At 40.6% G+C, this 116,245-nt stretch overlaps 2 protein-coding genes across 2 annotated transcripts; one reads left to right on the forward strand and one right to left on the reverse strand.

Moving 5' to 3' along the window:
- Positions 1–14,736: 14,736 nt before the first annotated feature.
- Positions 14,737–57,049, reverse strand: LOC135697676 (PAS domain-containing serine/threonine-protein kinase-like). Its single transcript, XM_065217448.1, has 3 exons — positions 56,996–57,049; positions 15,111–15,662; positions 14,737–14,934 (listed from the first exon to the last, which is right to left on the reverse strand). Exons 1-3 carry the CDS (start codon positions 57,047–57,049, stop codon positions 14,737–14,739), a joined length of 804 nt encoding a protein of 267 aa, XP_065073520.1.
- Positions 31,458–113,908, forward strand: LOC135697742 (substance-K receptor-like). Its single transcript, XM_065217546.1, has 8 exons — positions 31,458–32,171; positions 92,207–92,292; positions 92,393–92,744; positions 92,803–92,924; positions 92,995–93,227; positions 93,290–93,390; positions 93,482–93,572; positions 113,029–113,908. Exons 2-8 carry the CDS (start codon positions 92,208–92,210, stop codon positions 113,680–113,682), a joined length of 1,638 nt encoding a protein of 545 aa, XP_065073618.1. The 5' UTR covers positions 31,458–32,171; position 92,207; the 3' UTR covers positions 113,683–113,908.
- The last annotated feature ends 2,337 nt before the right edge of the window (positions 113,909–116,245 follow it).

Consider the following 116,245-nt stretch of genomic DNA (forward strand, 5'->3'; position numbering starts at 1 on the left):
GACTCGTCAGCGACGTGAAACGTGTGCTTCCTCATCATCAGTCATAAATTCTCTCCTGACGCTTGCTCATTACACAAACAACAATCTGTGCATTGTGCTTCTTACCATCATTTCATTTTACATTTTTCTTTTTTTTTCAGTGGTGTGCACAGTTGATGGGAGGGTGTATGAATATACACTAGACTGATGCAAAATTTTACTTTTTCGCTCCACAGTGCTTAAATGGTTTCAAATCGGGTCCTGATTAGCCTCCCAAAGTTACAACTCATTTGGTTAGAAACAGACTTCGCACAAGCCATTTGAAGTTTGTAACATGTAAATTACTATGGGAAATCTCAACTTTTTGTTCATTGTCTTCTAGTCTGTTTCCATATTGAGCTGTGAAACAGTTCGATAGCTATTCTTATAGAAAATTTTCTCAGCTACAACTTTGCCCAAAATCGTTTCTATGTAAAACGAGACAGGAAAAAGTTATTAATTATTTAAGAGATTGGTAAACTTATGACATGATCAAGCAGCTGCTCTGTAGGCAACACTGTATTTTGCAGTGTGACATATGATTTATGTGTCATATTCAACGCCCCAGAAACACCAATGTTGCCTGCTGAGCAGTTGATTGAGCATGATCATAAGACATCAGCGCATTGAGCCATTGATAACTTTCGATCCTTGCAAGCTTACCGGCCCGAAAATAATAAAATATTTTCGGTACATTTTTATTTCTTTAAAAATATTGGGAAAAATATCAAAAATCAAAGAAAATCAGTTTGTTCCTTAGATTTTTGTCAAAAATTACATGTAAAATTTTTTTTCTATCTCATCATGAAAAAAAAAATTGGACTCTCAGCAAAACCGAAAAGTTGATGTTTTGTGGTTTTTTGAGTCCAACTTTATGCCATAATGACTTATAAAAAAAGTTTTTGAACGTGAATTTTCTTTGAAAAATTAAAAAATATTTGATTTTCTTTAAATTTTGATATCTTTTTCCAATATTTTTACAAAAATCAAAACGTAATTATTTTTTTCGGAGCGGTGAGCTTTCCCTTAAGCAAAGTTGTAGCTGTTTCCTACAAGTACAGTTGAAAGCTTTTGAAGCAGACCGATATGGTGAATTATTAGATATTTAGACATGTACAAAAATCTTGGTTTTACCATAGTAATTCCCATACAAACTTCAAATGGTTTGCGCCATCTCAGTTTCTCGCCAAATGGGTTTAGAATCGTTTAAGTATTGCGGAGCGAAAATTTCAAAGTTTGCATCACTCTATTATACACACTAAGCAATGATGTCACATTTTTCTAAAGGCTCATCTGTACTTAGAGTTTCGAAAATCTTTTTCATCTATTTTGGCCAAAAAGATTTTACCTCTCAGAATTCCATGAAACTTCGTACAATTTAGTTGGAGATGCCTAACGACAAATATCAGACACATCTCACATCAGATGGACATTTTATACGATATATGAGGAGATGAAGGTACATAGAAGATAGATAGTTCCATTCCGTTTCGCAGCCAGCTCTTGAAATTTGATTTGTAAAAGTTCTGCACATTTCTGGATGTGTTACTATCTGAGGGCTTCAGGCAATTAGGCACGCTTCATCACACAGTTATGTTTTTAAGATTTTAACATTTAAATATTAATTCTGACTATTTGGACGTTCCAGAGTCTTGGAAATTTCTCCATGTTTTTGAACATTCCAGAGTGATTTGAGAATTGGGCGTAATTGCATTTGTAAACAAACACGTCAATCACCGATTTCTCGTGAATAAAGACCAACGCGCCCTTGGTGTTTTCGAACGGAAGGTGTTGCGTACCATCTACGGTGGAGTGCAGATGGATTACGGAACGTGGAGGAGGCGAATAAATCACGAATTGCACCAGCTGCTGGGAGAACCATCCATCGTCCACATTGCAAAAATTGGGCGACTACGGTGGGCTGGGCACGTCGTAAGAATGCCGCACGACGACCCAGTGAAAATGGTTCTAGAAAGTGACCCAACAGGAACAAGAAGAAGAGGTGCGCAGCGGGCAAGGTGGATCGACCAAGTAGAAGGTGACCTGCGGACCCTTCGCAGACTACGAGGCTGGCGAACTGTGGCCATGGATCGAGTAGAATGGAGACGACTTCTTCGGACAGCAGAGGACAACAAGGCCTTAGCCTGATTGGTAAGATAAGCAAACTATGCTTCCTCTTTCTAAAAAAACGATGTGCAATGGAATCATTTTTGTGTCGAGTCAACTCTCAGCTTGATTTTTGCACGTTGTACGTCTCGCAATATCAAAGAAGCTTGTAAAATCAATATCAAGCATGATATTTTCTCCGCGTGATATTGCGAGTGCATGAGAGCGGAAAAATATAAATTGATTTCTGATTTTGATAATACTGTTCCTAGCTTTAGATTTCACAATTTTTGAGCAATTTTAGAATTTAACTTTTCGATCCTTTTTTCACTTTGTGTCTGTGATCTCTCTTCTTCTTGGTTGATCTCTAACGTCAACCTATGCGGTTGACAACTTTCACGTGCCACGGCGTTTCCTCCTCCCCTCACTTTCCTACAGGTCCGCCAGCGGGCCCACCGGTGTTGTGCCCAGCGGCGCACAGTGGCACGAATATGAATAAAGACGGTCAAAAATATTTTCTATCCTTTTTCGACGTTTTAGAGACTGAGTGTCTTGGAAGAAGTTGCTCAAAATTATAACTTGCATCTTTTGAAATACACACCTGAATAATATTTAAGCTAGTATTACACATCCAAATTCTAACTTTTTCCAGTTACGAGATAATGGTTCCATGTCTTGGACAAAGTTGCAGAACAGTTAATTTTATGAACATTTGCTAAAGACACCAAATTTCTACATCATAACTCTGTAGAGCTATAATAGATTTTCTTTTAAGACTACCTTAATATTGATTTTTTGAGTTAATTAGTGCTTTTTTTCAAATTTGATCAATTTATCATGTTCTAAGAAATTGTTGGCATCATTAAAATATACAACTTTGCTGAATACACTAATGCTTTTCATTGAAATCAATGTGATATACAGCCCATCAAGCGTTTTTGTGACGTCATATTCAACGGCTCGAAAAGAGGGTGGGCGGGCCCTGATGTAGTCGAATACTGATTGTATTCGGAATATCACCTTATAAAATAGTACTCCTGAAAATTTGAGCGTTGGGTACCGAGGGGTACCTAGTCAAATCACGTTTATATATATTTAGTACAAGTTATAAACCAATGTGTGCTACGAGTGTGCTACTTACTCATGATCAAATTTACAACTATATAAAAAATGCATTATCTTGAAATGTAATCAATGGGTTTGTTCATCAACTGTATATTCTGAACTATGATATTTTGAGTATGCCAATATTGAAAAAAATATGTTTTAATTACTCCTTCCCTGACTATCTTCGATAATATTTGACATGACGATTTCCGTGAATCTTCTCCGCCCACAATTTGAACAATTCCATCCAACAAAGATTGAATGAATTCATTTTGAACCACAACTTCAATACAAGTTGTTCGTGAAACAAATCACACCTAGATAATTTAATAAACCCTATCGCTCTTTGCTATCGCCAAAACGTCAAGCGCAAAATAGTCATCTGCAGCAGCGTTCAGCGATGTGCACGCGGAAATTTCAAACATCTATTGTGAAGTCACGTTCCATGTTCTGAAAAGAGGGTGGGGTGGGTAGGTCCAAAGTTGGAACCCTTTAGAACCGTAGTCAGAATTTTATCATTTATTCTAGTTTTCTTGAAAGTTATACCGATAGGTATTGCGAATATTTTAGTCCATATTGTATATAATAAAGGGCAAGGAATATACCAATATTATTAACTTGCATTATAATATTTGCAACTATCAACATATGAGTATCAATATGGCAATGAATGTACATATCAATGTAGGTACACTGAAGAACAAACAAATTAAGAACAAACAAATTAATTAAGAACAAACAAATTAAGAACAAACAAATTAAGAACAAACCCATTAAATACATATCCAGATTAAGCTTAATAGTTTGCAAGTTCAAACATGTGTAGGTTAGAATCAATGATTCATAACTCAATACCCAACGCTGAACTTTTCAGGAGCACTATTATCTAATGTAATCTTCGATATTCAATCGGTTTTAATCCCTGCCAGGGGCCGCCTCCCATCTTTTCGGGCCGTTCAATATGGCGTCACAAAACCGTCCGATGGGCTGTATATAATATTGAAATTTTCGAATCGAGATTTGGCTAGGTACCCCTCAGTACCCAACGCTGAAATTTTCAGAAGTACTATTTTATAAGGTAATCTTCAAAATACAACCAGTTTTAGACCCCGCCAGGGCCCGCCCACCCTCTTTTCGAGCCGTTGAATATGACGTCACAAAAACGCTTGATGGGCTGTATATCACATTGATTTCAATGAAAAGCATTGGTGTATTCAGCAAAGTTGTATATTTTTATGATGCCAACAATTTCTTAGAACATGATAAATTGATCAAATTTGAAAAAAGCATTAATTAACTCAAAAAATCAATATTAAGGTAGTCTTAAAAGAAAATCTATTATAGCTCTACAGAGCTATGATGTAGAAATTTGGTGTCTTTAGCAAATGTTCATAAAATTAACTGCTCTGCAACTTTGTACAAGACATGGAACCATTATCTCGTAACTGGAAAAAGTTAGAATTTGGATTTGTAATACTAGCTTAAATATTATTCAGGTGTGTATTTCAAAAGATGCGAGATATAATTTTGAGCAACTTCTTCCAAGACACCCAGTCTCTAAAACGTCGAAAAACGGTAGAAAATATTTTTGACCGCCTTTATTTATATTCGTGCCACTGTGCGGCGGCTGCTTCCAATGCTGCTGCTGGTCCGTCTTTTTTATTTTAGAATTTTAGAGGAGACGGACCAACAGAAGGAACAGCAGCAGCAGCATTGGAAGCAGCGGCAGCCGTGGGAGCTGCATCGCTAATTCGTGTAGCCGTGGCCGACGCTGAAAATCTTGGGCCGGTCACGACAAGCGGTGCTTGAGTTTTAATCGGAAAGTCAACAACCAAACAAAAACTATTCTATTAAAAAAAATATTTGTACTCCTGCCTTTTTGCACTTCCAACTAACAGCTTCATAATGAACGGGAGTTTTGTGCATTTGTGATCGAACGCGCTGTGGTTGCACTTCATGATGGCGTTCACCGCCAGGGCTACGCTCGGGAACTCGACCAATCCAGAGGAGGAGCTTTCCGATTTCAGCGGGAACATCCGCACTTGCGACGGGTTGCAGTCCTTGGTGGTGAATGCAGTCAGCAGCAGATCCTCGAACGGCATACGGGTGGGAAAAAGTGGAGAATGCGATTTTTACTGGCCTGGGAAGCAATTGTTTTTGGAGGCGCTGTAGACCTTGAAGCTGATCGAATTGTCCGGCAGGGTGTACGGGTTGTTGGAATCTGGCAAGTAGTTCTGCTTGGAAAATTGGCTGGTCCGTTTCGGGTCAGCGGTGCGTCCTTCATCAGTCCGATGTGTGTTCCGGTCGGTGTTGGTTTGTGTCTAAATATGACCTAAAACACACCCCGATGAAATCCATGAACGATGGCTTCTCGTAGGCCGCAACTTGCACCGGTTTCATCCCTCTGGGCGTCATCTGATTGAATAGTTTGTTCAATAGCTGCTCGACAGTGGTAGTCTTTTGAAAATATAAAAAAGAAAACAACATCAATTTCATTCTGCCGGGGATCTATGGTCATTGTCCAAAAATAATGCTTGGAATGAACACTACATCAATAAAACAAACATAGAATTCACACAACTGAACTCAGCCTAAACAAGCAGCAATCACTTACCGTCGGATCAAATGATCCATAAAATTATAGCTCGCACAGTTTTAATTCTGATAGAATAAGCACAATTTTACTTTGATTTTATATTCTTCACAGTACAACTATAACAACATTTATCACAACCAACCAACTTCCCAAGCATTTTTTAAAGTAAATTTTTTTCGCGGCCATCTCATACTCAAATGTTTTTAATCTTCATCACTGTTTTGCAATCCTCTAAAAAATCTGTCAAAAGCTGCTGATATCTTCTGCATCTTTCGCAGCGTGAAAAAGTAGATGCAGCGAAGTGAAACCTGACAAAAGTACCCTGAGCGAAAAAATCAGATTCATCTTGTCTGCCATTTTAGATGTGTCGCCCCCTCGCTTTATGCTTACTTCCCAAGCAACACACATGTTCTACAACAGTTTATACAACCTTCGTATGACTAGTTTTGGTTGTACATATCAAGAACAACATGTGAAAAGGGCAAACAAGCTCTTTGTAAACAAACCTTCTTATGCCCTTTTCTCACTACCCATATGACACCAACGCAAACCATCAACATCACCGGATAGGGGAAGCTTTCCCCTTCCCGATGATGTTATTAGTTTTCGCCGGGGGACCCTCGGCGAGAAAAGAGCCTACAAAGGTTTGTTTACAAAAAGCTTGTATGCCCTTTTCACATGTGGCTTTGGATATAGCGGTTTACTGAAAATAAATTTATGAATTTGTGTTACCTTTTATTTCATATTTTTATTTTTGAAATCGGCCCAGCGCACAGTGGTTTGAAGGCTCAATATCACGAACTTTTTTATTTGCGCCTTCAATGTCGGTTTTTTCACTATGGTGTCTTTAAAAGAGTTTTTGCATAAAATAAGGCGCAAAGACTAGTGATAGGTTTTAGTTCGGAACTCCACCACAGGCGGCGCTGCAAAATCTAACTTTTTACATTTACAAGATAGGTATGTGGTGTCTTCAGCAAAGTTGTAGATAATTTTACTACAAAAATCTTTGCTGAACACACAAAACCTCTATATTTCTTAGTTTTTGAGATGCGTAGCGTTTAATATGACTGTTCAACAAAATTTATTTTTTTTTTCACTTTTTATAACATATTTAAAAAACTATAGGTTTTAGAAGACTATAATGTTCAACAAATATATGTATTTTATTACAATACAAAACTTTGTTAAAAACGTCCAAAAGGTATCGATTACACAGACTGAGTTATTCACAAATTTAGTAATTTTTTTTACATATTTTGTGCCCTCACAGACAAAAATCCGGCAAAATCCGGCAGATGCATCTTGAATAGGATGAAAGCTTGTTCAAAAGTGATGTCAAATTCCATTGAAACATTTGTCCCTTTTAGTATCCTCGTTGATTATTTTGCATTTCAAAAAGGTCTTGACCACGGACATCAGAGTAATTGCCATAATCATAAATCACAGTAGTCTACTTGAAGGTAATATATAATTTTCAGTTAGCTATTATTATATTATAATTAAATGATTTAACGTATTACGTTATACATCATTGTATGCATGTACATATATATAAATATATCAAAAATATTAACATTATCAAAAACATTTTCATCTTTCTCTTCCACATCAAGCATGTATTTCGCATCGCTACAGAGGTAATTAATCGGCTTGTCTCGAGATGCTCTAAAGTTGCTGATGAGAGGATCAGAAAATGTTCCCATTTGATTCCAATTTGATCCAAACAATGGATGTAATAAACATATTTGCATCGGATTTAGTTCCGTCATCATCGTCAAGTGCTTGCTTGTGTTCACTTAATCCAGTTGTGCCATCAAATCCCCACTTAATCATCATTTTCTCCAATTCGTCATCACTAAACTTTTCCAGCGTGGACGCATTTGCATCAACAATCCTCATTGTCGTGTGCTCCAAGAGATCCTTTAGTTTCACTTCTGCAGACGTTTCCGAAACTACTAACCCTGTATTGGGATAACAGCACTTTTTAGTTTGCAGCACTTTGTAGTAGGACGGATACAAAGGCACATTCCGATCCAGAGCTCCATTACGAAGCTTTTCGTATTGGTCTTTCGATAAATTAAGATCCAATATTAACGCAAGAGCTTCCGTCTCCGAATAGGGTACAAAGCCATTTTTGGATGATTGCATAGCCGAACCCATTTTCACGACTCTTGTCGGAGTTGTTTGCGTTGCCTGTTTTACAATGAACGCTGTATCTTCTTTACCATCCTCACGTAATTTCATTTGGGTTGCAAATGCAAGTTCATCTGTTGGGTAGTTAGACCGCATTGCAGACGTCTTGCGTCTCTTAACAACCTCCAAAGATTTTCTTCCACGACGGGAAAATCCAGAAGTACAAGGGAAACGATCAACAGCTTTCTGTGGTAGTTTGAAGGGGCTATCGAAATAACCACGACTGCTTTCAAGCATAGTCCGGTTGTGGGTTTCCCACAGTTTTTTTTTTTTTTTTTAATATTTGCATGTCGCCTTCACAAAATGGTTGATTTCAGCTGCCACTTGGGTCCAGAGAAGTTTTTGGCTGTTACGGCATTGATTATGTTTCAATGCCGTAACAGTCAAAAAGTTCTCTCGACACAACGTCTGGTTTATCAATGTCGTTTCCCTTAAATTCTTTCCACAGTTTAAAAAGCTTTCGCCTGTCGATTTCAACTGAAATTTTATTTGATAACTTATAATTTAAACTATTTTTGAAATTGTCACAAACAAATAACTTCCATAGATAACTCATTTATATCATGAATTGGAAATTAACACTGAATACCTTATTAACTACATGGTTGTACTTACTTTCATTGTTGAAAGACATGCTTTTCTCACTTTTGGGATCTGCTACGGAAATGTTTAAAAAATAACCTTTAAATTTTCTAAGGAATATGCGTTTAATGCTGCAAAACCGATCAATGTGTGATCAAACTTTGTTATATTATCACTGAGCCTACTTTGATTCAGTATTTGACAAATGCGCGCTGACACTGAACTACGGAACGACTTTTTAAAAATACAAAACAATCAACGAGGATACTAAAAGGGACAAATGTTTCAATGGAATTTTAGATCACTTTTGAACAAGCTTTCATCCTATTCAAGATTCACCTGCCGGATTTTGCCGGATTTTTGTCTGTGAGGGCACAAAATATGTAAAAAAAAATACTAAATTTGTGAATAACTCAATCTGTGTAATCGATACCGTTTGGACGTCTTTAACAAAGTTTTGTATTGTGATAAAATACATATATTTGTTGAACATTATAGTCTTCTAAAACCTATAGTTTTTTAAATATGTTATAAAAAGTGAAAAAAATTAAATTTTGTTGAACAGTCATATTAAACGCTACGTATCTCAATAACTAAGGAATAAAGATGATTTGAGTGTTCAGCAAAAATTTTTGTAGTAAAATTATCTACAACTTTGCTGAAGACACCACATACCTATCTTGTAAATGTAAAAAGTTAGATTTTGCAGCGCCGCCTGTGGTGGAGTTCCGAACTAAAACCTATCACTAGTCTTTGTGCCTTATTTTATGCAAAAACTCTTTTAAAGACACCATAGTGAAAAAACCGACATTGAAGGCGCAAATAAAAAAGTTCGTGATATTGAGCATTCAAACCACTGTGCAGCGGTAAATTTATGATTTTTTTTGAAAAAAAAAATCATTTTAGAAAAAAAAACTAATGCAGGCCTAATAATTTGCGAAAAGGAACAAAACTACAATTTTTACGAAATTTTGAGAACCGTATGTATCGTTTTGCTTTGGAATGGCTGTATACGTAACGAATAGACGCGCCCTAGCGAATAAGCCAACATGCCGCATCTACTACAACAACAACAAACAATGCGTCATAGAAACGAGGAAACAGCAGCGTAGCAACAATCAGGGTAGCCACTCCGAGACGACCAACGCCACAACGACAGATCCGATATAATGTTGGCAGCAGTTCGATGGAGGTGTGCCAGTAGATGGTGTATGCAGGCGAGGTAGTCATTTATACTCCGCACAGTTTTAGTTAATAAAAGGCTTATCGATAAAGAATATTCAATTTGTCTTAAGCGTGCGCTCCATTGTAAACGGTATAAAAGGTGTAATGAATATGTTTTATAATACTCGGATAACTACGAGCATTACTTTTATATGACCAAGCTTTATATGTAGGTAACTGGAACATCACCAGGAAACACACTACTAGGTTCATCTGGGTGTCGCTGGTCGTAATAGCTATCGGCACGAAACGAAAGGAATAGCACAGCTTGTCCGGACCGATCATCATCAAACTAGACTCAACGGCATCGTCAAACTACTGGATAACCGCAACTTCTCACTTTTTTTTGGTTCGATTGACAACATTGACCATTGCTCTACGGCACCAAGCTATGTCCATGATCTCACAAAAAAAAATCGTTCCCATATCCGTGACCGGGAGCCGTGAACCTTAGTTCACGGTCCACGTCGATTCAGTATGAAATGGACACCGTGAACCTTAGTTCACGGCTCCCAGTCACGAATATGGGAAGGGAATGGATTGGTTTTGCTAGTGTTTCAGCTCAAAGTCGTTGGATATCATATAGCTCAGGGAGGTGTGAGGTAGGAACTTGTGAGGACCGACCGGTATCACGCTTCTTAGTCTATCTCGTATTATCCAAGTGAACACCATTAGCGAAGACAAGTATCACTTTTGAGCTCTAGTTTCTTGACAGCATTTAAAAACGTAACTGATCTATAAATAGATCATCGGGCGCAAATGAGTTCATGCAGAGGATTCAAATAAGAAGATTGAATTAAATGAAAATGTCATCGCTGATTCATCGAATGGAGTCCCACCTGCAACTGTTATAATCGGAAGTTCTGTGGCACTGACCATGTCGCTCTTCTTGTATGATATTGCTGAGTATGCATTAGGTCAAGATCAAACCATAACTTACGAAGACACTCGAGTTTCCACTCTGGTTATCTGTCTTTTATTTACATTCCATCGGCCAAGAACTTGTAAATGGAAAAAAAATTCTTGATAGAGCTTTAACTAGGGCGTAACAGCTTTTGTAAACAATGACTTCTCTCGATGATTTCTCGAAACTCAAGACCACGCAAACCTACATAACCTACGCAAAGTGGAAGACTTCCCCTACCCGCTAGCGTCGGAGGCGAACCAGCATCAGGCTGAAAACCTCCCTAATAAAAAAAAGCTTAACTTAACTTACCCGATAGCGACGTTGATTTGAGTGAGCGAGCCTTGGCTTTCTAGAAATCATCGAGAGAAGTCATTGTTCACAAAAGCTGTTACGCCCTAATTCCAGCTCTATCTAGAATTAAAAGAAAAACTACTCACACCGACCGCTTCAGAACCTTTCAGCTCCCTTCCTGCCACCCCCTTGCGAAAGCAGACCAGAGAGAGCATCCTCATATTTCAACGTAAAGCGGAAAGTATGAAACACGCGTTTCTCCATCCATTCAGTCGGTGGGTCTGGGAGTGTAGTCGAAAAACAAATAAAGCTGTTAATTAGACAATGTTTATATTTGCTCTCCAACAACACTGCTCTGCTCAACATCTGCTGAGGCAACCAATTACCACACAAGGTTCCCCGTGGTCACTGTGTTACACTTCTGACGACAACGACCCTGCGGAATAACGCGAACAGATAGCTTTATACTGTTTGCCTATCGGAAAAGTTCATGATGGGTATTTATTTTTTCATCCAGTATACAAACACCATGCATACTGAGCAGTGAATTAATGGTTGTTTTCAAATAACATGGTATATATTTTCAGTAATCAATTTCCAGTTTTAAGTTTTGAGTTTGCATGCGAAAACGTAGCACAAGTATGGCCATATTCTGCACATGGGAACGGTTCTGCAGTGTCCGGATCTAAATTATAATTGCATTCGCATGCGGTCGCTCACAAGTCTGCTTTTATGGATGATATGCAGTTTCTAATTATCCTCAATATTGAATCCAGTTAACACCAACTAAACTATTAGACCTGTTCAGAATCAGAGCAATGATTTTTCAAAGAATGTATCCACATTTGAACCGGTCTTTGGTAGCATTTGTTGGTGAAAAACAAACATAATTATGGTAAGAAGTTTTTGTTATGTAGAAAGTAAAAATAAGATCTTCCTAACGAAAACCTCCAAGCGAGCTACGTACGACGACTTTATTCTATTGATCAAGATGTAGCCCTAATTAAAAAGCGTGTTTATGTATCTATAAACAAGACAATATTTACGCTGGCCGTGATGGTCGAGCTTCGTGTGGTGTGGTGAAGGTATTGCTTGTGACAACTAACACCGAGTACTGCGTAATGTAACCGGAGTTCAAGAACTAGATAGAACGAGCAAACTCGGTCGATACACGTAGTACGAACAAAGACCTGCTATGTCTAATCCGCATCAAAAACACGGAGGAGCTGCGAAGTTTTAACATTGAGAGATAATTTAATTGGAAAGCCAAACAAGTAAAGGTTATCATACAATCAATACTGAAGAATGTCTATCGACATGGAAAACAGGCACAGAATTCAAGACTTAATTGGCTTATCATTAAAATTAGAATATATATACATTCATACTACAAAAGCAGCTTATTTCATGGAAAATAGAAGCCAAAACAAAATTGAAAAAAACCTATAACACAACAACATACACTCCCGATCATAAGTTTTGGGTCACCCTAAAAAAACATGCAAATATATTTTGATAGTATCGCTGTCCTTTGGTTTGTTTTTTCCGTCGATCTTGTTTTCCGTGCTGAGCACCAATGCTACCGACGTGCCAGGAAGGCAGCTCCCACACCTGGACCCTACCTATCGATCCATCAACTCATGAACCGGGGACCAACGGCTTTACTTCCCATCCGAAGGAAGGCGTGATCAGAGATGTTATGCCTCAGAACATCCCGGCGGCGCCGACTGGTATTGAACCCAGGCCTGCTGGGGTGAGAGGTAACCACGCTTACCACTACACCACCGGCGCCGTTATAGTATCGCTTTCAATTTACGTACAATTTTCGTTCTCCTTCGGTAATTTGAAAGGTATCGAATAAAACTTCCTTCGTTTATGTTTCTAAATTTAATTTTTAGATTTTGTGTATTAAAATTTCACCTAAAGTTACAAACTTTTTTTTTAAATTTGGACTGAATAACAATGATTGAACCAAGGGGTGTTCAACTCTGCACATCCCAATCTGTGCCGAGTACTTTATCTATGCCGAAAGCTAGGTCAAGCGTTGTGCCGAACGTGCCAAAGTGTGGCAATCAAGCTATCAGTCTCAGTAACCCATGAGTTTGGCAACCTTGTACTTATGACTTTTGAGATTGTGTGTTTACATTTTCAATTCAAGGACGCAAAAAGTCGTAAATCCTAATCCCAAGATAATATTCAACGAGCTGGTGGCCGGTCATCCATTCAAGGAAGGAGAAGTGCGACTGATGGCAGAGGCTGTCCATTCAGGAGAAGAAAGTTCTCTACCGTGCGTCATTCTGGCAGACGTTTCCCGAAGCCAAGTACCCCACCGGCAAGTGGAAGATGAATCTTGTCTGCAATATCATCATGCTACTCGGGCAATGCTACAATCAGAAAAATAGGAATGACTCGACCTAAAATGCCCACTGGCGGTAGTAGTAGCGGCAATAGACATACAGTAGCTTCCCAGTGTCAGCAGTCGTGGTTAGGTACCTACTAAATTCGTCTGACTCGATACTGGTTGCAGTCGTCTGATGACTACCTTGTTGTTCCTTCATATTTTCTATTCTTGGTCATGCTGGAATCGCATATTAATCTCCCTATAACTGCTGCCGGTTCCAATTGTGTTCATTAAGACCGCGATTCAGATTTGTTCTGTTACCTCCGGTGTGGTTACCTTCACAATTCTGTTAGCAGCATCTTTCTTAATGTTGCTTTCTGAACAGTTGCGAAACAGTGTAGAGAGACCTCCACATTTAATCAAATCCGAGTTCAATCCATAGAATGAACTGTTCGGCTGACTGATTGGTGAACCATCAATCTAACCGGGGTGTTCTGCTGGAGCTGTGATTGCAGATACATCTGAAGAATGATAGGATCGTTCGGCACCGGGGTGTTGTTGACACCGTATATTATCGCTGCAATGCTCCTTACCCATACAATTGACTCTCGGTCCGGATCCTATGACCATCAAGTTAATACTGAATTCTGCGGGGCGTGGTGACTCTGACTAGTTCATTTGGACTTCCCTGAAACTATGCATAGATATCTCTCAAAAGCCGTGTGGACTTTCTGTAGAGGTTCATCCCCCTGAAGGCATAAGGACATAGAGAGTCTCGTTAATTATGCAATCTCTTATTATGATTGGGGACAATTTCGCTGGAAAATGGCACTGACAAAAAATACCTTTGCCCCTTGCTTTGAAGTGATTGAAGAAGTAAACCTTGACAACAATTGGCAAAATGTCAACACAAAACAGTGATGTCATTTTATATTATACTTTGTGTCATACTTGTCATCGTGTGTCATGACCCACCGATCAGTGTGCCACGATGTGCAGATTTGATTACCCCTTGGACTAAACCCAAGGGGTTGGTCACCCAGCACAGTGTGCCAAAAACACAGTAGGGCACATCATGGCACCCTCATTGGCACCCATGGTACATAATTTTTATGATTTCTAAAGTAACTGGCATCACTGCACTAATTCTGCGCCTGTGTAGTGCGGATGTGTCAACATTTGATTGTTGACTCAAACAATTTTTGGTATCCGCAAAACATAATTTCGCCGAAACCTCCAACTCATCCTAACTGCCACGGTCTGCAACCAGAGCAGCGCATCTGGCGGTTACTTGTGCTCGGCGAATTGTATGGAATGGCGGCGTCAATAACCCAACTGCTGCTACTGGACGGATTGTGCTGAAGTGTCCCTTCAGATCGTTTTATCTATATCGTCATCTAGACCAATCTCATCATCTTGCGACAGATGACAAATATCATCGTCCAGCATCTCGGCAGGATGCGTGAACGAATCATCCATGTGAACATGCTCATCGTCATCTTCACCATCGAAGGGTGACGTGGACAGTCCCGTCTGGCTGCAGCAGATATTCGCATCTACGTAGCACTTCTACGGATTGGTTTCGTACGGTTCACAGGGGATATTGGCAAAATTTAACTGTGACGAATTGATTTCCTGCGTCATCCATTCCGTCTCCAGTAGTTCCTGATTGTAGGATTTTCTCAACGCCCAAGAATGGGTTCTCGAAGAACATCAACACGTACAGTATCACACCGAGAACCCACATTTCCAGTTCCGGGTCTGAGTAGCGGTTGCATGCCAACACTTCCGGACTGCAGTACTCGGTCGTGCCATAGAAGGTAGAAAAAATGCCCTTCCTGTACGAACGATGGCGATCCGAAGTCAATCAGCTTGATATGGAAATCGTGATCGATGATAACTTTCTCGTCTTTGATGTCCCGGTGCAAAATGTTTAGAAAAGCAACCGCATTTGAAATCTGTCGAAAGATCCAACAACCCAGCTTCTCCGTCATCACGGGTGTTCGATCGATAAACTTGAACAGATCCATCCCGGAGTCGTGGATTTCGATCACAACCTGGAAGAATTTGTTGTCAATTATGTTGACAATGTTCGGATGCTTTACGCGCGTCAACAGGTACACTTCCATCGGAATTTTCCGCTTCTCATCGGTCTTAATCACAAACTGCGGCACGAGCTTCTCCTTCAGTATGAGCTTTGATATCATCAGCAACCTATCCGAGTTCCAGTAGCTCAGCTTCACATTCCCGTACGTGTCCTTCCCGATGTGCCTCACCAGCGTGTAATGTTGAAGATTCTAATTTCAAATAACAGACTGTAGTGGTAATTTTTATACGATAGATGGAGTAGATGAAAGCATAGAGTTGATAGTTCCGTTAGAGTATAGCAGTGTGAAAATTGCATATAGATATTATTATAGCGAGCTAGGACAACTTTTAAGGGAGGTACAAATCGGTTTTTTCATCTCTCGTTACCAAACCGATTTGTACCTTCCTTAAAAGTTGTCCTAGCTCGCTATTTTAATATCTATATGCAATTTTCACACTGCCGTACTCTAACGGAACTATCAACTCTATGTTTTCATCTACTCCATCTATCGTATAAAAATTACCACTACAGTCTGTTATTTGAAATTAGCATCTTCAGCTATGTAAATCGTTGACTTCACGCAGAAGTAATACTAAAACATATAGCCAAAGTGTAATATTTGCTTTACTCTCCGTGGATCAAATCTTCATCGCATTCATCAAACTGGGCCGATCCGAGTGCTGTGTTACAGCAGTATTCTTGATGGCCTGCCCAAGCGAATTGTCCACCGTCACGTGGTTTTTTTTTTTTTATCTAGTTCGTTTATTTGGAAGGCTCAATCGCGTTAGCTTTACGGAGCCGATAATTCATTGTTCACTGTGTGTAACAAAATTCACTTAATTCTATGTCTAGTAGGAGTTGGGCCGATTACTCGCGGCTTACTCGAGGTTAGAAGGGTACATTTTCGAAGGATAGGATCAGGGGAGGAGCTTGGGGTAGGGTTTCGTTGTCTCATCAGAGCGTTGTCGCCAGTATGAACGGTAGTGCTGTTCTAGCTTCGTCCGGAGTTCGACCGGCTATGGTGGGTGACCAGTGGGCGACGATGAGACTCATCGAGACGGGGGGACAAGACAAACAAAAACTAATAAAGAGAGACAAAAGACAAAAGGAATTAAATTCTTATACTAGACATTTGAAGAAAAACATAAACGGACTGCATATAGCAGAGATCACGGGTTGCCAACACGTCTCTGATAGGAACATAGGGTTGTCTTCCTTGGGCCTCGAGGGTATTCAAAAGTCGCTCTCTGGCGGCGTCATTATCCGTACATTGCCAAACTGCGTGTTCGATGTCATCGTAACCGTTTCCACACCGACAGATGTTGCTGTCCACGAGGTTTATTCTATTGAGATGAGCATCTAGCGAGTAGTGGTTGGACATAAGTCTACTCATCACGCGAATGAAGTCACGACTTAAGCCCAAGCCTTTAAACCACGCTCTCGAAGAAACATTAGGAATAATTGAATGTAACCACTTTCCAAGATTTCCAGTGTCCCAATCGGTTTGCCAACTCGAAAAGGTACTCTGACGCACTAAATGGTAAAATTCATCGTGTGAAATTTGCCTGTCCTTCCTGCGCGCCCACCTTTGCGAGAGAGTCCGCCTTCTCATTGCCTGGGATTGAGCAATGTGAGGGGACCCATACAAAGGTAATCATATATGATCTTTCGACCAGCACACACATCTGCTCCCTTACCTTTGAAAGGAAATAAGATGAGTGCCTACCTTGTTTCATCGACCGAATAGCCTCAATCGAACTGAGACTATCCGTGAAGATGAAGTAATGGTCTGCGGGCATGTTGGAAATCATCCCCAATGTGAAGTTGATTGCTGCCAGCTCAGCAACAAAAACGGAACAAGGTTCCTGAAGTTTGCGGAAGGCGCTAGAGTTTTCATTGAAGACACCGAAGCCAGTGGATCCATTGAGACGGGACCCGTCTGTAAAATATCTTTTCATGCAATTGACTTGTTGGTACTTTTCAGTAAAAATACGCGGAATAATAATAGGTCGAAGTTGATCGGGAATCGCATGAGTTGCTTGTTTCATGGTCAGATCATATTCAATTGAGGAACTGCGATTGGTGAAGTGAACACGGTCTGGAGTATAACAAGGAAGACACATATCTGATGATATGTAGTGGTGGTAGATTCTCATAAATCGAGATTGTGTGTTCAGCCCAAGAATTTCTTCAAAATTAGCAATTATAAGTGTGTTCGTCACTCCGCATTTGATTAGTATTCTGAGAGAGATCTCCCAGAAACGGTTCTGGAGGGGTATTACTCCTGCCAGAACCTCGAGACTCATGTTATGCGTTGAGTGCATACAGCCTAGAGCAATACGCAGACAACGATATTGAATTCGTTCCAATTTTATTAGGTGACTTTTTCTTGCCGAGAGAAAGCAGAAAGAGCCGTACTCTAGAACAGAGAGAATTGTTGTTTTATAAAGCGTTATGAGGTCTCCCGGATGAGCACCCCACCATGTGCCGCAAATTGAACGGAGAAAGTTGATCCTCTGCTGACATTTTTGCTTCAAATACGTAATATGGGCATTCCAAGTGCACTTTGAATCAAACCAGACCCCAAGGTACTTGAAAGACAATGATTGAGTAATGTTTCTGCCCAAAAGATTAAGATGCATTTGGGCTGGGTACCGCTTTCGAGTAAACACTACCAGTTCAGTTTTCTGCGGCGAGAATTCGATCCCTAGATTCATAGCCCAAGAAGACAAGTTATCTAAGGAACTTTGCAATGGTCCTTGCAAGTCCACGGCATGTGGACCTCTTACGGAAACCACACCGTCATCTGCAAGTTGTCTTAGCGTGCATTGTTCTGCCAAACAGTTGTCGATATCTTTGACGTAAAAATTATAAAGAAGAGGGCTGAGACATAAGCCTTGGGGCAGGCCCATGTAACTAATTCTGGAAGTTGTCAGTTGTCCAAGGGAAAAGTTCATTTGCTTTTCTGACAACAAATTGTACAAGAAATTATTTAAAATTCCGGAAAGTCCACATCTGTGCAGATTGTCTGACAGAATTTCAATGGAAACTGAATCAAAAGCCCCCTTAATGTCCAAGAATACTGAAGCCAATTGCTCCTTGTGCGCAAAGGCCAGTTGAATATCTGTGGAAAGCAGCGCTAGACAATCGTTTGTTCCTTTGCTCTTGCGGAACCCAAACTGTGTATTTGATAGCAAATTATTTGTTTCGACCCACTGATCGAGTCTCCGAAGGATCGTTTTCTCCAACAATTTCCTAATGCACGAAAGCATGAGAATCGGACGGTATGAGTTATGGTCAGGCGCTGGTTTGCCAGGTTTTCGAATGGCTATTACTTTGACCTGTCTCCATTCAGGCGGTATAATGTTGTTTTCTAGTAAGGAATTAAATAAGTCTAGCAAGCGTCTTTTAGCGATATCTGGGAGATTTTTCAGAAGATTGAATTTAATCACATCGCTTCCCGGTGAGGAGTTGTTCGATGAAAGAAGAGCCATAGAGAAATCCAGCATTGAGAATGGTCCCAAGTAACCAAAAGTTCTGATAAAAGGCCATTTGTGGCTTAAGCAGCTTAGTTGGTGATGGTCTTTAGAATTCTAAGCAGCCTCATTTTTAAGTCGTTATAAGAACTTGAAAGTTCCGGTATCATAATTGAAGAGCATTCTAAGCAGCTTCTGGCGGAACTTGAACGGAACTTTTAGAAAATAAATTAAAAAAGGTTTTTTTCCTCTACACCAAAATTCTATTTTTAAGTTCGCACTTTTATGAAAGTTATTTCTAAAGGCAGGTATATTAAATGTGTATTGATTTATCAGTATTAGTAGTAGAATTGGAGCTGTTTAAGAATTAAACCCAGTCCTTCTGCGTGAGAGCCCCAGCACGAGCCGCTGCGTCATCTGAACTATATTAAAGTGAGTTGTTGTCCCGCCTACTGTTGGAGTTTTCAGTGCCAGGTGACTGACTTGAATACGAAACACAACACCTTGATGAATTTCAAAATGGTATTTGCCCGCATGGTACTCCAACACATTTGTGGCGCAGTGGTGAGCGTTAGTAGATCGCATGCCCGAATACACGGGTTCGAATCCAGGAAATTACTTTTTAATTATTTTTTTTATGTTATGTTTATGTTTAAGAATTATGATTTATTCGGGCCACTGATCATTTAATATTTACGTACATTAAATTTTGTTACTAATAAAGACTTGTGCGGATTGCTTCATGTGGCTTGAAAGTTCTGTCGGAACTTTATTTGAACTTTATGGAACTTGAAAGTTCTGTCGGAACTTTATTTGAACTTTATGGAACTTGAAAGTTCTGTCGGAACTTTATTTGAACTTTATGGAACTTGAAAGTTCTGTCAGAACTTTATTTGAACTTTATGGAACTTGAAAGTTCTGTCGGAACTTTATTTGAACTTTATGGAACTTGAAAGTTCTGTCGGAACTTTATTTGAACTTTATGGAACTTGAAAGTTCTGTCGGAACTTTATTTGAACTGTATGGAACTTGAAGGTTCGGTCGGAACTTTATTTGAACTTAAAGGAACTTGAAAGTGATTTTAATCGTTGAATGCGGAACTTTTGGTTACTTGGGGTCTATCCAGAGAGCCGCCGCTAGGAGACGCTTCTCGAAGAATATTTTGTGCTGGAACTGAGTCCGGACAGACCTTTTTAGCGAAATTGAATATCCATCGGTTGGAGTATTCTTCACTCTCATTGAAAGATGAGCGGTTACGCATGTTGCGAGCCACCCTCCACAAGGTGTTCATTGAGGTTTCTCGTGAGAGTCCCTCGACGAAATTGCGCCAATAACGCGTTTTTTTGTTTTGATTAATTGTTTCAGCTTTGTCTCAAGCTTTGAATATTCCTCGAAGTAAGTGGAGGTTTTGTGTCTACGAAAAGCTTTGAAAGCATCAGATTTTTCTACATACAATTTTGTGCATTCTTCGTCCCAACCAGGTGTGGCTGGTCTCCTTTTAAAGGGTGCACTTGGAACTTTTCTTTTTTGTGCTTCCAGTGAGCTTTTGTAAATCAAATCGGCTAGGAATCGATATTCTTCCAATGGTGGAAGCGCATCTATTGATTCGACACCGATTGTCACCGCCGTTGCATATTTCTGCCAGTCGATGTTCCTTGTAAGATCAAATGGAACCCGAGATGGTTCTGCAGAGTGAGGGCCACACTTTATTGAAATGATGATTGGCAAATGATCGCTACCATGGGGATCATTGATAACCTTCCACTGACAATCCAATGATAGCGATCTTGAACACAAAGATAGGTCCAGTCGGCTTTCTCGAGCCGGAGGTTTTGCTATACGTGTCGCTTCACCAGTGTTCAAAATAGTCAAATTGAAATCGTCACATAAGTCGTAAAAAATAGCCGCTCTATTGTCGTCATAAAGATCGCCCCACCCAGTACCATGGGAGTTCATATCACCCAGAATTAATACTGGGGATGGAAGAATCGAAACTAGATTCCAGAGTTGACTACGGCTAATGGAGGTTCTTGGTGGAACGTATACTGAAGCTATGCAAAGATCTTTGTTCTTCACATTTATTTGGCAAGCGACGATTTCGACGCCTGATAGAGCAGGAAGGGACATTTTGTAGAAAGGGTAGCACTTTTTGATCCCTAAAAGTACTCCTCCATAAGAATCGTCTCTATCCAGGCGTATAATGTTAAAATCGTGGAAGTTGAGTTCTTTATCGGAAGAAAGCCATGTTTCACAGAGAGCAAATATATCACAATCAGAATTGTGAAGTAAAAATTTGAACGAGTCTAGTTTAGGCACTAGACTACGGCAGTTCCACTGTAGCACAGTGATCATATCTTCAACCTCGTTCGACGAATTATCCATCGAAAGATATGACTGATGCAAGGAGGGGCCATGAAACAGTCAATTGCTTAAGATATGATTCTAATGTTGGAAGCAAGGCAGAAACTAAGCTTCTAAGAGGGTCTTGTATGTTGAACATATTTAATATGAATTCCACAATGTCCGAAAAAGCTAGCAAACCGCGTTCGGACTTGGATTTCTTTTGAGAAGTTTGAGGACCAGCTTTTTTGTTTTTCTTTTCTTTGTTGGGTAATGGCGGAAAATCCTTACTGCAGCCAGGAAGTGGAGCAGTAGGAGCCTTCGATTTAATTTTTTCATCCCCATTACCCTGGGAATTTTGCAATCCTCTGGGAGTGACTTTAGTTTTCTTACGGCGCACTTTCGGGGAGGAGCATTTTCGTTTTGAGGATCCGTTCGTTTTCAAAGGTGCGTGTACCACCGTAGAGTCACCCTCATCGGATGAGTCAGAGTCCGATTCTTCAGCTGACAAAATCGAAAATTGATTTTCATCTTGGACGGCTGATGCAGCCTTCACCATTTGTGCATATGACTGCTTGAAGCGTCCAGAGATTGAACGCTGCACTTTATCGGAGTGCTGCTTGTACATCGGGCACTCCTGCAAGGGGTGAGGATTCTCGCCACAGTAAGCGCATTTTACTGATTCTTTGTGGCAAGAATCCTCTTTGTGGTTTTCACCACATTTGCCACAACGAGTTTTGTTGCCGCAATGGCTGGCTGAGTGTCCCAGCCTTTTGCAGTTGGTACAATTATATACCCTCTGTACAAACAACCGCACCGGAAAAAAGCACCATCAACTTTGACAAAGTTCGGGAGAACTGAACCAGCGAAAGTCACCCAAAACGAGTCTGAATGCTGATAAACTTTCTTGCCATCTTGCAAAGATACTGAATGCAGTTGCCTAACATCCAGTATCTGTACCTGCTGACCGATTTTCGAGTTTTTGAAGCAACCCGATGCTCGTTTTAAATCCTCGACACTCAGACTCGCGTCGGAGACCACACTTTCTATCTCCACATCTCGAGAAGGGATGTAGATGTTGTACTCAACACTAAACAGCTCATGTTCAGCAATTTTATTTGCCACATCATAAGTCGGTGCTTCTACACGCAGTTTATTGAATCTCTCCTTATGTACCAAGATTCCCGGATACTTCCGCAGCAAGTCTCTCGAAATGTCGAGAGTTTTCAAATGTTTATTTTTAGGCCGAAAAAAGACAACCCATGGTCCTTTCGAAGACGGTTGGTAGTATCTAGTTCGCGCAACGTAGGTATCCGAAGACGCCATGAGTGTTGCTCAAAAGCGGTGCACAACCGCTTAAAAAGGAAAGGAAAAAAAAAAACTAAAAAAAACCCTTCACCAATTAAACTACTTAACTACTAGATGTTAATATTTTGTTGCCCAGTGTATAAACAACCAAGCAAAACAAAAACAAAATTATAAAAAAAAAAAAAAACTTTTCACTAGTTGCAAGAAGTTGCACCACTATAGCCCTCACAACCCTATCAGGGGAGAGGGCAAAGCCACGCGCAAAATTTTATAACAAAAGCGCGGCAATGGGCTAGAGAAGACTATTGTATAGTAGGTATACTTAACACCGGCCGGTGCCGGCTGTGTGAGCTGGTGCAGCCACTCCGTTTGCTGCTTTGTTGTTGTTGCTTGCTGCTTTGGAGTGGTGATGAGACGATGACGGTGAGATGATAGTCCACCTATAGCGTCGCTAAAGGTGGCTACTTCCTCTGCTGACTGCGGTAGCCTTGGGCACTGAACTTCGTCCACGGTAGGTAAAACGCGCGATATAAAAAAACCACTATGGTGGGAAAAAAACTCCACCGGCTACGAAACCAATACCCGCAACGGAGACACGAACAAACTACGTCCGGCTACTTCAAGCTATCGGCGAGGAATGACCGTCACGCGGTTGAACGTTAACGATTCTGATGCCTATCCTCATACTCGAGGTTGTTGAACGATGCATCTGGATCCCCGGCTTACCCAGATGCAGTAAACCTTCCTCCCGCAGGTAAGTGTCTGATTCGAAATAGTGTACAGTGTGTCGTTGTTGCCATCGTAGTTAATCGCTTCCCCGCGGTACTTCCCATCCGAATAGGAATCGGAATCTCAAACGTTCCAACGGCCGAATGTCGTTTCTGTTGATCTGACGTTTACGTGACCAATGTTCGGTAGCTCGTACGGTTTGACATTCTAAAACGAAACATTTGAACTGTCAAAATACGGGTTGCCAAACATACAACCATTCACAAACAAAGTCAGTTCGATCACTAGCTCTCTCGGCACAGCGCGGCACACTTGAGGCACACTGAGAAAAATGTTGACGCAAAATAAGTGTGTAGAGTGACCACCCCATGACTGAGCCTTTATTCAATATACAACGAACTCCAGTTGAGAAAATTTGGTGGCAAAAATTAGAAAATATTTGAATCATGAAAATACGTATTCAAGTCATCGATCAAAATTTTGGGGTCACACGATGCATGTACCGCTCAAAAATTAAGGGTTACCCTTAAAACAAATCCAGAAAATGTTTTTTGATCATATCTTTGTTATTCTCCGTCCAGGTTTAGATTTGTGATATGTGCCACTTGGCTTACCATATTTTTTTTAAAGTAAGATTAACCAAAACTCACTACAGTGAATCACCATACTGCGAGGTGGATTAAATATTCTAAAAAAAAAAATCCTCCACAGTTTCACAAAAACGGCCTGTTGGGAATAGAATAAGTATTCTACTTCTTATTTCATTTCAAAATTTGGCCAACCCAATTATGAGAAAATCAGATATGAACATAACACATTTGCTTCTTTGTGACCCCAAACTTATGATCGGGAGTGTAAGAGCGAAAATCTACGCCATTGACGCCAGATCTTGAATTAATTGTATTTTTATATTTTCTGTTAGTTTGAAATTTTCTGCTCCTGAATAAAAAGCGATTATTGAGAACGTTATTATTAGAAAAGCCCAAACTATTTCATCTTGTTTCCAACATACTAAACAATAATGGAGGCCTCCACTATTCGGTAAAATTTGAACTACGGAACTGATTGGTAAAGGTTTAAAAATCAGAGAAACATTCATAAATTAGAAAACATATTTCGAATTTGAACAGGCACAAGGGGGAATCAACTCTGCACACCTCAATCTGTGCCGATAGTTTTCGCTGTGCCGAAGCGTGCCAATCAAGTAAGTTTGACAACCCTGAAGATTTAATGAATTTTGTGATTGTTAATTTGTGATTGTGAAAGGAAACGAAGCGTGATAAAAATAATTTTATGTATGCAACCTAAAATCACTGCTGCAGCACGGAAATTTCACCAGAATAAACAAACCAAACCAAATCTGTTCCAAAAAGACTGATTGTAGCCCTGGTGCATGCCGGTTCCTTAGCTATACCAACAATCAATACGAAACTAACGATTTTAAATTGACTCACTACTTGACTAGCCTATTGGTCCCAAGCAAATCGTTTAACCTACCCCATTCTAGTCGAAATTCTAGTACTACACAATGTTTGTTTTGATTCACTATGAAAGTTTGACAGATAAAATGAGGGGTTATTGGATTTTCCTATGTTTCGCGGGGTGAATCGATTAGCTTGGTACCGAAGATAGTACCAGAGCTGAACCAAAAAGTTGAGCTCGTTTCTTCGGGACCTTCTGGTCTTAGAGTTACCTCTATGGCTATACTCCGTCGGATGGATTCCGGAAAGCTGGATGTGGTTCTTCATCCGTGACGTTGACTATGGAACAGTATATCAACGATAACAACTGTGAGGTGGAGATGGAACTATTCAATCGGCTGCAAACGAAGGACGGCTATATGAATATAAGCGGGAATTTTGAAAAAAATAAAGTTTATCGATTTCCTCGAGGTGAAAAATTTCGAGGTGTCGAATGTGATTCTGTTGTATGCCAAGGGGAAGGTTCGAAGGGGTTAAGGATCGGGTTTAGGTTGTGAAATTGTATTCAGGTGTACCTTGGTGTAACGTAACTGTCACTTTTGACTTCCATCGCTGATTTCTAGCTAACAACCATTACATCAAGCAATGTAATAACACCATCGAAGATGAGACATTTGAATTATTTAACTATAATTTAACTGTTATTTGTGAGACTTCGACGCTGGAAGTCAAAGTAACAGTTACTTTATGTTGAGGTATATCTGTATTCTTAGACGAATAAAACATAAAACAATGTTTAAAGAAAGCCTATCTAATATACCGCAGACTGCACAGGGTATCATAAACAGGATGAGCTACCGGTGGCTATGAAGATCGCTCTATCCGAGGAGGATGATTTGTATGACGCTATGTATTTGGCCACCGTGCCTGTGGAATTGATATACCCATCCCGGCAACCCGGTATTTCTGACACCGTGAATGTTTTGGTTTGAAATCGCAAGGATAAATTGGATTGAGAAAGATGCGGGAAGAAGCGGCTGTGCGTAATTTTGGTAAATTAACGGTACTAATGGGGTCTGATTAACTGCCTCTTTCTCTTGAGCCCACTCTAGAACCTACATTTCGTGTTTAGATCTAAAGGTGAACTGCTGGTCTGAGTTCCTCTGATATATTTAATTGTGTTGTGAATAACTTCAATAACAGTTGTACAGCAGTGCTCCCATTTCGTTAACAACAATCCAATGCCTACGAGATTGTGCCGAAGGTATATCAAAGGTGTGCCGACACATATGGTACATTTCTAATGATCGAGTTCCACATATGTTATGCGCGGAAGATCTCTGATCTTCTCATCGGAATTTCTCTGAACCTCTCCTATGGATTCCTTGTCCGAAGTTTTATGAACGTCTCCTCGGTAGTTCTCTAAACTTCTTCTCAGAAGTTCTCTGAACTTCTCGTCGGACGTACCCTGGAATCTGCTGAACATTTGAACTTCTCGTCGGATGCTCTCTGAACTTCTCGTTGGAACTACAGAGAGCTTAAATGAAGTTCTGTGAACTTCTCAGAACTTCTCCTGGCAAAAATATCTAAACTTCTCACCGGATGTTTTCTGAGCTTCTCGTCGGAAGATCGCTGAACTTCTTAACAGATGTTTTCAGAATTACTCGTATGAAGATCTTTAAATTCCTCGTAAGAAGTTCTCTGAATCTCTCATCGGAAATTCACTTAAAGTCTTGTTGGAAGTTCTTTTAACTTTTCGGTGAACTTCAAAGAACTTTGATGAAGTTCTGAGAAATTCAGGGAAGTTCTGTGAACCATAGGCATTTTCTTTTAGACGGCGGTAATCTTTTAGATTCGTTGGACTGTGAATTTCCTTTTAAGTTCAGAGAATTTTGCTTGCCTGAAGTTCAGTGAATTTCGCTTGACGTTCAGATAGTTTCACCTGACTATTGGCCATCCCGGAAATGATCTTGTGCTCTCGGGGAAACGGCCAATTATCAACAAGACACATAAGACTTCATCATTTTGCAGCACATCGCCAGTAATGGCCTTATAGAGATTCAACCCGGGGAAATGGCCAATTTCCAACATGAAGCGTATCAATATCGATTATGCTCTCACATTCATAACTTCTGCAAACAGCTCGAATGAAGTCAAGTTTTATATAGGTCAGAAGGTTTCGGGTCATTTATCCAAATGTAATTAGGCCGGATAGGTCGTTTGGCTAAATGCCTTTAGACCATGCAAACAATAATAAGAACATTAAAATGTCAATGAACTACTTATTTTTGAAAGAAGATTAAATCTCCTATTAAAAAAAAAATCTGATTCGTCGTAATTTTATGAAAAACTGCATTTACTGTTCCAAAAATAACTAGAACAACAAAACTCCAAAGAACTGCTCATGTTTGAAGGAAGTATAAATCTTTTAAAATTGTTAAAATCTGTTTTTTTTTTTTTTGAACAAGCTGCGTTTACTGTGCAAACAAATAATAATAAAATTGAAATTCCAAAGAACTGCGCACGGCGAATGAGAACGACTCAAATTTGAGTTTAGTTCACTCATAATCGCCAAAAGTGCGGGAACTCAGCGATGAGTTAATTTGCCTCATGTTTTCCCAGGTTTTTCCAGGATTTTCCAGGGAAAAATTCCCGAATTTGAGAAAAGTAAAGATTGGATTCACTCAGTCTATTGATACTACTCCGAGACTGAATAAAATTTTCGTCAATTTCCCCATTTTCCGGCAAATTTTTTAGGTTTTCCACAGAAAACCATGGGACAAATTTTACTCATCGCTGAGTTCCTGCACTTTTGGCGATTATGAGTGAACTAAACTCAAATTTGAGTCGTTCTCATTCGCCGTGCGCATGTTTGAAGGAAGGAAAAATTTAGATAGAGCTGGAATTAGGGCGTAACAGCTTTTGTAAACAATGACTTTTTTTTGATGATCTCTAGAAAGTTATCCAGATGTTCGAGTTGTCAGATATTCGAGTGTCGGATAAGCGCTGTCCCCCGTGTAGCTATGGATCGCTATTAGGGCTATGGATCGTTATTAGGGCTGCCATTTAGGAATCTAGTAGTGTTCAAAAATTGAAAATCTCTTTTCAAATGTTCGGACAAACGGCATTCGGCCAAACGACCCATTAGGCCAAACGGCATTCGTCTAAATGGCGTTCGGCCAAATGGTGTTCGGCCAAATGGCGTTCGGCCAAATGGCGTTCGGCCAAATGGCGTTCGGCCAAATGGCATTCGACCAAATGGCATTCGGCCAAATGGCATTCGGCCAAATGGCATTCGGCCAAATGACATTCGGCCAAATGGCATTCGGCCAAATGGCATTCGGCCAAATGGCATTCGGCCAAATGGCCGGACACCAGATCGAAACATTCTTGGGAGAGCTACTGTGACCGTGGACTGTCAGTATGGCCATTACCGGCCAAGTTTGCTTGTCGAGAATTGACCACTTCCCCGAGGGCACCTGAGCATTTCCAAGGACATCGCAACATGCCCTTGAGTGCTAGTGTGACCGTGGACTATCATGGACCAGCCGAATTTTGTAAAATCATGAAGTTTGATGAGTCGCATGTGAACAATACAGTTGGATATGTCACACAACGGGTTTCGGTTCTTGTCGAGAATTGGACACTTCCCCGAGGGTAGCAGAACCCCCCCCCCTAAACTGTTTACGTAGTTTATGGACAGCCCCTTACCGGTAGTTTTGTAAAATCATGAAGTTTGGTATGTCGCACGACGGGTTTTGGTTCTTGTGACCGTGTACTAACAATTAGGCCAGTACCGGTCAAATTTTGAAAAACCATGAAGTTTGATATGTCGCATGACGGGTTTTGGTTCTTGTTGAGGATTGACCACATCCCCAGGGGTACCGGAATTTTTCCGGGGAGGCCATTGTAAGCATCGGTATAACCGTAAATGGTCCGATAGCATCATTTGGGAGAGAAAATATTATGTTCACCGCGTATTGTTATTACAGAAGAGTAAAGTAGCCCCAGAGTTAGGGCTACCAAATCAAAAACTTGAAAAGGAGGACATTTCATTTGAGGTTTGGAGACTAAGGAGGACAATGATTCCTTTTCTTAACATTAAATGAGGACAATGAGCATTTAACAAACGTTTTAATAATATGTGCGCTATCACAAAATTCATGAATTGGAAAGGTTCAATTGAGATTGCTCATAACTTTTACCATACCAATTCAATTCATCTGCTCGTTATACTTCTGAAAAATGCATCAAACTAGCCTTCATAATTCAATTTTGATACTTGAAAATGATCTAGTCTAGCTGATTTTCATGAAAACTACAGCTTTACAGCCTTAAAACCATCCCAACTTTTATCGTGTGCAAATATCAGGATACATGTCATCGCTGATTGATACCAACATGGAACATCTAAGCAACCTGTTAATTTTACCATTGATTCAGCATAGGACTTTAAGGCCGGTGCCATAGTGGAAGCGAATAGGCGCGCTTAGCGTTCTATACAAAAGGGTTCCTATTATTGATATTATTCCTTACATTCGATTTCACGCTTCGCGTGCCTCTTCGGTCTCAGTATGGCAGCGGCCAACACAAATCAAGCGTAACTATTCAAATCGACGCATCTGCTTTTGTAAACAATCTCTTCAATCGACGATTTGTCTTAACTGCTAACTCACCCACGCAAACAAACACCATCATCAGGTAGGGGAAACTTTCGCCTACTAGCTAGTGAGCTTGCTGTTACTACAAATCGTCGATTGAAGTGATTGTTTACAAAATCAGATACGTTGATTTGAATAGTTATGCTTGAAATACCTAAAATCCCATAGAACCAGAACGTCAAAATCAAACAAACGATGGATTCAATCTGTGTGGCTGTGTTCAAACTGGTGAATTTTAACTTAAATTTGACAGATAGGAAATTTTCAAATAAACCTGCTATTGTATCAGACCGAGGAGATGTAAGTATAGAGTTGATAGTTCCGTTAGAATACGGCAGTGTGAAATTGTTCATATAGAGAGAAGAAAGCGAGCAAGGACAACTTTTATGAATGAAGGTACAAATCGGTTTGATCATCTCTCATTACCAAACTCCCCCGTTGGAGAGGGATGGTGAGGGGTATTCCCCCCACTACAATGTTCGAAAATCCCTCTGTTGTTGTCCGATTTTCGAGAAATTGTTTGCAAAATTATTCCTGGTTTGTCTGAAATAAGTCTGGTAGAATTGAGGGGGCGACACATCTAAATCTCAATTCTAGATATTCAAAAAAAACTCACACTAGTGAATCAATCTTCGAAAAAATTTCTTTCAATTTTCGCATCTACTTGCATCGCGCTTCATCTTTTTGTAGGAAATCTTCAGATTCGTCATCAATCTTCTTTCTATTTACTCAGCGTGTGCACAGCTAGCCACAGCAAAACACAATTTTTCCTGCATCGTAGATAGAGTCGTCCCCCTCGGGTAGAATAGCAGCTTTAATTGAAAATGTTCCATCTGTCAAATATAAATAAAAATTCACCAAATGAACCGCAGCCTAAATGTATGGGGGGTTGACAGCTGTAGTATACTTCTAGTCCCACCATCCAATGGCATTTGCCAGATAAGATAGGGTTGCGACATATTTAAATAAATAAGCTCTACAAACAACGCTCTTTGAAAACAATTTTATGAATATTTTACTGGAAAAAATGCAAGGTTTAAAAAGGAGGAAATTTCCGGGCAAAAGGAGGATGTAGAAAAATTATTGAAAAAGGAGGACATGTCCTCCTTTAGGATACCATATGGTAACCCTACCCAGAGCGACCCCAATTTTTGTTTCTGACGGATTCAAAAACTTAAATAGACTCTCGACAAAATGCAACTTGTTGTACAGAAAAAGATTGAGAAATTATGTTTTTAGAGCTGATTTAATTATGAAATCTATGTAAATTTAGACTTTAGGTACGCGAAGGCATCAGAACTGAAAACACCTGGCAAGTGCTGAAGCAGAAAAAGTCTATACTTATATTGATTGAAGATCAACTCGACCAATTAGAACTAGATGAAACTAGAAGCCCGGTAACCGAAATGTTTGGAGGTCTAACTGATTTATAAAGCAAACAAATTGATTAGCACCTAAATATGCCCGGGCGAGAATATAATTAAATTTTATTGGGAAGCAAGTAGATAGCACTACTACATGTTAGTATGGTTATAGTGTTTCCCGTAGCCGTCCGTAATCAAATCATCCGATGCCCGAGTCTCCTAATCCACACGTGTGATTTGCAGGTCTGGCTACAAGCAAGGGAAACTCAATTTGATGTGTGGGCAAATAACTTTCCTCTGTTCCTGAATGCACAGTCATAAACAAATAATGAATCTTCATCAGACTCCACTACAGACACGATACTGGAAGCAGCACGTGGTTTGCGACCGGCATTTCGACCAAACATTTTCTCTCCCGCTCTCAAACGGTTCTCTCCAGAATAGAAAGTCTCCCTAGCCTCAGTTAGGTCGAGCTTGCATTTTCCATTCTCTCACTGCAACGCAGCAATGAGGATCGTGGAACGACCAGACTTCCTCCTTCTCATCATGAACTAAAAAGGGGGGCGGTGGGAAAACCTACGTTACAGTCAGAAGCAGCATATCGTTGTTCATTCATAGATACCGGTCTGGCAGTCGTTGTCCCATCAGTAGGATCCCGACCGGCATCGAGACCGGTAGCTGTAAACCAAACGCTCCCGATTGAAGTGAATATGCCCCAAAACGCGCGCGTTGCTCTTTTTTGCCATCCGGTGGTAGGTTGTGATTAGGTAAAAGATTTAAGTGATGAAATTTGACAACTCATTATCATAATGAAAAGATTCTCGCCGTGCTGTAGAGAGTGATGCGTGATGCTTGGAATAAGCAATTCAGTGATCAAAGAAAATACTCCAAGGAGCATTATCAAAGTAAATGTATTATCAAGGAAGGATGAAATTTATGCGCATCGAAGTGGAGTAGTACAGACGACCCAACGAGTGTCAGTCTGAAGTGGTCGGAATTATTTCGTTTGATCCGAAATTAAAAAAGTGGTGAACGTATGAGATTGCATGTGTATGTGATGTGGCTAAATTAAAACATGAAAAAGGTGTTGTTCTTACGTCTGGAAAAAGCCACACAAAGTTATCACCAACTTGTGGGAAAGTCATTGGTTGCAACAGATCTGATATGAGTGTATAAATCACGCCAATTGAAGAAATTTAGGAAACGAGTGAGCTTGTGGTGAAGAAAAGAAATAAATGCTAGCAAATGTGTACAAAAGTTATTCCTATTCAAAATTGTAATCGTTAGCTCCGAAGCAGTGAAGAAGAATACTATTGAAAACGGAATTTACAGCAAAACGACTACACGTCAGTGGATTAATAACTCGCAGGAGAAATTTAAATTTTGCATCTGAAGAGAAATACCACAACTACAGGAAGGTAATATCAATTTACGACATAACAGTAATCGTTCAAACAATTCGACAGCATGTTTTGCATGGTAAAATTAAATTCCATTTGTGTGAAGTCAATGTACTGCAGAAAGTTGATGCCGAAAAGCTGACCACATTGATGCTATACCAAAGGGGTTTTGAGGTATACCACCATACCAAACATACTTCATTGTGACCACCAGCAAACAGCGGTGGTGTATCAGAACAAATGGCATACCAGCAGTTGTAGCATTCGTTCACAAGTAAAGGTGTGCAGCAAAATAAAAAAAAAAATGCTCATGGAAAAGTTCCCATTTTGGGCCAACTTTGCATACATTATGCAATTTAATTAAAATCGCATATGCTCATACACGACAGTCGTTATTGATAAAACTTATATTAAAATCATGCTAGAGCTTAACAACATTGAGCAATTCTCGCTGTAGCCAGTTCACTTTTTGCGAAAAGTTATCACAAAAACAATTTTTGTACTCATTCAGACGTTCTAGTTATGAAACTAGAAAAATCGATCGGCAACCTTAAATCCTTAGTTATACGACAGGCTAACAACGGTAATAGAAGAAAATAAAATAGGCTGTTCGATAAATCACATGAGAATTTCTGTACTAAGATAAAAAAAATCAAGGGATTTCCAGAGAGAATTTCAAATTTATTTTAGAAAAATTCTGGAAAGATCTATATGAAAGGAAATTAATCTAAAGGACAGGCTTGAGAACAATGAAATAAAAGCCTGTCAAGTTTTGCGCGAAACTTTCATACACAAATTGTGAAGACTTAGAACCTGTCGCAGAACCAAATTTCAGATCCAGCAAAGGTGTTGATGTCTTTGAAATTACCCATTTAACATTAGGCTTTTTTCTGACTAGTTCGTTTATTTGGTAGGCTCAATCGCGTTAGCTTTACGGAGCCGATAGTTCATTGTTATTTGTTTGTAACAAAATTCACTTGATTCTATGTCTAGTAGGAGTTGGACCGAATACTCGCGGCTTACTCGAGGTTAGCGAGGTACATTGCCGAAGGATAGGATCAGGGGAGAAGCTTGGGGGTAAGGTTTCGTTGTCTCATCAGAGGGTTGTCACCAGTATGAATGGTAGTGCGGTTCTAGTTTCTGAAGTTCGACCGGCTATGGTGGGTGACCAGTGGGCGACGATGAGACTCATCGAGACGGGGGGACAAGACAAACAAAAACTAATAAAGAGAGACAAAAGACAAAAGGAATTAAATTCTTATACTAGACATTTGAAGAAAAACATAAACGGACTGCATATAGCAGAGATCACGGGTTGCCAACACGTCTCTGATAGGAACATAGGGTTGTCTTCCTTGGGCCTCGAGGGTATTCAAAAGTCGCTCTCTGGCGGCGTCATTATCCGTACATTGCCAAACTGCGTGTTCGATGTCATCGTAACCGTTTCCACACCGACAGATGTTGCTGTCCACGAGGTTTATTCTATTGAGATGAGCATCTAGCGAGTAGTGGTTGGACATAAGTCTACTCATCACGCGAATGAAGTCACGACTTAAGTCCAAGCCTTTAAACCACGCTCTCGAAGAAACATTAGGAATAATTGAATGTAACCACCGTCCAAGATTTCCAGTGTCCCAATCGGTTTGCCAACTCGAAAGGGTACTCTGACGCACTAAATGGTAAAATTCATCGTGTGAAATTTGCCTGTCATACAATTCGCCTTCCTGCGCGCCCACCTTTGCGAGAGAGTCCGCCTTCTCATTGCCTGGGATTGAGCAATGTGAGGGGACCCATACAAAGGTAATCATATATGATCTTTCGACCAGCAAACTCATCTGTTCCCTTACCTTTGAAAGGAAATAAGATGAGTGCCTACCTTGTTTCATCGACCGAATAGCCTCAATCGAACTGAGACTATCCGTGAAGATGAAGTAATGGTCTGCGGGCATGTTGGAAATCATCCCCAATGCGAAGTTGATTGCTGCAAGCTCAGCAACATAAACGGAACAAGGTTCCTGAAGTTTGCGGAAGGCGCTAGAGTTTTCAGTGAAGACACCGAAGCCAGTGGATCCATTGAGACGTGACCCGTCTGTAAAATATATTTTCACGCAATTGACGTGTTGGCACTTTTCAGTAAAAATACGCGGGATAATAATAGGTCGAAGTTGATCGGGAATCCCATGAGTTGCTTGTTTCATGGTCAGATCATATTCAATTGAGGAACTGCGATTGGTGAAGTGAGCACGGTCTGGAGTGTAACAAGGAAGACACATATCTGACGATATGTAGTGGTGGTAGATTCTCATAAATCGAGATTGTGTGTTCAGCCCAAGAATTTCTTCAAAATTTTCAATTATAAGTGTGTTCGTCACTCCGCATTTGATTAGTATTCTGAGAGAGAGAGCTCCCAGAAACGGTTCTGGAGGGGTGTTACTCCAGCCAGAACCTCGAGACTCATGTTATGCGTTGAGTGCATACAGCCAAGAGCATTACGCAGACAACGATATTGAATTCGTTCCAATTTTATTAGGTGACATTTTCTTGCCGAGAGAAAGCAGAAAGAGCCGTACTCTAGAACAGAGAGAATAGTTGTTTTATAAAGCGTTATGAGGTCTCCCGGATGAGCACCCCACCATGTGCCGCAAATTGAACGGAGAAAGTTGATCCTCTGCTGACATTTTTGCTTCAAATACGTAATATGGGCATTCCAAGTGCACTTTGAATCAAACCAAACCCCAAGGTACTTCAATAACAACGATTGAGTAATGTTTCTGCCCAAAAGTTAAGATGCATTTGGGCTGGGTACCGCTTTCGAGTAAACACTACCAGTTCAGTTTTCTGCGGCGAGAATTCGATCCCTAGATTCCTAGCCCAAGAAGACAAGTTATCTAAGGAACTTTGCAATGGTCTTTGCAAGTCCACGGCTTGTGGAACTCTTACGGAAACCACACCGTCATCTGCAAGTTGTCTTAGCGTGCATTGTTCTGCCAAACAGTTGTCGACATCTTTGACTTAAAAGGATTAAAGAAGAGGACTGAGACATGCCCCAAGTAGCATTTCTTGTTTTATTGCACTCTAATAGTGGTTATTGAGATCAATTTCATAAAACCGCCAATAAAATTAATAGCTCCAGCACAACCTTTTGATAACCGCTATAAGATCGTCATACAGCTTAGTGGACCACTCTTGATAAGGTTTATAAAGCATGTTTGAGAATCACAATAAAGCTGTCTTAAAACCTTTTGTCAGGAAGCCTCATACTCTACAAAAGGTTCTCATAGCCTATATAAGAGTAATATTGTATCCAAGCAGTTTTATTACGCTTTGGTGAAAATCAGTTATAAAGCCAATTTAATTTTTATTGGCTTCAAAGCAACCGCCATAAATTAGCTTGTTGTTGTTCTGTTCTGCTGAAACTTTTTTTCCAAATGGAAATCTTTAGCGGTAAAAATATGTTTGAGTGTTGGTGTCAAGATCACCATGCCATCAATTTTGTTTCATGGCGACATTAGTGAAAATTTTAAAGAAAATATATGACTTTTTAGAAGTTCCAAAACATATGCGCTTGAAATGTTATCGTGTATATTGAGATAATATGAGCGTTAAATAAATGCGCCTCCAAAATAATTCAAGTTAACAAAAAAGATTGTTTCAGAAATCAAATGAATTTGATGGAATTACCTTAATTTTACAGAAAATTGATCTCAATACATAAATTCATACCAATGCACACTGGAAATCATTTCGGATCTCTTATTTAGCCATTATTTTATTGAAATTTCTTGGATTTTATTCCAAGGCTAATGGCATTTTCATAATGACAATATGGCGACAGAGGACAGCAGGCAAGAAAAACACCAAGCGCAATTTCTTAAAATGTCTAATGCTTACATTGCACACTGGGTCAGGAATGCAACCTAGCGGATCAAAATTAATAACTCCGAAACGAAGCATTTCCGCGACTTGGTGTCTTCGACAAAATTTCTCGTCATAATAAGGACCATCTATTGACATAAACAAATAGTTCAAAACTCTTCCGCAAAGATGGTGCCACAATCTAACTTCTTTCTCTGACGTTTTGGAGACTTGATGTTTTGGGCAAAGTTGTTTATCTTGACAAAATAAACAGCTATTTCAAAGACGTTAAATTTCCACTGTCTACTGATTCCAAGTTATATGGAGTTAAAGAAAAAAATGTCGAAAATATGGTTTTTTTTCTGTTTCGGTTTTTTTTTGCTTACAGCTTTACAATGTTTTATTATTCCCTTATGCAAATACACTAAATAAATAGCTTTTGTGAAGAAACATACTGGATTAAGCTTCAAATTTCAAAGATATTGTTGAAAAAACGAGAAAAAAAAAACACAATTTTTGAACATTAATATCTCCCAAAGCGCAAAAAATCGCAACTTTCTCTTTCGTTGATAACTTATTCACAGAACCGTTTCTTAATGTGTTTGTCGTATTGGATGCTAGATAAAAGCTTCTTTTATCGATTTATGTGCTGAAAATACCTGGGAATGTCTTTACATGACCGTGGGGATGCAAAGAGAAAGTTGACGAAGCGAATCTGTCAATATTACTTAGAACCTAATGCAATGTTCAGCTTGAATTCATTTTTTTATTTGAGGGCAAATGTATATTTCTATTCTACGGATGCAACCGATGAATTTTACAAACATTTAGAAAAGTTTTGAATGGTACATTAACCTTTATGAAAAGTTATGCGTGATTTCAACCTTTTTGCCCTAGGACTGTCACCATTTCGACCAAGATTCGACCGTGTCACCCCATGTATATGCGAGCGAGACGTATACACGAAATGTTTTCATGCTCATGCTAACAATTTTGTTGATTTTCTTTGCGCTCCGCTTGGAAGTACCGGAAAGTTTTGATTATTTTCTATGTTGTAAAAATAAACCACCTATTTACATTTCTGACAAGTCGCAACTGAATGCTTATAATTGTTTTAAAATAACTGTTTCATGGCCAACTAGTTTTATTGCGCTTATTTATAAAGCAACGAAAGGATTATTTTTTTGGTTTTATAAGGGCAATTTATATTACTTTTTTGTATACTTCAAAGCAATCATAAAACCTTTCATAAGTGAAAATAGCATAAGCATCAGTTGGTTTTTTAATTAGCTTTATAGGGGTTTTGTAGATAGCTATAAGAATGTTTCATGACTTGCATTGTATATGACCGTCATAAAGCTGTAGGTAATGGTTGCAGATGCAATAAAACCTTTATAAATTTGGAATATAGCCAAGCAGCTCTAGATTTGTTACTTGGGATGAGCCTTGGGGCAGGCCCATGTAGCTAATTCTGGAAGTTGTCAGTTGTCCAAGGGAAAAGTTCATTTGCTTTTCTGACAACAAATTGTACAAGAAATTATTTAAAATTCCGAAAAGTCCACAAAGGTGGAGATTGTCTGATAGAATTTTAATGGAAACTGAATCAAAAGCCCCCATAATGTCCAAGAATACTGAAGCCAATTGCTCTTTGTACCCAAAGGCCAGTTGAATAGCTGTGGAAAGCAGCGATAGACAATCGTTTGTTCCTTTGCTCTTGCGGAACCCAAACTGTGTATTTGATAGCAAGTTATTTGTTTCGACCCACTGATCGAGTCTCCGAAGGATCATTTTCTCCAACAATTTCCTAATGCACGAAAGCATCGCAATCTGACGGTATGAGCTATGGTCAGACGCTGGTTTGCCAGGTTTTCGAATGGCTATTACTTTGACCTGTTCCCATTCAGGCGGTATAATGTTGTTTTCTAGTAAGGAATTGAATAAATCTAGCAAGCGTCTTTTAGCGATATCTGGGAGATTTTTCAGAAGATTGAATTTAATCATATTGCTTCCCGGTGAGGAGTTGTTCGATGAAAGAAGAGCCATAGAGAATTCCAGCATTGTGAATGGTCTATCCAGCGAGCCGCCGCTCGGAGACGCTTCTCGAAGAATGTGTTGTGCTGGAGCTGAGTCTGGACAGACCGTTTTAGCGAAATCGAATATCCATCGGTTGGAGTATTCTTCACTCTCATTAGAAGATGAACGGTTACTCATGTTCCGAGCCACCCTCCACAAGGTGTTCATTGAGGTTTCTCGTGAGAGTCCCTCGACGACCAATGACCACCAATAACCACGTTTCTTTTCTTTGACTAATTGTTTCAGCTTTGTCTCAAGCTTTGAATATAGACTGTTCCAGAAAGTATAAGCACACCTTATTTTAACGGTCACTTTGAATATAATGAAATATTTCAACATGTTTTGGCTGCATCCTTTTGTTTGCTCATTTCTGAATGACATAGCATCAAAAAAGTGCTCAGTTTTGTGTTTCCTGTCAAAATGCATGGTCTTACTCCGGAACAACGAACAACGTATCGTACACAAATGGTGCACTATGAGCGGACTCTCCTTGAGAAAATTGGCCAAGGAAGAGGGTGTAAGCGTCGGAGCGGTACGAACTGCGATTAAAAAATATAGAGAACAGTGTATGTTTGAAGATGCGCCGAAGAGTGGCCGGAAATCCAGTCCTGTAAGTCCGGATATCGATAAAAAGATCAGGGATGCCTACAAACGAAAACCAGCGGGATTCGGGATGTTGCGAAAAAACTAGAGACCTCGTCGAGTAACGTCATGCATGCCACAGAAAAACTTTGGCTAAAAACATACCGGAAGCAGAAAAAACCCAAAAGGAACCCAAAACAGGCCGCGTCCGTGAAACCATGGGCCAGCAAACTCTACGATTCGTTATTGTGTCGAAAATCTGGGTGTATAATAATGGACGACGAAACGTACGTGAAACTAGATTACAAAACGCTTCACGGACCACAATTCTATACTGTGAGCGAAGGCAAGGACATCCCCGAAACGGAGAAGGCAATTTTTACCGAAAAATTATGTAAGAAGGTTATGGTTTGGCAGGCAATATGTGAGTGTGGTAAAACATCTAGTCCGTACATCACAACGGAGACGACGAACACTCAGAAATACGTTAAGGAATGTCTCCAGAAGCGATTGTTGCCGATGATAAGGCAGCACGAAGGTCAAGTAGTATTTTGGCCTGATTTGGCGTCATGTCATTACGCAAAGGAGACTTTAGAATGGTACAAAAGTCAAAATGTATGTTTCGTGCCGAAAGACATGAATCCGCCGAACTGCCCGGAGGCACGGCCAATCGAGACTTTTTGGGTTTTAACCAAAGCAAAGCTTCGAAAGTTAATAAAACCAGCGGACGACATGCAAAAATTCAAAAAAGATTGGCCAAAAGTGGTCAAAATGGTGGGAAGTACCACTGTGCAGAAGCTAATGGGTCATGTCCGAGGAAAAGATAGGAGTCTTGGCTATGATTAAATATGTTGATTAAACGAGAGTAAAATATCATTTGAAATACAAATACAAATATGTTTTGCCAAATAAAATTATTAAAACTTAAAAAACATGACTTTTTTGTTATTTTGAAAGTGTGCTTATACTTTCTGGAACAGTCTATATTCCTCGAAGTATGTAGAGGTTTTGTGTCTACGAAAAGCTTTGAAAGCATCAGATTTTTCTACATACAATTTTGTGCATTCTTCGTCCCATCCAGGTGTGGCTGGTCTCCTTTTGAAGGGCGCACTTGGAACTTTTCTTTTTTGTGCTTCCAGTGAACTTTTGTAAATCAAATCGGTGAGGAATCGATATTCTTCCAATGGTGGAAGCGTATCTATTGATTCGGCACCGATTGTCACCGCCGTTGCATATTTATGCCAATCTATGTTCCTTGTAAGATCAAATGTAACTCGAGATGGTTCTGCAGAGTGATGGGCACACTTAATTGAAATGATGATTGGCAAATGATCGCTACCATGGGGATCATTGATAACCTTCCACAGACAATCCAATGATAGCGATCTTGAACACAAAGATATGTCGAGTCGGCTTTCTCGAGCCGGAGGTTTTGCTATACGTGTCGCTTCACCAGTGTTCAAAATAGTCAAGTTGAAATCGTGGCATAAATCGTAAAAAATAGCCGCCCTGTTGTCATCTTATAGATCACCCCACCCAGTACCATGGGAGTTCATATCACCCAGAATTAATACTGGGGATGGAAGAATCGAAACTAGATTCCAGAGTTGACTACGGCTAATGGAGGTTCTTGGTGGAACATAAACTGTTCTTCACATTTATTTGGCAAGCGACGATTTCAACGCCTGATAGAGCATGAAGTGAAATTTTGTAGAAAGGGTAGCACTTTTTGTTCCCTAAAAGTACTCCTCCATAAGAATCGTCTCTATCCAGGCGTATAATGTTAAAATCGTGGAAGTTGAGTTCTTTATCGGAAGAAAGCCATGTTTCACAGAGAGCAAATATATCACAATCAGAATTGTGAAGTAAAAATTTGAATCACCTTCATCGGATGGGTCAGAGTCCGATTCTTCAGCTGACAAAATCGAAAATTGGTTTGCATCTTGGACGGCTGATGCAGCCTTCACCATTTGAGCATATGTCTGCTTGGAGCGTCCAGAGATTGAACGCTGCACTTTATCGGAGTGCTGCTTGTACATCGGGCACTCCTGCAAGGGGTGAGGATTCTCGCCACAATAAGCGCATTTTACTGATTCTATTTGTGGTTTTCACCACATTTGCCACAACGAGTTTTGTTGCCGCAATGGCTGGCCGAGTGTCCCAGCCTTTTGCAGTTGGTACAATTGTATACCCTCTGTACAAACAGCCGCACCGGAAAAAAAGCACCATCAATTTTAACAAAGTTTGGGAGAACCGAACCTGCGAAAGACACCCGAAACGAGTCTGAATGTCGATAAACTTTTGAACCGTCTAGCAAAGATGCTGAATGCAGTTGCCTTACATCCAGTATCTTCACTAGCGCAGTAGCGAATGTGGAGTTTTGCAAAACTTCCCGAGGCACGTTTCAAGTCCTCAAATGTCAGACTCGCGTCGAAGACCACGCCTTCTATCTCTACATCTCGAGAAGGGATGTAGATGTTATACTCAACACTAAAAAACTCGTGTTCAGCAATTTTATTTGCCACATCGTAAGTCGGTGCTTCTACCCGCAGTTTGTTGAATCTTTCCTTGTATACCAAGATTCCCGGATACTTTCGCAGCAAATCTCTCGTAATGTCGAGAGTTTTCAAAGGTTTGTTTTTGGGCCGAAAAAGACAACCCATGGTCCTTTCGAAGACGGTTGGTAGTATCTGGTTCGCGCAACGTAGGCATCCGAAGTAGACCTGTGCGCCGATCAAAATATTTTCGGCGGCGGCGTAATATGTTGTTTCCTGCCGGCGGCGGCGGCGTGGCGGCGTCACGCAGTTTACTTTCGGCGGCGGCGGCGTGGCGGCGTTGGTCGGCGTGAGTTTATTTTTAATGATTTAGAAAAGAAAATACTTTCCAAACCAATCGCACATCGACGAAAAATGCTACCCACATTTGAGTTAAGATTACTCAAAATCGCTAAAACTTAGATCACTCATAGTATGAGTAAATTTTCCGACACTTTCCTGGGGAAAACTTCTCGAATATGGGGAAAATTTAAGAAAATTATACACAGGTTAGAAGTGTACTAGTAGACAGACTAAAACCACTATCAGTTTTCCTCGTATTCGAGAAGTTTTCCTCGGAAAAGTGTGGGGAAATTGACTTATTCTATGAGTGACCTACTTTTTCATGAATTTGAGTAACCTAAACTCAAATAAAAGTAACTCTTACTCAATTTTGAAGGTTTTCATTGGCCGTAAAAGTAAGTCAAATGCTTGTTAAAATTGCAGGGGGTGGAGTCATACGGCAAAGTGTTACAAGCCTTTTGTTAAGTATAAGAAAAGTACGTTATGTAGGGGTGGATAGTATATAATAGCAATCTGTTGCATTACCTAACAGCCACTGCTTACTGCAAATACTGTAATTGTCATGAATGGAGATTGTTTTATCCACATTGTTAGGGTGGATGCCTGACTGACATGCTGATACGGTCAGCCCAGCTGTGTTAAAAACTCGTTCACTTGGCGCTGCCAACCAAGGATACTTACATAAGGGTCCTGTACACCACCGGAGGTGCAAAGGGTCAACGCGAAAGATTTCCATCCTGGGCAGCTGCTCGCTTTTGTCTTGACCTGGGCCCAGGTCAGATTCCTTTCGACTTGCTTTATTTCCTTGTTGAGGCTCCGCCGCCATAAGCCTCTGGGTCTGCCTCTGCTGCGATATCCTGCCTGATTCCAATCCAGCGCTTGCTTTCAGATTTCGTTCCCGTCTTGTCGAAGTGTGTGGCCGACCCACCTCCACTTTTGCTCACAAATTTCTGTTGCTATCGGCTTCAGATGACATCAAGGATGGAGCTCGGCATTTGAGATCAAGTTGTGAGGCCTCCAGGCACGAATTATATACCGCAGGCATCGGTTGATGAAGACCTGCAGCTTTTGAGTGTTCTTCGCTGATACACACCACGTCTCGCTGGCGTATATTCAACACAGATTTCACGTTCGAGTTGAAAATTCGGGCTTATCTGGTTTGATCTCCATACGTTTCGTAAACTCTAAAAGGCAGCCCTAGCCTTCTTGATTCGTGCACCTATGTCGCTCTTGGTCCCGCCGTCCGACGCTATTTGGCTGCCAAGATATTGGAAACTTTCGACTTTCTCCACTGTTTGCCCCGCTACCGTAAAGTTGGAAGGGTTGCCCGTGTTGACATCCAACGATTTGGTCTTGTTGACGTTGATGGTGAGACCCGCCGCAGAGGAGCGTTCGCCTAGGTCATTGAGCTTACTCTATATATCAAAGCGCCATTGTGCTAGTAGAGCAACATCATCAGCCAAATCGAAGCCGTTTAAATGCTCCATGCTGATAGGCTGCCAAAGAAGCCCACGGCTCGGTACACGGTCAATTGCACCCACCACGATCTCGTCGATTACGACGAGGAACAGTAGCGGTGATAGTATACATCCTTGTCTCACACCAGTGACTACCCGGATAGGGTCAGACAAGGCTCCGTTATGCAGAACTCTGCACGTGAAAGCCTGATACTGCGCTTCGATGAGGTTGACGATTTTATCCGGGACTCCCTTGCATCTCAGGGCGCTCCACAGATTCTCGTGATTGAGTCGGTCGAAATCATTTTCGTAGTCAATGAATACCAAATAAAGGGACTCTTGGAATTCATTGACCTGCTCCAGAATGATACGGAGCGTGACAATATGGTCTACACAAGATCAGAATCCTGCTTGCTGCCGTCGGAGAGTCGCGTCGATCTTCTCCTGTATCCGATTCAGGATAACTGTGCACAGAACTTTGAGAACAATACACATTAACATTTTTTTTTTTTATCTAGTTCGTTTATTTGTAAGGCTCAATCGCGTTAGCTTTACGGAGCCGATAATTCATTGTTCTTTGTTTGTAACAAAATTCACTTAATTCTATGTCTAGTAGGAGTTGGGCCGATTACTCGCGGCTTACTCGAGGTTAGAGGGGTACATTGTCGAAGGATAGGAAAAGGGGAGGAGCTTGGGTAGGGTTTCGTTGTCTCATCAGAGTGATGTCGCCAGTATGAACGGTAGTGAGGTTCTAGATTCGTCTGGAGTTCGACCGGCTATGGTGACCAGTGGGCGACGATGAGACTCATCCAGACGGGGGACAAGACAAACAAAAACTAATAAAGAGAGACAAAAGACAAACGAATTAAATTCTTATACTAGACATTTGCAGAAACACATAAATCGACTGCATATAGCAGAGATCGCGGGTACCCAACACGTCTCTGATAGGAATATAGGGTTGTCTTCCTTGGGCCTCGAGGGTATTCAAAAGTCGCTCTCTGGCGGCGTCATTATCCGTACATTGCCAAACTACGTGATCGATGTCGTCGTAACCGTTTCCACACCGACATATGTTGCTGTCCACGAGGTTTATTCTATTGAGATGCGCATCTAGCGAGTAGTGGTTGGACATAAGTCTACTCATCACGCGAATGAAGTCACGACTTAAGCCCAAGCCTTTAAACCACGCTCTCGAAGAAACATTAGGAATAATTGAATGTAACCACCGTCCAAGATTTCCATTGTCCCAATCGGTTTGCCAACTCGAAAGGGTACTCTGACGCACTAAATGGTAAAATTCATCGTGTGAAATTTGCCTGTCATAAAATTCGCCTTCCTGCGCGCCCACCTTTGCGAGAGAGTCCGCCTTCTCATTGCCTGGGATTGAGCAATGTGAGGGGACCCATACAAAGGTAATCATATATGATCTTTCGACCAGCACACACATCTGCTCCCTTACCTTTGAAAGGAAATAAGATGAGTGCCTACCTTGTTTCATCGACCGAATAGCCTCAATCGAACTGAGACTATCCGTGAAGATGAAGTAATGGTCTGCGGGCATGTTGGAAATCATCCCCAAAGCGAAGTTGATTGCTGCCAGCTCAGCAACATAAACGGAACAAGGTTCCTGAAGTTTGCGGAAGGCGCTAGAGTTTTCATTGAAGACACCGAAGCCAGTGGATCCACTGAGACGAGACCCGTCTGTAAAATATCTGTTCACGCAATTGACGTGTTGGTACTTTTCAGTAAAAATACGTGGGATAATAATAGTTCGAAGTTGATCTGGAATCCCGTGAATCACTTGTTTCATGGATAGATCATATTCAATTGAGGAACTGCGATTGGTGAAGTGAGCACGGTCTGGAGTATAACAAGGAAGACACATATCCGAGGATATGTAGTGGTGGTAGATTCTCATAAATCGAGATTGTGTGTTCAGCTCAAAAATTTCTTCAAAATTTGCAATTATAAGTGTGTTCGTCACTCCGCATTTGATTAGTATTCTGAGAGAGAGCTCCCAGAAACGGTTCTGGAGGGGTTTTACTCCTGCCAGAACCTCGAGACTCATGTTATGCGTTGAATGCATACAGCCAAGAGCAATACGCAGACAACGATATTGAATTCGTTCCAATTTTATAAGGTGGCATTTTCTTGCCGAGAGAAAGCAGAAAGAGCCGTACTCTAGAACAGAGAGAATTGTTGTTTTATAAAGCGTTATGAGGTCTCCCGGATGAGCACCCCACCATGTGCCGCAAATTGAACGGAGAAAGTTGATCCTCTGCTGACATTTTTGCTTCAAATACGTAATATGGGTATTCCAAGTGCACTTTGAATCAAACCAGACCCCAAGGTACTTGAAAGACAATGATTGAGTAATGTTTCTGCCCAAAAGATTAAGTTGCATTTGGGCTGGGTACCGCTTTCGAGTAAACACTACCAGTTCAGTTTTCTGCGGCGAGAATTCGATCCCTAGATTCCTAGCCCAAGAAGACAAGTTATCTAAGGAACTTTGCAATGGTCCTTGCAAGTCCATGGCATGTGGACCTCTTACGGAAACCACACCGTCATCTGCAAGTTGTCTTAGCGTGCATTGTTCTGCCAAACAGTTGTCGATATCTTTGACATAAAAGTTATAAAGAAGAGGGCTGAGACATGAGCCTTGGGGTAGGCCCATGTAGCTAATTCTGGAAGTTGTCAGTTGTCCAAGGGAAAAGTTCATTTGCTTTTCTGACAACAAATTGTACAAGAAATTATTTAAAATTCCAGAAAGTCCACATCTGTGCAGATTGTCTGACAGAATTTCAATGGAAACTGAATCAAAAGCCCCCTTAATGTCCAAGAATACTGAAGCCAATTGCTCCTTGTGCGCAAAGGCCAGTTGAATATCTGAGGAAAGCAGCGCTAGACAATCGTTTGTTCCTTTGCTCTTGCGGAACCCAAACTGTGTATTTGATAGCAAGTTATTTGATTCGACCCAGCGATCGAGTCTCCGAAGGATCATTTTCTCCAACAATTTCCTAATGCACGAAAGCATCGCAATCGGACGGTATGAGTTATGGTCAGACGCTGGTTTGCCAGGTTTTCGAATGGCTATTACTTTGACCTGTCTCCATTCAGGCGGTATAATGTTGTTTTCTAGTAAGGAATTGAATAAGTCTAGCAAGCGTCTTTTAGCGATATCTGGGAGATTTTTCAGAAGATTGAATTTAATCATATCGCTTCCCGGTGAGGAGTTGTTCGATGAAGGAAGAGCCATAGAGAATTCCAGCATTGTGAATGGTCTATCCAGAGAGCTGCCGCTCGGAGACGCTTCTCGAAGAATGTGTTGTGCTGGAGCTGAGTCCGGACAGACCTTTTTAGCGAAATCGAATATCCATCGGTTGGAGTATTCTTCACTCTCATTAGAAGATGAGCGGTTACGCATGTTCCGAGCCACCCTCCACAAGGTGTTCATTGAGGTTTCTCGTGAGAGTCCCTCGACGAAATTGCGCCAATAACCGCGTTTCTTTTCTTTGACTAATTGTTTCAGCTTTGTCTCAAGCTTTGAATATTCCTCGAAATATGTGGAAGTTTTGTGTCTACGAAAAGCTTTGAAAGCATCAGATTTTTCTACATACAATTTTGTGCATTCTTCGTCCCATCCAGGTGTGGCTGGTCTCCTTTTGAAGGGCGCACTTGGAACTTTTCTTTTTTGTGCTTCCAGTGAACTTTTGTATATCAAATCGGCGAGGAATCGATATTCTTCCAATGGTGGAAGCGTATCTATTGATTCGACACCGATTGTCACCGCCGTTGCATATTTATGCCAATCTATGTTCCTTGTAAGATCAAATGGAACTCGAGATGGTTCTGCAGAGTGAGGGGCACACTTAATTGAAATGATGATTGGCAAATGATCGCTACCATGGGGATCATTGATAACCTTCCACAGACAATCCAGTGATAGCGATCTTGAACACAAAGATAAGTCGAGTCGACTTTCTCGAGCCGGAGGTTTTGCTATACGTGTCGCTTCACCAGTGTTCAAAATAGTCAAGTTGAAATCGTCGCATAAATCGTAAAAAATAGCCGCTCTATTGTCATCATATAGATCGCCCCACCCAGTACCATGGGAGTTCATATCACCCAGAAATAATACTGGGGATGGAAGAATCGAAACTAGATTCCAGAGTTGACTACGGCTAACGGAGGTTCTTGGTGGAGCGTATACTGAAGCTATGCAAAGATCTTTGTTCTTCACATTTATTTGGCAAGCAACGATTTCGACGCCGGATAGAGCAGGAAGGGAAATTTTGTAGAAAGGGTAGCACTTTTTGATCCCTAAAAGTACTCCTCCATAAGAATCGTCTCTATCCAGGCGTATAATGTTAAAATCGTGGAAGTTGAGTTCTTTATCAGAAGAAAGCCATGTTTCACAGAGAGCAAATATATCACAATCAGAATTGTGAAGTAAAAATTTGAACGAGTCTAGCTTAGGCACTAGACTACGGCAGTTCCACTGTAGCACAGTGATCATATCTTCAACCTCGTTCGACGAATTATCCATCGAAAGATATGATTGATGCAAAGAGGGGCCATGAAACAGTCAATTGCTTAAGATATGATTCTAGTGTTGGAAGCAAGGCAGAAACTAAGCTTCTAAGAGGGTCTTGTATGTTGAACATATTTATTATGAATTCCACAATGTCCGAAAAAGCTAGCAAACCGCGTTCGGACTTGGATTTCTTTTGAGAAGTTTGAGGAGCAGCTTTTTTGTTTTTCTTATCTTTGTTGGGTAATGGCGGAAAATCCTTACTGCAGCCAGGAAGTGGAGCAGTAGGAGCCTTCGATTTAATTTTTTCATCCCCATTACCCTGGGAATTTTGCAATCCTCTGGGAGTGACTTTAGTTTTCTTACGGCGCACTTTCGGGGAGGAGCATTTTCGTTTTGAGGATCCGTTCGTTTTCAAAGGTGCGTGTACCACCGTAGAGTCACCCTCATCGGATGAGTCAGAGTCCGATTCTTCAGCTGACAAAATCGAAAATTGATTTTCATCTTGGACGGCTGATGCAGCCTTCACCATTTGTGCATATGACTGCTTGGAGCGTCCAGAGATTGAACGCTGCACTTTATCGGAGTGCTGCTTGTACATCGGGCACTCCTGCAAGGGGTGAGGATTCTCGCCACAATAAGCGCATTTTACTGATTCTTTGTGGCAAGAATCCTCTTTGTGGTTTTCACCACATTTGCCACAACGAGTTTTGTTGCCGCAATGGCTGGCCGAGTGTCCCAGCCTTTTGCAGTTGGTACAATTATATACCCTCTGTACAAACAACCGCACCGGAAAAAAAGCACCATCAACTTTAACAAAGTTTGGGAGAACTGAACCAGCGAAAGTCACCCGAAACGAGTCTGAATGCTGATAAACTTTTATGCCATCTTGCAAAGATACTGAATGCAGTTGCCTGACATCCAGTATCTGTACCTGATCTCCGATTTTCGAGTTTTTGAAGCAACCCGATGCTCGTTTTAAGTCCGCGACACTCAGACTCGCGTCGGAGACCACACCTTCTATCTCCACATCTCGAGAAGGGATGTAGATGTTGTACTCAACACTAAACAGCTCATGTTCAGCAATTTTATTTGCCACATCATAAGTCGGTGCTTCTACACGCAGTTTATTGAATCTCTCTTTATGTACCAAGATTCCCGGATACTTACGCAGCAAGTCTCTTGAAATGTCGAGAGTTTTCAAAGGTTTATTTTTAGGCCGAAAAAAGACAACCCATGGTCCTTTTGAAGACGGTTGATAGTATCTAGTTCGCGCAACGTAGGTATCTGAAGACGCCATAAGTGTTGCGCAAACGCGGTGCACAACCGCTTAAAAAGGAAAAAAAAAAAAAAATACTTCAAAAAACCTTCACCAATTAATCTACTTAACTACTAGTTGTTAATATTTTGTTGCCCAGTGTATGAACAACCAAGCAAAACAAAAACAAAATTACAAAAAAAAAAAAAAAAAAAAACTTTTTACTAGTTGCAAGAAGTTGCACCACTATAGCCCTCACAACCCTATCAGGGGAGAGGGCAAAGCCACGCGCAAAATTCTATAACAAAAGCGCGGCAATGGGCTAGAGAAGACTATTGTATAGTATACTTAACACCGGCCGTTGCCGGCTGTGTGAGCTGGTGCAGCCACTCCGTTTGCTGCTTTGTTGTTGTTGCTTGCTGCTTTGGAGTGGTGATGAGACGATGACGGTGAGATGATAGTCCACCTATAGCGTCGCTAAAGGTGGCTACTTCCTCTGCTGACTGCGGTTGCCTTGGGCACTGAACTTCGTCCACGGTAGGTAAAACGCGCGATATAAAAAAACCACTATGGTGGGAAAAAAAACTCCACCGGCTACGAAACCAATACCCGCAACGGAGACACGAACAAACTACGTCCGGCTACTTCAAGCTATCGGCGAGGAATGACACATTAACATGATGCCTCGCCAATTGTCGCACACATTCAGATCCCCCTTCTTTGGGACCTTCACTAAGACGCCCTGCATCCAGTCGGCTGGAAAAGTCGCGGTGTCCCAGAGATTACATAATAGTTGGTGCAACATTTGAGCGGATAGCATGGAGTCAGCTTTGAGCATCTCTGCTGATATGCGATCGACCCCTGGAGCCTTGTTGGATTTCATGCAAGGATACTGCAGCTTTCTAATTTTCCAAAAGCATAGAATATCTCCACCTACAACGTTGTTTGGGTAGCGGTGCCGGTGGTGTAGTGGTAAACGTGATTGCCTCTCACCCCAGCAGGCCTGGGTTCAATCCCAGTCGGCGCCGCCGGGATGTTCTAAGGCATATCATCTCTGATCACGTCTTCCTTCGCAATGGAAGTAAAGCCGTTGGCTACCGGTTCATGAGTTGATGGGTTGATAGGTAGGGTCCAGGTGTGGGAGCTGCCTTCCTGGCACGTCGGTAGCATTGGTGCTCAGCACGGAAAGCAAGATCGACGGAAAACAAATCATTTGTATTGAGAGGTAATTGTTTTGAATTATGTTTGCTATAAAATAAAATGCTTGATATAGCTTTTGGTTTATTAATCCCAAAGAAAAAAACCCGAATTTATCCACCTATGGTGTGATCAGATCCTTCTTACTTATTCAAGTTTATTTATTTTATTGTCATTATCAGTGACCAAGCCCCCCACAACCGTGTCATCCAGTGACGCTACGCCACTGCCTGGGGGTACCCGGAATATATCCGGGTGTAGTCTATTTGGTGAGGCTACCAATCACCTTATCATCGTATTTCAATGTGATTTATTGGGTTTTAATTCAATTCATATTCAAGCAACTTCCCCGGGGTACACGGAACATGTCCAAGTGTATCCAATGTGGTCTGGAACACTTAACACGACTTGCATTGATCTTATTTTTGAATTCTGTAGTAATTTGATGTGTCGCATGATGGTTTTGATACGTTTTCCGTTAAATCCAGCGTGAAGGTCCATATTCACCGGATCTTATTCCGGCCATATCTCCGGAACCGGTTCACCGATTCCAAAACCGTTCAATAGCGTTCAATGGAACCTCAAGACCTCCCAGTTTGTCCAAATCGGTTGAGCGGTTGCTGAGAAACGTGAGCGCATTCATTTCGTTACATACACACACACATACACACATACACACGTACACACACACACAGACATGTTCCGATCTCGTCGAGCTGAGTCGAATGGTATATGACACTCGGCCCTCCGGGCCTCGGATCGATAGTCGGTTTTTCAAGTGATATCTATACCCTTCTTTGTAAGAAGGGTAAAAATAAAGGAAACGAAATGTTTGCCCATTTGTGTATTTTTGACTCATTTACAAATTTTATTTATTTATTAGAATGAGAAGAAATGACAGTTCTGGCTGTGTTACTCAATTTAGAGTAGATCTGGTTTTAATTAAATTGAGTGGTTTTTCACTCAATTTTTAGTAGCCAAGAACGAGCGTGCGTTCAAGATGCATTTTACCGAAAAGATGTTACGGAATTATCATCGGCGTGACATAAATTTATTCGGCGGCGTGAGCCACTTTACTGCGGCGGTGCGCCGGCTAAATTTCATCGGCGGCGGCGGCGTATGAAAATCGTCGGCGGCGGCGGCGTGGCGCTGCGGCGCACAGGTCTAATCCGAAGACGCCATAAGTGTTGCGCAAAAGCGGTGCACAACCGCTTAAAAATGAAAAAAAAAAAAATTTCACCAATTAATTTACTTAACAACTAGTTGTTAATATTATGTTACCCGGTGTGCGAGCAACCATACAAAAAAAAAATAAAAAAAATAAATTATTAAAAAAAAATTAACTTTTTACTAATTGTAAAAATGCCCCACCCTATTAGGGAGAGCCACAAGGCAACTTTGCTATACAATAGCAAGGCAATCGAAAAAAAAACTATCCTATTATACTTATGCCGTTTGCTGCTGCTTGCTTGCCCCTGCAGGTGGCGATACAATGGAGACGTCGTGATGATGGTGATCTTTCACCGGGATGGGTAGAGATGGACACTCGAAATAAACGGGCTCGCCGAATTTCGGTGCTTCCGAGACACGCGCGCTTATCACTGTTAGTAGTACTTGGCACTGATCAAGTCTGCAAGTAGTAGACGAAATACGCGTATCTGTCAAAAGATAAGCAATTATAATGGAATATAAAGGAAATAAACCAACCCACTCAAAGCTCTTCATAAAGGATTCCGTTAAGAGGTTCGACAAATTTAAAAGATAGATAGGGGAAATGACGGCTTCGGCATGACAGACTATTTTCGGCAACCCAAATTGAAACACTATTTTCACTGGATTTTCTTACGAAAACACTTCGCTGAATGCATGCAAACGATTCTTTATGCTTTCAGCTTCAATTTGACTATATTTTTACCACTGAGAAAAAGCAATCTAGCAAGGTTTTCTTGAAATGCAACACACGCACTACAAATTGTAGCTGATTTCGAGTTGCCGATAATAGAACAGCAGATTTACATGCAGTTCAAATGGAACGGTTGCCGAAGAAAAACTGGTTGCCGACAATACTCGCTCTCACTAGAGAAGATTGGAGCTTTGTAAAAGCGTGTCAAAACAGTTTTTGACAATTCTTTCGACTGAAATTGTTAGAGCAGCTGGCAGCAAAAGATAGTAAACAAACCAAACCTGCATATGTGTGCGTTCCATAGAGAAAAAGGCTATAGAAAGAAGGTCGCTGCTTAGGTTGCCGAGAATACGTAAATTCCCCTATAATTATTTTAATGAATAAAAAATACGCAAAAATTTAGCTCTTTTGACCACTGTTAGAGCCCCTAGTTTGCTGATCGATTTTTTTAGTTTCATAATGAATGAGTACAAAAAAACAGTTTTTTTAGAACCTTGTCCAAAGAGCGGTTTCAGCGAGCATTGCTCACTTGAATAAGGGTATCAGTCTCTGACACCATTATGTTACAAACTTGTCCTTGAATGCCAAAGAGATCTTCCAGCCCGCATGTTTTTTTTTAAATTTGCTTTGAAATTTGCCATGCGGTCCCCTAATCGTGTCTTTTCGATACTGCAGACTAGAGGACAAACTTTATTTTCTACTACTAGCTTTTTACTACTGAGTTGAGTCTTCCTTGAGTTCTTCTACCTATATTTTTTTATGAATGCTTTCGTGGATCCTATCAATGTATACCTCCATACTCGAAAAAGGGAAGCAGTGTATCAAACCGTACGAGAAAAGTTTTCCGTGAACTATGTTCTTGATAATTCTGTACCCAGCGAAGCCTAAAAAATTCCATATCAACAAGAGCTAAGATAAGAGAAGGCGTAATGTTCAAGTTTTGGCATGGAGAAGTAGAAAATTAAAACATTATCTGATTATTTTTTGCCAACGTAAACGCTATATGGGATGGGTATGCTATCGTTTATAATGGTAAGCGCTTTGATCCTGTATAATTTCGCAGTTTATGAATTTCAATCCAAACGAATCCTTCCAACACCAACAGACGTCTGCTTGATTCTCACCATCTAGAAATGGAACACATGCTTCAAAGTCAAGATGTTGATAAAGGTCCTAAAGGGTTGTGTATGTCTGTAGAAAGACGCTCCAGCATCATCATCATCATCATCATCGCCATATTTATGTGTGTGGAAACGGCAACGAGATGCTGTACCTTCATTATACGGATTCCTGGAAGAATGGTATCGTTGTGCGAGAACTTTTTGGATTAAATGTTTATCATACCATAGAAAATTCGCTAAACCGCTCAACCGCTCAATTTGTTTAAGACCGTGTTTTAGAGGCAACAAATCCGGGGTGGATTCAAAACGGATTGTAGCAAACCAAGTATCAAGTTGCCATGGCCTGCTGAGCTATTAATCGTTTCCTCGGAAAGCTAATTTTAAAAATTAATACACAATTTGTTTAGCGTTCGTTGGAGCAATGAATAATGCTCATTGATGTGTTCGCAGTTATTCGGTCCATGACAGGCATGCCAATAATGTAAGCAGAAACGAGATCTATTTGGTTTCATTTTGCGAACATCAAATGCAACATGCCAGAGAAGAAGAAGGTACCTCTATCCATGTCTGTTGGGTACTGACTCAATCAAAACACTCAAACGGCAAAGTAGTACCGTTTTAGAATCTTTCATTACGGGCGATTGAATCTGGCACACGATTGATTGATTAAACTTTTACGATTTCCTGACGATACATCCCCTAACCACGGTGCAAATAAGCAATTAAATTTAACGATTTGTATACACGGCGGAAATGTTATTCCTAGCACCTACCCGGTCGGATCGTTTGTGTTTTCAATTTCGACTGATGGAGTCGTTACTACCGGATGGTTAGAGATTTCTCTGAGCATACATACATATGGAGTTTTGGGAGCTACATTAAGAATCGAAGGAAATTCAAAATACATTAAAATTTATCTAGAATAAATCATGAAAGAGTATGTCCGTCCTATTTATATGACGGAAAGCCTATAAAACTGCCAACGACAGTTCAGAAGTCATGGCTTATCCATAGTTTGGAATTTAGTATTTTAAACCGATCGTTATGATGATTTAAATACAGAAGTTTGTGCAGAATTTTGAAAGGTTAATATCCTTTAACTAAAATTGTTTTCAGCTAGTGAAGTTAAAGCATAATGATCGTTGTATATTGAAACTCTAGAAAAGTAACGTCCCAGCAAAGCAATCATTATGAACTATAACTATCCATCTAGAATATCCAATACAAAGGTCTCCCACCAAGAGCTCTAGCATTTTCAATTAACTTTCCTTTCGTTCGCCCACTCCATTTTCCACCAACCAATGTATAAAACAAAACTAAAAATAATAACACTATTGTTTTTTCCGCTGTTGTATTATACTTTACTTCTGCTAGCGGGCTAACCTGTGTAGCAATGAGCTTTAAAATACATTTAAAGAATGTGGATGGGTTGAGCTGACCCAAAGCTACGACAGGCTGCCGTTGGTATGGAATCTTCATGAAAAACAAATTTTCATCTGAAGAGATATTAGTTTGACAGAAATTGTAGTAGATATTGAGTTGTTTCAAACACGAGATTTTTGGCGGTCAATACGAAATGGTTTTTTTTTTCATCAAACATATTCGCAGCACGCAAGTGAAACGTAATTTTGAAGGCGGAGTTCCACGGAATCAAACGAAATGGTCAAGTAAAAGAAAATCGGAAATTAGGTAATGCAAAAAATTTGATACAAACCTACACTCAAAAAATATTGAAAGCTTAATAGTATAAAAGTTACGCTAAATCGCAACTCTCCGTGCTGACGCAAAGGTCGGTATAAAATGAGAGAATGCAGACTTAGTATAAAAATGATTTATGCCTGCCAAATTTACAGAATTTGAGCATATTTGGGTAAAATCACACATAGCCGGTGAAACGGACGTGTTCGCCTCAGTGTATTTTCCACCAGACCATGCTCATAAAAGCACTTATGAAGCCTTCTTCCAAAGTGCTGAACAAATTCTATCTGAGCTTCCTCGTGAGGTTAAAGTTCACATCTATGGAGACTTTAATCAACGCCAAGCTGACTTCATTCTGGACTCTGAAAATGAATGTATCTTACTCCCAGTCGTTGGGGATAATGAAACATTGCAGTTCATTTTTGACAGAACTGCTAATTTAGGACTGAACCAAATTAACCACATAAAAAACCAACACAATTGCTATTTGAACTTTTTACTAACGAATATTTATGAAGATTTCTGTGTGACCGAATCTTTAAATCCACTGTGGCAAAATGAAACGTTTCACACAGCAATTGAACATTCTTTATTTGTGCATGAAAACCAAAGATCCAACGACTGCGAATACGAAGAAGTCTTTGAATTCAAATTAGCAGAATATGAAAAAATAAAATTTAAATAAAACAGTGTCAATTGGCAATTAATTTTAAGGAATGTAGGAAATGTCGAAATTGGTATAGACGTGTTCTACAAAATTTTAACAGAAATAATTTCGGAATAAATTCCTTTGAAGAAAAAAAGACGCAACAGAAACACACAAAATCCAGTCTGGTTTAACAGGCAAATAAAAAACTTGAAAAATCGGAAGCAAAAAGCACATAAAATTTATAAAAAAAAATACAATAGCAGTAATAATTTATTAATTTATTTGGATATATGCGATCAACTGAATGTAGCTATCAGTACTGCATTTGAAGAATATAATGTAAAAACAGAACATGAAATAAAGTCCTGTCCAAAGAACTTCTGTAATTACGTAAAAACCAAATTAAAATCTGACAATTTTCCTTCAATAATGCATCTCGATGAAAATGTCGATGAAAGCTCGGAAAAAACTGCAATCTATTTGCAATTTTTTTCAAGAAATCTATACGACATTTTCTGAAAAAGATCGCGACCGCGATTATTTTGCATTTTTTTACAGAATTTTCAAGGGACATTGGCCTCAATCAACTTTAAGTGCAGGATATTTTGCAGGCTTTAAAAAATTTAGATGCCTCAAAAGGTCCTGGACCTGACGGAATTCCTGCAGTATTTATTAAATGTCTAGCAATGGAACTTACTGATCCATTGTTCTGGATTTTTAATATGTCCCTGGAATCTGGAACCTTCTCAAAAAATTGGAAAAGCTCATTTCTAGTACCTATCTTTAAATCTGGTCGAAAATCTGACGTACTTAATTATCGTGGTATAGCCATTATCTCTTGCATTCCTAAGCTTTTCGAGTCAATTATCAACGAAAAATTATTTCTCCAAATCAAAAATAGAATTACTTACATGCAACACGGCTTTTTCAAGGGTCGCTCGACCTCGACAAATTTACATGAATTATAGACTATTCATTGAATGCAAAGGATAATAGAAACCACGTAGAAGCTCTATATACAGACTTTAGCAAGGCATTTGACCGCATAGACATACCAATGCTACTTTTTAAATTGCAAAAAAATGGAATTGAGTCAGGGCTCCTAAAATGGCTTGAATCATATTTAACTAACCGCCGGAAAGAAGTGGAGTCCAATTCAAGTCACTTCAGGCGTCCCGAAAGCTCTCATTTGAGACCTCTTCTTTTTATTCTATACGTAAACGACATTTCTTTCATTCTCAGAAAACTTAAATTGCTTATTTATGCCGACAACATGAAGCTCTTTTTGGAAATAAGAAATGAAGAAGACATCAATATATTCCGGAATGAAATACACATATTCTACAAATGCAACTTAATATCATTCAGCAGGAAAAGAACAACTTCAAATATTTCAATTGCACTAGGAAATCAAAATGTAGAAATTTTTTTACAGAGTTAGGGATTTAGGATTTATCTTAGACCCTAAACTAACTTTCATAGACCATTACAACACAATTATTCACAGGGCAAATAACATGCTAGGCTTTAAAACACTATATATTGCCTATGTGAGGTCAACACTGGAATATTGCAGCATTGTATGGTCTCCTTTTTCAATCACAAAGAAAGATTAGAATCCGTACAAAAACAATTTCTATTATACGCTTTTCGTAAATTAGGTTGGACACCAAATTACGAGCACTTGGATCTGTCCGGGCTTGCTGCAACACTGACGAAGAGCGCTGGTCATGTCGACGAAAATCTTCAACAGCTCATCTGCAGCGAAGAGATCGGGATTGACGTTTTGTGCTGGTGGTTGTCTCCAGTATCCAGGAGGGATGGGGAGCTTTCTCCAGCTGAAGCACCAGCCGTTTCTTGACGAGGGCCGGATTGCACCCGCAGATTTGCTTGACTGTGTTGCGCAGCACGAAGAGGTGGGAAGTCCTCCATTATGAATGCCGGCGTATTGTCCTTATTTCGTCCTGGTTGGTTTCTTGTAAACGCCTGCTTTCGGATCCGCTTAAAATCTTCGCGTTTGGTGCACTGTTTGTCGGACCCTTGATGAGCGCCACCACAGTTGTCGCATTTGGCCAAGAAAAAGCAATCCGGATACTTCTTGACGTTCTCGTCCCTCCTTGTCATCCGAAAGACGGCAGTCGGGGCCAACTTGTAGCGGTCCTTGATTTCCGCTTCGATTAACTTCGGGTCGAAGCTCGGTAAACCTCGGATGACCACTTTGAAGGGCTTCTCGCCTGGAATATCGTGAGTGAAGAATTCCACCTTGGACTTCTTCGGGGAAGATGTCACCAGGTCGTGTTCCGTTTTCGTGCGGACCATCTCTTTTGTTCAGATTCTACTGAGCTTGAAAACAGCTTTAACGACCATTGACGTGAAGCTAGCGATGAGCGTGTTAAGGGACTGCATTTTCACTACCAACGGTAGTACCCAACAAACAATTTGGACTGACTAAAGGCTGAATAAGCACTTTGACTATATGTTTTTAGTATTACTTCTACGTGAAGTCAACGATTTACATAGTTGAAGATGCTAGTTTCAAATAACAGACTGTAGTGGTAATTTTTATACGATAGATGGAGTAGATGAAAGCATAGAGTTGATAGTTCCGATAGTTGTTCTAGCTCGCTATTCTAATATCTATATGCAATCTTCACACTGCCGTACTCTAACGGAACTATCAACTCTATGCTTTCATCTACTCCATCTATCGTATAAAAATAACCACTACAGTCTGTTATTTGAAACTAGCATCTTCAACTATATAAACTGAATAAGCAATTTTTTAGCTAAAGAAGCATATTTTTGCCTGAATAAGCTCTTATGCTGCTTCGAATGTTTGTTGGATAGTTTGACGTTTGCCGCACTTGGGCTGGCATTTTCGGTTTCATCAGCGATACCGAAATCGCCGATATCGGTGTCGTTTGTCGCGGTAACATCGTCGCGACCAATCGTGCCATCGCACTGGTATCGATGCTTCTTCCTCTTTTTACTGCGCTTTTCCGTCTCAGCTGGCTGGGTATTCCCATCGATGGGAAGAACAGCAAACCTGGTCGCTGTAGGTACACCCGAGCTTAATTCACCGGGGTCCTGGTCCTCCACCGGGCTTCGCGAGCGATGCTTCCCCATTTCGGGGTACGCACACAAAAAACCGCGAAAGAGATGTTGCTGATGATGATGATGATGATGATGATAATGGTCCCACCTCTTACCCCTAGAAAGGTTTGAGCTGGACGATTTATCTTTAAGATAATTAAATATGACATTTTAACCAGGTTGGCAAACAAAATCGAACTGGTTTCAGTTACAGATATAAATTCCCGCTAGAGTTTACAGTTGCTTCACAGCGATATAAATGTTCGCCTCTTTGTCCGCCTAAAATATTCATAAGTATTACAAGCAATCAAGAGTTAATGAACAATCAACAAAGCATCCTATTACACTAGTAACCCCGCAATCTGATGCTATCATAATTTTCAGCAATGTCAGGAATGCTCATGAACCCCCAACATTTGCCAGAAAACTTACTACTAATTCAAGGTATCTTCCAAATAAGCTTCAAAATTGCATTTTTTTTTATCAAATGTTAAATTCAGTCCTCTATATCCGTAATACGCGCGCGAGGCTCAAACCTTTGTAGACTATTTTTTTTTAAATTAATCTACTATTAAACCAAATATTAAAAATCCATCGTCACCCTCGTGGCGAACAGTAATAGTTTTTGCAGTGCTACAATAATTATTAAAAAGTCGTTATGACAGCTATCCATATAAAATAATCCGTTAGAGATAACTTCGTCAAGATACATAATTTGTCATTTCATAAAAAAATCACTGGATAACCGAAATCGCTCCTCGTGTTTGAAGACCGGCCAGGTGGTAAATCTCAGAATTACGAGTTCGCGGTGGACTGTTAAGGATCATTCTTAGGATCTTGTTTTATATCCTCTGAAGCTTTAGGTGGTGGCACATAGCACAACTCTCCCAGATTGGCATACCATACTCAATAGCCGGCAGAATGATCTGCTTGTGGACAGCAAGCTTGTTTTTGAGGGACAGGGAGGACTTCCTGTTTATCAGAGGGTAGAGCGACCTGAACAAGATGTTACACTTGGTTGATGTCTTGTCCACATGGGATCGGAATAGCAATTTGCTATCCAGGGTGAGACCAAGGTAGATTACTTCACTCGACCATTCAATAGGAGTACTATCAACATGGACCTTGACGTTAGCAGGCGGAACAAGCCGAGGTGAATTCGAGTGTGGAAACAGGAATGGTTTGTGTTCTAGCTGCATTGATACAAATCTTCCAGCTCTTGAAATAGTCGAATAGAACATCCAAGCCTGATTGTAGTTTACTCACCAGAGCACGGATCACTCGACCCTTGTAGATGATGGAGGTGTCATCTGCGAACATTGACAGGATGCCACCACCCGGCAGGGGAGGAACGTCTGACGTGAAAATGTTGAATAGGATAGGCCCAAGCAGGCTACCCTGAGGGACCCCTGCATCAACGTTGAACGTATCAGAGGGGACATTGTTCAAGTAGACCTGGAATGATCTGCCCGACAAGTAGTTTTTGATGATCTTCACGAGGTAGATCGGAAAGTTGTATCGATGCAGCTTGTACACTAGGCCATCATGCCAGACATTGTCGAACGCCTTCTCGACATCCAACAATGCCATGGCAGATGTATTGGAAACGGACTTATTCCGCTTGATGATGTTAGTAACTCGTACGAGTTGGTGGACGGTAGAGTGGCCTTTCCTAAACCCGAATTGCTCTTTTTTTTTCTTTTTTTTTCCATGATTTTTCTCCGTCGATCTTGTTTTCCGTGCTGAGCACCAATGCTACCGACGCCAGGAAGGCAGCTCCCACAACTGGACCCTACCTATCAACCCATCAACTCATGAACCGGGGAACAACTTCCCCTCCGAAGGAAGGCGTGATCAGAGATGTTATGCCTCAGAACATCCCGGCGGCGCCGACTGGGATTGAACCCAGGCCTGCTGGGGTGAGAGGCAATCACGCTTACCACTACACCACCGGCGCCGCTATCCGAACTGCTCTTTGAGAAAGATGTTATTATCATTTGAAAACACCAGCAGACGGCTGAGTATCAACTTTTCGAATAGCTTCGAGATGGAGGACAAGAGGCTGGTGGGGCGATAGATTTTGGCAGTGGTAGGATCATTGCCCGGCTTGTGTATTGGAATCACTTAGGATAACTTCCAGCATGCGGGGAAGTAGCCAAGCTCCAAACATTTGTTGAAGATAACGGTAAGATGGTTGAAGAAGTCAATACTCAAGATTTTCAACTCGATGTTGACTACACCATCCAAACCCGCGGCCTTCATGTTTTTAGTGCTTCTAATAGCTGCTATCACCTCATCAGTCACATCATGCACTACTACGGGGGTGTCAGCGACTCTAGACATTGCCTCCAGTACGGCAGGCCCATGGGGGCTCACCATGGTTTGGCCAAGATTATGTGAAATCACAAAATATTGGCAAAGAGCATTGGCCTTTTCAACTGGGGTTATGAGTAGGGATGGGTCCAAGTACTGGTCAACTGAGGAAAGTGAAGGGATTGGTCTCGACTTATTTTTCAAAATTTTGGTCATCTTCCAAAATGGTTTTGCACAATCTGGAAGAGAGCGAATCTTGTTGGCAAAATCGTTATTTTTGAGTTCCACCATTCAGGCTTGGATAATTTTGGTTAGCCTATTGACATTGGTCTTCAAGTGGGGCTGTCCAGAACGCTGGAACTGCCTACGAAAGGTGCTACGGAGCCTGATAAGATCTTTGGTTGGGCTGTCAAGGTTCAGAGTATGACTCACCTGTCTGGATCACTAGCGTGCACAGGAATGTTGTTAAGAAGGTGCATTTTTTTTCTATGGTGCATTTAATCTGAGGATTAAATTTAATAACAAAAATTTTCCCGGAATGAGCTAGAAATTATCTTCGGAATTCGCTTGAAATTTTGCTTAAAATCCCTTTGGAATTTCACTCAAAAATTGATTTTCTCGGTATTCTTTTCAAAATTATCTTGGAACTATCTGCAGGATGAACTAGAAATTATCCGCAGAATTTTCTTTGAATTCTCTCCAGAAATATTTAGAACTGTCCTTGAAATTCTTTTCGGAATATTTTAGAACTTTTCCCCAAAGTTTCTGAAAAATTTCCTCTGCATTCTCCAGAAATTCTTCCCAGAATGAGCTTAAAATTACCCTTGAAATTTTCGTCAACATCCCTTTGGAATTTCATTCAAGATTGGATTCTCTCGGTTTTCTTTCTAAAATTATCATGAAACTATCTGCAGGATTCACTAGAAATTATGCGCAGAATTTTCATGAAATCATCTCCAGCAATCTTTTCTTTTGGAACTGTCCTCAGAATTCAATACCCTTGAGGTTCTTCTCAGAAATGTTCAATAAAGCTTGCCCCTCCATTCACAAGAACTGTGCAATTTTTACATAAGGAATTTTCAATTCAAATTGCCCTCCATGCAGCAGATTGTTGCAAATCTTACACCAGAAATTTTCAATACAAACTTGCCCTTAGGTAATTTTAAACCAGAAAATTTCAACTGACCAGAACGATGATAATTTTCCACCGTTAATGTTAAATAAAAATTGCTTTTCCAATCTTCTGCTTGGTGCAGATTTCCTTCTTCCATTTTCACCAGACATTTTTTATATAGCTTACATCTCCTATCATCAGAATGTTGCAGGTTTTCCAACAAATATTTTCAGAATTTTCATCAGAAATTTTAAGTATAGCAGTTTCCCTCCAATCATCAGAATGGTGCAAATTCTTAAACCAGAAATTATTATTGAAGTTTGTTTCTCTATTCAGCAGAAGGATGAAAATTTAATAACAAAAATTTTCCTAAAAACTTGCCCATCCGTTCACCAGAACGGTGCAAATTTTCCACCATAAATTTTCAATATAGCTTAATTTTAAATAAAGCTTGTGCCTTAATTTACCATACCAGTGTAAATTTTCCACCAGAAATATTCTGTTCATTTCATTTATCAGAGCGATGCAAATTTTGCACCAGAAATTTTCAATAAAGCATGCTCCTGCATGCACCAAAAATTTTCAGTGAAGTTTGTTTCACCATTCACCTTTGTGGTGCAATTTTCAGGCTTTGCCTCTTCATGCACTAAAATGGTGCAAATTTTCCACCATAAATTTTCAATGAAGCTTGCATTCATCAGAACGATGAAAACTATGCACCAGAAAAATTGAATAAACCTTGCTTCTACATTCACCACAATGTTGCGAACTTTCCACCAGAAATTTTCAGTTAAATATGCACCTCCAAACTTTTAGCGCGATTCAATGTTTTCATCAGAGTTATTCATTTTGATTAGTCCCTCCATGCACCACCTTGATGATATTTTGACACCAGAAATAATCAATAAAAAGCTTTTTATTCGATTTACCACCACGAGGGTGAATTTTTTCAACCTTAAATTTACCCTCTTCTTTTAACCCTCCATGAACGAACACCCTTGAAAAAAAAAATACACCAGAATTTTTTGTATGCACCACTGTGGGGCAATTTTTTAACCAAAAAAATTTCATCGAAGTGTTCCTTCATGCACCTTTGTGGTGCAATTTTTAGGCACCATCTCAAAGGAATTGATGCAATAAAAGGTTTCCAGTGCCCTTATATTATGAAATGAAATTATTTTACCTTCAAATCAAGTTATCAAGAAAGTTATTTTATATCATAATTTTGTAAACATGGAAATAAAAATCTTATTTTTAAAAGGTGGGGCAATTGCCCCACCTTACCCCACCCTGTGCACGCCAGTGATCTGGATGCTGGTACGTGTTGCTCCCCACGGGATATGCCGTCAACGAGCTAAGGTACCTCATATTTATACCTGCTAGCCTATCAAAATTCTCTAACCAATGAGATTCCGTTTACATACGGTCTATCACGCTTCACGCTTACTCGACTCTACTCATTCTTTATTCCACACTAGCTCTATCTACTACAGATGCAACTCCGTTATTTTAAGATCAGCTGTAATTACACAGCGAACCGATATACATTGCATGGGACTAGCAATCATCCTCAATGTGTAAATACTGGTTAAAAATAGGCAATACTAGCGCTGTCCACGTTCAAATGCTGTTCAAGAAAAAAAAATGGGTAGGAATAAATATGTTAACGTAATATTCGATTTAATGAAAGTCGAGAACACCTTTGCACTTCCCGAGACATCACTGGGATGTTGGATAAAAGGGTTGGAATTGCAGCAGGATTCGTTTTGGTAAACGATGTGCTGGATTGATGTCCTAACGATTCAATAGCACGAAGTAGCGTGGGATTGAACCTACGGTCTTCTACTCAGTATGTAAAATCGATCGCCACTAGGCCACCAAGCTCCTTATATCACACAAAAATTACGACAGATTTTTTTGTTCAACTTGTTGTTATCCCGGTGGCGACCTCACCAACGACGACATCAAAAAATGCTCTTTAGAAGGAGAAGAATTTGATATGGATTTCCGATCAACACGTCTTTCCTAAAACCCAAAGTAGGGGAAATGGCTCTAAATTCCCTAATTTGGGCCCATACATAAATTCAGCAATCGACTAAATTTTCAATAGCGACCAAAAATATCCATTAGTACCGCCCCAATGACGCGTTCATATACCTAGATAAAATTGATAAATATCAGATTTTTAGTTATGGGTCCAATCTCAGATCCATAGGCCAACATAAGAACCATTTCCTCTTTATGCATATCAAAAAAATATTTCTAAATATAAAAAATACTATACTATGATTTCAAAAATACACGCACAACAACTTCCACCCTTTATCGACTCGATGTAAACATCGCAATTCAGGCTTTAATGTATGTATGATGTATGATAATTGTCTACCACTTATTGTTGCACGAAAACTAAGTCCGATTGCAGTGGGCGCTCCTCACTGTCACTCATCAAGCTTTATAACCTTTGACCAAAAACGGAATGGGTGTATCGATAGGTAAATTCACCTATAGGGTTTTTGATCTAATTTCCGTCCTACTAAGCACAACCCGCGCTTCACCTCTCTTTCCTGAACGAGTTTAAACAAAAAAATGGAACATTTCTGTCAAAGATGACTTGAAAATTTATTCACCTTTCCATACGTACCGTTGGATTTGATAAAGAGTCACAAATTGTTGAGATATTGTCTAAAATCTAACACTGCTTCTTGATTCAAAATTCGTTCTACGAGTTTCAATTCCGTCCTAACGCATTGAAACGTCATTAGATTTTCTTCGTCCTACGGATAAACGTAGAAAAAGGGGATTTGCAAGCAACGCTTCTTTTGTTTTGAGAACAATGAGCGTAAATGTTCATACAATGCGCCCTAACAGGATTTATGTTGTAGATAATGAACTAACGCATCGGAACATCGCAACGCATCGCAAATTAATGCACGGTGAAATCATTGATATTATTGATCTTTTCTGATCGATAGAACGGAAATGGGCGATTACGACGAAGTAGTGCTCTACCCTACGCCTCCATGGGATGGTAGAGAATCTCCTTCCAGCCGCATGATCATACAATTGGTCAAAAAAACGAGCCGTTCGACAGAAGGATACCCCAATGAGTGTTGAGAAGAGCCCGCCCTTTTTCCACAAGATGTTAACAACAGAGAGTTGACAATTTCACTCTCCCCATCCAAATCGCTTCAATTGTGTGCCCTGAAGATCCTTCCCAATCCCAGCATTGTTGTGTATATGTGAGTAATAATAAAAATTAAAAATTTAAAACGATCTCACCAACTTTCACTGTTTCTTTACCCTTCCGTCCAATTTTTTCGTGCCTATTTGTGAACTCGATGTCCTTATCTGCATCACTGCTAGTCGCTACTTGCCTTGATGTGTTCTACGATATTTCGACGTCTAGTATCTTTGTATGATGATCTTGAGTTCCTTGTTGCGTCTTATAAAACCATAACACCAATGCGGAAAATGGACAGTGTCTCCTGGTATTTTCTTAACGAGCATCACTCCATTGTCGTTTCGCATGTGCTCCATTTTGCAGCTCTTCTTTCACTTTTACTTTGTTGACTCCATGGTACAGGAAAAGATATAGATGTATACATTATTAGCAATGCTGTGATATAACCACAACGGGATGGACGTTCGGAATGGTTCAACGGATGTGAAATGAGGGAACTTTTAAATTTAACACGGTTTAAAGTATTTCAATGCAACATTACATTTGTTCACTAACAATTAACACATTTTTCAATATGTTATCCTAACTAATTTTTTGAATAATTTACTTATATTTTATACAATTAGTATCAATGTTCCGTCATATCGTATCTTCAAGTGATCTTCGCAAGCGCCACATTTCGTTCAGGCTCTTTGGAACTACATGTGATGAAATATGAAACGCACCTTTTAAAGTTAATTGCACTTAACAATGTTCATCACTTACTCACACATGAAATCTGCCTCGAAAACCTGGCAGAACGCACCCTAACCTTCACTGAATCAAAGGGCAGGGATCGCCTTAATTAAGAATAAACGTGATTAAAAATTTGGAACACCCAAACACCCCTCAAATCATGATTTAAGGCCTAATTAAGGAGATAACCCTCATCCCCTCAAGTTGCGATTTAGGCCTCAATTAAGGAGATACATAAACAGGAAACACGCCACGAATGAAATTGAAAATACGGGTGTGTAATAGAAGATTTTCCATCATTGAAGGACTGAAAATAAATTTTAAACAATAAACTCAATCTGAACAAAGGCAGACAAATAGGTACGTAATTATAAAGATGTTCCAAGCGGTACCGGTGGTGTATTGGTAAGCGCGATTACCTCTCACCCCAGCAGGCCTGGGTTCAATCCCAGTCGGTGCCGCCGGGATATTCTAAGGCATAACATCTCTGCCGTTGGTCTCCGGTTCGTGAGTTGATGGGTCGATAGGTAGGGTTCAGGTGTGGAAGCTGCTTCCCTGGTATCGCGTGTGGTGATTAAAGTCCAGCTTGGCGTTATTGTGCGTCGGTAGCATTGGTCCTCAGCACGGAAAACAACATCGACGGAAAACAAAATCAAGGAAAAGAAAAATAAATAAAGATATTCCATCATCGAAGAGCTGAACGTAAACTTAAATAATTTATGTCAATAACCTGAACGAAGGTTGAAAAAATCATTATAATACTTTGACTATATGTTTAATATTACTTTTGCGTGAAGTCAACGGTTTACATAGTTGAAGATGCTAATTTCAAATAACAGACTGAAGTGGTAATTTTTATACGATAGAGTGAGGAGATGAAAGTATAACTTTAAATAACAATTGGAGTGCGGTAAAAATCGGTTTCAAACACATCGTTGGTATTTGAGCGGTCAGCGATCATCTCTTTTTGCCAGTGGTGGCGGAGGGTCACCCCTCACCATCCCTCTCCAAAGGGGGAGTTTGGTAAAGAGAGATGATAAAACCGATTTGTACCTTCCTAAAAGTTGTCCTAGCTCGCTCTCTACTCTCTATATGCAATTTTCACACTGCCGTACTCTAAACGGAACTATCAATTCTATACTTTCATCTCCTCCTCATCTATCGTATAAAAATTACCACTTCAGTCAGTTATTTTAAATTAGCCTCTTCAACTAAATCATAATAATATATTTCCAAAAAAATTCCATCATCGAAGGGCTGATAAAATAAATCAATAAAACCAGCCTGAACCAATTCAATTGTCTTTTATAAACGTCACAAGGATTGAGAAATAATGTCTGTAGGGTAGGCAAGCCATAGGATTCATGGTATTACTGGCAATGTGTTATTTTTGATTTGCCTGAATCTTGTCTGAATGCTAGTTTTTTGTGAACAATTATGTTCAATCACGATCTTTTCTGTAACGTACAAATCTCGCAGGAATAAAAGTTGATCTTCCACACACGCCGAAAAAAGATATCTCACGTGGTCGATATCATGTTCCACATTCACTCAATCAAAAGCGTTTCTAAAGGCATTCGATACATTTTTCATCAAATCATCCATTTGTTCTACTTGCACGAACAATGGTTATACCGACTTTGGATTAGGGTTGAGCGATCTTGGATCGATCTTTTTTATCTAGATTTTCGATTTCTTGGATCGATGCTTTGTTTATTACAAAAGCCTAAAAAAAGATCTATTCATTTAATTTTTCCGTTCGATATTTCCGTTCGATCTTTTCGATATTCGGTTATATTTTTACTTATGTGCATGGGTGGTTCCAAGCAACCAACAAGCCCGCTAATTCGCCTTTTTTTCTGATACACTGCTAACATAAGGCATGCTAAGCTTTATATTAGCCGCATATTAGCCTTATATTGCAAAAAGGCGAATTAGCGGGCTTGTTGGTTACTTAGGCATACATCGAATTTCTAAGACTAAACCTCGGGCTTAAGTCACTGATTGAACTCTGATTGAAAATCACAAACTAGCTAATCCAATATTTCCCAGTAGCTTTTCGAAATCATCACCAACATTAGTGAATGTCTGTCTCTTAAAAACCTTTCAGGCAATTGTTGAGATTCCTATTTATACAGTCTTTAAAAACAGCAAAACGAACTCTTTTTTCATCTTCTCTAATAATGGCATAAACATAACCTGCATGCACAATCGAGAATCAAATCAGTGTAAGGATTCTGTGAAAGCCATTTGAATTCCCCTCAGAGCCAGCGTGAGGAATGAACGAATTGATTGGATTAGGTAGCATGTGCTCTCGAGCAGATCAGACCAAAAGAACCAAAAGAAGCGCTTGTAGAAGTTTGTTACCATCCAATCGATCGTAATTAATTACCCGGCTGCTATGTATGCTTTGAAATTATTTGCATTCATAAAAATGTCCACAAGCTTAACTCCAGGCAAAACCAAATTAAGCTACAATAAATTTACATACTCCCAGCTGCCAGAAGCATTCGTTGAAGCGGAAAACTTTCTCCCAAGGGGCCAAATCAAATGCCACGTGATAAATGAAATTCCAATTGCGTGGAATTCCTTCGATTTCAACATGGCGAACATTGCGGATTGGCACTTCTCTGCATTTATTGGAATCATTTTATCTCCTCCCTGAGCAAACGAGCTCGTGTGCCATCACCAGAAACGGTTACGTTTGCTCTGGGGAGTTTTACGATTTGCCACCGCCAGATGTGCCACCATACCATCACCGGTTGATTCCTAAAATCACCACCGTGTTGTTGTTGCTTACTTTGCATACCCTTCTTACGCATCATTAGGTCGCATTTACTTCCAGCTACTTCAGTTGTTTACGGGTCTATCAAAAGGTTGCGAATTTACTTGTGTTTTGAATTCAGGTAAATCTCGAGAGATATTATTTTTATATCGAAGTTAATCTCGAGAGCTTTGATAACGGTAATACGGCAGATGGATTTAGAATCAATGTGAAAGGGTTGAGTGAGGAGGCAAGCTTTGGGGAGATTTAGCTATACGCTTTTCAATCTGATAGCACTGCACAGCAGGGTTGCTTCCACTCACTTACTATAAAAAATGTTTTTCGGAATTATGAAATCATTAGAACCGAGAATGGTAATTAGTACTAGCAAGTTACAAGACAAATTTGTAAACAAGGTGTTTGATACATAAAGCTGGTCAATATGGAGCGTTGGAGATGGTGGGTTTATGGCCGGCATCTTTAACTCATGTCGTGGCAGTGTGCCCTCATGGGTGGGCGTTGTGTATTAGTGAGCCTTCCTTCTCTGATGAACCATGGCTTGAGAGAAGCAAAGCTCTAGCCTACACACTTAGATTTTTTCGCCGAGATGGGCACCACCGAGCAGCTCGGCATTTTATTTTGCTGGATCTCAGTGAAAAACTTGCCGAAATTCAGCTAACAAACGGGAATTTTGCCGAGATCTCAGCTAACAAACATATTTTTTGCTGAATTTCCAGCAAAATAAAATGCCGAGCTGCTCGGTGGTGCCCATCTCGGCAAAAAAATCTAAGTGTGTAGTGACAGTATCACACCTGTATATATTTTATTCGATAGCCATGTTGAAGTACGCTTATGTAATGGCGCTGACTTTGGATAGACCACAAGGCACTCTTATTTTATTTGGACACATATAGTTTGACTTAGTTTTGGATGGGAAATATGCTCTTCAAAACTAATCAAGAGAAGGCTTCTTTATCTCAAAAGAATAATTTAGGGAGGAATGTTACACACTTAATTCAGATCACCGCGGTCGGTAGGAATTTACCGGGTTTTTGAACAGCAGAACACGTCGGTAAAATTTTCTTATGACCGTTACACGTGAGAAATCAAGAAAATTTATAAATTTTATTTTTCATCAATAAATGGGGTAAACCGAACAAATTCTGTACAAGTTCAGAATAAATTTTCTAATAATTGGATTTTTCACTGATTTTTAAACTTCTACCGAACAGTTCTGTGGTTCAAAATTTACCGTACGATTGACGCCTGGATTAGTGTGTAATTTTGTTAAGATTCTCTATTCACATATTGATTCAACTTAAATTTTGATGTGGCTCCTTTAGTAGATAGTATTTCACTGATTTTTTGACGTAGGACTACGTCTTTGATTTCTATATGGGGGTACACTTTGTGAAAACCGAAAATGGAACATGTAACAAATTAAGAAAGATTTTGAACGTTAATAACTCAGCTGCCCCTGGTCAAATTTAAATAATTTTATCACCAATCGATCAGAAACATGGCTACGCATCGATAACTATGCTTCCGAATGTTGATTCAACAAGAAACTATTGAAAAACTGGTAAATGTCCAGCATTGTCCAAAAGCGTCGAATTAACTAACAAATCCACCAATTACCTACATGCATATGCTGCTTCCCCAGCACAGTCGTCAGAGAGTAGTAAGTAGACGAAACAAGTCGAAGTGGCATTCGCCTCCGATCCTCGGGCGCGTGCGAATAGGGAGGATGGAATTGCGTAATACTTTGCACACTCATCGCCATATTCAGAACCAAACGCAAATTCTTCGAGATAACCACCATCTGTCGTCTGGCTCGCCGTGGCGGTGTCTGACGTATCTCTGGTCTGATTTACGAGGTGTGCTGAAGGTGTTCCTAAAAAGTGAGATCCGTGATGCTGTCACCTACACTAAACACGCCAAGCGTAAGCGGCCATGGATGTCATCTACGTTTTGAAGTGACAGAGACGCACTCTGTTTGGTTTCGAAGGTTAAATCATCACCAACTTTGGCAACAAAACGGCTCTTTCCAGGGCCACCAAGCTTATTACAGTAACGAGTAGGAATAGAATTCATCTGCCTGTTTGTTAATATTCAGAACCAACGATCACACAAAATGCTCATGTAATCAAACTGGAAACAGGGGTACAAATTATTTTGTTCAACCTTGATCAACTTTGAATCACCACGGCTGGATATTTTCGATGGAAGAAGCAACAATATAGCATCTAATTCGACGAAGATGGCAGGAAACATTTGTGAAGCCGAGTTATTTACGAAAGAGAGTGTCGATGAAGAGAATCGATCAATGTAGATAGGACCTATTGAAAAGTGACGCGAGATTTGTTTTCCGTACTGAACTCCAATGCTACCGACGCCAGGCAGGCAGCTCCCACACCTGGACCCTACCAATCGACCCATCAACTCAACCGGGGACCAACAGCTTTACTTCCCGAAGGAAGGCGTGATCAGAGATGTTATGCCTTAGAACATGCCGGTGGCGCCGACTGAGATTAGACCCAGGCCTGCTGGGGTGAGAGGTAATCACGCTAACCACCGGCGCCGATATCTTTCAAGGTGATATCACGGCGAATGAGATCGGGCCAAATTTGAGTTTAGTTATCTCAGAAATAAGAAATAAAGTGCAGGAACTCAGCGATGAGTAAATTTGCCTCATGGTTTCCCAGGTTTTTCCAGGGAAAAAATCCCGAATTTGAGAAAAGTAAAGATTGGATTCACTCAGTCTATTGGTACTACTCCGAGACTGAATAAAATTTTCGTCAATTTCCTCATTATCTGGCAGTTTTTTTAGGTTTTCCACAGGAAACCATGAGACAAATTTACTCATCGCCGAGTTCCTGCACTTTTGGCGATTATGAGTGAACTAAACTCAAATTTGGGTCGTTCTCATTCGCCGTGTACGCAAAAGGAATAGAGCCAGTGTCGCTACTATAGCAAACTACTCATAATGGGAGGAGTCTTTGTAGCTTTTATACCACTTGGTTGTAAATCATTCTGCTTTAACTGGAAAAGATATAAAGAGCGCTGTTGTATGTCATTAGCTCATTCTTTGCTCGACTGTCGAGCTGTTCAGTCCGTATTTTCGCTCGAGTTCTCGATTCGATTTTGTTTCGTTTTGTGCTGTCGCGTTGCGCCGTGGAAGTGTCACCACCTTCTCGCGTTCTGGCAAGTTTAATTGAACTTGCAAACACGAAACAAATGGTGCGTAAACGTGCCAATGAGCCAGCAGCGGGCCCTTAAAAGAAGGTGCTAAGCTAATCAAGCCCAGCGCGTCGCAGGATGACGCCGGAAAACGAGTACTGCAAGCCAACCAGTATGCAGTACTCCCGGAAGAAAATGGCGATGGTGACGCCGTTCCCATTGCAAGACGAGAGCGGTGAAGGATGTTGCCAAGCTGGGTGCCGAACTGGCAAAACACAAGCTGCTGCCTCGCTTCAAGCTTTGCAGCATCGGTACCAAAATCATGTGCTCCAGAGTACAAACAAATAGGAAGTTTCCTGAAGAACAACAACGTGGACTTCTTCACGCATGATCTGCCATCGAGCAAGCCACTGAAGGTGGTTTTGCGTGGATTACCGTCGTTCGAGGCTGCTGCGGTGAAATCCGAGCTGGAGCGGCTTGGGCTCCAACCTGAGGCCGTGTTCCAGATGAACCGGCGTCCCAACCAAAACACCAGCTTCCGTGATCAGTTGTTCCTGGTGCATGTCACGAAGGGATCCACCAGTCTTGCGGCTCTGAGATCCAAAATCCGGGACCTGTTTCAGGTCATCCTCAGTTGGGAGCATTACAAACCCCAACATCGTGATGTAACGCAGTGTATAAACTGCCTCTCATATGGCCATGGCACCAAAAACTGCCAAATGAAGACAAACTGCGGCAAGTGTGCTGGAACTCACTCAACTGCGTCCTGTGAGCAAGTCGATGACATCGAGCCATCGTGTGTCAACTGCGGTGGAAACCAACAAGCCTCCAATCGCGGATGTCCCAAGCGAGTGGAGTTCATTAATATCCGTCGGAAGGCCACAATCAACAACCAGCTCCGTCACCTTCGTAATCATCGTTCGCCTCCTGTACTAACGGAAGTCCAGTACCCAGCTCTCCAGCCCCGTCGACATGTTCCGAACCTAGCCCCGCTTCCGCTCAACAACCAACAAGCCAATCCCGCGAGTATCCGAATGGTTCCCAAGAGTCGGACAGTTCAGCATTGTCTCGCTGTTGCTGCGGCCCAGCCAATTCCAGGTTCATCCACCGCCCCTGGTTTATCATACGCTGGTGCTGTCTCAGGTGAATCTGTCGACGATTCTCCGTTCACCTCGGAGGAACTTGTGACGCTCGTGGCCGAGGTCATCATCATCATGCGTACCTGCAAGACTCGATCTGAACAGCTTCATGTTGCCTTGTCACTCGTCACCAAGTATGGACCGTGAAGCTATAAAAATTGCAAATTGGAACGCTTGCTCACTGACGAACAAGCATAGTGAGTTAATCGATTTCCTCAACACCAAGGAGGTCGACATTGCTATTATCACCGAGACGCACTTGAAGCCCGAACTGATCGTATTCCTTCCCGACTTCCAGCTCGTCAGACTTGATCGCACCTGCTCTGGAGGTGGAGGAGTGGCCATCGCTGCAAGACGGAACATCAGTTGCCGGCTGCTACCAAACAAACTTCCAGCTGAAAACAATTGAAGTCATCGGAGTGGAGGTGAGCACATCACTTGGCCCAATCACCATCATCGCGGCCTACTGCCCCAAGCAAACCAACATCAGGGACGGGTCGTCAGTGGCCCTCCGCAAAGACGTCATCAAACTCACCCGGAGGAGCGGGAACTTTATCATCGCTGGCGATCTGAACGCAAAACATCAAGCTTGGGGCAACGGTCGGAGCAATAGAAACGGCATCATCCTCAATGAAGACCTGCAAGAGGGCCACTATACCATCTTGGCCCCGGACTCTCCCACCCGGTTGAGTCGGTCTGGGGTCCATGCGACCATCGACATCTTCGTAAGCAACATGGGACACAACGTCTCGTAACCTGTGGCATTCCAGGAGCTGAGCTCGGACCACTACCCGGTGGTGGCCGAAGTTGGATCCTCGGTAAACCGATTCGAAGCTTTCCGGCGCAACTACCATCGAGTCAACTGGGCGCAATATCAACACTGCGTCGACACAACCATCGACTACGATGTCCAACCGGGAACGTCGGAAAATGTTGACCGGTGTCTACAAACCACCGAGGAGGCAATTTCCCGGGCCAGGGAACAACACGTGCCAGTATCCAGACAGGTGAGTAACAATCTGAACCTTGACAGCCCTACCAAAGATCTCATTAGACTCCGTAACACCATTCGTAGGCAGTACCAGCGTACTTGCCTGCCTCACTTGAAGACCAATTGTAATCGATTAACAAAGATCATTCAGGCCAGGATGGTGGATCTCAGAAATAACGATTTTGCTAGTAAGATCCGCTCTCTCCCAGATTGTGCTAAGCTGTTCTGGAAACTTACAAAAATTCTTAAAAACAAGCCTAGGCCCATTCCCCCACTGACTCCACTGGATCGTCCCGGCGACCCAGTGGTTCATCTGATAACTCCTGAAGAGAAGGCTGCCGCGATAGGTCAACACTTCGTCAGCTCCCATAATCTCGGACAAAACATCGTCAGCCCTCATGAATCGGAGGTTGCTGAAAATGCAACCAATCTTCTTCAGATTCAGACAATGTCTGGCATGATGGCCTGGTGTTCAAATTGCAGCAGTACGGTCTTCCAATCTTCCTAGTGAAGATCATAAACAACTATCTATCAGACAGGACGTTCCGAGTCTCTCTGAATGGCATCACATCGGATGCTTTCAACATCGCTGCCGGGGTTCCACAAGGAAGCATCCTTGGCCCCATCCTATTCAACCTGTTCACCTCCGATATGCCGGCTCTCCCTGTTGGTGGATCGTTGTCTCTGTTCGCAGATGACACATCCATTGTCTACAAGGGTAGGGTCATCGGAGCTCTGGCTGCCAAACTTCAGAGAGGCCTGGACGTCCTGTCTGAATATTTCAACAGCTGGAAGGTCCGTATCAACGCGGCAAAGACCCAGGTGATTATCTTTCCACACTCTAAATCTCCTAGACTTGTTCCGTCGGAGAATAACAAGATCTGCCTGAACGGCCCAGTGGTGGAATGGCCCAAAGAGGTCGTGTACCTCGGGCTAACACTAGACAACAAGCTTCTTTTCAGGGAGCACGTTGACAAAACAAAAACCAAGTGCAACATCTTGATAAGATCGTTGTATCCACTTATCAACAGGAAGTCAACCCTGTCCCTGAAAAATAAGCTTGCTGTCTACAAACAAATCATCCTTCCTGTAATCGAGTACGGTATGCCAATCTGGGAGAGTTGCGCAAAATGCCATCACCTTAAACTCCAAAGGATCCAGAACAAGATCCTTAGGATGGTCCTAAACAGTCCCCCGCGGACTAGAAATTCTGAGATCCACCTCCTGGCTGGAATTCAGACATTAGAAGAACGGAGAGTATTCATCCTGGAATGGTTCAGAGACACCTGTCTGAGATCAAATCATCAGATCACACGTGATCTAGCACGTTAGGTTAAGTTATACTCGTAGTTAGGTAGGTTATCACTTTTTTTTTTCAATTCAAATAAAACACATCCCCAAAGGGATATTCTGTAAACTAGTTGAAATACGCAAATATTAAATTAGAATATCAAATTAAACAAAGATGAAGAGCCAGGTAGGCTAATCAATTAAAATGATAAATTAATGTACTATCATAATCAACAGAAATAAACAAAATTTTACTACTGCTACTGTCATTAGCTCATTTTCGCTTCGGACGGCATGGTGAACAGCAATAGCAGCAGTAGGAAGGTGATGGCTAGTCCACTCCTTCACACCTAACAAGCAACAATTGGCGGGTCGTGGCAAAGGAGGAAAAGGTCTGGTAAAGGAGGCGCCAAGCGTCATCGCAAAGTTCTTCGAGATAACAGCCATCGGTCGTCTGGCTCGCCGTGGTGGTGTCAAACGTTTTTCCGGTCTGATCTACGAGGTGTGGTGAAGGTGTTCCTGGAAAATGAGGTCCAAGATGCTGTCACCTACACTAAACACTCCAAGCGTAAGTGGCCATGGATGTTCCCTTCAATAAAACGGCCTTTTTCAGGGCCATCAAGCTTACATCAGTAAAGAGTTGGAATAGAATTTATCTGTGCTTGTTTGTCCATATTCAGAACCACAAGCCCCCAACGACCGCACAAAATGCTCTCCAGAGTTGTAATGTTGTAACCAAACTTGGAAGCAGGGGTGCAAGTGATTTTGATTGAATCTCTTAATTAACTTTCTCTTTGAAAAAAATTACTACAAATTTGGTATGCCTACAATTAAAAAACGGAAAGAGTTGAGATAATAGATAATTGATCAATTAAAAGAACTAAATTCTCTTCACATTTATTCCGTCCACTAGTGGTCCTACGTCAAGCTTCCAATCGTGCCCCTAGGGACAGACCATGCTACTTTTTTTTATTCTATTTTATCAAGTGGGATTCAACGCGACCTACGGAGCTTTCGTAATGCACAATTCGATAGAGCTTGATATATGCGTTTTGGGCTAATGTAGTTTTTGGAATTCAGTCAGTACGGACGTGAAATCTTAGAATCTCTATAGTATAATTAATTAGTAGAATATTTTGGGAGGAAACCAAAATTAATCAACTTACCAACATAGGCTACCGCATTTTCTGGTGCCACTCATTAAGTAATTAGCTGTTTTTCTGCTGATGAAGTACTGAAATTAGGTTGTTAGCAGAATGCTTTTAATAAAACAGCAAAAAAGGTTATCTTCCATTTAATTCCACTTAATTTATTTAGGTATCCATGACAGATACGTATTTCGACTACTGTTGCTGTTTTATTGTTTTTCTGCTGTTTCGTGTGGCGTTTGGAACTCAACCCAGTGGCCCAGTTTTCAGAACTCACTTAGTTTAGATATTTTATACGTAAACAGATTTACTGATTCAATCGGAGTACTACGCGGACGTTTCCTTTGACTCGTTAATACGTTTATTCTACTTTATCAAGTGCATTTTAAACTTTTCGCGGCTGTCGGATTTCATATGGTCTACGGAGCTTACGGGATTTACAATTCAATACTGATTACTACACGGATATATCTTTTGCCTCGTTAATACGCACTCACGTCACAGCTTTTTTCAAACTATCTTGAAACTGCCAACATAGGCTAGTCATTCTGTAGTATTGTCGAAAAATAGAAACAAAATTTACTCACACGGGTTAAGTTTTGAAAACTAAGCTGTCACACAGCTCCAGCTGGATACCATAGAAAAAAAAAATAAAAAAAAAATAATTTTGGGGTGCACTTTTGTTTGGCTTGTAAGCATAGGTGAGCTACCAAGTAACACTTGCAACATCTTGCATGAAAAATAAAAAAAATCCAGTTGTAAATAAGTTATATATTAATTGCACCTAAAACATCCTAATGTTTGTGAAGTATTCAACCTTTCTGACAAGCACTTGTTATCTTGAAGTTATAATTCGATATTGCATGTCTCAATTACCAGTTTATAACACATTTATAACTGATTGTATTTGGTGGAAACTGGCTAGCCTTATGTACAACATGTTTTCATATCTCATTTATAGATAACATGTTATTAATAAGGTATATTTCAGTTGTACTCATGTTTCCAAAAATGACATATGAAAACATGTTTTATGTAAGGCTAGCCAGTTTTCATCAAAAACAATCAGTTATAAAAGTGTTATAAATAGGCAATTGAGCGTTGCCATACCTAATTATAACTTCAATAGATGATACAAGTAATGTTCTTGTTTTTCGTGTTATAAACATTTTTTTATGACAATTATGAAATTTCTCAATGCATTCTACAAACTGCATTACAATACGGCTGACCAATGAAGCAAGTTATAGAATGAAAAAAAACATTTAATTTGTGCTTTCTACATCACATGTACGGTTTTGTAAAAGAAAAAAGTAGGATAGCTTAGCTTAGTCTGACTGCACGTATCGATAGTTGCACTCCGTGATTGATCTGAACCAGTGAAATTGTACAAAGAATCAACTGAATGGGGTTTGGTAGTAACCTGCCATTCTCAGTGTACATGTTCCAGTGACTCCTACCTTTAAAGATCAATAACGTCACCGGCCACGTCCTTGCAATCAGGTGGGAGAGGGAAGGAATGTTAGTGTGTGACTTTTGTTGTTTTGGGACCGTGTTTACCTCTGCATCCCACAAAAGTCACAGGAAGGAGGTTTTGTTAGTGGGTTAGGTTTGTTGGATCAGGATTCACCTTGATAAGTGATGCGATCTTTTGTTTTGTGTAGTTATTTATAAGTGTTTTCGATTTATGCTCTAAACAGCCGGCTGTCTAGAGATGTAGATCATTATTAGATGTGTGTATACCGATTTAAACCAACAATAAGGATACTGTTGGGGCCCCTCACAAAGTGTGATGATGGTTTATTTTATTTTATCAATGACCAAAATAATTAATTATAAGCGGTTTGAACCGATTTAAACCAACAGCAAGGATACTGTTGGGGTCACTCACAAAGTGTGATGGTGGTTTATTTAGTTCGGAAGAAAATGAATATGTATACTTCTTTTTTTTTTTTATATAATAGAACGAATTTGTACTGATTCAAACCAAAAGCAAGGGTTCTATTGGGGCAACTCACAAAGTGCGATGGTGGTTTATACTATAAGGGCATAAAACAAAATCAAGAGCCATTTCGGTTTCCATAGGTTCCTAGACACTCGGCCGCAAAATAATCTTATCCGACGGAAACGTCTCGATCATCGCTGCACAATGGTTTATTATAGCATTTATAAAGTAAATTTGAATACCTTATTGTTTATTTATTATCCATTTTGACTTGACTTGGTACCGTTCAGTTTTATGATGACAAAGTTGCCTGGAGAAAAGTGACAGTTCAAAATGTTTCGGAAGGGAGTCAGCTAGTGTCGTCCAAGTTCAAGTGCGGAAAAAATGCCATTTAAAGTGGTACAAACAATTGAAAGATGCGAAACATGCCTAACCGTAATTCTTTCTGGTTGGAAAGAAGCTGGAATCCTACACTGGCCGGAAAAAAAACGCGGTAGCGAAACTCTCTCAAGACGAGTTCTCCATGCCAAACCCAATGTGGGAACGTATCAATTGAGTGAAAAAAAGAGAGTTCAAGACTCGCTTGGAGGCTGAAGCAGAATTGGAACAGATGTAGCCAGTTTCGGATACGGAGGCGAACGAAGGGAATAATCCACCACCGTCAAAGAAAGTTTGCCCCGAAGTCTACAAGTCCCCCAGTCGGAAGGGAAACACAATAAGAGACTTTAACGAAGTTTTCCTTATTCCTGGGCAGGAGGTTGACACCTGTGAAGCTGACTGTAAAATCCAGAATCAGATGAGATTATAATATATGCGACACAAATTCACTTTTTTATAGGGGAACATGTGATGTGAATAGAACCCACCATCAGTGCAAGGATTACATATGACTGCAGATACTTCACTGGTTGTAAAGTTCTGCCTGATAGTTTGTTGCAGCTGGGTGAATCAACTTCATTGAAGACCTTTGGAAGACAAACGACAAGATGTACGTCTATCAACACGTGACAAGGGACTGACAAATCCACGAACACTTGTCCAGTCTACAAATCCATTGAAACCCTTAGGCTGCCCCCCCAAACCCAACATATAATAATGTTTGATTGATGAAACGTATTCAAAAAAGGGATATTTAGAGAGAACAATCTTCAACTGGAACGTACTCACCAAATCAATACATCCGGGAGCGCATTCTCGATGCTTAATTTTCTCTAGTCATTTTTAAACAATTCCTCCTCCAGCGAATCCAAACACACAATAACTAAATATCACTTTTCTTCTTCATGTCACTCTGTGCACAAAAGCAATGCACACCGCAAAAACCTAATAATAGATCAGCGCGGTCGAGTCACACTGTCAACAAAGGGAGCGAGAGCACACCAGGCACCAAAGCAACAGGGGAAAAACATCAGCACAAATCATTCTAAATAGAATTATCGCGTCCGGGACATAAAACTATTCAAATGCGAGCACCGAAAAACTACACGGCAGCACAAAGATAGCCCGAGCTCTAAAAAAAAAGCACGCAGCGGAGCAAAAACACACAACCGTTCTCGGACGCTTCTCAAAGCGGACTCCTTGTAAAAGAAAAAAGTAGGATAATTAAAAAAGAAAGTTAATATTCTATTTGTTTTTGTTTTTTGAAAAGTTGGGGAATTTTATCCAGAATGTTTTGTGCAATTCAATTTAGTATATTAAGCTTTTTCTAAGAGCCAATGAGTTTTTCAGAAGTAGAATATATTGATTTACCATAAATATGCAACCGCATAAATGTTTGCAGTACGGCATCTCAGTTTGGGCACTTTATTCGCACGATAAAATTTCTCAGAAGAATAAGTTGTGTAAAACAAATTCCATTCGTAGGAAGGATGAAATTAATTTACAACATGTCCAATAGGTTGCGTTATAGTCATAAATAAGTTGCGCAAGTCTAGCATATGTTGTATATAGATCCCACCTCTTGCGCTTTTTTCGGTATAAATAAGTTGTATATAAGTGACTAGACGTAAATGTTTACCGCTGATATTGTCATAAATAAGTTATGTAAACCCGTTTATGACAAATTTTGTTGCTTGGGCTAGTAAATAGTTTCGGTAAATTTTAGTTTGAAGCTATTGTTTACAATAGTACATATATCATAAATTTTGTTCCTGCTCTTTTACCAGAGATAAAATAAGTAAGAAGGGTTGGATCTCATCATAGGTGGATAAATTCAGGGTTTAACTTGGTTATGAATTCTTCTTTACCTGAAGAATATAAAAAAAAATCAATTCCAGCTATTTTCCAGAGAAACCGTCATTGCCAATCGGATAGTCAATTGATCATTTATTACCAAATTCCATCAGCGCTATTTCAGGTGTCTGCGAATCGGAGAGTTTCCAAAATAAAACATCAAAGGAAAATTCATACCATCACTTCGCTCGCTGACAAGCAAGTTAAATCCCACACGATATCTTTGGAAGTTTCCACCAAATAACTTCACCCCTCACGACGAAACTGATTGCTACCACCTGTTGAGACTTGGAGTTACTCAGCATGTTTTCAAGTCAATTTTCTTTAATTGAAAAGGTGCAAAAATGGTCGAAAGAAGCCAAAGTAGAGCGCGGCAATCAAATTAGCTGGTACCCCTTGGGGGAGGGTTTCTGCTCCGATTTTTTTTAGTTGTTCTCCTAGGTTCCACTACAAAAAAATACCAGCTAAAACTCCATCCGAAAAGAACGGCACCTTTCTTTATATGTATCTCTAGGGCCTTGGGCATGATGACTTTAACGTTTCATGAAACGCACACGGATGGACGAAAATTAACGGAAGCGAAACAGGAGCTAAATGTTAAAATGAAAATTTACTTAGGTAGGGGAAATGGCTCTAATGTTGGCTTATGGATCTAAGATTGGGCCTATCGCTAAAAATCTGCTATTTATCAATTTTATCTAGATGAACGCGTTATTGGGACGGTACTAATGGATATTTTTGGTCGCTATTGAAAATTTATTCGATTGCTGAATTTATGTATGGGCCCAAATTAGAGGCATTTAGGCCGACATTACATCCACTTACCCTTTTGTCAGCTAGGAAAACATGTGCCTCGCATGTGACATTATCATCCTGAATGTGTAACAGGGATAATTCAGTGCCAACATTTCAAAGGGGCGTAATTGCATGTGTAAACAATGGTTTTAGCCGTCGATTTCTCGCGAATAAAAGCTCACTCATAAAATATAATGACACCAGCAGGTAGAGGAATGTTTCCTCTACCAGCTAGCATTGTAATTTTGGAGAGGTAAGATTTCATTCGCGCGAAATTGACGGCTAAAGTCATTGTTTACAAAAGCAATTACGCCCCTTTGAAATGTTGGCACTGAATTGATGAAATATCCGTGAATTGATGATGTTTCTGATAGAAGTTATTTCATTAAAATACAATTAAATATCTACTGGGCTCGATGAGCTGAATTGTTGGAAATACATAGCATTTTCCTCTCAAGGGTATTAATCGAAAATTGGATTGGATTTTATAATTACCTTTTGACTTTAAAAAAACGTCAAAAGCACTTCTGCCTAGCTGATATGTACCTACTGAAATCATCATTACCTGAACCAGAGATCAAACACGCCACCGCTAAAGTGATTAACTTTATAATTGGGCCTTTATTAGCTACGTCAACTGCAAGGCCTCACAAAAAACATTTAACTTCTCACAGGGTCGTTGAAAATCAACAATAGCATTAAACTATAGAAGTAACTATTAGTGAAAGGTGGAGTTACTTGATCTGGGGAGGTACCCAGGTTATTTTCATCCGAAAGGAAGTTTAAGGAACTTCCGAAGGGAAATTGATGGAACTTTCGAGATGACGTACAAGGGACTTCTAAAGGGAAGTTGGAGGAACTTCCAAAAGGAAGTTGGAATAATTTTCAAAGGAAAGTTGGAAGAACTTTCAAAGGAAACATGTAATATCTGCCAAAGGGAAGTTAGAGGAACTTCCAAAGGCAAATTGGAGGAACTTAGGAAGGGAAATTGAAGGATCTTCCGAAGGGAAGTTGAAGGAACTTCCAACGGAAAGTTGAAGAAACCTCCTAACCCAACTAACACTTTCAGCTTAATAAGTCACCTTTTCCAGCATTGTGCTGTAAAGTAGCTGAAAAATATCTGCAGATACAACTTTAAGCAGAAGCTAGCAAATTAGTTTTGGAGAGCGTTTACTTAACTTTTACACAATTTGTCAGTCGTACTCAATAACAGCGGCCAATAAACGCTAATGTCATTTATATGCAAATATTAATCAACTTTCAACTTGTAGCTGCAAAACAAAGCTAATAAAGAGAATATATTACTCATTAGCTGGCTTCTAGTACATAACCAACCACTCTTTCTGAGTAAAATAAACATCAAAAGTGCTTCTTCAACAACTACACAACCTATACTCAGCTAATCAACTGTGTTAGCGCTACTTTGGAAGCGTTTTTAAAGTCACCTAGGTTTATTTTTAGACCATTGCAGTTTCACAACTTTTACTCTGCTCCTGAGCTGAACTAACTAGTTGAGAAAAGTAACTTATGTGTACTATTATAAAGCCTCTACTCAGCGATTTTGTTGTAGAAAGTCATGTAGACGTGCTTACGTCAGCTCAAAGTGTTGGCGTAGCGAAGTTGGTAGTTTCAAGGTTTGCCAATGCGATTGTCTCGAGTTCGATTCCAGGTTTCGTTGCAGGGTAATAATTTGGTTGTGTGTGTGTTTATAACTAGTTTCGAGAAATTTGATTCGCAGTAAAATAAATTCAATAAATCCTCCATATCATATAAAAAACCAAACAATATTTATCCCGGCTTCAAGATCAAGCTGTGAAGTGATTATTGGATAATCGGGAAATGGTTGAATAACCGCCTTTCAAGTTCACACACAACTGAACAGCAGAATAACTGCTGTATAGAAGCGTAAATGGATATGCAATCAGAGCTAGTCCCAACCGTCCTAACAGCCATAAGTAGCTGACTAAGTTCGTCAGATTTGCTTGTATAGAGGTTTAGTAAAGGTTACCTCATACCGTATAGCATTTGAATACAACTTGAGGCTGTATAAATGAAATGAGCAAAGCGTTTACATTGTGAAAATTGTTGGTTGGGACGGGAAGTTTGAAGGAATTTCTGAAGGGAAGTTCAAGGATTTTCCAAAAGGAAGTTGAATGAGCTTCCAAAGGAAAGTAAAAGCACCTTCCAAAAGGAAGTTGAATGATCTTCCAAAGGGAAGTTAAAGGATCTTTCGAAGGGAAGTGGAAGGAACTATAAAAGAGAATTTTCTAAGTAGAATAGCAGCAATTCCATAGAAAAAAGGTATAGTGAGTCTCAGAATTCATGAAAATTGGTAGCAAAAAATATTAGATATTCGAAAAATCTATTTTTTTTTTTCAAAAATGCCTTTTTTCAAAAATTCATAACTTCTGAACCTCTTTACCGATTGTTATCATTGACCCTTTAAATGAAATATGTTTTAATGCAGATTGAAGAAAATTATGAAACACTCAGATATATTTGATTTTGTAGGAAAAAATACGTTACAAATGCTTTTTCTTGATTTTCAATGCGAGGGGTCTTAAACAACTTCTTATTTTAGTATTTTAAATTAATTTAACTACTTCTCCGACTTCGCTAATTTTTTTAAATGTTATGTAATTATTAAATGATCTTTCAATTAAAAATACTAAAATAAGAAGTTGTTGAAGACCCTCGCAGTGAAAATCAATAAAAAGCAATATCTCTGAGTGTTTCATAATTTTTCTTCAAATTAAATTAAAACATCTTTCATTTGAAGGGTCAATCGTAAAAATCGGTTAAAAGGTTCAGAAGTAATGAATTTTTGAAAAAAAGGCATTTTTGAAAAAGTAGATTTTTCGGACCACCTTAAAACGGAAATGGTCACCCTAATGGCGGAATAAAAAAAATACGAGTCTAATATTTTTTAATAAGGAAGAACTATACCAATTTTCATGAAATTCTGAGACTCACTATAACTTTTTTATATGGAATTGCTGATAGTACATCTGGAGCAAAGGACTTTAGGAAGAGGCATTTCACTGGACTGCTGGAAAAAAATCACAGGAAAATCTGGAGGGGAATTCCAAAAAGAAAAGAGCTTCTGGATCACTGGACTTAAGCAGAAGAAATTTCACTGGTCTTCTGGGGAGAGTTCACAGAAAGATCTGGATAAGCCTACAAAACGAGCTGAAAGAAATTGACAGGCACATATGGATGAAAGTTGTTCTGAAAGAAGTTTAAAGGAAGATCTGGAGGAAGCGTACATGAATATTTAAATGAAATCCACAGGATGACCTGGAAGAAGTCAACAGTAATAACTGGAGAAAGTCCACAGGAAGATTTGGAGAAAGAGCACGAAAAGATCTGTCCACAGAAAGAACTGGATGAAACCCACAGGAAGATCTGAAGAAAACCCATATGAAGATTTCAAGGAAGTTCACAGGAAGATTTGAAGGAAAATCTGAAGAAAATCCCCTGGAAAATTAGGAAGAATCCAATGGGAAGATCTGGAGAATGTCCACAGGAATATCTAGAGGAAGTAAAAGGGAAGATCAGGCAGAAGTTCCCAAATGAGCAATGGAGCAAAAGTTCGCAAACTTAATGGTAGTTTTTGAGAAAGAGAGGTTCAAGGAACTCTGGAATGGAAGTTCAAAGAACTTCCAAAGGCAAGTTCAAGGAACATCCAAATTTAACTTCTGTAGGGATCTTCCAAAGGGAATTTCTGAAGAGATCTCCCGAAGAAAGCTTCTCAAGAAAACCTTGGAAGAAAACATCCGAAGCGAACTTTGGAGCGGAAGCTTAAGGAACTTCTAAATGGAAGTTGAAAGAACTTCCAAATAAAACTTGAAGGAACTTCCGAAGGGAAGTTGATGGAACATACAAGGCACTTCTAAAGGGAAGTTGGAGAAACTTTCAAAAGGAAGTTGAAAGAATTTCCAAAGTGAAGCTTGAAAAACTTTCAAATGGAAGATGTAATATCTTCCAAAGGGAAGTTGAAAGAACTTTCAAAAGGGAGCTGAAGAAACTTCCGAAGAGAAGCTGAAGGAACTTCCATAGGGAAGTTGAAGGAATTATCGAAGGAAATTTCCAAATAGAATAGTACTTCTGGAACACAAGACTATAGATGGAGGGATTCCACTGGACTTCTGGAGAAGTACACAGGATTTTAGGAGAAGAAATTTTACTGGTCTTCTGGACAAAGTTCTCTGGAAGATTTGGAAGGAATTTCCAAAAAAGAATAGTATTTTTGGAGCAAACGACTTTAAAAGTAGGAATTCCACTGGTCTTCTGAATAATCCACGAAGATCTGGATGAAGCCAACAAAAAGAGTTGGAAGAAGTTGACAGGTTGATCTGAAGGAAGTCCACAGGAAGATCTGGAGGAAGTGTACAGGAATATTTTAAGGAAATTCACACGAACACCAGGGAAAAGCCCACAGGAATATCTGGAGGAATTCAAGAGAGTTTGAATGAAATCAACAGTAAGTTCTCGAGATAGTTCACTGGAAGATCTGCAGAATGTCTACAGGAATATCGATTCAGTACTGGGGCAAAAGTTCGCAAACTTAGTGGTAGTTTTTGAGGAGGGAAGGGAACTTCCGAAGGGAACTTCCGAAAAGAGCTTCCGAAGAGAGCTTCCGAAGAGAGCTTCCGAAGCGAACTTCCGAAGAGAACTTCTGAAGGGAACTTTCAACGGGAGCTTCTGAAGGGACTTCCAAACGAAAATTGTAGAAACTTCCGATGAGAAGCTCAAGGAACTTCCAAAAGATGAAGATGAAGGATCTTCCAAAGAGAAATTGAAGGAATTATCGATGGGAATTTCCAAATAGAATAGTGCTTCCACTGGTCCTCTGGAGAAAGTTCACAGGAAGATCTGGATGAAGCCTATTAGAAGAAGTTTACAAGCAGGTAATGATGAAATCCACAGGTTGATCTGAAGGAAGTCCACAGGAAGATCTGGAAGAAGTATACAGGAATATTTGAAGGAAAACCACACGAAGATCAGGAGGAAGTCCACAGAATGACCTGGAGGAAGCCCACAGGAATAACAGGAGGAGGTTCAATAGGATCTGGATCTGGATGTTCATAGGAATATTTGGAGGAAGTCCAGAGGAAGATCTGGAGAAAGTTCATATTAAGATCTGGAGGAAGTCCTCAGGAAGATTAAGAAAAAGCTCATAGGAAGATTTCGAAGAAGTTCACAGGAAAATTAGAAGGAAATCCAGTGGAAAATCTGGAGGAAGCCCACAAAAAGCTCTCAAGCGGTACCAGTGGTGTAGTGGTAAGCGTGATTTCTCTCCCTAAAAGGCCTGGGTTCAATCCCGCCGGCATTTTCATGAGGCATAATCACGCCTTTCTTCGGAAGGGAAGTAAAGCCGTTGGTCGGTTCGCTAGGTAGGGTCCAGGTGTAGGAGCTGCCTCCCTGGCGTCGGTAGCATTGGTGCTCAGTACGGAAAACAAGATCGACGGTAAACAAAACAAGAAAAAAAGGAGATCTGGAGCAAGTCCACAGGAAGAACTAGAGTAAGGGAAGGTCCATTGTGGCATCTGCATAACAGACGCCATCGAATTCGGTTCATTTCCAGCAGATCGCATTTGTTGCACCACTGCTGAGTCAAAATTCCGTAACTGTCACGAGTCATCGACCCTACAATAAGTTTCGAGGTACTGCATAATCAATTTCCTAGGAAAGGATCTAATTACTAAGCCAATGCACTACGCCTGTTTCCAAGCGGCGTTGTCACCATGCGACATGTAACGTGGGAAAGCCGCAGCGCTGCTTCTGATCATTTCTCTCCCTCTCTTGGTCGATCTATGTATCGATCACTGATTTGCTAGCAAATACATAATGACTTCAAATACCTCCAGTTTAGGGTAAGTTAAATTTTAACAACAAAATCAATCTTGGATAAACCATCAACAAGTGAAGTTGAATCATTTAATGAGATACACAAGTGACAGATAGCAGGATACTTCACATCATTAATTATGTCACGCAAATTTGGCCCCTTTTCATGCCCACCCCGCTCCCACCTCTGTTACGTTTTTTATATGGACATTATTATTTTTTGTATGGCTCGTTACAGTTTCCAAAAAAACCCTCCCCCTTAAAAGTGTGACATAATTAATGGACGATACCTAAGTACAATGGAAGATATGGAGGAAGTCCAAAAGAAGATATGGAGGATATCCACAGGACGTCCACAAAAAGATCCGGATGTCGCTCCCAGGAAGATTTGGATGAAATCCACCAGAAAATCTGGAAGAAGAACAAAGGTGCAAAAGTTCGAAAACTTGATGGTAGTTTTTGATAAGGGAAAGATTCAAGGAACATCCTGTCGTGACCTGACCGAGGTTTCCAGCCTCAGCCATGTCTGAACAAACAGCATCCCGTTAATCAGGTACAACAGCTTCACAAATCAGTGATGCTGCTCCGCTTCCATTACTGCTGCTGCTGATGTTGTTACTGCTGCTGCTGCTGCTGATGTCCTTCGCTGCCAAAGTTAGTTACAAGAATGTCGTTAACGAGCTTACATAGCTCATATTTATACCCTCCAAATTTTCTCCTCTTTATCCAGCACTGCTTGCTTTGCCAGTTATTCCCCTCACATCTGTCAAGCTTCACGCTAATTTAGTTCAACTCAAATGGAGTGTATCATTACTTGACACAACTCTCAAGTTTTTATATATTTATTTTAATATTATTATTTCACACCAACTATATCCACCACATTCTTCCCCTCCTGTACTCTAGAGTAAATTTGCAAAATTATTTTGTTTTTGCTAACTTATACAACCAAAACAGTATTCAAGCATATTGTTTTTATTAATTATTATTATAAAATTCCTCATTTCTACATTAACTACAACAATGACATCAATTTCAACTTTTTCCATTATCTTCAGTATTATCATCATCATTAATTTCAATACTATCATAAATTTCCAAAACGCTATAAACATCAACATAAAACGAACTACAGCATAGAGATAAAGTTGAACATAACCGTGTTCATGAAAATTTACAATCACTTCAAGCTTGCAATAATTAATATATTCCACATTGCCTGCAAATGCAACTTAACGGTTAACTTATTACTGTCATCATCAGTGTTACTATCGTTAAAAAAAAATGGCATGTCTTAAACATACGAGTGTTTATCATTAACTTCAGTTTCATCATCAACTTCAAAATTATCATTAACTTTATCATTGCTGTCATCTACAACACAAACATCAGCGTCAACATATGTATGAATTTCAACATTCACATAAATTCAATCATGAGCATTACCTTTAACATTGCATCTACTTCAAATGCGTAATCAATTTAAACAGTATCTTTAGTATCATCATTACATGTAATATAATAGTCAGTTTGTTTAACATTCCTATCACCTTCTATTATGCCATCAATCTCAACGTCATCATACAGCCCAATTCGCCCAAATCATTATCATTGCCAATCGACTTCAACGTTGACTCTGACCTAAAATTACATCCTCTCGTCATAAGTTAAATAAAAAAGATGTTCAATCGAATCTTTAAGATTTGCAGAGAATCGCCAGTAAAATACTTTAAATTTGTCAATGCACACTGTGTTAATTTTTTTAATAAACAGCACACTGGAACTTTGACAGCTGTAGAAGAACTCTGTGATAGCGGATGCAATTTTTTTTTTCAAATGATTCACAATGCTAATATGCCCTTCAATATAACTTCGTTTGCATTAACCAGGTCAATCAATTCATCAACTACAATTCAATTTTCACAATTACAAGTATCATTACCGTCATCTTCAATATTGCCAACATCTTTTAACTCTTTATCAAATTCAATGTTGAATGGTAACATATATTGTTTAACTTCAACAACACTATCATTTTCAATACTATATTTTTTTTAAATTTATATCCGTATATTTGAACATACATTTCAATTGCCACATCCTCATCAACTTTAACATTGCAATAAACTTATATAAAACCACCAACTTCAACATCATTTTACAAATCACTAACCCCTCATCCGTTCTCATTTGTTTTGTTTTCGACATTTAGCTCAATCGATTCCACAACTTTATCGGATATCAGCTACAGTAGCTTTGAGTTTTAGTTAGTCAAAAATGTCACCTCATGTCCGCTCATCATCACGTTTGAGTTGTGTATTGACAACTGAACCCTCACGCTCAATTCGATCATTCACTATTATCATAAAGGGTAACTCTAAGACGAGAAGGTCCCGAAGAAACGTGCTCAACTTTTTTGCCTCAGCTCTGGTATTCTCTTCGCCCAAGTAACATTGCAAGCTTTATAGAGGTTCTATAGCATTCTATAAGTCTGCACGATTGTTTATAGAACACTCATAAAACCAAAATTGTTACTTGTTAGTTTCCATCGGTTGCTATTATTCCCTCATTCTATTTTTATTAACCTAATCATCATTATGGCTACCATCTTTAACATTGAAATTAACTTCAACTTTAGAATGACCACATCAACAAAGCCGTCAACTTTAACCTCGACAACATATTAAAAAAATCGCTATCTTTACTTCAACGTTGCCAAAACTCCAACATTAGAACCATTTTCAATTAATCTGTCGACTTTAAAATATATCTCTACTTTCATCGTTAATTTCAATATCAAAAAACTTAAATTTTGCCATCAAAATAATGATCACTTTCAATGTCAATATTAGCTTCAACTCTGCACTTTAACATTTTCATAAACTTCAATTTCAACGTAGCTATCACAATCATTATCATCAACATTGTCATGATCACACTTCATCATCAACATTGCCATCAACATTCTATGTTCCGATGTAACGGCCTACCTCCATCAGGATGCCTACCGGACTTTCACTGCGCTAATTATGAGAAGTTTGTTTTTATTTTCACCTCCCAATTCTTCCAATCAGGGAAAATTTATTGTTCATGTTTGATTTGCTATCGTCCACCGGCCTACTCCACTGCTTATGATATCAGGGAGCCTACCGAAGACATCATCTCCTCTACATAAAGAGGTTTAGTTTCTTTTTTTTTATAAATCTCCCGGCTTACTCCACTGTCCTTCCGTCAGAGAGCCTACCGGGAACATTTTCATTATCAATCTATTTTTTTTAATCTCCCGGCCTACTCCACTGCCCTTTCGTCAGTGAGCCTACCGGAGACGTTTTCCAATACACCGCCCTTCCGACGGGATTTTTTCTTTACTCGGTCTTATCTCCCGGCCTACTCCCTGGGAGCCTACCGGGAAACATTTCTACTACTCCGCCCTTCCGTCGGAGAGTAGTTTTTATTCCACTATACTTACTTTTTCACTAAATTGTAGCTAGCACCTAGCAATCTACCAACTGCGCCATTGTCGTGACCTGACCGAGGTTTCCAGCCTCAGCCATGTCTGAACAAACAGCATCCCGTTAATCAGGTACAACAGCTTCACAAATCAGTGATGCTGCTCCGCTTCCATTACTGCTGCTGCTGATGTTGTTACTGCTGCTGCTGCTGCTGATGTCCTTCGCTGCCAAAGTTAGTTACAAGAATGTCGTTAACGAGCTTACATAGCTCATATTTATACCCTCCAAATTTTCTCCTCTTTATCCAGCACTGCTTGCTTTGCCAGTTATTCCCCTCACATCTGTCAAGCTTCACGCTAATTTAGTTCAACTCAAATGGAGTGTATCATTACTTGACACAACTCTCAAGTTTTTATATATTTATTTTAATATTATTATTTCACACCAACTATATCCACCACACATCCGAAGGGAACTTCCTAAAGTAACTAGTTTCAGGATCTTCCAAATGGGAGGTGAAAGAACTACCGAAGGGAAATGCAAGGAACTTCCGAAAAGAAGCTGAAGGAACTTCCGAAAAGAAGCTGAAGGAACTTCCGAAGAGAATATGATGCAACTTCCGAAGAGAAGTTAAAGGAATTGTAGTCGGGAATTCCCAAATAGAGTAGTACTATACGCCAAATAACTTTAAGAGCAGGAATCCTACTGGTGTTCTGCAGAAATTACACCGAAAGTTCACAGGAAGGGAATTTCCAAATAGAATAGTGCTGATGGAGCACAGGACTTTAGCAGGAGGAATTCCACTGTTCTGCTGGGGAATGTTCACAGGAAGATCTGGATGAAGTCTACAAAAAGAGCTGGAAGAAGTTGATAGATATGGATGAAGGTTGATATGAAGCAAGTCCAGAGGAAGATCTACAGGAATATTCGAATGGAATTCACAGGAAGACCAGGAGGAAGTCAACTTAATTTAAATTTATGAAATAAACTTTTCTTAAACCACTTTATGAAAAAAAAACTCACTCACTACTTGTAACCTAAAGTAAGTTTTGCTTCTAGGAAAACTTTAACGTATGAAACTCAACTAACTCAAACTTGAAAAAATAAGAACAATCGCGCACTTCTGTTCTCCAGCTGATTCAAAAGCAAAATGGATGAGTAAGATTGATTCCGCGAGCGAGAAATTTCTTAATGACAATTCCCTTTTAAAATAGCTCATCTTTAAAAATGCAATAATTTATTTAAAAAAATGCGCCTAATCCAGTGTATCCAATACAAACTAAAACGCTACGTAGATTTACTACAGGTAAAACTATGACTGCATTTACCATAACAAAAACAGGCTCAAAAAGACGATTCTTACTTTTGTTACCTTGAGCATTTCTTCAATTAACTAATTAACTAACTAAGAATCGAAAGGCTCTATCTATCCATTAATAGTTGGAGATGCTTAACGTCAAATATCACCCTTAAAGTGGACGTTTTATACGATAGATGATGAGATGAAAGTATAGAGTTGATGGTTCCGTTATAGTACGGCATGCGATGGTGCGATTCAACAAGTCCATTTTCATCTATCGAAAATTTAAATTTAAATATGTACAGCTCAACGATTCCGATACGCTTTTGAAACACTTCCATTTCATTCTCTCTCCTCCTTTCAGAATGCGAGTTGCAGACGGAATCGCCTTTCATTATGCAAACAACATCACACTGAATAGTAGCGATGTAGAAATCATCCATGAGCAAGGTAAGTCGTAATAATCGCACACTGCGTCCATTTCGAGAAGTGCTAACAAAATCTGAAAATAAACCGTCCCACCTTTCCCCACCGTTCCCATCCCCCGCAGATGTTCTGTATGATGTTCCGGTGGGGCTGATCGTGCTGCTATCGATTTTCTACGGTACAATCAGTATTCTAGCTGTGATAGGAAACTCGTTGGTGATATGGATCGTCCTGACGACCAAGCAAATGCAAACGATTACAAACATGTTCATAGCTAACCTGGCCCTGGCGGACGTCACCATTGGAATGTTTGCCATCCCGTTCCAATTTCAGGCGGCCGTTCTGCAGCGGTGGAACCTGCCGGATTTTATGTGTCCGTTTTGCCCGTTTGTGCAACTGCTGAGCGTCAACGTTTCAGTCTTTACCTTGACGGCTATTGCCGTCGACCGACATCGGGCCATAATAAATCCGCTTAGGTAGAAGATGCTCCTACTTTGTTGGGAACTGTATCTAAAATGAAAACCCCATTTGCAGGGCACGTGCATCAAAAAACATCTCCAAATTCGTCATCAGTGCCATCTGGATGCTGTCGTTTGCGCTGGCCGCACCGACCCTGTTTGCTCTGCGGGTGGTTCCTATATCAATAGTCAGTCTCAGTGAGTTGTCGATATTGCGATTTTTCCAATAAAGACCCATTGTAACTTTCCATCTCAACCCTACCGATAGACGAAACCAACGAAACCTACGTCAACATCACGAAACCATTCTGCCAAGTGGTCAACTTCGAGGAGTCCGAGATGCTACTCTACCGGTACATCCTGACTTTGGTGCAGTACTTCGTCCCACTGTGCGTCATCAGCTTCGTCTACATTCAGATGGCTCTGCGGTTGTGGGGCTCGAAAACACCCGGCAATGCACAGGACTCCCGGGACATAACGATGCTGAAGAACAAGAAAAAGGTACGAATGTGAGCGAGCTACTATCAGTCACACTAAACACGAACGCCGTTCCATTTACACAGGTCATCAAGATGTTGATAATCGTGGTGGCGCTGTTTGCTTTCTGCTGGTTTCCGCTGCAACTGTACAACGTCCTGCATGTCACGTGGCCCGAGGTGAACGCGTAAGTAATGAACGTTTTGCGAATTATAATGCAATTAAATGATTAAAATTAGTTTCTCATACTCACTGCATTTCCATTTCGATTTCCACAGGTACCGATACATCAACATCATTTGGTTCGTTTGCGATTGGCTCGCTATGAGCAACAGCTGCTATAATCCGTTTATATATGGCATCTACAATGTGAGTAGGGCTCAGACTCATTGCATGCCGCAATTTGATCTGATTTAATGGTTGAATAAATTGAGATTATAATTTAAATTCACGAAATCTCCGCATTATGACCAAAGTATAAATTGCAGGGAAGGTATGAGCTGATTGCAATTGGAAAAATACCAAACAAATTTACAGTTGTATAATAAGAGTTGATAGTAAATTCAATTTCGTTGGCAAAATAATCCACACTATGCTCTCCCATAGTATCATCATAGAAAAGTGGAATGTCTTCCCGACTGTTGAATGATGTATAACTATTAGAGTGATGCAAAATTTGAAATTTTCGCTCCACAATACTTAAACGATTCCAAATCGGATCCTGACTAGCCTCTCAAAATTTGACCCCATTAGGTGAGAAACTGAGATGGCACAAACCATTTGAAGTTTGTATGGGAATTACTATGGTAAAACCAAGATTTTTGTTCATGTCTATCTAATAATTCACCATATCGGTCTGCTTCAAAAACTTTCAATTGTACTTTTAGGAAATTTTCCCAGCTACAACTTTGCTCAAGATTACCACTTGTTACCACCATTACCACTTGTTACCAGATTACCACTAAGCTACCACTTGTTGATTAAATGCAAGGATCGAAAGTTATCAATGGTTCAATGCGCTGATGTCTAATGATCATGCTCAATCAACTGCTCAGCAGGCAACATTGGTGTTTCTGGGGCGTTGAATAGGACACAAAAATCATGGCTACTATGTCACACTGCAAAATACAGTGTTGCCTACAGAGCAGCTGCTTGATTATGTCACAAGTTTACCAATCTCTTAAATAATTAATAACTTTTTCCTGTCTCGTTTTACATAGAAACGATCTTCAGCAAAATTGTAGCTGAGAAAATTTTCTTTAATAATGGCTATCGAACTGTTTCGCAGCTCAATATGGAAAAAGACTAGAAGGCAATGAACAAAAAGTTGAGATTTCCCATAGTAATTTACATGTAAACTTCAAATGGCTTGTGCGAAGTCTGTTTCTAACCAAATGAGTTGTAACTTTGGGAGGCTAATCAGGATCCGATTTGAAACCATTTAAGCACTGTGGAGCGAAAAAGTCAAATTTTGCATCAGTCTAATAACTATAGAGGTAACTGTAAGACCTGAAGGTCGCGAAGAAACGTGCTCAACTTTTTGGCTCAGCTCTGGTACTCTCTTCGGTCCCAAGCTAATCGATTCACCCCTCGGAACATAGAAAAATCCACTAACCACTCATTGTATCTGTCAAACTTTCATAGCAAATCAATACAAACATTGTGTAGTAGTAGAATTTCGACTTGAATGAGGTACGTTAATCGTTTGCTTGGGACCAATAGGCTAGTCAAGTAGTGAGCCAATTTAAAATCGTTAGTTTCGTAATGATGGTTGGTATAACGCTCCATTTATATGCATCATATGTAACAGAAATTAACACTAATTTTTCCAACTTCACTTCAAAATAGTTTTTTTTTTTTATAATCCATTTATTTGTCAAGGCTCAAATGCGTTAGCTTTGCGGAGCCGAATATTTTTACATAATTGTGTGTGAATATCATTTTCTTACAACTAATGTTAGTAGAACGGGGGCCGATTACTCGCGGTTTACTCGAGATTAGGGATTACATTTATTTATCATTTGGAGGGAGGACAAGGGAAAGCATTTTGAACTAATTTAAAACTTAAACGTAAAGGATGACTAAAACACAAAACACTAAACACATAAATCAACAGCTTTAAGAAAGTCGTAAATAAGCTTCATAAAGTCGATATCACGGCAAGCCAAGACGTCTCTAATTGGCTTAAAGGGTTGTTTTCCTCGGACCCTAAGGGAATCACACAGAACGGATCTCGCCTCATGATGCAAGGAGCAGGACCAAACAACATGCTCGATGTCGTGATAACCGTTTCCACAGGTGCACAAGTTGCTGTCGGCAAGCGTAATACGGAAGAGGTGGGCGTTTAACGAACAGTGATTGGACATGAGCCTGGACATTACACGAATAAAATCACGACTCATATCCAACCCTTTGAACCAGGGTTTGATCGACACCTGTGGGACAATAGAATGTAGCCATCTTCCCAGATCACCATCATTCCACTTTTGTTGCCAGTTGGCGAGGACTTGCTGACGAGAAATCGTGAAATATTCGTGGTAGGCGATTTGTCGCTCGTAAATATCGCCTTCCATAGCGCCCACCTTGGCCAGCGAGTCCGCTTTCTCATTGCCCGGGATAGAGCAATGAGAAGGGACCCATACCAAGGTGATGACATGTGAGCTGTTTGATAAAGTACTCAATGACGATCGTATTTCCTGGAGGAAATACGCCGAGTGCTTCATCGGCCTCATTGAACGCATAGCCTCCAGGGAGCTTAGGCTATCCGTAAAAATGAAATAATGGTCAGGTGGAAGTGAGGCAATACGCTCTAACGTGTACGATATAGCTGCTAGTTCAGCAACGTATACCGAACACGGCTTTTGAAGCTTGTATGAGGCGCTATGAAGATCGTGGAATACTCCAAAACCAGTGGACGCATTTATCACCGACCCATCTGTGAAAAATCTCTTCTCGGTGGGGACGTGGCGGTATTTGTTCGCAAAAATAGTTGGGACAATCAGGGCACGGTGAGGCTCTGGAATTCCTTGAATCTCCTGCCTCATTGTGAGATCGAATCTCACGGAAGAACCACTGAAATGATGGGAGACAGCGCGATTGGGGTTGAACGAGGAGGGGACGATGTCCAGAGTCATGTACTCGTAGTACAAGCTCATGAATCGTGTTTGAGGATTCCGCTCTAGCAGCTTCTCAAAGTTTTCGATCACCAGCGGGTTCATGACTTCACAGCGGATGAGGAACCGGAACGATAAATCCGCAAAACGATTTGTTAAGGGGAGGACGCCCGCAAGAACTTCAAGACTCATGGTATGCGTCGATTGCATACAACCTAGCGCGATTCGAATGCAACGATATTGAATCCTTTGGAGCTTCAATATGTGCGTCCCCGCCGCCGATTGAAAGCAAAAGCTACCGTACTCCAAAATCGAGAGAATGGTGGTCTTGTAGAGTCTTATCAGATCTTCCGGATGGGCTCCCCATGAAGTGCCGGTAATGGAACGAAGGAAATTGATTCGCTGTTGGCATCTCTGCCTCAGATACGCTATGTGTTTTCCCCAAGTGCACTTGGAATCGAACCAGACACCTAAATACTTAAACGACATGCTGTGAGTGATTGTTCTACCCATAAGTTGAAGCTGAAACTGTGCTGGATAAAGCTTCCTAGAAAAAACAACCATCTCTGTTTTCTCCGGAGAGAATTCGATACCCAGATTCATTGCCCAAGTAGACAAATTATCCAAGGTATCTTGCAATGGTCCTTGCAGGTCCGGTGCTGTTGGTCCAACCATGGAAACCACGCCGTCATCTGCAAGCTGCCTTAGCGTGCAATTTTCGGCCAGACATTCATCAATGTCTTTGACATAGAAGTTGTACAGGAGGGGACTTAAACATGAGTCTTGTGGAAGACCCATGTAGCTGATTCGTGCAATTTCCGTGTTGCCATGAGAGAAGCTCATTCGTTTCTCGGACAACAAATTAAACAGGAAATTGTTGATAATCGGAGAAAGCCCACTCGCATGGAGTTTGTCCGAAAGGATGTCGATGCAAACAGAATCAAACGCCCCTTTAATGTCCAAGAAAACTGAACCCATCTGCTGTTTTTCAGCATAGGCTAATTGGATTTCAGTTGAAAGCAACGCAATGCAGTCGTTCGTCCCTTTGCCCCTACGGAATCCAAATTGCGTATCTGAGAGTAAGCCATTCGCCTCGACCCACTTGTCCAGACGAAGAAGAATCATTTTTTCTAACAGCTTCCGAATACACGACAGCATCGCGATGGGACGGTACGAATTATGATCCGAAGCGGGTTTACCGGGCTTCTGGATGGCGATAACTCTCACTTGTCTCCAATCATCCGGAACAACGTTGAGCTCAAGGAATCGATTGAATAAGTTCAACAATCGCCTCTTTGTGACTTCTGGGAGGTTCTTGAGCAGGTTGAACTTGATTCGATCAATTCCCGGAGCTGAGTTATTGCATGAAAGAAGAGCAATTGAGAATTCTACCATCAAAAACGGGGAGTCCATGTCATCGTTTTCCAGCGGCCCTGACCAAGCTCTTAAACTTTTCCTCTAGCTCCGTATACCGCTCAAAGTATTCGCGGGAACCGTATTTACGAAACTGTTTAAACGCGGTAGACTTCTCTTTATTCACGTCGGTGCATTCCCACCACACAGTGGGAGGACGTTTGCGAATGGTAGTGCCAGGAACAGGCTTCGTTTGTGCTTGAAGCGCGCAATCCACTATGAGCCGCGATAGGAAGGAGTACTCATCCAATGGAGAGAGAACGTCGACCGATTCTGAACCGTCACGGACCGCGTTCGCGTATTCTTCCCAATTGATGTTTCTCGTGAGATCGTACGCGATGTTGATTGGACACTGTGAAGATGAACCGTTGAAAATCGAAATTTTGATGGGCAAATGATCACTACCATAGGGGTCTTGGATTACCTCCCACATGCATTCCAATGATAGTGAGTTCGAACAGAGTGACAAGTCTAGTCTGCTCTCTCTTGCTGGAGGTTTGGCTATTCGAGTTACTTCACCGGTGTTTAGAATGGTCATATTGAAATCGTCGCATAGGTCATAGATGATGGTTGAGCGGTTGTCATCATACAGCTCTCCCCAGCCTGTACCGTGGGAATTAAAATCCCCTAAGATCAACCGCGGCTCAGGTAGCACTGAGCAGATGTCAGATAGCGCTCGCCGAGAAACAGCCGTTCTCGGAGGGATGTATAACGAGGTAATACTGAAGGTTTTACCTCTAATATTCACCTGACATGCGACAATTTCAATACCTGACACTGGAAGAAGGTCGATTCTGTAGAATGAGTGTTGTTTGTTGACCCCTAGGAGCACCCCACCGTACGAATCTGCACGATCGAGACGGATAATGTTGTAGTCGTGAAGAGAAAGGTTAACATCTGGAGAGAGCCATGTTTCGCAGAGAGCAAACGCATCACAGTGTATGTTATGCAGTAAAAATTTGAATATGTCTAGTTTTGGTAAAATGCTTCTACAATTCCATTGAAGGAGAGATACCGTATCATTTTTTGGAAAATTATCCATCGAAGGATACGAATGAAGCAAATTGCTTCAGAAAAGGTTTCACGATTGGAAGCATCATGTTAATGATGCTCCGAAGAGGGTCAGTGATGTTGAACAGATCGAGAATGCTGTCCACAATTCCAGAAAGCGTGAACATGGCGTTCTGCTGTTCTGGTTGCAAAACTGGGACATCTGGGATTTTAGATGTTCCCGGAAGCCCCGGAAATTCTTTGTCATAATCGACAGGCTTAAAACCCGGTGGATTGGGTTTCGGTTTATTTCCGTGACCTCTTGATTTATCCAAGTGGGCTTGGGAGTCAGTTTTTTTAGTTTTCTGCGAGTCATTCTTGGATCGCTTCCTTGAAGGACCTTTGAAAACAAAAGGACTTCCGTCATTGCCCTCTGAGTCAGTGTCGTCCTCGTCAACTGGGAGAAGATTGAACGGATTATTGTTTTCTTTTTCCGGAGTGATTTTGGGAGGAGGATTGAAAGTCTTCAAGATCTCCGCAAAGGAACGCTGAGAGCGCGCCTTCAGAGACCGTTCAAGTTTTTTTCCTTGCTGTTTATACTTCGGGCAATCTGCGAGAGGATGCGGAGGTGCCAAACAATAAACACATTTAGGAGGAGCACCACAAGCACCCTCCGCATGCTTCTCGCCGCACTGATCGCATCGTGGCTTGTTGCCGCAGAAGGCGGCGGTGTGGCCTAATTGTTTGCACTTGGTGCAGTTCATCACCCTTGGTATAAACAACCGCACAGGAAGTCGAACCCTCCCAATTCGGACGTAATCTGGCAGAGTCGATCCGGAGAAAGTCACTCGAAACGAGTCAGTCAGCGAATAGATTTTTTTTTTGTCCCGTCGAGGGATGCTGACTGCATTTGGGTGCAGTCAAGAATCTTGACTTCTGGAAGAACGGGGTTCTTGAAGACACCAACCCCCCTCTTCAAGAAGTCATCGCAGGTCAAACTCGCTTCGGTGACCACTCCTTCGATTTCCACGTCACGACTGGGAATGTAAACGCGGTACTCTATCGTAAAAAGCTCGCAGGCAACAATCTCATTCGCCTGCTTGCGGTTACCAACAGTGACGCGCAGTTTGTCTGGCCTCACCTTCAAAATGTCGGTCACTGACGAGAAACGTTTGAATAGATCTTTTTCGATCTGGTTAACGTTAAGCGGTTTTTGTTTGGGTCGGAAAAAAACAACCCATGGGCCTGTCGAGGCGTCTGGGTATGACTTATGGCGGGGGGCAGTTTTTGTTTTCTTGGCGGGGTTAGGCGGAGTAGGGGGAGACGGTTTTGGCGGTGTGGGGGGAGAGGGATTAGGTGGGGTAGAGGGAAACGGGTTTGGTGGTGCGGGGGGTGACGGTGCTGGTGGTGTTGGTGGCGATGGATTAGGCGGGGTAGGAGGAGATGGGGTAGGCGGTACGGGCTCCGGTGCTCGTTTTCGCCTGGGCCGCTTCGGGATGGTTCCGGTGTACTTCTTCACCGTGGCTGACGTTTCCACGTCGGACAGTTCGTCTTCAGTGGGAAGGGCAGGAAGGGTATTCCCCCCGCCATCACTATTACCATCCATTGCGGGGCAACTGCCACCGCAATAGATACAAAACAACTACACACAGGGAACACACAGGGACAAGAGAAAAAAGAAGAAGAAGAAGAAAATATTTGCGTGGGATGGGAGAAAGGGGAAACTAAAACAAAGGGGCAATAAATAAAACTTATTCGCTACTTAACTACACCGGCACAAAGCGTGTGTGTGGAAACGCTGTTATCACGTGGTGCGTTGGTGTTGGTCCACGCTGCTATCCGGTGGTGATGGTTGGTGTTGGTGGGTCAGCAAGCTGGTGATACGACACGCTTCACTATCACTTGCACACCCTCGCGACGGCGTGAAAAAATTATGGACTTGACGACGCCGTTAACTCCGGTGATGGATTACCGGGATGAATTAAAGCTGGATGGTAACTCCAAGGGGCTCGGCCGATGGAATTCCACTTCCTCTGTTGGACACTGGTCACTTGGGGCACCCAATGGGGGGTGAAAAAAACCGCTCGGGCGGAAAAAAACACCGAAAAAACTAGATGCCGCGCAACTGAAACCAGGACGTTGTTAACCGACTGAATGCTCAACTAGGAATGTTGACTTCAAAATAGTTGGTTTAGTCACTGTGGTTTGTCACGCAATCGATGAAGATGAAGAAAAAGCTCTGTCAAATAAGTCCAGCCACTGACTGCCCAAGTGACATAAATTGATGGAATTATACTTTCACTATATTTATGATTGTATTACTTCTGCGTGAAGTTAACGGTTTTCATTGTTGCAGATGTTAATTTCAAATAACAGACTAAAGTGGTCATTTACACACTTAGAAATTATTACCGTATTCGGTAATTTTTTACCGAACTTTCAACAGCTGAACGTTCGGTAATCAGTTCGGTAATCTAAACGATTACCGAACGATCGGTAAACAGATTTTTTGATGAGCTGTCAAAATTACCGAACAATTCGGTAATTATTTACCGAACTATTCAGTAATTTTTTACTGAACTGTCCCGTAAATGAAAATTTGTTGATCTTGTGTATTTTTTGTTTTTTTTTCCGGTGAATTAAAATTTAAAGCTATTTTTGCATTATAATAAACGAGATTTTATTCAATAGTAAACATCTAGGTAACAATATATTTTAAAATAACATATATTGCTCGCTGGAGTATTCTTTTCGCAGGTGGCTACCATGGGGATGCCAGTCCAGAAACATTGATTGGAACCTGATCCCGAAAGCACAGAATTCCTGGCTGTGTCTGAAGAGCAATCATAAAAATGAAAGAAATACATGTAATTATCAATCTCATTAGGAATATTTCATAGATGCATTATTCATCTGTATTTGCGAACATACTTACATTGTTTTCACTGGATTTTCCGATCACTTTCCACTGTTACTGTTTACTTTAACACTTGAAATAAATATGACCGTCTTTCGATTGACAGTCTGGAATTATTTACAGAAGTTCGGTAAACGTTTCTGTAATTTGCAGTTTGTTCGGTATTTTTTAACCGAATTCGGCGTTTGCTTTGCTTTACAGTTCTCACTGTACTCTTTTTAACGAAGTTCGTCAATATAAAAGACAGATTACCGTCACTTCGGTAAAACACAACCGAACGTTGGTAAAATTATTTTTGTTTACCGAAAAATCTGTAACATTCTTCATTTACCGATTTTTTTCGGTAAAAAATTACCGAACAAGGAAAACGTTGCTGAGTGTGTATATACGATAGATGAGGAGATGAAAGTATAGAGTTGATAGTTCCGTTAGAGTACGGCAGTATGAAAATTGTATATAAGGACTGTTCATTAAAAAAAGTGGACACCTGTTTATCAATGGTTTAGGGTTAAAACGAAACAAAAAACAAATCTCGCTTCAATTTTCAATAGGTCCTATCTACATTGATCGATTCTCTTCATCGACACTCTCTTTCGTAAATAACTCGGCTTCACAAATGTTTCCTGCCGTCTTCGTCGAATTAGATGCTAGATTGTTGCTTCTTCCATCGAAAATATCCAGCCGTGGCGATTCAACGTTGATCAAGGTTGAACAAAATAATTTGTACCCCTGCTTCCAGTTTGATGACATGAGCATTTTGTGTGATCGTTGGTTCGGAATATGGACAAACAGGCAGATGAATTCTATTCCTACTCATTACTGTAATAAGCTTGGTGGCCCTGAAAAGAGCCGTTTTGTTGCCAAAGTTGGTGATGATTTAACCTTCGAAACCAAACAGAGTGCGTCTCTGTCACTTCAAAACGTAGATGACATCCATGGCCGCTTACGCTTGGCGTGTTTAGTGTAGGTGACAGCATCACGGATCTCACTTTTTAGGAACACCTTCAGCACACCTCGTAAATCAGACCAGAGATACGTCAGACACCGCCACGGCGAGCCAGACGACAGATGGTGGTTATCTCGAAGAATTTGCGTTTGGTTCTGAATATGGCGATGAGTGTGCAAAATATTACGCAATTCCATCCTCCCTATTCGAACGCGCCCGAGGATCGGAGGCGAATGCCACTTCTACTTGTTTCGTCTACTTACTACTCTCTGACGACTGTGCTGGGGAAGCAGCATATGCATGAAGATGATTGGTGGATTTGTTAGTTTTTTTTTTTTTTTTCCTTTATTAACGAGACTTTCAGCCTTAGGCTGGTTCATCTCTACAAAGGATTTGTTAGTTAATTCGACGCTTTTGGACAATGCTGGACATTTACCAGTTTTTCAATAGTTTCTTGTTGAAAATCAACATTCGGAAGCATTGTTATCGATGCGTAGCCATATTTCTGATTGATTGGTAGTAAAATTATTGAAATTGGACCAGGGGCAGCTGAGTTATTAACGTTCAAAATCTTTCTTAATTTGTTACATGTTCCTTTTTGGTTTTCACAAAGTGTACTCCCATATAGAAATCAAAGACGTAGTCCTACGTCAAAATTGTGAATTTTCGCTCAGTGTGTAAAAACATCGTTTATTTTGGCAATACACAAACGTGAGAAATTTCGAACGATGGGTCGGATCAGCTTATCAACTCGCAGATTAATTCTGCACAAATGATTTTCCGAAGACTTGGCGTTTCGATAATTGGCAAAAAGCGTGAAGTGCAGTAAATCCTCCCACCCCCGCCCAGCCACCACTGGCAAAAAGAGTTGATAACCGATCTGCTCATGTACCGAAGATGTGTTTGAAACAGTTATATAGATTGTACCGCACTCAAGTTGTTATCTGAAGGGATGCATCTAGTCGTAGGTTTTGGAAATTGCAGCTATTGTTATCTCTACCACTTGGATGTGCTTTTGTCATCGTCGACATGACGGTCCCGAGGAGACACGTGTAGGGGAGGTGCTGCTACTGTACCTTTTAACCAATGACAGTATGATTGATGGTAAGCTCCAATCTAGAGTAATGTACTTTAACTTTGGCGGGGGGGGGGGGGAGTTGATACCCCTTACCATCTCTCTCCAACGGAGGACTTTGACTTTGGTAAAGAGAGATGATTATCCCGATTCGTACCCTCCTCAAAGTTGTCCTTGCTCGCTTTTTATTCACTATATACCTAAGGGGCCTCCCTTAGCTCAGTCGGTAAAGGCACAGCTACAAAGCAAGGCCATGCTGGAGGTGGCTGGGTTCAATTCCCGATCCGATCTAGGAATTTTTCGGGTTGGAAATTTCTCGACCTCCCTGGGCACAGAAGTATGATTGGACTTGCCACATAATTATACTAATGCAAAAATGGTACAGGCATCGAAAGCTCTCAATTAATAACTGTGGAAGTGCATCTAGAACACTAAGCTGAGAGCACGCAATAAGCTAATATGCGGTATACAATAAGCTTGAAATGCGAAGAAGAAGAATCAGAAGAAGATACAATTTTCATACTGCCGTACTCTAACGGAACTATCAACTCTATACTTTCATCTCCTCATCTATCGTACTTTACTCTGTTATTTGAAATTAGCAACTTCAACTATGATAGAATTATAATGATCAAACTTATGTAGAACCAAAACAATTTATATAAACTGTTATAGAACACAACAATTAGTGCTGAACATGCCATTCTATGTTGGAAAATTCTAGTTAAAATAATTGATGATTTTTTGATATAATTGAATCTTCGATTTTTTCAACATTCCAAATTTCACTAGGCGTCTCAAACTTTAAAGACTGTACTCGAAAAAAAGTAGACACACAAATGGTTGCCAAAATTTCATTTATAGACCGGATTTTCTTCAAACTTGCAGGGAATGAACTATGACATTATGGTTACGTTTCTACTTCATTGCTTTATTGGATCTCCGAATGCCCGCACCTTACCCCTGACACCACTAAAAGGTTTTTGGCAATGGTGGGGCCGACTTCTTTTGATATTTGATACCAGATACCTACCAGATGATGCCATTTTACTTGAAAGTCCTGCTCTCGTAGCTTCCTCCGCTGGCGCTGTCTGGTTTTTTTTGGCTGAATTAGTCTCTCTCTGTCTCCTTCACTTGGTTTGCTCAATTCTTCTATTTCTTTTTTTCATATGCAAGTTAAGACCTGGACGGTCTTTTCGAATTTTTAAAAAAAGGACACGGACTCGTTGACGGTCGAAACAGAAGTGAAGTATGATTTTATTTCAATTATGAGTTAAGTACAAAATGCAAACTAAGCAGCGGCTACTCGTTGACAACAGCTTGAATTCCTCACGGGTTGAATGCCTCGATCTTTACAGCAAATGAGCCTGGAAAAATAAACGAATTATTAAAAAAAAAAAAAAAAGAATGCCTCGATGTGGTGCAGCGTCAGCGTATCGCAGGTGCTCGGTCGTCCGGTGTGCTATATTGATGATTTGGTGGATCGGGTGTTAACTTGCAATCACAATTGCTTCACGCACAGGTTTTTTAATGAAGTTGACAGATTTTTTATGATTCAGTTCTGCCGTCTGAGAAACTTGAAAAAATAATGTCTAGTGATCAGAATCGTAACGGCCTAACTGCGATAACTCTTGGCATTACCGCAGCTAAGTGAACCAATTTTCAGAAACTATTCCAACACAGTGCAGTGAAACGTTGTATTAGCTAGCAATATCAACACCAAACGCATCAAGGAATGCTAAGTCAGCAGAGTTATTAAAAAAAATCGATGAAAAGAATCGATCATTGCAGTTAGCCCCTTTTGATTCTGAACGCTAGATATACTGATAAATGGGAAGTTTGTTTATGGAGCCAGTTACTATGGAAATGAATTTACTACACGGTATAAAATACAATATAATCATGCTAACATAATTTCCATACAGCCTATCAACGAGTGTTTGCTATGAGCACAACCTCCTCAGCAGACGGTCGTGGGCCGACAAGTTTACCACCATTTGAAAACTTTTTTAAAGTATTTGTAGATGAATTTGACCTCGTCTGCACCTATCTGCATCAATAACAGATTCACAAGTCCAACGTATGAGGAAAATTTAAGAAAATTTCTCAATAGCTCATCGTATTCAAATGATGCAGGTATAGTATGTTCTAAAAAGTTGCGTATTTTAGTTTGACAAACAACTTTGTAGAACATAGCAAAGATCTCAAATAAAAGAAAATATGTACTCGTATAAACGACTTTCACGTCTTGAGAAAAGTTGTTTGCAACAATTTTTGCTATAGCTCTGCTGAAGACGTTAACCATCCATCTCGACATTGTGAAAAAAAAATCATCTCACTTTTAGGGGGATTAATCACAAAATTCATATCTTCCAAAGATGCATCATGTCATACCAATCAATTTTGCTCAAGGTGTCATTACTCGAAATTCACTGTGGTTTATTGATTTATTTGATAAGGCTCAAACGAGTTGAATTTACAGAACCGAGGATTCTTGGTCACTATACAATACATCTTAAAACTATAGTCGGTACAACACAATAAACACTTTATCTTCAGTTATCCAAAAAGCCTCCTCCATCAGAACTGGAGCCGCTTTCAGTGGTTTCCTTATATGGCAGTTCCACCATCAGGGGCAGAGCGCTTCCATTGCAGCAATGGACGCAAAACGTGGTCAGCACTCACCCACTCATCACGAAACGGTTGCTTTCCAAAGTCGACGACGCATCGACCGAAAGAACTGCTGATGAAGAACAATGAGGAGGACCACACAATGGTTGCTGCCGAGAAAACAGACAATCGCGTGGCACACATCGAGAGTGGCCTGCTTTTGACAGCCGAGTGAACACTGACGTTGAAATTCACTCTTCACGGTGCTATTAATTAATAGCTTCAAAATGGACTTTTAAGCCACCGTGCACCGTTCGGTAAAATGGCTATGGTTTGGCAAGCCATTTGTGAGTGTGGTACAAGGGATCCCAATCTGTGCCGAGTACTTTATATGTGCCGAAAGCTAGGTCAAGCGTTGTGCCGAACGTGCCAAAGTGTGGCAATCAAGCTATCAGTCCAAGTAACCCATGAGTTTGGCAACCTTGCACTTATGACTTTTGAGATTGTGTGTTTACATTTTCAAGTCAAGGACGGAAAAAAGTCGTTAAACTTAATCCCACCATAATATTCAACGAGCTGGTGGCCGGTCAGCCGCTTCAAGGAAGTGGCACTCGAAGATTAGCCCGTCCACGAGAAGGAGAAGTTTGACTGATGGCAAAAACTGTCCATTCAGGAGAAGAAAGTTCTCTAACGTGCGTCATTCTGGCAGACGTTTTCCGAAGCCAAAGTACCCCATCGGCAAGTGGCAGATGAATCTTGTCTGCAATATCATCATGCTACTCGGGCAATGCTACAATCAGAAAAATAGGAATGACTCGACCTAAAATGCCCACCGGCGGTAGTAGTAGCAGCAATAGACCTACAGTAGCTTCCCAGTGTCAGCAGTCGTGGTACCAAAATTCGTCTGACTCGATACTGGTTGCAGTCGTTTGATGACTACCTTGTTGTTCCTTCATATTTTCTATTCTTGGACATGCCGGAATCACATACTAATCTCCCTGAATCTGCTGCCGGTTCCGATTGCGTTCATTAAGACCGCGATTCAGATTTGCTCTGTTACCTCCGGTGTGGTTACCTTCACAATTCTGTTAGGAGCATCTTTATTAATGTTGCTGTTGCCGTCGGTGATACTAACAGTTACGAAACAGTGTAAACAGCGTAGAGAGACCTCCACATTTAATCGAATTCGAGTTCAGTCCATAGAATGAGCTGTTCCGCTAACTGATTGGTGAACCATAAATCTAACCGGGGTGTTCTGCGAGAGAAATAACTGTGATTGCAGATACATCTGAAGAATGGTAGGATCGTTCGGCACCGGGGTGTTGCAACAATTGGCAAAATGTCAAAACAAAACAGTGATGCCATTTTATATTATATTTTGTGTCATACTTGTCATCGTGTGCCATGACCCGCCGATCAGTGTGCCACGATGCGTTTCGGCACAATTTGCAGAGTTGATTACCCCTTGGTGTGGTATGCTTTCCAGACAATGACAACCAATGTTTACGTGAGTGTTTAAATAAGCGTCTGTTAGTCCTGATCCGCAAATATGACACCTCAATCCTTTTTTGCCGGATTTGGCGTCGGTTCATTACTCCAAGGACACGGTAGCCTGGTATACAGCCAACAAGGTACAATTCGTACCCAAGGAGATGAATCCGCCAAGCTGTCCCCAGGCCAAGCCAGGCCAAACGAAACTTTCCTGGGCCTGACCAAAGCATATTTGCGGAAACATGTAAAGGCAGCGGTTTCCGTTACAACAACGCTTGGTAATGACTGGGGAAATGTATCAAAAATTGTTGGAAAGGCATCTGTGCTGAAGCTAATGAGTAGGGTCAGATCGAAAATCCGCTCCTTGGCTTACGACTGATCGGATCTCGGATTTTCTACATCTAACTGAATACTATAGAGAACATGAATATGAAATAAAAATCGAATCTACTGTAAACAGAGTTACGTTATCGTTTTTTTTTTTAATCATGCTTAGACATTCTGGGACACCCTATAAAAAAAATACGGGAAGTACTTATTCAATCGAAAATGACAAATATTTCATTTTGTTCTTAACAACGCATAACAGAAATTAAGCTTAAATTTTAGTTTATCTTTTATTACCCGGCCCTGAGTCTAGCGCTGGCGATGGGGTCTTCCAAGCTGCCTATCATGGCAAGTATCCTATTAGTAACGGCAATCCCAGCTCTGACGAATATTCAATCCCTAGGACTGCGCCTCTAGCAAGTAATGCTGCACCTGCTTCTTCGAATGTCCTGATGTACTACCAAAATGTTGGTGGGATCAACAGCTCTCTCACCGAGTACCAATTAGCTTCAGCGACGGTTCCTATGATGTTAACGCACTTTCCGAAACTTGGCTCAATGGACATACCTCAACGAATCAGTTGTTTGGCGAATCATATTCCGTTTATCGACAAGACCGGTCGCCTTTGAATAGCAACAAAACCTCTGGAGGTGGTGTTTTGCTGGCTGTTCGCTCGAGTTTTAAATCCCGTACGCTCGACCCTCCTGATGGCTCGGCGGTTGAGCAAATATGGATCGCAATTACCACTGTCGATGCAACACTCTACCTTATTCCTCCTGATCGAGTAAACGATGAATCTTAGATCGAAAAGCATATCGATTCGCTTAACTGGGTGGTTTCGCAGTTAGGACCAAGAGACAACGTTATCATCCTAGGCGATTTCAACTTGAGCTCGATCTCTTGGCAGCGTAGTCAACATGGTGCCCTGTACCCGATTACATCACGATCCTCGATAAGCTTGGCATCACGGAAGCTGCTTGATGCGTATAGCACCGCTGGACTCAGACAAATGAGTGGAATTGCAAATGTAAACAATCGTACACTTGATCTATGCTTCGTCAGTGAGGAACTTTGCGAGCACAGCACAGTTATGCAAGCTCCATCACCGCTCGTTAAAATCTGCAGGCATCATCCTCCTGTACTGATGGAATTCAAGATAAGTCCACAGCAACGCTTCCAAGATACCTCTGAAAGCATCACCTATGATTTCAGAAAGGCTGACTTCAACAGCATGAACGAGTTCCTCGCACATGTCGATTGGGACGAGGTGCTTCAAAATTGTGATGCCAACCTCGCTGCGTCGACCATATCTGGTATCCTGTGGTATGCCATCGATCAGTTCGTTCCCGTGAAGTCTAGACACGAACCGGCTAAGCCAGCCTGGTCAAATGCTGACCTCAAGCATCTTAGGACTGTGAAGCGGGCAGCTCTCAGACGACATAGCAAGTATCGCACGGACTCCACGAGAATGAGATATATGGCGACGAGCACTGAATACAACCAACTTAATAATCGTTTGTACAACGCATATCAGGACCATTTGCAAAGGCGCTTCAAGACAAATCCCAGAAGTTTTTGGCGTTACGTCCATAACCAACGGATGGAATCCGGACTGCCCTCTATTTACGATGACCAATGGATTGTTCGAAGCTGATTCCACCACTGACATCGCCGACCTGTTCCGTTCTCAATTCAGCAATGTTTTCACTAATGAACACATCGACCCACAGGATGTAGCCGTCGCCACCAGAAATGTTCCTCAACTTTCGGCCTCTGGGCTGCAGTTCGTGATCACGAACGATATGGTTATATCAGCCGGAAAGGATTTAAAATCCTCCACGGGATGTGGTCCGGATGGGATTCCATCGCTTGTCCTCAAATGCTGCGCGGATACACTTGCAACACCACTAGCAAGAGTATTCAACCTATCTTTGGCTACTGGTGTATTCCCAAACTGCTGGAAGCAGTCGTATGTTTTCCCAGTTTTCAAGAAATGCTGCAAGCGGATTGTTTCGAACTATCGGGGCATAGCTGCGTTGAGCGCCACTTCTAAGCTGTTTGAGGTGATCGTTCTGCATAAGCTGGTTCAGAACTACGCACACTACATTTCGATTGATAAGCACGGATTTATGCCTAACCGTTCGACGACAACTAATTTGACTTGTTTCACTTCGTTCGTGATCCGCCAAATAGAAAATGGTCAACAAGTAGACGCTATTTACACAGACTTATCCGCGGCGTTTGATAAAATGAATCATCAAATCGCAGTTGCTAAATTCGACAAGCTGGGAATGAACAGTAACTTGCTTTCCTGGCTTCGATCCTACCCAACCGGTCGAAGTATGTCCGTCAAAATTGGAGACCACGTTTCGCCCTCCTTTCCGGTTTAGTCCGGTGTTCCCCAAGGAAGTCACTTGGGGCCGTTTCTATTCTTGCTGTATATGAACGATGTCAATTTCATCTTGAAATGCCTAAAACTCTCGTATGCCGATGACCTGAAGCTTTACTACACGATTAAGCAACCACAAGACGCGTTTTTTCTGCAACAACAACTGGAAGCCTTCGCTGAATGCCCAACAAACAATTTTACATGCAGTCTAGCTTATACAGGCAAAAATTAGCTGTATAAGCCAATTTTTGGCTGTATAAGCTAATCTGCAGTTAAAATTGTTAGTTGGGTGGTGTCATATTAATCGAATGTCGCTGAACGTGTCCAAATGTTCGGTTATTTCATTTGGTCGCAAGCAATCACTCTTCCACTTTAGCTATGCTTTGGGAGGCGTGAATCTACAACGTGATTCGACAGTCAAGGACCTGGGGATTCTGGTTGATACAAAATTAACCTTCAAGGATCACGTCGCGTACGTTGTGTCTAAAGCCTCATCGCAACTAGGATTTTTATTTCGCTTTGCAAAAAAGTTCAAGGACGTTTACTGCCTAAAAGCTTTATATTGCTCAATTGTGCGCCCTATCTTGGAGTATTCGTCTATCGTCTGGTCTCCTTATTACCAGAATGAAACTCAACGCATCGAAGCTGTTCAGCGAAAATTCGTCCGGTTCGCTCTACGTCATCTTAGGTGGAGAGATCCATTCAACCTGCCCAGTTATGAAAACCGTTGTCTACTTATAAATCTGGAATTACTAGAAGCAAGACGCAACGTGGCAAAAGCGTGCTTTGTTGGGGATCTTCTGCAAGGCAACATTGACAGTCCTACGCTTCTTAGTTTCTTGGACATCAACACACGTCGTCGCAATCTTCGGTCGCACTCGTTTATCACCATCCCTCCGGCAAAAACTAATTATGGCTTTCACGAACCTTTGCGAAGCATGTCCCGTGTATTCAACCGGTGTTATTATGTGTACGATTTCAACGTGTCACGAGAAACAAACAAGCGTAGTTTTAAACAAGTTTTATGTTAATTTATGTTATTCGTTAGTTTTGTATTTAGTTGTAGAACAGGTGTCATTGGGGTAAACATTTTACCTGTTGACTGATAAACAATAAACAATAAACAATTACTCAAAAGATGAGTAAATTTTAATCATCATCGCTTTTCTGACTCACTAAACGAACCGAAATGATAGAACACAAAGTTGGGATTTTTTTAAATTAATTTTGAGTATTTTTTTTTTTCTTACCGTGTAGCGAACGTAAAAGAATCATTGAACAATCGTTGCCAGATGTATTGCCTCTGGCCATGAATATAAGTTTATTAAAACAAGATTATATGAAGTTTAAACAAATAACTTAGATGATGAATGTTTTTAATGGTGAATGAATATTAAAAACTGAATAAACAAATCTAACAGGACCTTTTTTTGGAACTTAAACGTTCCAATTACAAAGTTTAAAAAATAACTAAACACAAACTGAGAGATAGCAGTAGTGTGCGTAGCCTGTCATTCGTTTTCCCATACATAACGATCTGGCAATGTATTTTTTTTTTTTGTCTGCAACATTCATATGTATGTGTATATGTGACGTCACATTTGCAGTTGTATTTTTTTCCATTGACTTGTTGTCCGTCGATCTTGTTTTCCGTGCTGAGCACCAATGCTACCGACGCCAGGGAGGCAACTCCCACACCTGGACCCTACCTATCGACCCATCAACTCGTGAACCGGGGACCAACGATTTTACTTCCCTTGATCAGAGATGTTATGCCTCAGAACATCCCGGTGGTGCCGACTGGGATTGAACCCAGGCCTGCTGGGGTGAGAGTTAATCACGCTTACCACTACACCACCAGGGGCGCTATTTGCAGTTGTATTGAAAAGTGAAGAAATAAAAGAGATGGTAAGATTTTACGCACCACACCAGTTGATATGTCGACGGTTTTGGGCACGGTGACCGTCGGTGACTCACGCTATCAATTAATTGAGTAATGGTTAGCTGTCTCTTAATTATTACGTGTTCTTTTCGTGTTATACGTGCTATTTTGAACAGGGTTAGCGTTGATAATCGTTTTTTAAAAGTGTCCGGATTTATTGACTAAGTCGGGGTTTCAATGCTTTACGGTAGTACCGTGACGTCGAAACTGGTGAAAACCCACTTTCATGGGAAGCCAGACAGACTTCTGAGAGAAGTTGGAAGGTTGTTGCAGGAGAGTTAAAAAAAAACATTGGATGAAATTTCCTGCAGAAGTAGGGAAAAAAAACTTGCCAGGGTAGTCGAGAATCTTCCAGAGAAAGTTGAAAAGAACATCTTGGCGAGCTCGAAAGAAAACTTCGTGAATAGAAGTTTATTAATTTCCAATTAATTCCGCTTAGTGCTTTGCATCCATGCCAGACTTCGACACCAATGTGAAGTCTTCATCAGTGTCATTCCCACTAAAGATCTATTGAAATCTGATACCAACCAAATCACTGTTATTTCACACTAACCCACTTGTTTCCTACAAACTCACTTCAATGAAATTTCATCTCCCCATACCTTTTACCAGGAAAAGTTCAAACGTGAATTCCACAAGCGATATCCCTTCCGTGGCCGGGGTCAAAGCTACCAGCAGGAGCAGCTGACCGATAAGACCCTCTCGATGTTCACCCGCGTTAGTTCGATACGGTCCAATTACGCGACATCGTCCATACGGAACAAGCTCTACACGAGGACGGGTGGCACCGCCGGTGGAGGATACACTAGTAGCACTTCTTACCATAATCATAATCCCGTACAGCAGCAACAGCAGCTGCCGCCATCGCAGCAGTACAAATCCCCTAATCCGAACATTCAGCGTATCAACGACAACAACTGTCAAACGATGACCGATAGCATTCAAACGGAGTCAAAATGCTGTCCCTGTCGGCAGCATGCGAGTAAGGTTCCGTTCCGAGATTCCCAGCAACATTCGGCAGCGCATGAAAGTCAGTTTCTCGGTCCCACCGATGGCATTTGTGATAGCATGAAACTGGATAAAATTGCCCTCGATCACCCCCATCCGGACAGTGCAGATGATGAGGAGCAACAAACTTGCTCCAGGCATGTCGTCGAACAGGATGAACAGCAGCAACTAACTTCCGGTGGAGGTGAAGGCCAGCGGAGTCAACGGTTTCACCTTTACTGCAACAATCTGAAGAATTTCAACGAACTATACGACTAAAGAAGAATTTCGATGGATGTGTTTAACTTTCTGCTGAAATCGTGATACAACCGTTGATGATGGTGTAAATGTTGAAAATCTTTCTGTACGTACTGTTTGAAAAAAATTAACGGAGAGAAGAGAAGCAAAACAGTCTCGAAACACATATTTATTGAAGTTTTATTCAATTTCCTTCTGAACGAAGCCAAAGATCGCATTATGGCGGAAGATAAATATATTTGTACCTTATGGCAAATAAGGGATATGGATTGATTTTCGTTGATGGTTTCTTTTGTTTGCAAACATGATGACCGCCCAATTTTTTTTCTCGTAGGCATTGACGCTAATACTCGAGCATTTGCCGGCTCTCAACTCAGTGTTCTTTTAATTAGTTCGGTTATAAATTGAGTGCTTAATGTGTCAATCAGAGCATGAAGCACAAAGATACTGCAATGCCCAGAGAACCAATCGAACCAATTGACTCAGGCTTGGGAATACCGAGCCTTGACTGACTAGGCCATTTAATGACAGCACAATCCGGGGATGAAGCAGATGTTTCGATTAAATAGGTAAGTAAAATAAGTTATAAGTACAAAGTTACTGATTTTAAAATATTCCGTGCTACAAGCGACTGTAAACTATTATTTTTTTTCTCAATCTTATATCTCTAGACTGTATTGAGAATCGAGCTCAGCGCCTCCAGATTATTTTTTTACTCTTTATTTTTTCTTAAATGAAATTGAAATAAATTAAATTTTAATCTAGGTGCTCCATCTAATGCAGTAGCATACCAGCCTTAATTGTTATCATATACAGTATGTATCAAAATTTATCATACAGCTGTACTCAAAAAACTTCTTGGAGTTTTGCTCATTTTAAGTCGTAATAAAGATCATTCATATGCCACTAATTTAACTTAAATTTGCCAACAAGGTAAAAAGGTGTAAATCGAGCGTTTTACTAAAATAAATCTAACGTCATACAGACTCTCCCAATAAAGACCAAAACTATAGCAATAAATCAATAAACATTTGTTAAACCACCTGCCATGATTAAAAAAAAGTAGAAGGGTCTGTGTCTAGGGGCACGAACGGAAGCTTGACGTAGGACCGCTAGTGGACGGAACAAATGTGAGCATTTAGTTCTTTTAATTGATCAATCATCAATTATCTTAACTCTTTCCGTTTTTTTATTTGTAAGCGTATCAAATTTGTAGTATTTATTTCAAAGAGAAAGTTGATGAAGAGAATCCAAGGTGTATTTTGGATTTTTTGTTATTTATGAATTTTTAAGTTTTGTGCATTTTGGTATTAAAGTGTATTCAATTCACCCCTCACAGGATTTCCTTCCGAATTATGTGAATGGGGCAGGGCGGAAAGTATCGTTTATGCAGAATATGTAAAAAAGGAGGGACTTCGAGAGATTGAACTCGTGAGAGCTAATTTTCTCACAAATTTGATTTTATTGGCTTTCTGGGGGACTGAATATACACCCAAAGCGAATAATTCCCACTTCTCTTAAATTGTATATGGATTTTTAACGCTTGCTACCAGCGTGTTCCGGAAAATGGTCGGACGAAGATTAATCTTACCTATACATTCGGCCCTACAATTCCACACCTTCTATAGAGACCAGGTTGAGCCTTGATAGCTAGCTGCTTGCTGGAACTGATGACCTTGACCAATGTCCAAATAATACTCTTAAAAAATTTATGGTGGTCCTGAAAAGGACCGTTTTGTAGTGATGGTTGAGTAATGCTGAGCTGAGCACGACGAGCTACTGATTCCGATCTTAGCCTAGCGGTGGGACTTCTTCCTCCTTCTCTATGGTTGCTCATATGAGCTCTGCAGCTCGCTGCTTGCAGGCAGCCATCCGTTGTTGTTGTTGTTGTTGTTGTTGTTGTTGTTGTTGTTGTTGTTGTTGTTGTTGTTGTTGTTGTTGTTGTTGTTGTTGTTGTTGTTGTTGTTGTTGTTGTTGTTGTTGTTGTTGTTGTTGTTGTTGTTGTTGTTGTTGTTGTTGTTGTTGTTGTTGTTGTTGTTGTTGTTGTTGTTGTTGTTGTTGTTGTTGTTGTTGTTGTTGTTGTTGTTGTTGTTGTTGTTGTTGTTGTTGTTGTTGTTGTTGTTGTTGTTGTTGTTGTTGTTGTTGTTGTTGTTGTTGTTGTTGTTGTTGTTGTTGTTGTTGTTGTTGTTGTTGTTGTTGTTGTTGTTGTTGTTGTTGTTGTTGTTGTTGTTGTTGTTGTTGTTGTTGTTGTTGTTGTTGTTGTTGTTGTTGTTGTTGTTGTTGTTGTTGTTGTTGTTGTTGTTGTTGTTGTTGTTGTTGTTGTTGTTGTTGTTGTTGTTGTTGTTGTTGTTGTTGTTGTTGTTGTTGTTGTTGTTGTTGTTGTTGTTGTTGTTGTTGTTGTTGTTGTTGTTGTTGTTGTTGTTGTTGTTGTTGTTGTTGTTGTTGTTGTTGTTGTTGTTGTTGTTGTTGTTGTTGTTGTTGTTGTTGTTGTTGTTGTTGTTGTTGTTGTTGTTGTTGTTGTTGTTGTTGTTGTTGTTGTTGTTGTTGTTGTTGTTGTTGTTGTTGTTGTTGTTGTTGTTGTTGT

The sequence above is a fragment of the Ochlerotatus camptorhynchus genome, unplaced genomic scaffold, assembly GCF_037179485.1.
Source record: "Ochlerotatus camptorhynchus isolate MF236.1 unplaced genomic scaffold, CSIRO-AGI_Acam_v1.1 ptg000077l, whole genome shotgun sequence".
NCBI classification, from domain to species: Eukaryota; Metazoa; Arthropoda; class Insecta; order Diptera; family Culicidae; genus Ochlerotatus; species Ochlerotatus camptorhynchus.

Excerpts from the sequence above, each read along its gene's own strand:
- LOC135697676 (XM_065217448.1), bottom strand. The coding sequence starts at position 57,049 with ATGACCAGCGCTCTTCGTCAGTGTTGCAGCAAGCCCGGACAGATCCAA. Across the intron at positions 15,663-56,995 it reads CCGGACAGATCCAAGTGCTC|AATCTTCAACATTACACGCT; the intron begins GTAATTTGGTGT and ends ATTTGAAATTAG. Across the intron at positions 14,935-15,110 it reads TCAGACCCGGAACTGGAAAT|AAGTGCTACGTAGATGCGAA; the intron begins GTGGGTTCTCGG and ends ACCAATCCGTAG.
- LOC135697742 (XM_065217546.1), top strand. The coding sequence starts at position 92,208 with ATGCGAGTTGCAGACGGAATCGCCTTTCATTATGCAAACAACATCACA. Across the intron at positions 92,745-92,802 it reads GCCATAATAAATCCGCTTAG|GGCACGTGCATCAAAAAACA; the intron begins GTAGAAGATGCT and ends CCCCATTTGCAG. Across the intron at positions 92,925-92,994 it reads TATATCAATAGTCAGTCTCA|ACGAAACCAACGAAACCTAC; the intron begins GTGAGTTGTCGA and ends CCCTACCGATAG.